Source organism: Genypterus blacodes, unplaced genomic scaffold, assembly GCF_046128005.1.
Source record: "Genypterus blacodes isolate CSIRO-AG114 ecotype Tasmania unplaced genomic scaffold, CSIRO-AGI_Gbla_v1 ptg000076l_1, whole genome shotgun sequence".
Classification (NCBI taxonomy): Eukaryota; Metazoa; Chordata; class Actinopteri; order Ophidiiformes; family Ophidiidae; genus Genypterus; species Genypterus blacodes.
In genome coordinates, this window is record NW_027466885.1 from 8,249,744 (window position 1) to 8,393,922 (window position 144,179).

Sequence of the window (144,179 nt, forward strand, 5' to 3'; positions counted from 1 at the left end):
TTGGCTACCCTGGACGTCCTGGACGACAGCGACGATGACTTTCCGTATGATGAAGTATCTGTGAAAGATGACTGGAGTCTGGCAGAGGACGTGGGAGACTTGGAGGCGACGGTGAAAGCGGTTCAGGAGCGGGTAACGACGAGTGCTGCCCCGGTAACCAGCCCGCTCACCGGCACGGATCCCCTAGAAGCGGTGGATGACTTTATACGCAACTCTCTCCTCCGGATGGACATGATGGACACGCTGGACTGTTTCCAGACTGAGTGGTATGAGATCTCGCAGAAGGGGCCGGTGGATTGCGTCGTGGTCCCGGCTGCTTACACCGAGAACCAACGCCTGCAGAACGCATTGACAAGCATACAGCTGGAGGGAGAAGAGTACCGACTGGAGGCGTCCAGACTGTCAGACTCCCTGATGAAGGTCCAGAGAGCCAGAGATCACCACAGGATGCAGCACATGCGGGCAGCCCAGGAGAGAGACAAGCTGGTCCAGGACATGAAGAGACTCAAGGCTCAGTGCGAATCTTACGAACCCGCGTTTAAAAGACTTCATGAGAAATACCAGGCCGTGCTGAGGCATTTCACCCTGCTGAACATGGAGAGGGACAAGGAGAAGAACCTGAACGCATCACAGGAGGAGAGAGACAAGGAGAAGAACCTGAACGCACCACAGAAGAGCGATGCAGGCCGGAAAGAAGACCGAGGAGCCACGAGTAAGAGAGGAAACTCCCCCAAAGACTGAACCAAGGACGTCTTCACCCCCAAACCATCAAAGTATTTAGACTTAGAAGCATTTAGATAAAATAAACAGCAACAGCTGCTTCAATTCAGGATATAACCACAGGAGGGCGACCTCGCACAGGGTTTCGATATTACCACTGTGTAAATCAAAATAACTGATTGCCTCTCCAAGGAAACATTAATCAAAAGATAAACTGATAATAGAATAAAACATGTAATGTGCTAAAATCCACTCAAAGAAATTAATGACAATTTATTTGAAGCCATGTGCACTTACAATGTTAGTATGAGATGATGTGATTTTGTATCTTGTGCTGAGTTGCTTACCTTCATTCTAGCTTATGTCAGTGTCTATCTGGTTGATCTGAAAGCATTTACCGGTGTGTTTACAGTGTAATTGCAGTCCTCCACAGGGCTCTGGGAGGTCAGACTGACCTAGAGCCTGTTCAGATGTGTCAAATGGACGCAGCAATAAATACTGTAGCTATGGCTTGTGACTGTCCTCTCTCTCCTGATACACTTGGTGCTTCAGCAGTGGAGTGGTGCTGAGATGCTGAGAAAGCTCATTGATCAGGGCAGAGCCAGGCAGAGCTGCAGCATTTGTGACCAAGTGATTTATTGTTCTCTGGGGACATTTAAAACACTGTGCGCGCTGCAATTTTGAAGCTGCCATTTACAACTTCAGAATTCAGCGTGAGACTACATTCTCTGGCAAACAGCCCTGATCTCTGTATAATGTTCAGGCAGGAATTCAGCCTTAAATGAATGACTCATGTATTTGCATCCTGGCTGGCACTATAGGAGCCTATTCAGTTCATTCATTCTTTCCATCTCTTATGTTCATCCCAACACACACTTTTGTATTTTTGGTCGTTGCCTTTGATGCTGGATGACATTTATTCTTTACTCATAATGCAAAGTCTTTGAGAGATAACAATGTAAAATGCCTCTATGGCTGACTCCTGTATCTAACTAATCTGTAGTTCTGACATTTGATTCATGCTGTCTGGTAGTGATGCCCTCTTAATAAATCAGCATTTTGTGGGCCCATACAGTGAGCAGCCAGTCAAACACACTCATATTTCCTGCTCTAATGTAGCAAGCAGGGCAGATGATTGGCTCCTGGCAGTGACGCAGCAGGAATCCATCATCTTCAAACAGCCACGCTGATGGAATTGTCCTGAAATGGGATTGATCAAATATTGCATTCGCTTATGTCAGTGCTCAGAATTTACACCAGTGTTGAAATTTCTGAGTTTGTTCAGAGGTTTGCAGAGGAAGTCTATCATTCAATATAATAACATTAGCAGTTTTATTTTATTTTGCATTTGTATTAGTGGAAGACATGAATGGAACCAACATAATGCCCCAATAATGACATCATGAGTGATATCACTGTAACCAATATATTATTATTATACCCAACTCAATAGAACATATGCAGCCAGTAATTTGCGTGATGCTAATGAAATACTTTAAAGTAAAGTTTTACTCGTTGGATTAATACAAGGTTTCTCTCAGTGGTGGTCAAGAGAAACAATGAGTTTGTAAACAACCATCTTAAATGATCCGGTATCTTTCAGCCTTCCCCCTAAAAAACCTCTCTCTGCGTGATCGCATTAGCTCCTCTGACATCATGATGTCAGACGTCACGGTGTTTGACTCTTTATTAGCTCTGCCTCCACAGTCTGTCTCTGAGACCCAGGAAGGCCACAGCAGACACGGCCCATCTGGAGAGTGTGCGGGTTCTCTTTCCTTTAAAGGAGCAACAATGAGCTCACGTCCCAAAAAACAAGAACCAAAGCCCTCTCGTGGGGCTCAGCGCGTCCTGCGTGACAGCGACGATGACTTTCCCTATGAAGAAGTGTCTGTGAAAGATGACTGGACTCTGTTAGGGGAGGAGGAAGACTTTGAGGCGACGATGAGAGCGGTCCAAGAGCGGGTACCGGCGATCTCCGCCCCGGTGACCTCCAAAGGATCCAACTCGGATCATCTGGAAGCGTTGGATGACTTTATACGCAACAATCTCCGCCGGATGGGCATGATGGACACGCTGGATTGTTTCCAGACCGAGTGGTACGAGATGGTTCAGAAAGGGCAGGTGGACGACGGCGTGGTGCCCAATGTTCACGCCGAGAACCAACGCTTGCAAAACGCATTGAAAACCATGCAGCTGGAGGGGGAAGAGTATAAAATGGAGGCGTCCAGGTTCTCAGATGTTCTACTGAAGGTGATGAGAGCCAGAGACCACCACAGGTTGCAGTATGAGCGGGTGCTCCAGGAGAAGAACAGGCTGATCCAGAACATGAAGAAACTGAAGGCTCAGAGCGAATCTTACGAACCCGAGTTGAAGAGGATGAACGAGAAGTACCAAGCTGTGGTGAGACAGACCGCTGTGCTGAGCTTCGAGAAGGACAAAGCCAAGCGCCTGAACGCAACACAACGATGCGGCCCGTAAACAAGACCGAGGAGCGACAAATCAGAGAGAAAACCAAGAACTCCTTTATCTCCAAAACCATCGAAACATTTAGATAAAGGAGCAATCAGATAAATTAAACATTAAAACACACATTCTAGTTTAATTGTTTTCCTTGAGTATTTCCATGATCTGAGTCTTCTTGGCTGTACTACAATTCATATATTCCCATTCCTATTTGCAGAACCCAAACGGTTATTAGGGAAATTAAGTATGGAAGTTTACTCTACAGATTAACTTTTTACCACCAGATTTCAACTTTTTCAGGTTCATCAGCAGCACAAACTGAATCCATCCAACAGCTACTGTAGTTCATAATATCACCACACGGGGGTGACCTCTAACAGGGTTGGGATATTCCCACTGTAAACTAATAGGAACTAATTGCCCCTCCAAGGAAACACAATAAAGACTAAAATAATAAAACAGGCAATGTGCCAAAATGCAATTAAAGAAACGTAATCAAAATTTATTTAAAGCCATGTGCACTACAAAATGTTACAATGAGATAATTTTGTGTCGTTGTAGGTGATCGGAGGGAACATCTGGATGTTGGCACCATTTATATTGAGCTGAGTTGCTTACCTTCATTCTAGCTTATATCAGTGTTTATCTTATTGATCTGAAAGCATTTACCGGTGTGTTTACAGTATAATTGCAGTCATCCACAGGGCCCAGGGAGGTCAGAATGACCTAGAGCCTGTTCAGATGTGTCAAGTGGACGTAGCGATGAATACTGTAGCTATGGCTTGTGACTGTTCTCTCTTTCGCTCTCACTGCTTTAGCAGTGGAGTGGTGCTGAGATGCTGAAAGAGCTCTTTGATCAGGGCAGAGCCAGGCAGAGCTGCAGCATGTGTGACCAAGTGATTTATTGTCCTCTGGGGACATTTAAAGCACGTGCGCTCTGCAATTTTGAAGCTGCCATTTACAACTTCAGAATTCAGCGTGAGACCACATTCTCTTGCAAACAGCCCTCATCTCTGTATAATGTTCGGAAAGGAGTTCAGCCTCAAATGAAATATGACTGCATTTCCATCCTTGGAGCCATTCAGTTTATTTTCTCCTCATCTAACTTCAATTCTCAGCTCTCATGTTCATCTTTACCACATCATTTTGTATTTTTGGTCTTTGCCTGCGATGCTGCATGCCATTTATTTTGACCCACGCACAATACAAAGTCTTTGCGAGATAACAGAGATTACAGTGTAAATGAGAGGAACAGAAAAACAGTTTATCCGTCATAAACCTCTAAAAATACAGTGTAGGAAATTTACTCTACACAATTATACAATAAATAAAACAAGACATAAAAACACAATAAACTGACAGCCTTCCAAAATCCCTTTAAAAATGAAAACTATTTTTTTGCCATAAGCAAAAGCGTTTATACTCCACTAAAGGCCCCTTGAGTAGTTTTTTTTAGACTTTGCAGCAAAAACTGAAATGATGTTGCTCTGCTTCTTAAAATGTATTCATAATATTTCTTGCTCCAGGATTTCTATTTGTCTGTGCCCTTGATGGCTGCAACTCCCAAATGTCATGTTTCTTTTGCTTTTGTAGGCATTTTGCTGCAGGCAGGAAGCTCGCTGCATCCAGCCAGGATTTTTTTTTGCACAACCTCAGTTTACGCCACCTATTCCAACCCCCGGCCACAGTGCAGCTTTCAGGTCGGAGGTTGTCAAGGCTGTGCTCTCTACCAACGCTATTGGAAGATTTAAGCTTTCTGACTCCATCATAAATGCCCTCAGCTGATTGAAATTCCTCTCCTGGCCGTCCGACTCTCCCCGCTGCCCTCGCAGCTCCCCTTTGCGTTGACAGCGCTGCTCACTTTTCAGCTCACAATGACCTTTGTGTCACAACATCAAAAATGCAGCAAGAGAGGAAGAGAGAAAACCCACAATCCATCACGGCTGACTCAGCCTGGAGAAAACCCTCTCTGCATCATTAACCCTTCATCTGTCCATGTGGGCATCTTTATCTCTTACACTTTGTTACCACTCAGCTCGTTGGGAAAAAGGGAAGCAACATACAACCAGGGGTTTTTTGAGGCAAATTAATGGTACATTTTTAAGTAGTTGACAAAAGCAAAACAGATATGCAAGCAAACCCTTTGCGTAAACCTTTGTGTATTTTAATCACTAAACCTCACTGTCTTCTTGGAAACAACGAGTGTGAAGCAATCACACAAATGGCACAGTGTTTGCCTTCAGGTGGTCGTTTCTCTAGCTCAGTGTTTTTCAACCAATTTTGAGCCAAGGCACCTTTTTAACATGAAAAAAATCCTGAGGCACACCACCCAAACTTTTGTTGAGGGGGGGCGGCGATTGAATCAGGTGAAGTTGGATAATTTCCCACGGCACACCTGACGATCTCTCACGGCACACTTAGTGTGCCGCGGCACACCGGTTGAAAAACTCTGCTCTAGCTAGCCTGGGTTTTCGACCCTCTGATTGCTGCTTCTTGATTGGCGGGCCGGACCGGGTGCCCCACCAATCAGAAACCTCATGCAAGAGAAAGGCGGGATATAAGTAGAAGGAGCCAATCACAGGCGGGGAATTACTCATCAAACCCTAACCCTAGTGTGACATCATTCGATTTTTGCCGTGAGTGGCAGCAGCCTGCCAGTGGATGTGAAAACCAAGGCTTTGTTAATTGTCATGTTCAAAATTCTTCTTCAGGCCAGCAATAAGGACTTCAAGTAGAGAGAGGTCACACTTAAGCTGTTTATTAAGCAATAGAGGTTAAAGTTGTGATGCAGAGTATTTGACTCAGCTGAGGTCTCATGTGAGTCTCATGTGAGTCTCATGTGCGTCAATGGTCAATGGTCCACAGACTGCACCCAGCCGTCTACATTTTCACAACATGAGCCCTGAACCTTGGATTTCCATATATTATATACTGTTCAATGTATGTGTGTCTTCTTCGTGTTGGTTTTCTGTTGGTGCACAGGCGAGTCCACGCCTCTCGGCACACATTTCCTCTTCTCACATCCTGTACATTGCAGATAGTTCAGAAGTGTATACTATATTTGGCGATGGTATGCCAGTCGTGGTCTCTCTTGTTAGGCGATGTACCCTTTTGTCAGCTATGCATTTCCTTAGTTGGAGCTCGTTATTGAGCTTTCTGAGAAATTCTGTTTGCTGTTGAACATGTTTTCCTAGAATCTCTCCCTCTCTGTGACGGCAGGCTTCCCACTTATTTGGAAGCCCAGTTGAGGCCTTTACAATAACACAGTACTTTTCCACTAGGTCACAGCCGCCCAGTTACTGTGAGATCCACCTTAACAACCACACTTTCTATTGATGTATAAGAGAGAGTATTAAGCTGTGTTTCTTTCTGCTATGCTACTGGTACACAATGATATGAGACTTTGAAGACCCATGTTTTGACTTTCTTAGTATCATAGTTTACACATAGACAATTCTTAATGAGCAAGCACAGTTATGCTCCGAGGCCAGAGGGGAATGACGGTGAGGGCCAGATTCTCTGCCTATAATCTGAGAGGAAATGTCAGGAGATGAAGAGAAGGAGCTGAGTTTAGACTGGAAGCACCTGAGGTCAATGGGAAGAGAGAGTAGACGAAGGTGAGCCATCACAACACAGGAATACTGAATAGGTATTTGCCATAAAAGTCTCATGCACTTCAAACATAAAAAGTCCTTGTCACCGCCTCCATCCCTGATTGCTTGTTTTCCTTAATGGGAAAGCCGTTTTTTGGGGGATGAGTTTCCTTTGTCAACAAGACTTTCATGGTTACGTGGTGGCTTACAGCAATGCATGCAAACAATGATTGAGCATTTATGGGAAAATCTTAAGCGGGACCGTGGACGTCATATCCTACCACAATCATATAGACTGAGGGCATCCAAATGATTCTGTTGGTAGTGATTAGCATCGGCTTTGTTCTCAAGAGGATAAGTGAACCCGAAGCTCAAGGCCCCACGCTATTACATGACCACAATGACTGCGAGTGATCCCACACACTGTGACACTCGTCCAGATTACAGAGGAAACTGTTTTACACATAGAGTGTGTGAGAGTGTTTTGAGCATCTAAGTAATATTCCTATTTCGTGTGTATCTGTCTATGCAACCGTCCATCACCGATACCATTAGAGAGGAGTTTCCCCCGCATGCATGAGTCCTATATAGGAAGCAGCCAGTCGGTGATATCCTGCTGGCAGTGACTAAGACGTGAGGAGTGTGCTGCGCTCGGTGTTGCTGAATAGATATAAAAGGATCTCCTAATCAAAGCGTCACCGTTTCATGGAAATCCAAGCGCCCCGGGGAACAACACCCAGGGGTAAAGTGTCTCTGACAAGACAGTGGGAAACACGAGAGCGGCTCACTCAGGTCGTCTGGTGACTGATCGCCGACTCAGGAGTTTGCGGCTCCGCTGAGGCTCCCTGAGCAATTATGTGCTTCAGGGAAATGCCAAGTGGTCATAAGCAATATTTTGTTGTGATTTTCTGCTTGTAAACCTGCAAAAATGGCTCGGTGAGTATCACACTCGTACGTCATGAGCTGAGGGCTTTGATGATTAAATGAGCGGAGGATGAGTCATCCTCCTTTTTTACCAAGGCTCATTTTCCTCATCAGGTTGCCTCATACGCTGGATTTTCTGTGGGCTTGAGAAAGACAGTTTTAGATGTGATTTCAGCTCTGTTACCTCCACATATCACTACAAGGGGAATACATAAACCAGCACCCTCTCTGTTTCTTTCCTGCTCCTCCTGCCCGCAGAGGCCTGATTTAGCGTAAACATTGACGTCAGTGTCCTGCAGAAACACTCAAACGTCCCCTCTGGTCCAGACCGTAGACTGAGACGTTCCAGATCAAATTAGTCCAAATTAGTTCAAGATTTTTAAATAGGCAAAGTTTGACTCCTGATCCAGACGGTCTGGACTGTAATGTCATTTTGTCCTCTCTTGCAGCTCTTATGTGCCCTTGGCTGTAAAAGGATTACAACAGAGGCCCCGGCTGCTTTTATCCTGCTCCTTTTTTTTGTCTATTAGTATGGGAATTCACTCTATCTGTAATTCTCCTTCCATAATTGGTGAAGTAGTTAATTTTATGAGTCAGTTTTGAGCAGTTTTGCGTGTGAAATATGACGTGTTATTCTGGGAAAGAGTGAAGGCAAGATTAAGCAGCAGCAAACACGTATGCAAACGCTGTTATCTAATTTGACAGTGAAAGAGCAGAGAGATGCTTTGAAGACTCCTGTCTCCACTGAAACTTTATTGAAATCACGTTAAAAAACACATTATAAAAGAAACATTTCTGCAAAAATATAACAAAAATCTTAATAGGGAATCTGCGATAAAATACATTAAAAGTGGAATATCATTATGAAGTCTTTTGTGACGTGTTTTCATAACATGCAGGTATATATTAGAAACTTGAAATAGCGTATGAAAAGTACTCAAACAGCTTACAGTAATGGTGAAGTCAAACCAACTCCAAAAGAGCGATAATCGCACCAATCATCAGTTTGTTTACATGTTATACTTGGTGCTTAACCCCTTTCAAGTCCAAAATGGGGGAAGATTGTCATGCAGCGCTCTTCTTCTGCACTCCTCTTTTGGGCCTGTCGTTCTGCGCTTCGGTTTTCGAATCTGACTGCAGGGCGACAAACACGTAAAGTCACACCTTCAGTCTTTGACTTCATGAAATCTGTGTTTTCAGGGGGATTAAAACACAAACAGGATGACTCACTAGGACGGAAAAAGCTCCAGTGCGACCTGACTTCCCTCTTCCTCCCTTTGCTGAATCAGTCGGCACCTGTCGCCGCGCCCTGGTTATCTGGAAGTACAGAGGCCCATCCATCACAGTGTGAGTTCACCGAATAATAACTCTGTGACATTTACCGTGATGAGTTGTTTACGTATTTTTATCACAAATACACAGCCTGGTTGTCCTTATACAGCCTGTTGGCGTGCAGGCTGACGGAGGCCATGATCAATTCTGTTGCATGGGAAAAAAAGCCTAAATGGATCAAATAAAATCCGGTGAATTGGCCTTTTAACTCCGGCATCTGGGCCCCCTGCGTCCCAGCTGTTTCTTCGCTGTAAGGTTGCCATGGAGACTCACCTGTAGGGGGGTGGACGGGTAGTTGCTGAGGAGGGAGAAGGAGCCAACACGGGATTTACGCTTGCTCTTTTTCTTATTCCCAGCTTGAGCCAAGTGTCTTCTTGCTCTGTCCGCCTCAAAAAAACAGAGACACACACATCATCAAACACACGCACACACACACACACACACACACATATCCAAGCAGAGGACAGTGATGATGACAGCTACTGCATGAGGATTTTACTTCATCGAACATCTACACATGCCCACACGATCAAAACCTTCCTACAACTTTGACTTCTCATCACACCAGATCCCCTGTATGTATGTGTATGTGTGTGTCTTACCTGGATGAGGGTGTTTGGGAAGCCTCTGACAGAGATGGACCCAGGCAGGCTGTTGTGCCTCAGGTGGGTGTGACCCCTCCGCTCCAGCTGTCTCCTCTGTCTGAGCAGCATCTACACCAGGGGTGTCAAACTCATTTTAGTTCAGGGCCACGTTCAACCCAATTTAGCTTCAAGTGGGCCAGATTTGTAAAATCATAGCATAATAACCTATAATTGGGTGTAAATGGACAAGTTTTCCCTTTGTTTTAGTGCAAATAAGTACAGGTTCATATTGCCAATGTTTACTTTTATTTAACTATCTTTTTACAAAACATATGATGAACAACCTGAAATTTCTTAAGACAGTGGTTACCAAACCTTTTCTGCAGGGAAAAAACAACAAAACAACTTGTATGATTTTAAATGAACATACATTTCCACATCTGTGTAGTAATGTGAACTAAACTGACTCACTATCTCCAAAAAAGTCTTGGAGGAACAGAGTTGAACTCTGCCTCGACAGCTACAATTTGCTTTCACTGACAACAATACAGGAGATAAATAATAATAATCAATAATAAAAGGATGAGAGAGAGAAAATATAATACATTTAAGAGAAGTAAAAGGCTGGGGAGAGCAAATCGATCAAGAAGATCAATTTGAGAAGATCGTAAGGCAGCGTTTGGGTTGTGATAGGGTGCGGGGGCTGTTAGGGATCTGCTGATAAATGTCACTGTCGCTGTTAGAATCGATGGGCTTCAGTCAGCCAATAAAGGAGCTGTGGTGAACATGTAACAGCTTTGGCTCGTTACCTAACCGAGGCAATAATCACGCCTCAGCCATTTGTGATGCCAGCTGAAGTGTTGACTGTGATTGTCATTGACCTACATGTTGCATTTTGCAAGTGGGATGTGATGTTTGTATTCTGTAATAGGCATCTGTGTGACATAAGGATAAATGCAACGTGCTGCATTTGTTGTTTATTATTATGACAGCACCAATTTCATGATGAATGAACACAGATAATTCTGTTGTTTGTGGAGCTGTTTCTCTTTATCCCTTCATACGTCTTCGCCCTAGTCTCATACCTATGACACATTCTGGTGTAATGCATGGCTCAGACCCCCTCTGAGAGGTTTGGCACAAAGACTCACTGCGGTGAGTGTGTGTGAATGTGGCTTGTGGTTAAGTACATACCAGTGCTTGATTCCTGGCAATATCAGCTGAGGGCAGATCGTCATACTGAGAAGAGGAAGAGGTAGATGAGGTCAACAATCATGCTTAAACAGCCAAATTGTCTCCTTCATTGTATCAGATTGAATTATGAGTCAAATAATGCAAAACAAATTCTCACACTGTCGCTATAATTCAGGTCACAGGGCTCCATCGTTGCTTACAGTGAGGAGAATTTCCCGGGTTAGATCAATAAAGTCTATCTGATCTAATCTGATCGTCTAAAAGCCGACTGTGCTTTGCCTGAGTGCATTGCTGGCACAGAGATTGGAAACGAGGCTCCGTTAGTTTTTGTGAATTCCTCTTTGGTTTCCATCCGGCGTGGGAAATAAATATCAATATTCAATTCCCTTTCAGGCCATTTTTTCCTTTTCTCAAAATGACTGCTGCACTGAAAAACAACCGCCTGTGTGTGTGTGTGTGTGTGTGTGTGTGTGTGTGTGTGTGTGTGTGTGTGTGTGTGTTCAGCCCTAATCAACCCCTGCCATAGTTCATTTTGTTTTTTGCTGTTACAGGCATTATTTCTTGACAAGTCTCATAAATAACTAATTGAATGTTTTCTTATAAACCAGTTGACCCTTTTAGAAAAGACACACACAAGTAAACCAAACCAAACACGCCGACTTTAGAACTCTGAAAAGTCGCCGGGTATCAAATTTCCACCACATCTGAAGCGTCTCATTGGGCATGATGTAATTATATGACAAATAATTGCAGCACATAAAGACATATGTGGCACAAAATGGCCTCAGATGGAACAGAATTCCCTAAATGAAGCTCTTTGATGTGTGAGTGAATCTCCTCGACTCGGCCCCTGGAGCTGTTGAATCCGTCATCCAAATGAGGGCGATTGCTTTGGACAGAACACAAACTGTCCACAGAAAGAAATGTTGGCCGCAAGTTTAAAAGTATAACAACCGGGCAGCCACATGAAAAGTGGAGAAGCAGCTTGAAGGATTTTGTTCCACAGTCGGTGTGTATTTTTGGTTACAGTGGCATTATGGCTGCAAAACCCATTACAATGAGACTTTGTGTCTGTCCCCACAGAGAATTCCACGTCTCCACAGGTCTCTCGGTTCAGTTCCAGTCAGCCTGTACACGTGATCCACCAGCCTGAAATACTCCTGACCGCTGTTATCGTCATGGCACCCTCGGAGGACATTTACATTCCTGTGAGGCCTCTGCATGAGCTCCTGTACAAACACATCACCACGTCCACTCCAAGCAAGAATTAGCACTAACATAAACCAGAATGTACCAACTATGAGTTTATCCTGCTGACTGACTCCTGAATGATTTATCACATAAAATCTGGGCTCATTAGTTGTTAAAGCTTGTAGTCAACAAAAATATCCACTTTAAGTTTTTATTATCGTAGTTAAGGGTTTGAAACAGAAACATCAGAATAAGTCATAATATTGCAGATGTAACCGCATTTTTTATTGCTATTACAGTAAGTGGCTCTAAGTTTAAGTACTCCACATCTAGAACACCCAGGCCAGGGATCAACAGCTCGTCCACTAAGCAGACATGACAAGATGAAATATGGAGACGTAATGTGTGTCCTTACCTGTGTGTCTGTGGCATGTCCGCTGACACACACCTCCCTTTGAGTCCCCGAGCAGTCGAGGGCATGCGACAGCAAGCTCGCCTGCAGGCACAGCACGCACAGCCAGACAGTAAGCCCCATGATCCAGGCAGGAACTCTAGTGTTTCCCAGCCCCTGTCAGCTCTCTGCTTTATACTCTCGGCTCGGCTAATGGGGACCAGATGCAGCAGGGGGGGGGGGGGAAGAGGCCATGCCAGCATCACTCAGACAAACAGCCCTGCCACAAGCCTGCACTGCATGCCAGCCAGTGGCCTGCGGTCCTGCAGAAACATGTCAGACATCTTGAGGGGGGCCCGACCCACTCCTCCTCCCACCTCCCCGAGCCACAGACGAGAGCATGAAGGCCGTTTTCCCCTTATGCCTGCAATGTAACTGTTGCCAAAGTGAGAGAGAGAGAGAGAGGGGGGGGGGATACTGAGAGGAATACTGCTGTAAAATTCGGCTCAGTTCACAAAAAATCTGTGTTTTCCAGAGCAGCGTCGTGTCATCTCATGTCATCCCCTGGCTTTGTGAGTGCAGCACCTGCTTCCAAGTCATCTCTTCCATTTCAAACACTCCAGCGAGCATTTTAGAATTACAGTAATTACTCCTCAGCAGGCTTCTCATTGGGAAGACGCATCAACACTGTCAGCTCAGTTTTCAGACGCTGAGGGAACGCCGCTGCTCTATCCCAAGCCTTTTCAGATGTTGACGACTCTAGGATAAATTGTGTGTGAGTCTCGTGCGCGCGGGTTAACTGCTCTGTTATAACAATTATGAAGAAAATGTTGGTGATCACTTGTTTTATTGCATTCTCTCACTTTTTAAATTGTAGGTTCTGGATTATTTGGTGAGCATGTTGGGGAGTCTGGATACAGTTACTATAGCGATGCAGGGAAATGTGGGGTTTTAAGTGGCCATAAAGAACATATCTCCTGATGGGGCATGCTGCAAATGAATAGGCACCCTGTCTCAAGGTGTATTACATGATGGAAAGAGTGAGAGAGAGAGAGCGAGAGCGAGGAGAAGTCTAATGTCTTCAAGCCTCAGGCGCTAGGTCGCAGTGGAATTGCCTCCTGCCAGGATGGGAAACATGTGTTGCTGTGGAAATGTGAAAATTGTAGAAGTTAAAAGTTTGGTTTCTGGTCCAAAACAACAACAACAACACACCACTTTATTGGTTTCCTGCTACGTCAGCACAAGAGGGAACGTGTGCTCGTTTGAGCAACCTGAGACAGATTTTCAACGGGGTTGTAACGTCTCACCTTTCCGGCGAGTCACGATTTGTGTGGAAAGTGAAGCACAGCTCTTCATTGTTTAATGGGGAGAAGAGCATATCCCTCCCAATCCACCGCTCTTTTTTCAGAGATGCAAACCTCTCCTTGGAGGTTTCGACGAGACCACTGACTAGACAGCAGCCAGATAATGATGCAAATTAATGGAGGGGGCGGCGGAAAAAAGAGGAAAGCGATTGCGAAACAGCTAGATTTGCTTTATTTGGCAGCTAGAAAGGACTACAAGTGGACAAACGTCTCAGCTATTCCTCTGGACGAAACCACATCCCTGTTATTTCTCCGACATTCCACTTGAGAATCTCGGCCTTGCTCAAATATTCACAGTTTAAGAAAACATTCAACGCCGAAGTTATGTGAACCACAATGAGGCCGCGCAGACAGATTCTAATAACAGCGAAGGGGCACTGTTTTGAATTACTTTACATGTTGCTTTATTTATCTATGCAAAACATGAACTGCTTTTGAACTGGGATGGAAGGGTGTGGCTTTGCCCAGGGAAGAAGCCATTAATTTATGTTGTGGATCATCTGGAACTGGGGGTGTATTCAGGACTTTCCTAAAATGATTTCTTAACATTATGAGAGGGTGGTGCTTTCCTCAAACATCATACCCCAATATCAGATACTGTGTTTCTATAGATATACTGCAGTTTGGTCCAGATTGAAGGATCTGCAGCATGAAAACAGTTTTGATGTATCACTATTTGCAGATAAAAATCCAGAAAACAGCTATTTACTTCTATTCAGGCCTGAAAATTGCATTTGTTTCTTGGCTTCTGGTTTTATTATTTAGTAAGCTGACTGTATGAAATTGAGATGCAGACCCATCCTAGGCGTATTCCTGCCTCCCTGCTGAATGTGTCACGTCTTGGCCGCCCTGTGTGACGCCACTTTGTGCCGACCTTGCAAAAATACTTTTTTGCCCCTCTAACAGTGTCTGCTTGGATTGGAGGTGGGAAGATGGATAATTTGTGACACATGAATGCTTGCTGGAGTGTGTTTCTGTCCGTGTGTGTCTCTGTGTGTGTATGGAGGCAGGAACAAAGCTCTTTCAGCATTAGAGCCACGGACGTGAGCGTACAGGAAATGTGCCCCATGGGAAACGGCATCTGGATAATGACATGATGACTCAAAAGGATGGATGTTGTGGATGTTGTCTTACTCACTCATTTGTTAATTTGGCCGGTTGTGAAGTGCATCCCCGGGACACAAACATGTTGTTGATATCGCTGGTGGGTTTTTGCAGTTCTTCTCTTGCCTAGTTCCTCATTTTAAAGCGAGTTGCTCAGAAAAAAAGCAATCGGCCTTTTGGGGGAAATGATGAGCTCTTGGGTTTTGAAGGCAATTTCGCTGTGAATGCAAAACATCTCCACCAAGCTCCTTCATGTTCATTCGTGTGATTGTTCTCATCCAAGCCCGTGTGTGGAACAAGCTTTCCTGATGTAACACAACCAAAAGTTTACCCATTCAGGCTTCCATTTGGAAATCAACACCTCCATCTTGTTTGTATAGGACACAATCAGAAGGCATGTAACAGTGTGTGCGTCACGTTGTGTGTAGATAATAACCCCTGGTGGTGAAATCTGGCGCTGTAGCTGGTAGCCAATGCCCCCAGTGCAGACTTACAGGTCTAATTCCGGATCAATACTCCTCCCTGAGCACTTTGTCCCGCTCTATTTTCCTGTGCCATGGCTTCGGTAACAGCTTTGAGAAGGGGTGCGAGGGAAAGACAAGCAGCAGGGCTTTCAATCCTCTCATGTGGAAACAGTGGAGGAAGCCAAGGACGAGGCTGAGGGAAAAACAGAGTGGCTGAGCTGCAATTTGTGTGTTTGTCACTGAACAAAGAGAGATTATTGTCTGGCCTCTTCCATTTCACTTTCCATTTACGCACGTGTCCCTGCTTGTGTGAGGAGTAGTGTGTTTGCACTGAGGGAGCGCTCATTAGACCCAAAGCAAATCTGAAATATATCATAATTTACCAAAGCCGTTTGTCTTTAATCTAACGTCTGTCCCCTCCCTCCCCCGTCTCCACTGAGAGAGGCTCCCCTTTATCAAACGCTCAGTATCTCAAACCCTCATTTCCCTGCAGCAGACAGATGAAATGCCACTTTATTCCAAATGCCGACCGTCCCTTTGATGGATCTACACACACATTAGTTTTCAGTTCATACTTCAAAGCACTTGTGAAATCATGAGGACGACTCTGCAGAATATTACCGAGACGCTGAGACGACTCCCAACACATTCATATTCATAAATCACAGAAGTCAGAATTGTACACAAACCTCTAATCTTGCTGCACACATGCAAGAGAACAGTAATATGCCGTGTGCAGTTTAAAGGATTGGTCTGTAATAACAATGGCTCTGAAATGTTACTGCTCTCTTAGCTTTGCTGACATCATGGTTTGCCAGATTAAAGTATTAATGCAGGTTTCGCAACTATTTTCGATGATGTAAATGGCAGGATTAGGCTTGAAACTCACACAGCAGCTGTTGTCAGTGTGTTTTTTTGTATTTTGAGTGTGTTTATCTTGTTCACCATGGATAAATGGACAAATGCAGTCAAAATGACATCATATCTGAATAATGGAGATCCTTCAGTGACCCAATTACCTATTTAATTTGAGGAAGAAAGTACTCTGTGTTCTCTGGAGTGGGTGAAAGGCCTTCTGGGAAATGCAGGAAATCACCATGATAAGTAGATGAGTGACGTTAAGGGAAAATTGCTGCACCAAAGAGTACATCCCATTACTTCATCAGAGCATAACTCCTGTATGATTCATGGTCATGCGGCGTTGTAGCGTATCAGTATCAGTATCCTCTCGCTATCTCTCCCTCGTATTCCATCCTCTCCCTGCGGTGGTTGCCATGGCAGCGGTGGAGTTGGACTCAAACAATGCCACTGAGGGCTTGAAGCCTTTGATGAGGAGCGACCGTCTCCGTGTCTGGGCGAGACTCTCTGGAACGTACACGAACAACACGGAATACATTCATACTTAATAATAATAATAATAATAATATAATTATATATATTGTATATTTTATATCCAGTGAAAACTAACACAGAGCAGACAGGAATTTAGGTGGTTGTACCGTCTTCAGGGACACATTGAATGAACTGAATTTGACCAAAGAAATCCCTGAGTGTGTGTGTGTGTGTTAGTGCCAAACCACTCAGACTCTTCATCCGTCTTCTGTATGTATCCACTGCTGCTGTAGCTTCCACATGCAGCTTCCAGCATCATAATTCATTTCATGTATTCCTCAGGAAAGTGCTAATGTACACAGAAATATAAATAGCTTTAAAATACTTCCCCTTGTGTCTTTGCTGAATGACATCATCAACTTTCTGTGAATAATAATACAATTTGAGTTTAATAGTGGAAATTACAGTCATTTGTGGTTTTGAATCTTTGGACAGCGGACAAAAAAATGTTAAAATGTTTCATTTGGAACGACTTAATTGTTCATATTTCTCTCGGCCTGCCAGACAGCCAAATTGACAAGTGTGGTGTGCTTGTTGGCAGGCATCAGGCCGTAACAGCAAAGTGTTAATCTCTGAGCCATTTAGAAAAGTCATATAGAGGCGGGTGGTTATAGCAACAAAAACACCTTTTTTTTGCAAACAGCTGCGGGTAGACTTGGCCTGAGAAAAAATGCTGGCGAGCAAACCGGGAAGTGGCGTGTTTGGCAAATTTACTCTCACACGTGCTGTGTGACTAATATAGTCTGGAGGGAGATTGACCAGACTGTCAATATGTTATGGTTTCTAAATACTGGAAGGGAAATGAATTAGGGTGGGAGAGTGGGGGGGGGGGGGGTACGGCAGGCTCAAGGGAGCGTCAGCAAGGTGTCGGAATGCTGATGTAGAGCGCTTTGCTCTGTAAATGTTAGTAAAGCTCAGTCAGACGGAGATCATGAGGAGGTTTAAAATGCCACAGGCAGCACTGGCTCCACATTTCACTGCCTGCGTCACACACACACATCCTCCCAGCCACCACTGCATAGCGTGAGTACAGTGTATACAAAAGACAGTTGTTTACCACTATGTGTGATTTTCCTCAGCTCCTGCTTTAACAGATTACCCCAGCCCTAGAGGACGATTGCTGAGACGGTGGAAATGGCTTCCGGACTCCATCCCTCCAGTCTGCTCCCTGCCTGCAGTTACACACCTATTCCATCCCTACCACACACGGCGAGGAACAACACAATGCAAGGAGTGACTCACTACGTTGCCGTGGGTAATAAATGAATTCTGAGCAGGCAGAGGCGTCACCTCCACCTCATCAGTTGACAAACAGTGTTCAACAGGAAGCAGATTTGTAACGGCAGACTGAGCAAGCGTACGGATGGAGGGGCTGCTCATCTTGGCGTCAAATCTACAGTGAGGTTTAACAGCTCAACACACACTCTCTCACACACACACACACACACACACACACAGACACACACACACACAGACACACACACACACACACACACACACACACACACACAATCTTTGGATTAAAAGGAGAAGCACTAATTCAAAATCAATATTCTTTTTTTTTTTTAAACCATATTTTTTTTATTCAAGAAAGGTACTACAGTACAGGATGCATTTAAATCCAATGTCTTGAATAGGCCCCCTTGTTATTTAATTGTTGTTTTGGGGGGGGCATTCCGCACTCTGGTACCTGCCTTTAGTTATGCATTGTCAAAACGCATCAGGGCTCTGTTGGGAGGGTGGTGAACCTGTCAAAATACAAAATCAACGGATCCCATATTTTGTGGAATTTTCTTATTGATCCTCTGGTGAAGTACTTAATTTTCTCTAATTTCAGGAATAACATTAGGTCGCTGAGCCAGACAGACACTTTGGGTGGATCAGGAGATTTCCACTGTAAAACTATTCTTCTATGGGCTAGCAAGGAGGCAAAAGCAGAAGCATTCTTCTTATCAGTGGCCAACAATATCTCATTAACTAATACTCCAAAGATGGCCACGTCTGCAGAGGGTTTCACTTTGGTCAAATGCATCGTTCAAAGTTTTGCAAACAGATGACCAAAAATCTCTTTTTTTAGGAAATGTTGGACTCTGGCTTCGAATAAAATGACGGACCTGAAAGTATCTGAATAAGTATGACCGCTGTAGTTGAAATTTCAAAATCAATATTCTGACTCAGAGGTCTGTGCTATCTCAAACCTTTAATATTGTGATGCATGTAATTACAGGAGCCCATGTATCCTCTAATTGTATTAGAAGAAGTAACAGAATCTGCTCTGTAAGACTTTATGGGCTCGTTAATCTTATGACTCAATGCAGCATAATGATGAACGTTTTACAAGGTTAATCTCAGTTGATTCTACTCTATAGAGGTCTGTGTTTCCCTGCCATGTTAAACCACTGCACACCTACTGCCTCTTTACAGTCTGCAGACATCTGTAGCCTGAGCTGTTTGTCTCTTTCTCTCCCTCTCCTTCACACCATAACACTCACACGCGCCACACACAGTTACATGGGCGTAAATGAGAGAGAGAGAGAGAGAGAGAGAGGGAGAGAGAGAGAGAGGGAGAGAGAGAGAGAGAGAGAGAGAGAGAGAGAGAGAGAGAGAGAGAGAATAGCGAAGAGAGAATCCACTTCAAAGGTCAGACATGTGTAATTGCTCTTTGGGTAAATAATTTTGATTACAGCGGTGAGATGACGCAGCAAAAGTGTAAATCTGAATCATGGGATTTCTTGGAATTTTGAAGGGTTTGTTATGAGTTTGGACCTTAGATTATTAGTTATTTCACATAGCCTGCGTGTGTCATATTAAAACATAATTCATACTGTCCCATTTTCTTCATCGTCACTTCACTGTGATTCATCTTAACACGAGAGTCAGATGCTGTGAATACGTCAACATGCCAGAGGGACATAAGAGAACAAAATAGATACAAACGCTGTCGACGGCTGGACACGGACGCCTCAGGTCAACACGTGGTGCGGTTCACTAGGTTTAGACTGAATGGCGAGAGCCCAAGGTGTAAAAATCATCCCTCAGAATGCACCTGCTGCTCGAGAACACCATAATGGAGAACATGTCACTCTGTCTTTGTACCCAGCGAGACAGTGTTTCATATTGGTGGGAGATAAAGGGAAACACTCCTCTCTTTCACAGTTACAAAGCCTTTATGAGGACAGCTCATGCCGTGTTAGTCATAGCACAGAAAGTACCATCCTTCACATAAGTTTACTGCAAATAGAACCTCATATTGCATTGTTTTATTCTGTATTTTTAGACCTCAATCTCTTAAAGTAAAGTGTTCAGTGTGTATACAAACCTGCAATTTATGAGCTGGTGGTGATATTCCTCAGGTGTAAGTCAGCAGAGGGATGTGGTGGCAGTATGTCCTGGTAATGTAGGCAGCGGGAATGTGGGTACAAAGGAAAAGTGTTTTCAGGTGTAATTGCACAAAACAGCACGAGTGTTGAGAATGATGTGAGAATTGATAATGAAGTCATCATTGATTGGTGTGTACTTTATGATACTTGAAGGAGAGGAGGGGTTTGATGGAGTGAAGATCAATAGGTGGATTTGTGCAGTGTATGCATGCACCATAATTGAGTGTCTGAATTTACTGGCCCTCACCTATGATCATGAATTCTGGACAAAAAAAAAAGAAAGAATGGGATCACAGATCATTTGTTGTATGGGCAGGTTGAGGCGTAAACACAGAATAGGCTGGAGCCTGGGATCCCCCCAGGAAGAGCAGGTAGACACAGCAAGGGACAGCAGGGACATCAGGGGTCTTGCATTTCTCGCACACTGAATAGATGGACAGTTTGCGCATAGCTGCCTTCCATGTAATAAAACTACAGTGATCCAGGTGATTTATTGTTCAGCGTTTCACTGGCAAAATAGCAATGGAGCAACTCACACTCATATAGTTGTGATTCATTGTCTATTTGCGCTGTTTTGAAGTGTGACATTTCACTTGACGGAAGAGACCATATCGTGTGCAATGACACCCCCGGAGAAAAAAAGTCCCTCAAATGCCAACACCCAGGCTATGGAGCTATAGTCTGTCCCCCAATGCTAAGAGTATAGAATGTCGCAGCATGCCCGACGGTGTGCATGCACCACAACTCTGTGTGTAACTCCGGCTATGGGCAGCATGTCACAAGGATAGATGGACTAGAATGCTTTGCTCTCTTTAGTCAGCCTAATAACCCCACTTTAGCAACCATAGCTCCTCAGCAGGCTTTGAAGGTCCCCATGGTGGGAAATGTTGCATGGATGTTAAAGCACGACACACTGACTTACTTGATTCATCTTATATTCCCTCTGATCCCACCTACTTGATTATAAAAGGGTGCACAATTTTTTTAATTATCGTCAGCTGAATCTACCAAGTGCACATGTGAAGGATGTCCACTGTGTGTCTCACGCTTTCATGCTGCAGCTCATGACGATGCAGGCTCCCTGTTGTTTAGACATACTGAGAGATCATATGTTTGTGCACTGGAGATCTGCAGGAGTAAACGCAGGATTATTGTGCAAATGACTCAGCAGACCATAAAGAGTAAACACCCATATGACTGGAGCATGTAGCTTTTAATGAGCTTTACTCAGATACATGGGACTGAAAATTGCCTTCAGGTTGCAGAAGTGTGCTTGTTACCAGAGGATTGCTGACATAAATCCTCAGTGACCCCTGACCTCTTATTTGTTGCACTGACACACAGTGGAAGACTGTGATTGTCCTGGGAAAACCTCAGGTGGTGGATAATATACGGGCGTGCGCAGAGAAAAATAATGGAAGAGATGTGTAAATTTATTCTTTAGAGAATCAAGGCATTTGTTCCTCTGCTTTAACTAAAGCTTGAAGAAGAACAACAAGTTATGGGTTAATATGTCAGACTTATGTGAATCTCCACATAAATGTGAGCACTGAACCATAATAAGCATGTTCACTTGAATGTGCACCACTGAGCATCAGCTATGCTGCCATATTTGCTTAAGTTGAAGATCTGAATAACCCTTTGCATTACTGAGACCTTCCAACAAGATGTGAAACAGTGTTTAAGCATTCCACAGTCGGCTGATTGTTATTAATATAATAATATATTAATATATAATCAGACTTTACCCAACACATAAATCATCCTGAAGCTTCATCTTTCTGTAAGATGATGAAATACAATAGAAGCTCCACTCACAGAATCCTTTACTTTTTGCCATTTGCCTTCATGCATCATAACTCTGCTATTTGCCTCTTTGTCAGCTACTGAAGCCAACTTTCTTAAGATATATTTGGACATAAGTAAATGAAGACCATATCCATTCTCACAATCCTGTATTCCTCACACGTCGTTCCTTTCTCTAAAGTGACTTATTTCCACTATGTGCTGTGAGATGAGCTTTTAATCTAAACACCACATCGATTTATCCACCCTGCACAGAAAGTGTGTTGCTGTGTTCTTGCTGCACCTTTGCAAAGCGCCACAGTCAGCATCTCCCCCTTATGCCATCCTGCATGCATCAGCCCCTGGTGCTCTGCCAAGAACTACAAGTGAAGCTGAGAGGATCCTCTTCCTGTCTATTCTCCTCCTATCTACATCTGTATCTGCAACACACACAGTGGAAACTTCTGTATTGATCACACAGACTTTTTTGTATCACGTTTGTGTTTTTGTATCATGTTCCTTTAAGATTTTATGAGCCGATATGAACTATTTTGATTTTCAGTGATATGTTGTAACCATTAGAATGTATTATCATTTATTCAGCATGAAGGTTGTGTGGATATGATGCTTTTAGAGGATTAACTGGATTGATTTAATCTCTAGGGTTGATTGTGCCATGACTGGCTTTGTGAATGGAGGAGACAGCCAACACAGCCCTGCCACTCCTCCTCCTCCTCTTCCTCCTCCTCCAGTAGCAGCAGTGCAGGATGGATGCTCAGGTACTGGCTGAGGAAACGAAAACCCAGATCTGAAACCGGCACCCCTTCCACCCACGTATACCAAACTCCAATCCCAGCGGGTAAACAGGGAGGAATCAAGGTTGGGTGTCAGTGAGTCCCTCACCTCCCACCAACCCACCCACCCTCCTGTTCCTCTTCCTCCTCCCTCCTCCGTGTAATACAAACCTCGTGATCACCCATTGAGCAGCGAATGCGTCTGCTGCTTTGGGAGGAAAATAACAACCGAAGGGGGCCGGGAGAGCCGAGAGCCGGGGGGGAGACAGACAGGTGTCACGGAAGTTTGCAGCATCACTCCTTCCCCGGGATCACGTTCTTCCCACGGACTGTAACTGGCGGCCACCCGGCGTCCGCTGATCCTTTGTAAGTGACTCTCTCTCTCCATGTCGATTTACTGTAGCGAAGGTGGAGAATGAAGCGTAAAAAACACGGATGTCTGCTTTAAAGATGCGTGTCCTCGGCGTGTTCGGCCACGTTAACGCGAGGGGAAACCCGCTCAATGGCTTTCGGTGCTACAGACGCTGTGACAATGCGCAGTTGTGGGTGCTAAAGCTGACTAACTAACTGCGGGGTTCCTCACTTATGTTGTCGCAGCTAACCGGTGGCAGCAAATGGAGCATTGTGATCCGAGACAAAATGTAAATGTGTGTGTGGATGCGTGTTCGTGATTTGTTTGAAGGAAATGGGGTTCAGAGGTGTATCGCCTTTGTTTAATTGGTTGGCAGGAAACACGTGTTTGTTAATTTGAGTTAGCTCGAGCTATTGACAGGCTGATCACGTGTCCTGATTAAAAAAAGAACCTTAAACCCAAAGGAATGCAAGCTGAAGAGTCTCATTTGGCTCCACTGTGTGTGTGTGTGTGTGTCAGGCAGGTGAACGCGCGCGCGCACACACACACACACACACACACACACACACACACACACACACACACACACACACACACACACACACACACACACCTGTTGATGAGAGCAGATGAATCACTGCTTTATTCTGAGCAGTCATTCAGCCAACATTCAGTCTCTCTCCACACTTTGGCACATGCACAGTAGATTCACTTCATGTTACACTTCAGGTTAAAATGCATGACTCTCTCTCTCTCTCTCTCTCTCTCTCTCTCTCTCTCTCTCTCTCTCTCTCTCTCTCTCTCTCTCTCTCTCTCTCTCTCTCTCTCTCTCTCTCTCTCTGTGCTTTCAGGGATCAGCCACAGCGTTCTCACCTTGCTGCTCTCACGTGCTCTATATAAGGTGGTAATTGGCGTCTGGGTGGCGTAAGGGGGATGTGACACAGGAGGCAGTTGTCAAACATTGAGAAATGATGAGAGGCTTTTTCTTTGGAGCCGGGTCGGGTTGTTCACGCCCCCACGCTGAAATAATTTGGTTGATGTGCAGGTGGCGAGAAGCCAAATAGGTCAAATATTTTCAGAGTAACTTTGCTGTATTTATTGGCTTAGATATTATTTAATTTGTCAGATCAGGATCAGCTGCTAAGGCTGATGCTGCATTGCATTGATGATTGATTGACATGAGTACTTGCATGGTTTTCCTGTCTATATGCTTATTGATGCATCTGTTGGCTGATGATGTCATAGAGTGAAATGTGTTTGTGTTGGTCGCCCCCTCGCTGCCCCTCCTTCCCCATCTCCTCTCGATGGTCATCTTGATTGATAGCGGTCATGTCATCGGGCTCAAGAGATTTCTGTAGCTTCCCATCTGCTTGTCATGTGGATGTGGGAAGAAAAATGACCAAGAGGAAACCCAGACATTAAGGTGGTGGCGGCTCTTGTAGCGGTGCACTATTTGTCTAAGGTGTCTCTGTCCCGTCCTCAAGAAAGCAACGATTTCTCCTTAGTGGATGGATCTTGGCTCACCTTCCGATCTGAGTGCTGATCCACAGGAGAAATGCTCAAAACAAGCAGCTTGGTTTAGCGCTTGGCTGCACCTGGCCTTTTACCTCTCCAGCAGGGCCTTGTCCCCTGCTCGCCTAACCTCCGCCAACTCCGTCTCTGAGAGGCGCCAGAAGGCCGCGGGGACAAACGTCTGCATGTCTGAATGTATTTGGACATGTGGGCGCTTCTCCTAAGAGATGCGTCCTTGTGACCCATTTCCACTCTTTCTCTCTCAGCGCTTCAGAGTGTTACGCACGTCATTGTACCAGTGACCAAAGTTGTATTTTTAGATTTGGTGAGTGTTGTTCCGCTCCTCACTTTTATTTCCTTGCACCGAAATAAAGTTCAGTTTTGCCCGCGTCCCTCCTTCACTGTGTAAAGTCACTGAAGCGGCGAGTCCAATCAGTGTCACTTGAGGACGGTCTTGTGTTTGTCTCGCCTCTTGCTTCTGCTGTGTACCGCTCATCTGCTGCATTGTGTTAAGTTTCTGTCACATGTCAGTGTTAGTGATTTGAGGCACTTTGTGTGTACGCTTGTATATGCGAGTACATCCATGCATCATGTCATGTGTGATTGTGTGCATCTTGTTGGGAATATGTCGGAAGAAAAAAAAAAATTCTGTGTACAGTGGCCCCTAAATCTCTGTGTGGCAGATACACTCACACACACACACACACACACACACACAAACACACAAACACACACACAAACACAGACATAGAAGATGCCCCATATCCGTCCTTGACACCACCACCATAAATGCAAGGCCTGAATCATTTACTTCCCTTGTGGCTATGCAGTAATGATTGCATGATAATGATGCATTTATGTCCCTCATATAGTAGGAAAGTAACACGGACAAAACTAAAGACCAGAACATTAGACCAGCCGCTCACTCACTCACTAATACACACTCTGATTGTCTAGCTGTTAGGACTCTAAAGTGACGTTTTTGCTCTGGACTCAAGTTCTGTGACAAAACATACTCTAGGTCTCTAGGTGGCATTTTGTGACCTTTTTGGTGTATTTTAAATGTTAAAATATAGGGAAATATAAGGTTTAAAAATAGTGCGTAATGTGTAAAGTTTTATCTGTACTGTTGTTTAATTCCCTGCGAGACAAAGTGCTTCGATTTGGATTGGAGGCTGCTCACATTCATACACGGGTGTGTGCACTGGCATTTGCTGCTCCTGGTATGGCAAAGTGTTTCAGTTTCAAGTCATTTGCACAGTAAGACACAGGGTCATACTGTACATTGACATTCTTTGTGACGTGGCAACAACAGCAGCATATTGAAATTTGTGCAATTAGGGCAATTAGGGCAATTTGTGCAAAGTACTAAGCATTACAGAAAATGGAATTAAAGTGCAGACCAGACTGAATAACAACAGAATTAAAAAAAATATATACAGACTATTACAAATAAATAAATCTAAAGTGGCATTAGTGCCAATGATAACAGAGTGTAAAGTGATAATATACTGTAGTGCAAAGTCACTGGTTAAGGAGCCTGATGGCCTGGCCTGTTTTTGCGTCTGGTAGTCCGTGCCTGGATGCTCCGGTAGCGTCTACCAGATGGCACAAGGGTAAACAGTCCATGTGATGGGTGGCTGTGGTCCTTTGTGATTTTCTGTGCTTTTCTGAGGCATTGTGTGTGATAGATGCCTTGCATGGGGGGGGTTGGAGCCAACGATGTTCTCCGCTGTCTTTACCACCCTCTAGAGGGCCTTGCAGTCCTCAGCAGAGCAGCTGCCATACCAAGCAGTAATGTAGCCGGAGAGGATGCTCTCGACGGTACACCTGTAGAAGTTGCAGAGAGTTTTAGTAGACATGCCAAACTTCTTGAGTCTCCTCAGGAAGTACAGGCGTTTCTGGGCAGTTTTCTCTGCCGTGACAGAAGGTCTAGACCAGGGGTCTCAAACTCAATTTTCCTGGGGGCCACTGGAGGTAGAGTCTGGGTGAGGCTGGGCAAGTATTCCAAAAAAAAACTAACCCTAACTGATCTAATCTTCTCAATCTTTATTAATAACAGTTCAGAACAGGAACACTTCTTCAGAACATAGGCTTCTCTTGCCTACTCCTTGCTGCCAGAAACCTGGCAGCGCTTCCTCTTAGACAGCTGAGCCACATTTGGCTTGAGGGAGGAAGCAATTGAGATCCTCAGTATTGCTTGAAGATGCTCATCAGTAAGTTTGGACCTGTACTTCGACCTAATAAAGTTCATGGTGGAGAAAAGCTTTTGACACAGATATGTGCTCCCAAAAAGGCACATGGTCCGCTTGAACATCCTGGAAAGCTCAGGGAAGGTGGGGGGCAATTCTCTCAAAAATTGTCCAAGCTTGTCTGCTTTTTTCACTCACCTCCCTGAACTTGGCTTTGAGTTCAGAATTGCACTGCAGGTCAATTGGCTCCATTTGAAGCATAGGAGGGGCATCTTGCACATCGAAGGAGAAGCGGTCAGCAAAAATTTTAAAAGTGGCTCTGTGTGGCTTGAAGTCTGCAAACCTGTGATCAAACTCCTCCTGTAGCTTTACAATGGCATCAGGATACTTCTCACCACTGAATGGTGTGCCCCCATCCATGAGTGCCTTGCATGCTGGGAAATGGCAGAGGTTTGTCTGAGAGAGCTGGGCTTTCCATAACACAAGTTTTGTGGAGAATGCTCTGACGTTGTCATAGGCAACACTGACAAGCTGCCCCTGGCCTTGTAAATTCTTGTTCAGTACATTCAGCTTGTGTGATGTCAACAATAAAAGCTAAGTCCATGAGCCATTTGGGATCACTTAGCACAGGAACAGCCTGTTCAGCCTCTCAACTCAAAAAACCTCTTCAAGACGTTTCCCCTGCTGAGCCAACGTACCTTGGTGAAGTAGAGCACATCCTCATATGCTGACTCTAGTTCCACGCCTTTTTGGAGGAAATAAACACCACGGACATACATTGCGGGCTGTGCATTGCCAGTGACGTCTGTGCTCACATCAAGAGCGACTGAGTATACACGGAAATGTTTGGCTTCCTCACGCAGTTGATCGTATAAGATTTTAAGATTTTAAGATACTTTATTAATCGTCATTTTGCATGCAATTCACAGCAAATTGCAATTGAGATTTATCTTGCACCCCCCTCATATCACACACCTACAAACACATGCATTACAGAGCCGTTGGGGGTTCGGTGCCTTGCTCAGGGGTACCTCGTCAGTGCCCTGGAGGCGAACTGGCAACTCACCAGCTACCATTCCACTTACTTGGTCCATACGGGACTCCAACCGGCGACCCTCCGGTTCCCAAGCTGAATCCCTATGGACTGAGCTACTGCTGCCCCTTATATGTTAGCTGACAGGTCAGAAATGCGCTCTACTACTGTGTTGGCTGAAAGGCTGATGTTGCTAAACTGGAACTTCTTTTCCGGACAGACTGACAGGATATATTTTCCTTCCACTTGGTGTCACTCCAAAAACACGTTTCAACCAAGTGACTAACTTTGCTAATTTGCGTTGGCTAACTTGTCAACAAACACCACCGGAAGCGGCCACGAGCCTGAGCTACGGTAGCCCATAAGTGATAAAAAACTAACAAAAAACAAAACGGCCAGTGCAATGACTCGCGCAACGACTCGGCAAAAAGGAGCGTGTGAGAAAAACACTAAACTTTGATGTCAGGTAGGGGGCCACAAAATAATGTCCCGGGGCCGATACAAGGCCGTGAGATCGTCGCTGACGTGTACACCGAGGAACTTAAAATGGGAAACTCTCCCCCCCTCAGCCCCATTGATGTGAATGGGGGCTTGCCCCTCCTGCCTTTTCCTGTAGTCCACAATCATCTCATTTGTCTTGCCGACTTGTGTGAACAGGGCACATAGCAGGGGGCTGAGTACGCAGCCTTGGGGGGCTCCAGTTCTCAGGGCGTGTTTGGAGGAGGTGAGGTTAGCCATTCTCACCACTTTGGGCCAGTCCGTCAGGAAGTCCAGGACCCAGCTGCAAAGGGAGTTGTTAAGACCCAGGATCCTGAGCTTAGGGACTTGCTAGCAGGGCACAATTGTGTTGAATGCTGAGCTGTAGTCTACAAACAGCATCCTTACGTATGTGTCCACCTTATCCAGGTGGGAGAGGGTGGTGTTGCACCGTCAGGGTGATGGCGTCGTCGGTGGATCTGTGTTGCCGATAGGTGAATTGAAAGGGGTCCAGGGTGTCAGAAAGGGTGGAACACATTGGGTTCTGTCTAGCCGTTCGAAGTACTTCATGATGGTGGATGTCAGTGCTACAGGGCAGTAGTCGTTCAGGCAGGTAATGGTGGGTTTCTTGGGTACAGGGTGTTGGTGTTTTCACTTTATCAAATATTGCTATCAAAATAAAATTAAAATAAGATTAAATAAAAATAATTACTTGAAGAAATTAAAGTTCTCAGGGAACCACCCCTTATTTAAAAGTCGGGCCTGAAGCACGTCCTCCAAGTGGTGCAGCGGGACATGAAGCTGCGGAAGAAGAACGAGAGGCTGTGGTCAGAGATAGGCGGGGTTTGTTCTGCTTCTCTGGTTTTTATACACTGTAGGGTACCGAGGTGATTTGAGGAGAGCCGAGAAGGAGAGAAGACGTCCTGCTGTTATCAGAAATTGACAGATATAATGGGGACCTAAGCCTCAAAGATTCACCATAAATCTTACTTAGAAATTAAAATTATCGATTTTATTAATTAATTAAATGGGAACAATTGAAGGTTTAGTTTTGCGCTTGAAATCAGTCTGGAAGGGTGGGTCTTGATGTGGCAAAGGGTTGAATCATACAAACATTCAAAACAATCAGACACTTCTGTTATAATATAAAGATTTATTGACTCACAATAATAACTAAGAGTCATCCCCACTGTGCATAGAAGGTGTTGAGTTTGTCTGGGAGACAGGCGGCGGCCGGGGCATCCCTGCCATTCCTTAGTGTGTCCGCGTGTTTGTGCTAAACAGCAAAGTGCAGGCCCTCTTATCTGGGCGGCTGAATGAGGAGCGCGTATACGACGTTGCGACAGTGCATATTTACACGGCGTGAAACCAGATTACTCTGGCTGAGAGATTTCACAGCTTTTCCCCGGCAGTAGCATGAATGCGACAAAAGCTCTTTCTTTGGCTCTGAGAGGGTGTGTGTGTGTGTTTGCATTTGTAAGAACACACATACACACTCACACACATTCTCATGGGTTAGGTTTTTATATACACCTGCTGTAAGAATGACTCATAGAAGGACCTGATGGAGATCTCTGTAGGGACAAAGTGAAAAGGTTGCATCCTCTGGTTTCCCACACCTCAAATTTAAATGTAGATTATTTGATTCTCAAGGAAAATCCAGCCTATCAAACTCTTCTACAAATGGTGGAGTTGATCATGTCTCTCTTGTTCACCAGGTGCTTTGCCTGTTGCTTCTATCTCAGTTTAAACAGACATCAAACCCGTCTTTAGATGCTTCACTTAGTGAGAATTCCCAAGCTGTGCTGAGTTGACAGAGGAGCTTCTCCATGCATGAGCTTTGCATTGGCAGAATAATAGAACGGATGTACTGTTATTGTCTGGCCTTTTGGGTCACCGTTGCTCTTTTCCACCAGACACCACACTTAATGGACCTTCTCCTTCTGTCTCATTACGATCATTTTATCCAAAGCGACTTACATTACATTACCACCCTTCGCAGAGGGGGGAGCAATTGAGGGTTCCGTGCCTTGCCCAGGGGCACCTCGGCAGGGGCTCGAACCGGCAACCCTCCGGTTCCCAAGCGGAAGCACTACCCACTGAGCCACTGCCTCCCCATCTGTCTGTCCCTCCTCACCCTGTCGTGCCTCTTATTCTCTGTCTCTCCATCTCTCTTCCACCATCTTGTCTACCGTTCCCCCTCTGTCCCCGCTGTCTTCTGTCCATCTGGCTGCATCAGTCAATCAGTCAGTCTCGTCCTTACATCAGTTTGGACACAAACCTCAGTCAGGTCTTCCCTGTTACGGAGCACTTGGAGTTGTAGTGTAATCTAACATTAAACCGGATCACATTCTGTCATTTGTCATTAAGATTCTTTCTATCAGGATATCTTATTTGTATAAGGAAAGGAAACACTTATGCAAGGCGCTCACACTGCGACTGTATCTCAGCCAGATATGTACAATGTGCAAAGTATATTTGCATTAGAAACTAGCCACTCACACACACACACACACACACACACACACACACACACACACACACACACACACACACACACTGTCCCACAAACCAGGCACTGATTCAAGATCTACACCCTCCACAGCAACAGATAACAAGATTACAGGCCGCACAATAACATGATGTCTGATGCCCTGTAACTGCCATGTGTGTTATTGTTGACAGCTGACTGACTGTCATCTTTCACAGCTTTGCTGCGAAAAATATGATCCAGTCAAAACACCCACAAAAAGCCAACACACGCATAACAATTCCAGTTTAGAATGCAAAGGTGTCTGTGATCGGGGAACTATTAAGGAAGGAAAGTTGTTGTTGTAGTTTTTGTGTCAGTCAACCCTTCAGTCAACCCGTCTATGCAATCTTCCTGCAAAGGTTATTCTCTTAATTATTATTAGGTAAATTTATTATAAAGTGACCTCTATTGGCTGTATGTATATCACAAAACCAGCCCTTTGTGTGCACAAGTGGTCAAGGTATTAGGTTTCCCCTCATTGCTCAATTCAATTCATCACCACTGCAATAGCTTTAAAAAGTTTCTGATAGTCAGTGTTTAGTGAGTCAGAGAGGTATTGATTTAATGCTGAAATTATTTTCAAGGTGTTATTTCCTCTGCTGAAAGAGGTCAAAAACGATGGCTACCCATTTCCTCAGGGTGTGGAGGAGATGGGTAGATGAAATGATGACCCGACCTCTCTGACCCCGCGCTCTGCCTCTCGGTCTTCCAGGGTGCTCCCAACCTCGGCCTCCAGAGCAGCAGTGGCCCCGCCTCTCCCCCTCGCGATTACGACTAGCAGCCAGCGTGCCGGCGCGAGGTGGCGCCGCCGGGGAACGATGGGCCGGAAGCTGGACCTGTCAGGCCTGACAGACGACGAGGCGGAGCATGTCCTCAAAGTGGTGCAGCGGGACATGAAGCTGCGGAAGAAGGAGGAGGAGAGGCTGAGGTGAGAGACGGGCGGGTTTGTTCTTCTGTGGTTTTTATACACTGGCGGGGGCGCGGGGTGATTTGAGGAGAGCCGATAAGGAGAGAAGACGTCCTGCTGCTGTCACTGCGTCTTACTTAACATTCCATAAATACAGGTTCGTTCCTCCTTCTCTCCTCTCCTCTTCCTCCTCTCCTGGCTGGCTCGTCTGTATTTGGGAGATGCAGTGTGGTTGGGACAGGCCTCCATAGGGGTTTGGCCATCCGATTGTCTCATTTGCGATGTTTCAGTAAGACTTGCAGGGGGAAACGGCTCCAGTGTCTCGCAGCATGATATAAACTGTGTTTTTGGTTTTCGTTTGTAACCGTGGTTGTACCCTGTAATTTTGTAAACATAATTACATTCCCAGATTTTGAGCCCAGGAGATTATCAGAGTACCTTCCCCTGAGTTGAAGGCTGATCATCTGCGGTTGCATGTTCCTTGAGTGGATAAGATAAGATACTTTATTCATCATGTCATGTGTTGCCATGTGTTGAACACTTAAAGTTGCAGTGTCCTCCGCCGGTGCTGAATTCCCAAATGAAGGATGTATAAACAGCTGCCGTTGACACTGCTGAATGATCAAAAACTAATTAATCAGCTTTAAAGCCACTTTTCCTGCTGTTCACTGCGAGGAGATGAATGGAAGCAGCAGTTCCTCATCGCAATCAGGCTCTTTTAAAAAAATCCTTATTGAATTATTTGGACTTTTTCAAGACATGTGTAAAAAGCAAACAGGGTTGAGTTCAATGCAAACTAAGAGTCCCAAAAGTGTTCAACAGCTGCTTAAAGTGCTCTCATACAAGTACACATCTGAGATATAACTTCCTCCCTTTTTGAATTTTTATTTTTAGTAGCTGTTAGATGTTAGTATCTCCCCAATGGTGCAAGTCTCCAGTATAGATTGTAATGTCACAGGTAGATCTGATGTAATAGGTGTCTCCAGCTGTGTGTGGAGCCCACGGCTCAGTTTTGTACAGTCGGTTAAGACGAATCTGTGTAGCACTTCGCAGTTCTCAGCATTGCCGCAACCCGTCGGGTACAATAAGTTTCATGCGGCATATTACGGCCGATGTATCACAGTTTATGTATTAATAGGAAATTAGCAAGCTTGTCTGCAGCAGACGGTGGTGGAGGATGTGAGCAGGTAGTTCTCCCTCTCTCTCTCTCTCTCTCTCTCTCTCTCCCTCTCCCTCTGGGTTTTCTCCTCCACGCATGGCTGACATTTGTTTTTCCTGCTTGGGTGAAGTCAGCCCTGCAGTGTTGTAAATTACCCTGTTGAAGGATTCACGGGATGTTTTATATGTCTCAGCCGGCACTTCAAATGCTCCATTTTAATTCCCCCCTATGCTGAATAATAAGAAACATTGAAACACTTAACGGATATTGCCTTCTGTCTCATAAATATGTTGCAGTCATAAATATGTAAATATAATTATCCTCTACCTGTAAGCCTAGTTAGTGTTGCTAAAGTGTCAGTAAGTATTGGACGATACCGGACGTAAGCGGATGCTGCTTGCAATATTTTGCATCCAGCTCTCCTTGCTCTCCTGCGGAAGGTTGAGAGATCCATTCTGCCAATTCGAGAGTGTGAGGGCCTCAACCTCTGGCCCCCTCTGTCACAGCGGCTGTCCTCATTATGGAGCAGCGAGACACACGGGAGCACAATCGTGGGCCTCCTTAACAAACAAGCACCACCAAAGAAGAATAGTAGGAGATGATGACGAGGGGAAATGCTTATCAGCAGCTGCCGTCTGTGTGTGAGGTGAGAAGATGCTGGTGTCTCTTGGAAGCAATCTGCTCTCATCCACTGTCTGACATGGTGCTGAATCATTTTGACATTTCTGTGAGGGAATTCACTTGTATCGGCAAAAAATAGTCCGGCAGCTGCTCTGTGAGTAAGTCTCAGTGATTTTGTGGAGGTCAAACTCTCTCGCTCGCTTTCTCTCTCTCCGGAAATTCCCAGTTTAATTATGCAGTGCCGTCTCCCGAATCAATTGCGTCTGGTCGTCACAGGATGACGTTTTGCACCAACGGGTTTAATTAGTCAGATAAAGAGCGAGGGTTTTTCACGTAAAGTGCTGATAAAATACAAATTGGCGTTCAGGCGAGTCGTGCTGAGAGGACACAGACTAGTTTATGAACATATAGAACTGTTATAGGTGAAATGGTTACCATGTGGACAAAAAGCCGAGATAGCTATAATTTCAAGGGCAGCTTTTTTGTTATGTTCACAACCTGGCAACCCAAAATCCAATATATATAATAATGTATCAACCATAAATGATTCAAGTTGCTTTATCGCTGATTCTGAGGTAATGAATGGGGACCGATTTGAAGAGTGTGACGTATGCTTCCGAGTCCTTTTGGCCATTTGTCATCCGTTGTTTGTGTCTCAGGTTGTAAATGTAGTGGCAGGTGAGGGGCAGGAGTCACAGCGGGGGGGGGGCGGCATCCTTTTGACAGATGGTGGCAGAGGATGTCGCTCTGTCAGAGGGAGGGCTGACCTCTATTTTCTCTGCTATTTATCCTCTTGGCTTCTTCAGCAGAGGAAAACACACACACACACACACACACACACACACACACACACACACACACACACACACACACACACACACACCATGTTGTTATTTTTGAGCCAGTGCTTGCGGTGGTCTTCCTCCCAAACGGCTCTTTATTCATACAGATTGATAAATTGGAGTAATTGGATTTTAGAGCAGTGGGAGGATATTGCCCTTCTCTACCGGACTGTCCCTTTGGGCCACCGTGTCATCCGTCCTATTAAGGAAGCACTAAATGGGACAGATTAACCTCACGACAAAGGCACTCAGGCCTGAGGTCATGTCCTTTCACAACATCTTAGATTTCATTTTCGGTCAAACAAGGACAGGAATACTGATGGTTCGCCTGTGGAACGGCTCTGCAAAGGAGTTTAATGGTCTTTTCCGTGACGCTCGTCTCCCAGACTGAACTTCTGACCTTAAGTTAAGTCATCTGAAATCATACCACAGTAACGATTCCTGTGCAGATTTGTGTGTGTGTGTTAGGGTGGTTGAATGGCCCCATTGTGTGAAACAGACAAGTATTTATCCTTTCCCTTCACTGTCAAAGGTGTTTACTCTGTGCCATGATCCAGCGTCGGGTGCTATGTTGACATGTGGCGCGGTTTACCATGAAACGGCCTGAGATTAGCTGTGTTGCTATTGGTGGTCCTTTTCTGCAGCCCTATTTTGAGGTTTATTGGCCGTTCACATCTGTTAGTCATGACATTCCACACTTGGATAGACCTGCACTTGAATTAATACTCACAGTAACGGTTTACGCCACAGTGTAATCGCCTAATTTCATTTTTAAATCTGTACATTTGACTTCTGAGACTTTTACACTGGACTTCACAATGCCAGCAGCGAATGATGTTACCATGGCCAAGCTGTGTTGCATAAGAGAAACCCCTTCCTCAGGAAAACAGTTCACCGAGTTCACTGTTTGACTTCAGATCGCCATGGTTACACTTTAATTTGCTTCCCTGTCTTCGGGCTGTTCAGGTGATCTGCACAGCTGCTTCAGACTCTGTGATTTCTAATTAGTCTTTAATATGGCCCTTAGTAGATGATATTTAATATAATCAAAGTTTAATTAACAGACAGATATATTGCCCCCCTGACCATTGCAATTATACACGAGCATGCTTACGCATACTGGATTCATGCCGTCTCTCTCTCTCTCTTTCGCTCTCTCTCTCTCTTTCTTTCTTTCTTTCTTTCTTTCTTTCTTTCTTTCTTTCTTTCTTTCTTTCTTTTTCTTCTACACAAATTTTGACACATTCCAGTATGAGTCTGCACACTTCATGCACACCAGCAACATACTGAGACATCATGCCTGGATGTTTATTGTGCTGACATTAGAGCAGAAGTAAATATTGTGAACACAGAGAATCTAGCATACAACAACTAAACCTTAAAACTACTTCTTGATAAAGTCCAATTTATTTGTGAGTCATTTTCCTCAAGGGATTTTCGAAATTCAATTGTTTTGATTCTCTGCACAAACCTCAAATAAGAGCAGTCGGACATTGGCGACATTGGGGGGCGGCAGTAGCTCAGTCTGCTGGGTCGACAGCTGGGAACCGTAGGGTCACCGGTTCGAGTCCCCTGTGTGGACCAAGTTAGCAGACTGGTAGCTGGTGAGTTGCCAGTTTGCCTCCAGAGCACTGCCGAGGTGCACATGAGCAAGGCACTGAACCCCAAACTGCTCCATGGGTGCCGAAAAATGGCTGCCCTGCACCCCCTCTGTAATGCATGTGTTTGTGTGTGTGATATGTAAGAGGGGGTGCTAGAAAATTGCATGCAACATGATAAATAAACTATCTCTGTGAAGACACTCTATGGAAACATAATTACATTAGAGGTGGGGTGACGCGTCAACGTAAATTGACTACTCGACGACGCAAATACGTCGAGATAAGTTCGATTATTATTTTTGGGGAAACAATTGTTATATTGCCTAATAAATATAATCTATAGATTAATCGAGTAATCGAAAAAATAATCTGTAGATCAATTGTTAAAAAAATAATCGTTAGGTGCAGCCCTAAATTACATAATTTATGGTAACATGCAATTACCTTGTTTTCCCTTCCTTCTCACTCTCGCTCTCTCGCTTTCTAGCTCTATTCCTTCCTCGCCTTCCCTTTCGCAGCCTCAACCCCAAACGCTTCTCCAAGTTTGTAAGTTAGTCTGATTGTCTGCCGTGTGTTCTGAGCAGACGGTGGTTTTGGTGCGTTAGATCGAGCAGGATCCAGATTTCCCCGGATTGTGACAAAACAGCGTCCACACAGCTCTGCCGTCCCCTGGAGCTGCTGAGCCCACGGGATCGTCTGATGAGATACTGACAACCGGCGTAGCACTCACTTCCACAGTTCAGACTCCACTTCGGCGTTTTCCGGCTGACTGAGCAGTTGCGTTCCTCCTCAATTACCTGACCTGTATTTACGCATTTAGCTTTAGCATTGGAGGGTCAGCTGGAGGCCGACTGATCACTGCTTAGCTTTTTCCACCTCCAGATAAACAAGACAGACTCATTTCTCTGCAGAGGGAGTCTAGCCTGAATCTGAGCCATTAGTTGTTATCTTTGCAGCAGATTGTGCAGGTCTGTAGTCATTTCTTCCGCTGGACAAATGTCAGGAGCTGTTTGTTTTGGGGTCAAAGGAAAACGGTTTGTTGCAATTTGTGTGTGTGTGTGTGTGTGTGTGTGTGTGTGTGTGTGTGTGTGTGTGTGTGTGTGTGTGTGTGTGTGTGTGTGTGTGTGTGTGTGTGTGTGTGTGTGTGTGTGTGTGTGTGTGTGTGTGTGTGTGATTTTGATGAAATCTCCAGTGCCATAAAAGTAAACAAACCCCCAGGTGCTCGTTTCACCTAAAGCGAATTAATGTGGCAGCGGAGTGCAGTTCAGCCGGAAAACCACTTCTGTCATTTAGGGAGCCTGAGGGCTGTAAAAGATCACTGATAAACATTCTGGAACTAACTTTTTAAGTTTTGGGTTGCAGCTCAATTCATTCCTTTTGGAGGGTTGGTTACACTGGTAGCAGAAAGTAACAAGAACAAACACAGAACTGGCGTGGGTCCAGTTTGCTAATCCAGCTGTTGCAGTCCTGAGCTGAACATTTTAGGTTCAGGTGCATTAAAGGTGCATGGTTGATATTAAACCGTGTGTGTGTGTGTGTGTGTGTGTGTGTGTGTGTGTGTGTGTGTGTGTGTGTGTGTGTGTGTGTGTGTGTGTGTGTGTGTGTGTGTGTGTGTGTGTGTGTGTGTGTGTGTGTGTGTGTGTGTGTGTGTGTGTGTGTGTGTGTGTGTGTGCGTGTGTGTGTGTCGAGGATCGTCGATCCTCCTCGGCAGTAAGTGCTGCATTGAAATGGAGGACAGTGATCAGATTGAGCTCCTGTCCCCAGGGAGTGAGTGATGTTGGCAAGACGGGCAGACGGACGTTTGCCTGAATAGTAATGACTCTTTTCTTTGTCCAGTCCGTCTGTTCATTATGCTCCGCCGCCGCAGAAAGACAGGAAGGACTCATTCACTTCCCCAAAAAACTCAATCATCCGATGAAGCCGATTGCCGTTTTGTGCTGTTTGCATGGGCGACGTAGAGCAAGGCAAGGGCGAAGATGATCAATTGGGGGATGGGGCAGGGAGTTAATGTTCTGGGTGTGCAGAAGACGAAAGTATAGAATTGACGTGTGTAGAGGATGAGGAGGGAGAGCGACTGTAAGCGATTCAAGCCGCATTCTAGATCAGGGGTCTTCAACGTTTTTCAGGCCAAGGACCCCCAAGAGATGGAGCGGGTGCCCCCTACTTTATATATTGTATAAAATTGTGTTTTATATCAAACTGGGCCTAGTGCCATGTATAAACATAGATTTTCTCATCAATGTCTGTTGACTTTGGAGGGATTTGAGACTAGTTTGGAAGTATTCAACAGGTTTGTCTTTTAAGTGGCTGTGGTTTGTCTCCAATTGACGCTGCAGCTTTGATGGCTTCATAGATTTGTTTAACAGCACAGTGGATGAAATGACACACATTGTTAATAGATGAAAGATAACATCTTCTGCCTCCATTCATCCGTTCACTACAATATGTTGGATTCATGTTATTGTGTATTCAAAGCAGTGGTCTCCAACCGTTTTGCCTCTGAGAGCTACTTTGACGATTTCTTTTGCTACTTTTACATAATTAGTAACATTTATCCACATGGCTGATTCTCCAACCAAACCAGCTGAATATGCGTCTTCTGTGTGAACATTTACAAAATGTCGATATCAAACACTCATTTTGTATCAAAATGCACCTAAATTCAGCAACATGAGCTTTTTTTTTCTGTTTACATTTTCAGTGTCAAGCTTACACCAACGAATTCACATCATATTAATCTCAAAGAAAACAAAACAATGTTATTACTGATTTTACTAATTCTATACCTTTCATATTTCACATTTTATGTCTGTCCACATATCACTATCACAATTTCCCTTCACATTCCTTGTAATTCAGGGAATTACCTGTAGTTCCCATATCATCTGTACTTCACATGCATTCAGTCTGTTCTGATATTAGTGAGATGACAGAAAGTGTGGTACTGTTTTCACGAGGAATTAAAATAATTTTGGAATGTTCTTGCAGTGAGGCATGTTCTCTGTTGTACAGATTTGAAATGTTTTCCTGTTTAGAAGAACATACACTGGATTGAGTGGACATGACCGCTTCATTCTGCAAATTTTGCATTCTGCCTTTGTTATCACAATTGTTAAAATGCATCCAAACGCTCCTTTTCAGCTGTCACTCATCAGTGCTTCTCTCTGTCCTGCTCTGTACCTGTAGTAGACCGTCAGCACACCCCGCCCCTCCCTGCTTGATGTTATGATCCTTGTCTCTTTTCATGTGAATTGTTCGAACGGCATGATATCATTTCAAACGTTCAGTCCCCGTGTTCATTCCAACCTATCATTCTGTCTTGTATTAAGTTGCAGAAAAAATATGTTAGCTAACGACACATTGTTACCTTTCTTTACTCGCGGACAGAATCTCGGCTCCGAACCGTAGTTGGGATGCTCACTGGCCTTTTTATTGTCTGACTTTGGCTTGTTGTAAGGCCGGTAACCAGCCGCCCAGGCTATTTCTATGTCCACAAAGATGAGGAGGCGTTTGGGTGCCGTTGGAACATCCGCCGCTTTATTTTTAGCCATTTCACATAGAACGTGATAACATGTCTTTAAGCAGGTTCATAATAAACTAATCTGGACACTGTTTCCCTCTCTACAATACACATGTGTGCCTCACCGCGGTCGTCGCCATTTTTTCATGATCAGCCAGTTCTATTTCCCACAACACCCCGGTGCACACGTGACACACATACCTCCCTGTTTCCTTTACTAAAAGGGGACAGGCCAAGCCTGTAACACTACCCCCACTCTGGATGATAATTAAACCATCACTCCAGCATGTAGACAATATCAAGGATTAGCATGAGACATTGATGGTATTAAACACATTCCCCAAAAACCCAGATTTCCCACAGTCCTTGAAGGCATCCTCCTCCCTGTGGAAGCAACTGAAAGTGAGAGAAAGTCCATATAAATGTCCATGAAGAATACTGCATAGGTCCCTTCAAATGTAAACACACACATGCTGAAATAAACATCATTATATCCTGTGAAGTTGTTAATCAAACCAGGTCAGTATAACACAGTGACTTTTACTTTTACGTTTCCTTTACGTTGTTTCTGGGAATTCACCCTCCATGCATGCAAGTGTTAAGCAGCGAAGCAGCACCCAGATCAATCGTTACTACCAGCTATTAACTCAAATTGAAACTATAAAATATTTTTGGTATAGAAAAGAAGAATACAACAGCTTAACCAACAACTTATAAAACTGTGCACTTTCAACATGAAAGGATACAAATCTGGAACTCTTTTTACTGAGTACGGCCGCAAACTATCTGGACCCTGACTCAGGTTAAATGTTCAAATGACTCAGTGATTCACCCAGTCAGCAAACCAGCCTGGTGCTCTGCGGAGCCGCTGGGGCCTCTGGGGAGGGGTGAGAGTCAGAAGGAGACCCTCGATCGAGCCCCAGGAAGGATGCTGTGTCCCAGCCTGGTCCAGCTGAGGAGATCTGTGAGGAAGCTGGCTGCTCCCAGGTGTAGTTGGTGGCGGAGAACCGTGGTCCTGGATGGCCTCCATGGCTGGATCCTCGTTGTCCGATGAGGTGTCCCACAGGTCGAGCGGCCCGATGACTGTATCAGAGGAATCAGGGTCTGGTTGAGGGGGTGACACCTCCGTAGGTGTCCAGGTGTCGGCGTCTCCGAAAATCCAGCGGTTGTCCAGCGGGGTCCTGGAGTAGTAGGGCTTAAGCTTGTCATGATGAACGGCTTTAGCTTTGGCTCTGGGGGTCTTTTTGATCCTGTAGACCAGGATCAAAGACCAGCAGGCCGACAACGAAGTAGTGGCCCCCATAGGACGGCAAAAACTTCTGTACCTTGTTTTTAACTCTCTTCGTGCCTTTATCCAGGTGCCAGACTGCATCTCCAACTTTGTGCTGGATTTGGCAAATGTTTTTGTCGTAGTGTCTCTTAGCACGTTCAGTAGACCTTCCAAGAGCTTCTCGTGCCAGCCGGTGAGACAGCTCCAGGTGTTCTCTCATATGCATGACATATTCAGGAGGGGTGCTAACCCGGTTGTGGTCAGGTGGCAAACCAGCGACCAGGTCGACTGGCTCCGTGATTTCTTTTCCGAAGAGCATCATGTTTGATGTCAGTCCTGTGGAGCTGTGTTTAGTGGCTCTGTAAGCCATGAGTGCATAAGGAATCATGAGATCCCAGTCCCAGTGACATCTTTCTGCAGTAGTGGCCAGGATTTTCTGCAGGGTGGCGTTGAAGCGCTCCACCTGTCCATCAGACTGTGGGTGAAATGGCGTAGTATGTGTCTTGTCTATCCCCAGCAGTTCACACATCCCCTTGAAAACAGCAGACTCAAAGTTCGCGCCCTGGTCACTGTGCAGGCACTAAGGAGCACCATATCTACACACCCACTCAGAAGCTATTTTCTCAGCCACAGTGGGTGCGTGCTCATCAGGGACAGGATAGGCTTCAACCCACTTAATGCGCACTGCTCACACATCCTCAGCGCACAAGAAAATCTATGCTGCGCATAAAATAAAATTCAACATAAACTGTAAATGAATTAGACCAATAACCTTTTTTTCTGTACCATTTTGCAATGTAACTCAGTGAGTGACAGGTGTCCAGCCAATGATACGACACGGTTCACTTACGCTACGCGACGATACGCTACGCAGCAATCCCCCCCCCCCCGTCGACGATCGCGGACAGCACCCCCCCCAACTGATGTTGCTCACAGTGGTCCTCAGTGTGCTCAGGGAGATTGTGTGTATGCCGTGACAGTGTCATTTGTTGAACTGACAGCTAATTGGCTTCTAATCATTTTGTGACAAAAAGGGGCGGGATCTCTGTGAATTTGATTGGATTGAAATTTAAACAGCTTTACCAAGTGATGTGTTGTCAAACGTATGAATCTTTGACCCTTTTGCACGCCATTCAGAAACGGCCGGCGAGCTACTGTTGCAGACTACTGATTTAAAGACATAAACATTTGTGGGAAAAAAAAAAGGTTTGAAAAAAAAAATATAGAATTGTCTACCCAACCACAAACTTCGCGACCCCCTGCAGTACCTCCGCGGACCCCCTGTTGAAGACCCCTGTTGTAGATGATGAAAGGATCCTGACATCTCTCTGCATGCCCGGTGATGTTGCGTAGCTGTTCCTCCGCTCTGTTGTCATGTTCTTCCTTCTGCTGTAACCTACGGCGACCGGAATAAAGCCATTCCACCATCGCCAGGCGAGGAAGGATGCTGAGGAGAGGAAGGACAAAGCGGAAAGACATTTATGAAGCAATGTCTCTCTTTATTTGGAGAAAATTCATTCTCCTGTGGTCTCATTTTCGTCTTTCCACTATTTAATTTTTCGCTCCGACAGACTTAGAGAATGTACGTCAATCTAAAATCTACGCCAATTTTCTTATTTTATTCAATTTTGAGTTGATTTGAAATGATAAAGTAAGAGAGCAAAGTCCAACAAAAAATTTGAAATGTAAGATAGAAGATAATAAATAATAATAACTAAATTGTAGCAGTGATGTCAGAATTGAATTGACCTTTTCAAGTCATCCCAGTGTTCGGTGAGCTAAACGGTTCACCGGCTGATGGCCTGTTTGTCTCGCTCGTGGGCTGCGGCGCTAATCTGTTTACATCACGCATCACGTCATTGGTGACAGAGCAGCACGGAGCAAAGGTACATTACGTGAGTGTCGGTGATGCATCATCCATTTTTGCGCACACAATTAAATTAGTGCCGAGCTTTCCCCACAGCCCTGCTCTCCATCTATCCTACCTCTTAGCCAGTTAGATGGGGATCTCCCTGCCACATCTCCAAGCCCAAACCACTAATTTATAAGATAAACCGACTTCCATGTACGGCAGTTTACATTCCAGGCTCGCTTGTCTCTGTCCAGGGAATTCAGAAGGGAATTCAGAGGTGCGTTTGCTTGTGCCAGTGTGGCTCCATAAGAGCATAAAACAAAAGGTTGGGATGGCTTAGAGTGAGATCGTGTGTGTGAGTCCATGTGTTTGTGTGTCTGTGTGTGTGTGTGTTTGTTTAAGGAGGTGGTTTCTGCCGGTCCCTCTTAAGAAAATATGTGTGATCTGATCAATGCCTCCCTTTGGACTATCTCTTCATTTCATCAGTCAACACAACACAATGGATGACACGCACACAGTGGCGCTGTGTATGTCTCTCACTCTACCTCACTCTCTTTCGCTCTCTCTAGCTCTGACCTTACCATTTTTCTTTGTTTATCTTCTCCACTAGTGTTTTTGTTTCCAGGGCCGGATGTTGCGGAGGCCATTCATGTGCACTCGTCTGGCAATTATGGCATTTCCAATATGACTTGAGGGCACCAGCAGATAGCGGCCAGTCAACACAATGGCCGACATCTCGTTCTGAAATCATGGAATCTTTCGCATACCAAGAAACCACATCAGAATCAGAGTCGATCTTCTTCCTGTTTCTCACTCTCAAAACGCTCCATAGATAAAATCACCTCTTAAAATACGTTTTCCTCGGCAGCTGGTTCTGATCAGGCCCACTTTGAAGTCTTGCGTGGCTTCTTGTGCTTTGTGTGCGTTCCGTTTTCTTTCATGCTAAATTAAATCTTATGTTTGGAGTTATTGCACCTCTATTGTGGTTTCTGCTTTAGTTATTAGCTCTGCTTGTGTTTTATTCTTGTCTTATTCATGCTGTAAAACACTGCGTAACTGCGCTGTAAAATGTGAGGCTGAGGTTGATGAATGGTGATTATCTATCTCTGATCTAAATGTACGTTACATACATGTACGTTACATACAGATTTTAATAGAATGTAAATAAATAGAAGATTTGTTTCTCTTAACAGAAGAGATGGTGTCAGACGTCAGCTTGGCATCTCTATAGAGCATGTTTGGTATTTGAACAAACCTCAGAAAACGTAATGAGCCTCATTGTTCTCTTCCCAAGTGTGTGTATATGGGTGTGTATATGTGGCATATAGTTGCCATATTCTCCTGAGAGCACGCACGCACGCACGCACGCACGCACGCACGCACGCACGCACGCACGCACGCACGCACACTCAGATTTACAGCAACAACACATTCCTTGAATCTGCGCTCGCGTGCTGGCAACGCAACTGACAAAGACAGCTGGCCTTCTACTTTAATTTTCAGCTTTTCAGTGAAGCTGTATGAAAATAATTAAAAGCTGTAAATAGATGATTTTTATTGCTTTTTTTATTGCTTAATCTCTCTCCATCCGCTCATTGTGGGTTATGGCACAATCCTGCGTCTTTAATCAATACCAAACACAGATTCAGAGAGGAGGAGGAAGAGTAGGAGGCAGGGCTACTTTGTGTTGACTTTACTTTTCACATCGCCGAACGAACCAAACTTATATTTACTGTAAAGCAAAGATATAGAGCGTAAAGTGACTCTGGATGCTTTTGAGAGACAATCGTTGCTACTTAAAGTGTATCAGATCCGTTATCACTGCAGGCCTCCACCTCAATTCTAAGACTCACTGAAGAGAGCAAATGGCGACTGTGGTGGTTAAATGTGATGCCTGTCACCCAAGCAAGCACCCCTCCGCCTCTTGAGATGCCGTTTATGATTTAAACCTCACAGATTTAATTCAGTTGATGACATTGTAGCTTTTGATTGCTTTCTTTTTATTTGCACACGCTCTAAACTCAGCACTCAATCTCTTCTGAGCAGCACAGTTTGCTTAGACTGTTGGCACTATTGGACATTTTCTAAGTGCTGTATTTCCCAAGAGAAAGGTCTTTGATGCAACACTTCTTTCCAAGAGAATATGACTCACGGCTCAACTTCTTTTTAATGACTTCAGGAGGGAAACACAGCAATAAACCCATATTCAGTGCCAAACGCTAGATGTGGCGAATCACTGGATTTGATTGTTATTATTTTGCATCCCAGAACCAGGACGCAGTTTCTGACCATGTCATTTAGTGGCCATGTAAATAGCTAAATAGGATTTGCTGATCAAACTGTGCTTATTTGTGGCTTAATGTTAATGAAGGATTTATCTGTGTAAAGATTACAAGAACCTCAATTGCAGTCCTAACCCAACGCTTATCGTCACAAGGATACGGAATATGTGCTGTGAGAGGAATGAGGAGAACCAGAGGGGCGAGGGGGGCAGGATCAGTGTCAGAGCCAGGGTCTGTGCTTCCTCCATGTTAGGGCAGATTCGATCAGGAACTCAAACCAGTCAGCAGCCTGTTATTTATGGCTTGGTGTTTGCGTGGCGGTGTGTTTGTCTCTGGCTCAGGGAGACGTACACGCTACATTGATTACTCCTCTTCTCTCAAATTGCACTCCATCTAAAGATGAACACCAATCGCACATTTGTCTGTGTTTATATGATGAAGCACAAGGCTGAGGGCCATTACTTAAAAGTATATGGCATTACTGCGTCCTGGCATATTGCTGATGATGGATTGAGTCTTTCCTTTTGATTAATGGAGATTGTACTTTAGGGGATGGAGATTTAGTGGAGTAAAACACACATACACACACACACACACACACACACACACACACACACACACACACACACACACACACACACACACACACACACACACACACACACACACACACAGAGACACACACATACACACACACACAGACACACACATACACACATGGAAAGACACGGAAAGACAAACTGTCTGTGATCTTCCTGTGTTGCTGTAATCCTTCCGCGCTCGTCTCCATCTCTCAAACAGTGGCTTGGTTGCTTTCTGAGGAATGTCACGGTAACCGCAGAATCCCGAGGAGCTCCAGGCTGCGATTAAGCTTCATGTTCTCTCAATCACCTGCAGGCTCAAAGAGTTAGAGAGCACCGTAACAGAGGACTCTGGACGTTTGTACATCATTATTTTATGATGTGTCTACTTCTCATCTTTTCCATTACTTACTGCCAAAGAGGTCTGACTTGTATCAGGATATCTCAAAAAGTTATTGACGGAAAGAAAGTATGTGGGCAGATTGGACAGAATCCAGGGAAGAGTGCATTAGACTGTGTTACGGATCGACCTGATTGGTTCCATTTAAATTTTAGCCTTTATCTTTTGAAGCGTCAGTCATAGCATCAAGTTAGTTTTCCAGCATTTTAAATTTTTTAAATTTTTCCGACAATTCATGTCCAGCTGTCATAAAATGTTCTGTAAATAAAGCCCTCACCAAGCTGGACAAAATATCTATCTTTGTTTTTAGTTTTACCCTTTTGCTCAAATTGGCTGTTCCAGTTGAGTGGGCGTGTCTCATTCTTTGAAAAGTGCGGCATCTCATGAAGGAATTGGCCCCCTAGTGGTGGCGCTATATCAACAAGAATCAAAGTTTGTCAATGACTTTGAAGACAGATATGGTGGAATTGAATTGAATCTTTGTTGGTTTGTCGGTAGGGTTACAGTTCAACAAGAATCATCATTGAGAGCCTTCTAGTTCCTTTCTTCCTCCCCCTCTTCCTCCTCCTTCTCTTCGTCATATTCCATTTTCACCTGATCTGCACCCTCTCGCCCGCCGTCCATCATCCTCCTTTTCCAAAGCTTTTCCACTTTGGGGAGCTGGCGAAGTCTCAGGGCTCGTCTGCTGATGTGTCCTAGTAGAGAGTTGTGGATCTCTGCCAGCTCTACGTGTGCAGCAGTGGTCTGGAAAGGAACATCAGTGGTGTGGGTGAAGACATATAAGGACATACTGTATGAAGTTGACCTCTTTTTGTCATTAGCGGGAACTCAAAATCCATCTGTCTTGTGATACGTGACGTTCCCGCTCAGGTCGTCTCACACTGTCTCACGCTGCGGTGGTAAAGACGACGTGGTAACACATTGAAATGATCATAAGTGACAATCTGAAAATTTACCAGTAGCCCCATCTGCTTCTTTCATTCTCCTGCTTCTACGCAGACTGACAGGTGTGAGAAAGCGAACAGGGCTTTGCAGGAAATCGCCCTCTCCATTCTCGCCGTTTCGCTGGAGACGGATTGTGTTCTGTGTTTGTACGACTCTCACTCTCTGCAATACACAGTTTCTGCACAGCTGCCGAGCTGTAATGAAGTTCCCTCCTCACCATCAGAATGTGATCCCACTCCCCCAAACCCTTCCAGCTGTGTGCAGGCTGAGTGAATGACCTTCTTTGCTGGGCCCGTAGGGAGCACTGTTGCCCACGTTGTCAGTACTCGGCTGCTGTCTACACGCGGCTGTGTGTCTTCAGGATCGCATGCCTCACTCACCAGTATCGCACACACACACACACACACACACACACACACGCACACACACACACACACACACACACACACACACACACACACACACACACACACACACACACACACACACACACACACACACACACACACACACACACACACACACAAATCTCTCACATCAGATATTGGGTCAGTGCAGAACTGCTTTAAATAGATACAAGCTGTCACAATTGGTATGATTGAATGCGTTTTAAGGGGTTAATATGAGAATTTCACTTTACTGTTTGTGTGAAATAGTTAGATTTTGAGGGGTTTTCTGCATTTTTCCTGTGGTAGTTTGCCCTTGAGATGATGAAGTCTATAACTGATAAATGTGTGACTGGGGCCTCTGTCATTACTGTAACGCGAAAGTGCCTTAATACGAACATTTACATTTATAATTCATTAATTAACACATTGAGTGTATTGTCTGACTTTTAGTGCCCTCCTCTGGAGTCAGGTGTCATTGCACAATTTAATGTTTTCCACTGTTACTTCACCTTCATCTCATCTGCTACATAAGAATTCCGTCTGATAGGATGCTGTTATGCTTATAGTATAGACTGTTATATCTAGTGTGTGCATGTGTGAGTGTGTGTGTGTGTGTAAGCAGTATAACAGAAGTTCCTGCCGCATATTGTTCCTGTGAAAACAAATCATTTCTCCGTTCTTTCATTTCCGATAGCCAGCCGGTGGCCAGATTCATACCCACATACACACACACACACACTAACGCGGGTTTCTGTGTTTGTGTGCAGGGAGGGATTTCGAAACGTAGAGACAAAATTCCTTTTTTATGTTGGGATAATTGGAACGGGGACGTTGTTCTAACACATTTTAGTGTAAATTCCGTGTGGAGACAAACCGGAGCAGACTTGGGTCCAACGTCCGCCTTTGAACTCTGATCTGTATTAGAGAATCGTAGTAATTAGCCGGCCTACCGACGGCGCTCTCATAACACAGCCAGTCACAGTCTTAGCACAGCAGCGAGGCCTGATGGGCGGGGGTGGGGGATGGAAGGAAGCGGTAATTAGCCAAGCTTGTCATTCTAGTGATTAAACACTGATTTAAACACGCGCTCTGTGGCAGCATCAAGTTAAATTAGCTGTGCTGCTGTTAGCAGGGATGTGACACACATGGCCCGGGTCAGTGCACTGCAATGCAGCACTCCGGCCCCACGCCTGCCTGATTATCCTCCCACCACACCTCCCCACCTACTCTACAGCCTCACCGATGCTCGTTCACGGCCAGGAGTGACTCCCTTACTGCACAGTTGAGCCCTTTGGTATGATTTTAGTTTTGTGTCTTTTTAATCCAAGTGATATTTTACCTCCTTTACCGTGTGATGATAGATGATTTTCATTACCGTTTGCTTTTTCCGCAGTTGCTTCAGAGTGCAAGTTGAATGAGTTGCAGTGCTTTAATGAGCGTAAGCCTGCTGATGTGCCTGCGTGTCTCCATGATGATCAGTAATTTGATCACCTCTCACCTCATATCCAACCACAATCCTCTTGTCTAATATTCAGAATGCTGGCTGCTATCATCGTGTCCAAATTAATAGTTAAACGTCATGCTGGGATCAAAGCACACATTTCAGCATCCATTCCCTGATTATTACATTAACCAATCAACTGATCCTTATCAACTCTTTTACACACAACAGCTTTTACACTACACAACCTCCCAAGACACATCATTAACATCTGAACCGAAACCTTTCTGTTATCATGCTGAGACTTTGTGGACAGAATAACGCATCTGGATCTTTTGTGTACATAAGTGACAGAGATCCAATTCAATTTCCTCTCATTCCTGCTTTAATTTGCTGCCAATCACAGGAAAGGGAAGCGATAGAAGATCTTAAACTGTATTTTCTTTGCGATATTTCTCTATTTCCATACATTAGTATCAGTCTGTCTGTCCTGTAGCTTTTGCTTCATGTAGCCTCATGAAAGACATTCACGAGTCAATATTAATGATCCATTGGAATGAACCTTCTCCCAAAAACTTTAACGCGACCCTTTTTCTGCCAGCAGGACTCGAGTATAAGTTCAAATAGTAATCAAAATGCCTTAGTGTGTATTCACCTCACTCATTTTCCTCCAACTTTCATGAATTGAAGCTATGGAGATTGATGTAAAGTCAGAGGGAATGCTACCATTTTGCCTGTTGAATGTTGGATTCATCCATGGGGATTGTTCAACACTTGAGGCCCTTGTGGTTGTTAACTTTTACTCTCTTTTACTCTTTCGGGCCATTGAATGTTACCCTAAGGGAGATTTCTTACTCTATGCTGAATTATGCAATATAAATAATAATAATGCATACAAGACCTTCTGTCTTTTGATTCTTCTCAGACATTTAGAATCTTTGCATTGCTCAGCTCACATCAAAGTTTCATATGTTATCGATGGTGAAACCCGGTGAGTCTTTTCATAACGCGACCCCCAGCTGGAGCGTCCTGGGGCCGGTTCTCTCCTATAACACCTAACAAGCGCACACATTTCAGCCTCGACCCGAGAGAAATGTAGCTGTAGAGGTTCACAGATTGCTGAGCCGCTCTGTAATTTATAGCCCTACTTTGTATTAGTGACACTTTATTGTACTAACTCGCTCTACATGGCTGCGCCGCAGCACAATGTTATTCTTCGGTTCAGGTGTGATGTATTTATGACGCGACTTTAATAAGAAAAGTACTTTTCCTTCCAAGTGATTTACAGAATAATCAAACCAACACCGAAATTGAAGAGGAGCCAGTAATTGCAACATCAAAACTCCCCTGATCTTACTCTATCTGCGTTTTAGCAGCTGGAGGAACCCAAACTCCCTCTGCCACTTCTCTTCCTCGACTCTTCCTCACATTTGCCGGGCTGCATGTTGTGTTAAGATCTTATTCCTACATTGTGGTGATATTTTACGGCCTCACTTTGAGCTAACTGCACATTCTTTATTGTTTTGTGCTGGCTGATGGCTGCAGTGGCATAAATTGTTCACCCTCAAAACTCCTCCGGGGTCCACAGAGGCTTGCCTGATAATGGCTGTATTATCGCTTTTATTACAGCCTCAGGATTTTTGTAGACTATAATGTTTTTTGTTTATAGATATTTTATCATTAGGTCAATGAGATTTAACACACACACACACACACACACACACACACACACACACACACACACACACACCTTGTCCCTTTAAATATTGTTCCCCTGCAAAGATGGCTCACCCCCTTTCAGGTCCTCTCAGGTGCAACTGCGAGGGTGTGTGAGGTGAGAGGATATTTGGCCTGTAGCTGTGTGTGTGTGTGTGTGGGGGTTGTGAGTGTAGATACTGTAGCATCATTATGCAGCAGTGATTCATGGAGTGATACCAACAAAACCGAGTGTTTGTCCATACAAATGTGACAAAGTGTGTAGAGTGTTTGTATGCATGTGTAGATTTTCTGTAATGACCCTCACTAGCAGCTACATGTCAGTCATTTACTGTTGCCATAGGGACAGTGGCACCCAATAATCAGTGGTTTAGTTTTAAATACAAAAGGGTTAAGATTCAGGTGTATGACATTTGTGACACCACGTTATAGTTGTATCCTTAAAGCAATCTACAGTACATGTTGAATCTGTCATGTCTCATCATTTGCGAGCCGTAGATTATCAAAGAGATGATAAGAGAAGATTAGAGATATTCTGCAGCGGTTAAGCCGTTCCTGGTATAGGGATTAATGTTTAGATGGGGATTTGTTCAGTGTTCAGCCGCAGTGGATGGATGCTCATGTCGGCATGTCACGCCAATCACGTGTACATGCGCGTGCGTCATAAGCGTATCGTATATGTGTGTGTGTGTGTTTATGTTTATGAAGAGCTTAGATGTTGGGTGCTGAGCCGTGAAGATAAAAAGTGAAACTGAGGAGGGAGAGAGAGGGAGGATCAGTTGTTTGTCCTTAACACAGGGAGACCCTCTCTCTCTATAATTGGTGCTGTCGCCTCCAAAGTTTTCTAGTGGACGTGAAACTGCCTTTGCATTCCTCTGGGGAACAATTAAGTTGTAACACACACTAAAAGTGTTCCCCCCGGAGCTGTATTTTTAATGAAGTTGGACTCATTAAAAGGAGCTCATAAGAGAGCCTATTGTAAAAAAATAAGCCTCTGAGACTGTGGGTCCTAATGAATGGAAGAGGAGTTACTTCACACTGTTGTGACTCTTTGGGAGGTGTTGTTATGATTGTTATACACACTTCTCGCAGTAGCTGCCCTCCCCTCTCTCCTGTTATGACTAAAAACCATGCAGTCTAACGCCTCGCTGTCATTTTCGGCTCCGTCTATATAAGTAGTGACTAATAAAACGAAAAAACTGTTCGCATCACGGTTCACAATAAGCCTGCGGCATTTTGCACTTCTGGAAAGCAGGACCCCGTCTGACAAACTTCAGTCGTCAGACAGGGAGATAAATGGCTGCCATGGTAGCTGCCTGCTCAGCCGAGTTGGGGTTGTAGAGGTTGACACTCGCTGATGTGGAAGTAAACACTCTTTGCATTCAAACCAGCCTGCCAAGTTTCAGATCTGCCTGCATTGGATCCCGATTGAGTGTTGGAGAAGACCTGCCACAACACAACACAGCGTGATGGAGCGTGAGCGGGCGCAGGGGGGGAGGAAAGAAGTCATTATTATTCTAGGAACGGATGGAGTATAGTGCAATGGATGATGTTATTATTGCTAGAAAACCATCAAAACAAGAATTGAGGGAGGTAGTATAATGTTAAGATGTGATGAAGTATCTGTGTAGCTGCTTTTTAATTTACAAATCCAGATAGTAATAGTCTTGATCAATGTAACACCCTCCAGGATATTACATCCTACATTTTTTTATTAGATTAGCATTTGTATGATATAGATACCGTGGATATGATGGATGACCTATTGTCCACGAGGAGGCTTTTCCTAGAGTATTTTCTCAGCCAGAGATGCAGCCTAAAGGACAAGCCAGTGCCTTCCTTGTGCCGGTCCAAAGCCCGGATAAATGCAGAGGGTTGTGTCAGGAAGGGCATCCGATGTAAAACCTACGCCAAAAAATCAAGGATGCAAGTTTATCTGATTTCCATACCGGATCAGTCGAGGCCCGGGTTAACAACGACCGCCACCAGTGCTGTTAACCTGCAGGGCGCTGATGGAAACTGGGCTACTGTGGGGCGAAGAAGGAGGAGAGGAGGAAAGTCAACAGGCTAGGACTAAGAGTAGGGACTTAGAATGTGGGGACTATGACAGCAAAAGCTAGACAGTTGGTTGACATGATGCAGAGGAGGAAGGTGGATATACTGTGTGTCCAGGAGACCAGATGGAAAGGTAGCAAGGCCAGGAGCCTAGGAGCAGGATTAAAGCTGTTCTTTAAGCTGTTCTATCCAGAACATTCCTAACAAACTAGATGTCTGTTAGGCTACAGGAGTTATCTGGTAGGAGTTATCTTGAAAGGGGAGTTTGTTAGGAATGTTCTGGAGGTGAAAAGAGTGTCAGATAGAGTGATGAGTCTAAAGCTGGAAATTGAAGGTGTGCTGTTGAATGTTGTCAGTGGTTATGCCCCACAGGTAGGATGTGAGTTAGAAGAGAAGGAGAAATTCTGGAGTGAGTTGGATGAAGGAATGCAGAGTATCCCCACAGGTGAGAGAGTGATGATTGGAGCAGACTTCAATGGACATGTTGTTGCAGGCAACAGAGGTGATGAGGAAGTGATGGGCAGGTTTGGTATCCAGGACAGGAATGTAGAGGGACATTTCCATCCTTTGCAAAAAGGATGGAAATGGCAGTGGTAGTGAATATTTTCTTCCAGAAGAGTCAGGAACATAGGGTCACCTATAAGAGTGGAGGTAGGAGCACACAGGTTGACTACATCTTGTGTAGACGTAATCTGAAGGAGTTGACTGCAAAGTAGTAGTAGGGGAGAGTGTAGCCAGACAGCATAGGATGGTGGTGTGTAGGATGACCCTGGTGGTGATGAAGAGGACAAAGGCCGAGCAGAGGATGAAGTTGTGGAAGCTGAAAAAGGAAGAGTGTTGTGTGGCTTTCAGGGAGCTGCTGAGACAGGCTCTGGGTTGCCAGGAGGTGCTTCCAGATGACTGGATCACTATAGTGAATGTGATCAGGGAGACGGGCAGGAGAGTACTTGGTGTGTCATCTGGGAGGAAGGTAGACAAGGAGACTTGGTGGTGGAATGAAGAAATACAGTAGTGTATACAGAGAAAGAGCTTAGCTAAGAAGAAGTGGGACACTGAGGGGACGGAAGAGAGTAGACAGGAGTACAGGGAAATGCAACGTAAGGTGAAGGTAGAGGTGGCAAAGGCCAAATAAAGGGCGTACGATGACCTGTATGCTAGGTTGGACGGTACAGAGGGAGAGACTGATCTGTACAGATTGGCGAAGCAGAGAGACAGAGACGGGAAGGATGTGCAGCAGGTTAGGGTGGTGAGGATAAAGAGGGAAATGTATTGACAGGAGCCAGAAGTGTGATAGGAAGATGGAAAGAGTTCTTTGAAGAGTTGACGAATGAGGAAAATGAGAGAGAACGAAGAGTAGAAGAGGTGACCGTTGTGGACCACGAAGTACCAAAGATTAGTAAAGGTGAGGTTAGGAGGGCATTGAAGTGGATGAAGAGTGGAAAGGCAGTTGGTCCTGATGATATACCTGTGGAGGTATGGAAGTGTCTGGGAGAGGTGGCACTAGAGTTTTTGACCCTGTTTATTCAACAAGATCTTAGAGAGCGAGAAGATACCTGAGGAATGGAGGCGAAGTGTGATGGTGCCGATCTTTAAGAACAAGGGAGACGTGCAGAGTTGTGGCAACTACAGGGGAATAAAGTTGATGTGCCATACAATGAAGCTGTGGGAAAGAGTAATAGAAACTAGGCTACGGACAGAAGTGAGCATTTGTGAACAGCAATATGGCTTCATGCCAAGAAAGAGTACCACAGATGCAGTATTTGCTTTGAGGATGTTGATGGAAGTACAGAGAAAGACAGAGGGAGCTTCATTGTGTCTTTTTAGATCTCGCAAAAGCTTATGACAGGGTACCGAGAGAGGAACTGTGGTACTGTATGAGGAAGTCTGGAGTGGTAGAGAAGTATGTTGGAGTGGTGCAAGACATGTATGAGAGCTGAGAGAACAGATGAAGTCAGACAGGAATCTCCATGGACCATGATGTTTGCAGATGACATTGTGATCTGGAGTGAGAGCAGGGAGCAGGTAGAGGAAAATCTGGAGAGGTGGAGGTATGCACTGGAAAGAAGAGGGATAAGGGTAAGACAGAGTACATGTGTGTGAATGAGAGGGACACAAGTGAACAGTGAGGTTACAGGGAGAAAGGATGTACAGAGGAGGGATAGTGAATTTATTGGGAAAAGGATGCTAAGGTGGGAACTGCCAGGCAGGAGGCCTAGAGTAAGACCAAAGAGGAGATATATGTAGTGAAGGAGGATATGAGGTTAGTTTGGTGTAAGAGAAGAGGAAGCAGAGGATAGGGGTGGATGGAGATGGATGACATGCTGTGGCGACCCCTGAAGGGAGCAGCCGAAAGGAAAAGAAGAAGATTTTCTCAGCCAGAGGGACGACGAGGACACCCTGATCAGAGGACCTATGTGCCTTACTGGAAAAATTCGGGGTCAAGAGCTCACACATATGGACAGGTGCTTGATTGTAGACAGCCTTGTGTGTGACGAAGAGGCCATAACGTCTGCTGGGACCTATGAATCAATGTCAGGTTACCAGTGAAAGAGAATGGACGGCATGTCAGGAAGCCTTCATCCATGTCACTTGCCTTTGTTACTTCATTAAATTGACTTATTGAAGAAATGTCTGGCCCAAGGGCATCCGCTGCCCCAGCAGGGTAAGACACCCCCCACCTCCCCCCCCCATACCCATATGTTCAAGAACGTACTGTACACGGTGTGACATCTGATCTCTCTCCTTCAATAATGAATGCTGTCGAATAATTCATAACTCTGATGAAGAACCTATTCTGGACAGAGTCATTTCCCTGACCTGAGCAGGCTGCGCCGTTTCCGGCTCGGAGGAAGGTCACCTTTTGCAAATAAGAGCCAGCTCTTCAAAGGAATGCAAAGCTTGGCACTGAAATAGAGAGAAGTAATGCTCTTCTGGAAGGTTCTACTGGAGCTAATTGGTATGGATTAGATTACTTCCCACTGCTATCCAAACTTGTAGACATTCAGATGATAGTGTCTCATCATGCACCATATGCAAATTTGACTCACAGTTAGATCAGCATGAGTAGGTTGGTCCTGTTTAGGACAATGAGTTATGTGTTAAAGGATTTCAATGCAATGTGTCATGGTAAAGTATCACCTAAAGCAAAACAGAGGGTGTCACTCAAAGTAGTATTAGTATGTAGTAATAGTACCAACTCTTGATGTGTTAGGTGATGTTTTGCAGGCATCATTTCTGACTCATTCCTATTAACCGTGCTGACAGTGATGTACATTTTCAAACCAAAAGCAAGCAAAAACGTTCAGTGTGAATAATCCAACATCATCTCATTTCTCAAGCTGCCTGCCCTTCCGAGCTTGACTGCACGTCATTGCCGACTGGAGCGATAACTGACGGCGTTAATGCGACGAGGGAGTTTGCCCCTTGTAGGTGACAGCAATGAGAAATGGCTTCTGACTGCTCTGACCATCCTGTAATGGATGAGCCACTTTTGCCTTCGGCCTAACGCAATATCGTCGTTATTTGAAGTGGCTTTCCTGCGTGTGTGTGCTGACAGTACATATGTGATATGCATGCTAGTGAACCTGTATCTATCTGTGTATGTGTGTGTTTTTTTGCTGTGCTCGGGGGCCGTTAAAATGCTGTAATTGCTGAAGCAAAACAGTATCGAGTGCTTTTTTTCGCCCAGGTAGTTCAGCTCATTCAGTCTCTGCTATACCTGTGCAGCTGTAAAAAATGTACCCCCCCCTAAACCTGCGCCCCACCCACCCACTCCTGTAACCTGCCCCCCCTCCTCTTTTACATCCCCATCTTACAAGAAACCCGAGGTGACAACAGCAAGGGCACAGTGACGTGATTTCCCACGGAGCTGTTGGCCTTTGCAGCATTTCCACCCCGAAATTCCTGTGGGCACGACTTCCGCGATTGTTGGCTGCAGCGTATTTTGCATGCGTAACGCATGTTAGAGTGCAGCCGACAAGAGTGCGTCTGTGTGACTCTGCAAAAGTGCACAGAGGCTCATGTCTGAACTCTTCCATCTAAGAAAAAAATGACCTTTTATTTTTGAGCATCCCGCAGGAAATGATAACCTTGATGGAAATCAGAGTTGCTCTGAAAAGGCACACAGTCCAGCCTGGACTTTAAATGATGTGAGCTGTTCAGGTGTCTCATTGGGTGCGTTTCAGGCTGAGCTTATTGTATGCGTTGTGGGCTCTATTGGGTTATTTGAGGATTCTTCACTCTGCAGTTTGCTGCAAAATGCTGTATGGACAGAAGGATCAGCATTTTTAATAATGGAACAAGGGGTGACACAACTGTTTTATGTCAGCTCATGAGTTATTGTTGTCTGTTATTAAGCTTATACCTGTAAATCAGAGCAGAGGAAGATTCACAGTGTTAGATCGTCTGCACGGATGGATTTATTCAAAAATCTGGAGGCTCCTGGCCTGCAGTCAAATTCAGCTTGCCTCTGAAGTTCTGCAAATCCACCGCTTTTGTGCCAACATGCTCTATAGTTGATACATTTTGCCTGTCACCTTCCTCAGACTGCAGGAGGAAGTGACAGTTGGCCAGTGCAAAAATGAGACGAGGCCCACAGAGGAAAGGTAACGGGCTCCTCTGTGTCCATGGGTTTCCACAAAGTGTCATGAAACACTGACGCAGCTTTAATTCTTACCTCATGGACTGTGGTAGAAATCTGAAAAGTGGACATTTTTGAGACGTGAGGCCCTTTGTGTGTATGTGTGTGTGTGATTGACAGGACCATTGATCCACATCCAGGCACTACTTTGTTCCTCTCCCATCAGTGTGGGTGAGTGCAAAAAGGGAAGTAAAAAGTGTGTGTGTGTGTGTGTGTGTGTTGCCTCACATGCACTGCGAGGCACAGCCCGAGTGGCTCCATCATGTTTACTCTATTGATTTACCACCTGCACCTGATTATAATGAAGTCAATATGCATGGCTGTGGGAAGTGCATTAGGCCCGTGGGCGTGTTGACAGCAGGAATTCGTGAGCAAACACCAGACTGGACCAGACCAGAAAGATAAGACGGTACAGGCACTTTTTTCCCCTGACTACTTTTATGAATGCATCCCTTCTTTCACTATCAGCTCTGTGTATATCACTCGCTTAGGCACTCATACAAAATGCACTTGGGGCCAATAAAAGGTGAGAAGTGACTGCTTCTCTACTCTTCATCATTAACAGCCACTCCTTTGTTCAAATCAAAAGTGTGCCATTATAGAAACGCTCACTTCTCAGCCTGCAGATCAATAATTTGTCTTCTGCATTCAACAGACGGCGGCAGCGGTGTTCTGCTCACTCTTTGGCCGAATCACCACGGCCCTCCTTAGACCTGAAAATTAAACACGCTGTGTGTGGTGCATTCATCAGTCACACTTGACTATGCGTGTGTGTGTGTGTGTGTGTGTGTGATTCTGCCTCTGCCTGTCTGTGGAGTCAGCACATTCTGCTTCCAGTGTTACCAGAGTGCTAAGGCCCGCGTGTAACTGATTGATTGGACGTGTTTGTGTGGGTTGATGGCTGTGTGTGGGTTTGTAATGTGACAACAAGTGTAAAATGTGCCAACAGATCCACATACAGTAGGCTATGTTCTTCGTCATAACACACACACACATGGTGGTGTCAGACGGGCTTTACTCAAATCAATGTGTGTGTCTGTGGTTGCCAGTAAAGCTCCTTCTGGGATCTAATGGAAATCTAGAGTCAGTTGGAGAGCCGGGGGGCCCCATTATGTCAAACCTGCAGCTTTACACCACCCGTCTCTATAATTGAATTGGCATCTCTGCCTCCCCCCTCTGCTCTGCATACTATGGCCCTAATTATATCACCCTGCCTGTCTTTGCCTCACTCATTCCTCTTTTATTTTTCCCTGCATGCACCTCTTCTCGCGTCACAGGGGGATTGCTGCCAGCGACGCTCCTCTGTCGCTCTACGTCTTTTGCTTGGCTGCAGAAATAGCAACTTGCTCCCTGGCGGCCGTCCCAGGCCTCGTCTTGATATACAGCGGCACATCCAGCATATTGTGTGTCGCAGTAGCAGCTGACATCATCGCCGATGCTCGGATGACGATCAGAGACGACCACCCGAGTTGTAGTATTGTAATAGTGTAATGTTAATACCTACCTTGTATATTTAAAAATGTTTCACTGGCAATCTGTATTTCTGTGATGTTTTGGAGATGGACAGGATTGTCCTTCTGAGCCAGGCTCGCTGCATTATGCTAAGTCAGTGGTGTCAAACTCAAGGCCCGCAGGCCAAATCTGCCTGCCAGGTCATTTTATGTGGCCCGTGATAGCAAAGAGCTTTTAAGCGTAAATTGTCCATAAACTAAGTTTCCCACAGCGCATGTCGATTTTGTGTCCCACGAAGTGACGGCCTCCTGCCACTAAAATGCAGTGTTTCCAAATCAGCGTCAGATCAGCGCTTAACGAAGGTGATTTTCGGAGGTAAGATTCTCTGATATTTTAGTAAATGATTCTTTCATGTAATCTCCATCTGTGAACAGCTTTCCGTGCCTTACGATCTTCTCAAATCAGTCTTTTTGATTGTTTTGCTCTCGCCAGCTTTCCACAGCGGTATCCAAATCGCTCTTTTACGTTCATTTCCAGCTTTGTACTTTTCAGTAAATGCTGCTTGTTTGTTCTGGAAATGTCTGAATATTTTGTCTTTTACGTCTCTTATTTATTACAACTTCTCTTTAATTTCTCTCCATATAGCAAGCACATTTTTATGAATTATTATTATTTCTCTCCTGTATTGTTGTTAGTGAAAGCAAATTGTAACTGTCCAGGCAGATTTAGACTTTTTTGGAGTTACTTTTTTGGAGTTATCCACAGATAGTTAGTCAGTTCAGTTCACATTTCTACAGTACACAGATGAGGAAATGTATGTACATTTGAAATCATGCGGGGGCCGAGAAAATATTCTTATCTACAGAAGGGGGGCCCTTCAGAAAAAGTTTGGGAACCACTGAGTTAAGAAATTCCAGGTTGTTCATCACATGTTTTGTAAAAAGATAGTTAAATAAAAGTAAACATTTGCAATACGAACCTATACTTCTTTGCACTAAAACAAAGGGAAAACTTGGAGTTGTCCATTTACATCCATTTATAGGTTATTATGCTATGATTTTACTAATCCGGCCCACTTGAATCTAAATTGGTCTGAATGTGGCCCCAAACTAAAATGAGTTTGACAGCCCTGTTATGTTGCCACTGCACGTAAAGGAGTCTGGGAATTGGGACCTGTTGAATCAGATATATTGCTGTTACTGCTGCCTCACTCAGTGTGAATCATAGCGGGCTGAGGTCAGGTTACTGTAGCATATTGGCAGTTTTTTTCAGTGTCATTGTTGGGCTGCCAAAATCACATTGGCTCCTCCGTGCACTGCAAACACCGAATTCCCTCCTGATTTTACCACCATCGCCCCTTTCTCTTCCTCACTCTGCATCTCTCAGCGTTGTCGACACCTTAAGCTCCTTTCTTGGCACGCTTGCCTTGTTTCTTTCCTGTGCGGATCGAGATTATTCCGCAGGCCAAAGGACAATCTGTGTACAGCCTCGGCTTGTAATCGGGTGAAGTGGAATGAAGGGATGAAAGGAAGGACAAGATGCTTTGTCTGCAGTAGAGCAATTAAGCCAGTATGGATAAGGAGTTATTAGCTTCTTCCCACAGTTGGGGCGAGACAGTTCTGAGCACTCGGAGGTGAGAGGATACAGGATACAGTTTGGCACAGAAATAGAATGGAAACTCTCTGCACACAGTAAAGCAGTCAAATTGGATAGTTTTGCTGTTGCTCTTTCTTTTGATTGAATCTGCCCTTGCTGAGTAATTTGGGTCAAAGTTGTCATACTGGGAAGCAGAATCTCCTCCTTATAAATGATCTCAGTGCTTTGCTCAGTCAGCAGTAACCTGTCATCAGCCATTACTCCGCCCTTTATCTCTCCCATTTCCCCACATAGTTACCAGCCATCCAAGCCATTCTGATTGCGAAAACACTATCGGCCATACACACATTTTTACTCAGCGCTCATTATTAGCCTGTGGGATAATTGTAAACTCTGACACTCCCGTCAGCCCGAAAAGCTTCAATTTAGCCAGGTGGTTCACAGGGAAGAGAAGGGGAGATGGAGGTGGGGGTGGAGGAGGGCGACACCATGACCACACTCTGAGCCAAAACCAGAAACCTGCACCTTCCACCACATGGCCAATACTTTGTAAAGATGAAGGAGGAGGAGGCAGAGGTAACAACAAACAGGGTGTAGAAAGTGGAGAAGCAAAGGAGAATGTATAGAGATTTGAGACTAAAGAAGGGGAACGAAGGGAGAACGAGAAGCGTCGGTGCAAAGTATGTTGTTATCATCAACTGGCAGCACTTTTGTAATCTGCCAAAAAGCTTTTGCATAAATGATTCTTCTGCCGCTTATGGCCTTTAATTATTGCTGCGGCTTTGCTGCGGCTTTGCTGAGATGCTCCGAATAAACTATCAAAATTGCAGTCGGCTGTGTCAATATTAGCACGCAATATATCCTCACACTTTTAGTACTGCGTGTGTGTACTTACATCACTGGCTTTAAATGAATTTTGATGATGTTAATGCGGTAGATTAAAGTTAAAAGTAGTGTGAAAGCCTGTGTGTATGTAGGAATCAGTGTTAACATGGTCTTTTGTATCTGTAGGGACTTGCACGACATCACACACTGAATTCGACTCCTCTGCGTTTTGTAACTCCGCCCTCTAATGTCTTGATTTCTGATATATATTCCGCACATATGGCTGAAATACAAACACACAGGCACACACACACACACACACACACACACACACACACACTCACACTCACACTCACATAGTTCTCTCAGATATACAGAGCGACGCGGGGCCACAAATGCTGAAAGGGATATATTGCGTTGTATATCATTATGTCAGACACACACACACACATAGGGCAGAGTAGCAGCCTTGGAAACAGGCTGCCGCACATGAGCAGGGGTGTTGCTCTGGCATTTAGAGGGAAAGGATATTCTGTAGATTTATCCTCAGCAGTGACATTATATGAGCTCGAACTGTGTGCGTGTGTGTGCGTGTGCGTGCGTGCGTGCGTGCACCTGTTTGAGAGATTTGATTACCTGGTTTGTACTGGAAACACAAGAAACTGAGCTCAAGGTTTAAAATGCGTTTGTTTGCACCAGATCAGAAAACATCACAACTACAAGGTGATGTCAGTGGAAGAATGTGATACCTCCACTTATGATTTGTCGTAATTTCACTGCATCCCTCCGTGTTATTGTTTAGGTTTGTGCGACTGTGCTTCCATCGACTGACCCATTTGAATCTATAGTGCTATTCTAGTCTCCATTCCAAGTCTATTTCACGTTCAATTGCACTTTGTACTTCCAGGAAGATCCATTTTCAGAGTTGGATTGTTGTTGTGTGTCCCTGTCGTTCAAAGAGAAGGCAAGAAATGCAAAATAATGTACAAGTATAATGAGCATGGATTTATAGATCGTTCTGTCTCTTGTTGACAAGCTTCTCAGCACTTCCTGTTTGTGTTTGATTATTTAATGTTTGGACTCTGCTGAAATAAGGAATCTTAGCCCGAAATGTAACTTAAGATTGATTGAAGTGTGAAAGGCAAGAAAAATAGCTGCAGGCAGCAACGTTGTAAACGGAATCAGACTTCATCAGTTTAGTCACGAAGGCAAAATGTAATAAATAAATGAATGAAGAAATTATATTAAAAATGCGTGTATACATTTATATTCCAGTCTGCTTAGGCAGTGGGTGTTGTGAATGAAACATTTTCTAATCTCTCATACTTTCCATGATTTTTCAATATTCAGTTTTGATGACAATTGAACAAATTACAGCCTTCTTTTGGCTCCAGTGTAGGAGATATTCTCTTCTGTTTCTTCATTGTTTTGGTGTCTCATGGCTGCGAGACAATCATGTTGTGTTATTATCCTATAATGGAAAGGAACAGGATCTTCAGGACATTGTGCAGAAGCTATTTTGAAGTTTTTCAAAGTAGAATAAAGTCATTAACTTGGCTGCACGGTTGTATTGTTGGCTGCGACCCCGACGCCAAAGACTCCCAAACCAGCAGGGCTGACTTGATGGCAGCCATGACAGTAGGCAGTATGTGGAGTTGGGGTGCCGCCGCCTCAGCAGTTTATTATTAGCCAACGCTCACACAAGCACGAGATCTAACCAAGTGCTTGCCTGTTGTGCTTTGTCTGAGCCAGTGAAGCTTGTCGATTTCAGAACATCTGGACAAGAATCTGAGCTGAGTTGAGGATTATGTCATGAGGTTCTGCTTTCCTCTGATGGTGGAGCTCAGCCTCACCCAGTCGGGGTCCGTATGCAAATGTATTTCTTTAATTGAGCCAAAAGTTCCTGTGATATTATAGCTGTTTTCTTCATAAGATCAGAGTCGGCACTAATGTGGCCAGGATTTACACACACACACACACACACACACACACACACACACACACACACACACACACACAAGCAACACTCTTACACTTGAAATTGCTCGCTTTCAATTTATAGCAGCTTCAGCACTCAAGTCAAGATCAATTCACAATTACCAAGTGTATTTAGCCGGCTACACAGTTGCAGATGGGCCCCAGGTCAATCAATACACAGAAATGCGCATAAACACACACACAAACAACCAGTGCACAGTACTGGCAGATCAAACACCGATCAGAGCCTCTGTGAATGTGTTCTCTCAACAGGATTCTCGTTTTAGCCGCACTGTCTGCGTGTTATTACTCTAACACACCTCCTACAGGGTTAAATATCCTCCCAGTATGTCTTAATTGTTGTGTACAGCGCTACAATCAGCAAGAAAGGGAGACATCCACAATTACTGGCTGAGGAAAACTGATGGAACACAACATGGAGACACACGTCTGGTGCTGAAACTGTCAATGTCTGTGTTTGCAAACAGGAGCACTTATGACTAACATGATGAATAATCCATGTGCATCTATCTGTCTGTCTATCTGTCTGTCCGTCTTTCTTATCCCCATAGATTCCAATTCATTTCATTTTCTGCAAAAGAAAACTCCACAGTTCAACCGCTGGTACACACAGTTTGAGAACCCCTGGTGTAAATCAATAATTGTAGTTTGCTCCATTAGTCACAGTTACTGCAAGGTGCTTCAGTAATTTCTATCAAATTGAATTTTCAGTGGTAAACACTCGGAGTGAATCATGTTGTTTTTCTCTGAATAGCACATTGTCATTTAGTTGCATATTGGTGAGCAGTGAATTCATTTTGAGAGCTGCAACTCTGAGGAGGAGAGGAGAGCAGCTGCTGAGGGGGAGATTCATCATCTCAAAGGAGCACAATGGTTCCTGCTTTCTGGACCATCGGCACAGCTGGATGCCCCAAACTTGGTCATAAATTGGACGGAATTCCCACCTCCTCTCCTCACCGTGAGTCACGCTGAGGAGAGGAGAGGAGTGAGAGAGTGAGGAAGAGCGAGCATGGGAGACACAAGGGTAAATGAGACAGACAGAGAGAGCGAGAGAGGGAGATGTTCATGTTAATAAATTTCCAGTCCAAATATCATCAATTTACTCATCCATACATTTAGAATCAAAGAACATGGAAGGTAGATTAACCTTTATCTGTCTTTTAGGTGAACCTTTACATTATGTAGCTCAGCATGACGCACCCACACAAACAGGAACTAGCAGGCATTTTGTTAATGATGAAGCATTTTCTTGTGGGCTGCTGCGTTGGTTCCCTGCGGCCCCTGAACTTGTATATAGTGTGTGTGTGTACGTGGAGTACAGCTGCTGTATGAGCATGCGGGGATCATAATGACACTGTTAGCTTTATGAACAGGGATGGAGGTTAATGTGAAGGTGCTCCAGGCATGACAAACCATCTGTACGGGTACAGTACTGTATATGAACGCACCAATGAGCTAATGAGTTTTATTTGGAGGGTGGAGAAAATAGCACCCTGCCTGTTTTGTTGTGATTAGATGGAATGACAGAAGTGCAAAATGAGTGTTTGCAGGAATATATATGCATATGTACATTCATGCAGACCTTCAATTGAATGACCTCAGCTGGACTTGTTCATCAAACCCAGATCACAAACACAGAGAGAGGAAATGGATCTGGAGAAAGGAAATTATTTCAAGTCAATGCTGTCTGACTTTAAATGTAAATTCATGACTCGTATATCTGGCTTGCATATATTTAAATTAATGTATTAAATGTGTAGAACTATGCTCTAGGCTTTATGCTTTATTTATTTTTGCATTTGGTTCCCGCCACCTTTAACCCTCCAGTGTCGTTACCGTGCATGCGTGTGCCGGATATAAACCCCATTTGGATCATGGTCACGTATGTGCATCAGTATTCACACATGCAATATGTCAAACGTCCCTCCACCTCCCTAACCTATTTCGCAGCCCATCCTCAACCCCCACCTGCTCCCGCTCACTGTATATAAAATGGTTTGTTCATCTTGTTAATGTCTCCGGTCTAATGATGCATAGGAAAAGCAATCAGTAAGGCAGCAGTGGATCTGCTTGAGGAGCAACGTTAATAACCTCAGAAAGCAGGAGGTTGCAAAGCTCCCACTGGCTCCACAGGCACACGTACACACACATACACGCAGTAAATTTAGAATGTGCTGCATTCAGCAACTGTTTTGCTATAGACAGTACTTAACCTCAATGATATGACTTCAGCATTATATATGAGTAACTTGGTTTCATTTGCACATGTAGGTTATATTGAGTTTGAGTTAATGATTGTCCTGAGACTGTCTTGTGGCCGTGTGTGTGTGTGTGTGTGTGTGTGTGTGTGTGTGTGTGTGTGTGTGTGTGTGAGTATCAGTGCGAGCAGAGCAGGCTGTAACTTGGCTGTGTGAAGAGAGGAGAGGAGAGAGAAGCTGCTTGAATAATTTACCGACTGACCACATGAGCTAAACCCACTTTCACACCTCCCTGGGAGTCGCTCGATCTCAGCATTTTACCCTCCGTTCTTCCACTAATGGTGACAATAACTATGGACAAATGTGTTACACTTCTGCTTTTCCATGTGGATTATCTGGCGTGTAATTCATAATGAATTATTATTGGTCTACGACTTAAATGCAAAAAATTACATAATTGATGGTGCATTGCTCAGTCAGCGCAAAACCTACAGAGGAATAATTCATGTACATAATTGATGTGAGCAATTTGGTGTCTTTCTCAGATAGAAAAGCAGCTTCATGTGGTTAAAACAATGATAAACTAATCAGTCCTTCAATATCAAAGCGTCATCATCATCGAATAGCTTTTTGGCGGTTGAGGAAAGTGCACAACTGTGTTCAGTTTTTAAATAAGCTTTGTGGAGTATTTTAGTCCATAATCCTAATAGTTCATTAGTGTGAACGGTTCTCTGAAGGGTAAAGATTAGTGATGCTGCTGTAAAGCATCACTTTTGGACTGGAACCTAAATGTCTCTCCTGCTTGACAGCGCAGCCGACAGGGCATCTTCATCCTTAGCATCATGTAGTCTTACTCGGATTGTCATGATAATTCCACCCTTGTCACCAGTGAGATGATCGATGTGTGTGTACTGTGTGTGGAAGGACTGATGCTACGTTCACCTCAGCTGTGTGTTGACTGACGTGAGGAAACGCTCGACGACGGGATCGCCAAGAGAGAAATGTCAGCTATCATATTAATTTCAGAGCGTCACAATGATTGGGGGGGGTGGTGGTGGGGGCAGTTTGTCCACCATGACCCTGCTGCCCCGCCCTCTGTGTTATTATACATTTTTCATTTACCACCATAGCGTTTCCAATTATTCTGCATTGGCGTCCTCCACCGATTTCACTGTCTGCCTCTCGACCAGGCGTTCACCACACTCTGCCTCTCTCTTCCCCCCTCCCCCTCCTACCCTCTCTCTCCCTCCCTCCTTCTCTCTCTCTCCCGCTCTCTCTCCCGCTCTCAGTGAGATGAAGCAAGAGCTGGCGGAGGAAGGCAGCAGATGCTCCATCCTCTCCAAGCAGCACCGCTTCAACGAGCACTGCTGCATCCGCTGCTGCGTGCCCTTCACCTTTCTGCTCAACCCCAAGCGCCTCTGCCTGGACTGCCTTTACAACGTCTGCAAGACCTGCTGCACCTACAGCAAGAGGGACAAAGCCTGGCTGTGCTCTGCATGCCAGAAGGGCAGGTCAGTACTCACACACACGCGTGCCGACCAAAGAGACTGGAGGGTTTAGAGGGATGCAGTGGATTTGAAGGGGAGGACACTGAAGTAGAGGGCGGGAAATGATGGTGAGGGGAGCGTGGACAATCTCTTTGAGATCAATAACCGAGGTTGGGGAAGTGAACAGATGAGAGGGATGGAGATTTGTTTGGAGCCAGTGCCAGGGCTACCGTTGTGACATTTTCCGACGCACAACTCACCAAAATATTGTTGGTACTCCTGTTGTCCTGTTTTCTTCTTAACGTCCCCACTAATGCTCCATTGAGTTTGAAAGCTATGGAGCGAAAAACCAGTAAACGAGATAAAGACTGGAGGTTAGATGAAGGAGATGTGTAGCTGTGTGTGTGTGTGTGTGTGTGTGTGTGTGTGTGTGTGTGTGTGTGTGTGTGGGGAGTTCTGCTGACAAGAAAGTGTAGACAGAGAGAGAGGGGCGACGGTGCAGCGGGGCAGAGACAGGGAATAATCAGGTGCTGGAATCATTTCTCCTGGCTGTTTTGTCACCACACGCCTCTCTCTCTTTTGGGAGCTCGTTGTATCTGTTCATGTTCGGTGTGTTTGTGACCCTGAACGTGCCGCCGGCTGTGTGGGAATTAGAAATCTGTGTTTTTTGGGGGAAGAGGAGGAATCTGAAGGCGCAAAAAAGAGAGCGCACTCCACCTGGTTGTATTTGAAGATGTGTATCACCGAGCTGTGTGTGTGCATGCGTGTCTGCACATAAGCCTCTTGTAGCACCCTGACTCACCATTGATGAATATTAAACTGTCTGTGGGCTGGGTTAGGATATTGGAAATGTGTGTGTGTGTGAGAGAGTTGGCGGCAGACGGGATTAGAGCTGTCCTAATATGTGACGTCTGTCCACTCCGGCACCCATTCCTTCCCTCCTCTCCATCCAACGCTCGGTCTCATTCTGTCTTCTGATTGATTCTGGCTGCCTGCTGTGTACTGGGTTCGACCCGCTGTCCTGGCATATGACTAAGGGGAGAGGACGGAGTGATGAGAGGAAGGTGGAGGAGGAGTAGGAGGAGGAGCGGGAGGAGGAGGGGGGGAGGAGGACGGATAATGACATTCAAAAGAGATGGAGAGCTGTCCATCGATCATCTCTCTCCCCCTCTTTGTCTCTCTCTCTCTCTCTCTCTCACTCTGTCCCTGTCCCTGTCTCTTACCTCTGCCTCGGGCTCGGTAATGTCCTCATTATAGCTTTGGACTGTGTCACAGATGGGCCTAGTGTCACAACATTGCCGTCTAGCAGCCGCACACAAACACCGCACTTTGCATTAGTGCACTAAACGGGCCTAAATCTGTTTTTGTTGAATTACTAAACGTCTCTGGGTGGAATTGTGTCATTTTTGTGCTTATTTTACAGCTTATTTAAGTGTCAGCCTGAGGTGAGAGATGCCCCAAAACGTTATTTTAAATATGCCCTATCAGTTCTGTCTGAGTGGATAATATTGCAGTGGTGTTGATCAGACGGCAACTATTGAGCGATAAAGAGCAGGATTTGTGTTTTTAAGAGGAACAGTTGTGCCATAAGTATCCTGCTAATTAGATGCTTTTTGCCTTTTTGGGGCGTGTGTTTGCTTTTAAGGACCCGAACGAGATGAGCATTATTGATGAATCTAAATGTGAGTGTTTACTTCTGCTGTGTGTGAGATGTTTGCTGTATTCAACCCGTTTTGAGATGGAAACTGAATTATGGGAGTAGAACGCCAAATGGTCTCACTCACATGCGCCGACTGTCCGCAGATCAGTCACAGGAAAGCTTCTCAGAAGTGTGATCCATAGATTTGTAGCAGATTTGTAGTCATCGCTCATACACACACACACACACTCACACGTTCACGCCAGTGATGATTGCGTGTTGGTTGATTACATTTCCAAGGTGCTTTTGAGACTTGGGACAGGGGTGGCTCATAGTGGATGTGAACGTAAAAATGAGAGAAATAATTGATTCAGTTTGATTTTGTGCACCTGCAAAGACAGACATACACACACACACACACACTCACGCACACACTCGCGCACACACAACACACAGCTTTCACGTCTGAGCAACAGGGACAGTCGTGACCGAGTGCAGTCTAGTGGCATTACTGCGAGGCTAATCCCCAGCCCCATACGCACACTCTGTACACACACAAACTCACACACGCATTTTAACACACCCACAGTAACAAAATGTCAGATCTAAAAACACTTTTTGTGCAAACCCAAGAGGTCATTTTGTAAAAAATAAAAGAGAGATTTTGGTTCCACACTCATAGTAGCAGGAGGGGGAATGAGCAGAGATGAAGGTCAGGAGGTGGAGGTCGAGGAGGATGGCTGGCAGAGAATAAGACGTGAGGACAGGGGGAAAAGTTCAGGTCCTCCTTAGCCAGAAGAGCAGCAGCAAATACTTTAGACAGGACTGCAAATACGCTTGGTTTGCCTGTCTGCCGTGTCCGCGCACGCACGCACGCACGCACGCACGCACGCACGCACGCACGCACGCACGCACGCACGCACGCACGCACGCACGCACGCACGCACGCACGCACGCACGCACGCACGCACGCACGCACGCACGCACGCACGCACGCTGTCTATCTTGCTGATCAATTCACCATTTTCCACATTTACATTTTGAGCTATTGTACCTCCCTGCGATTAATCTGCAGAAATGGTTCACTCTGTGCCTCAGTGCAGTAGAAGTGTGTGTGTGTGTGTGTGCGTGCAGCCGTGCGCGCGTGCGAGTAATACACTAAGTGACAAACTGGTATGGCTTGTACTGTATAATCTCATCCTAAAGCATAGGGATCACTCTGGCCTCCACTACAAACGATAGGCCATAATGTGCTGTACGTATTCACACAAATACACACACACATGTACTTTGCATGAGGACACAAGTGTGCAAACACACCTGTCCTGCATATTTGATTCATTTATTCATTTTGCTTTAATTCCCCATGCATGCAGATGCTACATTGTATTGAGGCTCACTGCTTCACGTCATCACACACCCACCGTCCACACACAGACACGTCTGCTTCTTGGCATTCAGGTCCCGTTGTGAAGGCCGAGCAGGAGCTGACAGACTGGAGGGCTCAAGTGTAACATGTTGCGTGATATAACTGCACAATATTTGACATTTTATGGTTTGAATCTTTACATTTGTGGCGACGTGCTGCTGTTTGCTTGATACGCAACAGAAATTTAGATTCCTGCAGTTCAGTTCAGTGTAAAATACTAAGGATTGATGTGACAATCACTAATTCTAGTCTCCTTCTTTCATATCTGCGTATGGATTCGCAATATCAGTCCGCTCCCCTATCATCAGCACCATCTTAAGGTCGGAGTGAGTTTTTCTGCGACGGCACAAGCGCGTCGTTGGCGCTCACTTTTCATTCCCACCTGCGGCCAGGAGAGGAAGAGGGACGTAAATAGAAAGCGAGGGAAAGCTCCTCTGTCCTCCTTCCGGGAATATTTTTAACCATGAGACTCGACTCTGACAAAGGGTTTGGGCCCCTCGGCACCGGGCCGGGAAGTTGTTTTTGCACGCCGCCACAGACATTTCAGCTCTAATAAGGCATTTACATAATGTGTTTGTGTGTCTGTGTATCTGTGTCTCTCTGCTTGTTTGTTTGCGTTTCATTTTTTAGAGATTATTTTAGAATTTGCATCCCAGGAAAGAAGAGAAACAGAAATAATCACACATCTAATTCCACCTTACCTGCTCCAGTAACTGCACCCACGAGACCATTAAGAGTGTCGACTCAAAATGTGTCACACCGGTGTTAAACCCACCTTCATTAGTTAGTTGATTTAGGTGTGTTTGTGTGTTAATTTTACGCCATAGCTCGCCAACAATGCCTAGAATTTGATATACATGATTAAAACATGGAATAATTCTTATTCCCCCGACTAAATTGAGGCACATCGGAGGAAAATTGACTGGAATTCAATTTACGATCAATCCAGATTGGCGCGCACAGGCAGGCAGGAGGTAGGGAAGTAAGGCAGCAGCTAATCGTCTTCTTCCTCCACTATATCTCCTCCTCTCTCCTTCCTCGGTGGCCTCGTCTTGTTTCAAAACGCAGCCGACAGAGAACCCGGCAGTTGCTCATAACTCTCGTGCTGCTTTTTGTTTCACTGTCAGGGCAAGACGGCAGACACACCCACACCCACACACAGACCTACACACACACACAGAATGATTGCTCTGATGTTCACACTACGTTGCATCATACCAGTGATTTAGCTGTAGGCCTTCCTCAGCGAGCTTTGACTAAGATCCTTTTAAGCACCTTGCTCTCATTAATTGAAACATTGCCTGAATCAGAACCTGCGAAAATTTCCATAATGCGATTTGCCGAAGAGTTGTGTGATCCCTTGTGTTCTATCCAAGCACTTCTCTCTGTAGGGGACGAGGTTGTAGGTAATAAATCACTGCTCTTACTCACTCACTCACTCACTCACTCACTCACTCACTCACTCACACACACACAGATGGATAAATAACACAGAAAGAACCTTGAATGTTCCCTTCAGTGGGTGTATTAATTTCTGTCAGTCAGATTAGCGCTCATGTGAATACCGTTGTGTGTCATTTTGCAGATATTGCTCTGAGTCATTTTTGTCTTTGACTTCACTGCATGGCCTCCTCTCTGTGTGTGTGTGTGGGTAGGTAGGTAGGTGTGTGACTGAATCAGTCACACCTCTGATCTGAGCACAGATTCCCCTGTCCAGCCGAGAACCAAATTGAGTCTCCGTTGCGAGCCGGGGATCCACAGTCGTAGATTTGCCGCTGCGTTCGAGTTCAATTTCCATCATTTCGGGGGATTGAGGGAAGTGGCTGACTTGCCAGAGGGCTCGGAGTGAACAGGGTCATTTGTGGCTCATGGTGCTGATTGGATCTCATGATGCTCTAAATCGGTTTATACAGCAAGTTGGCCACTGGATCCAAACAGCAGCTAAGCTGACGATGTTATTACGGTTTGTTAAAATTGGAGGCAAAATCCAGGTGGCAGCAATTCTATGCTTGCACGACTCAAAATGTCACATAAACTAACATCCTTCCTGATGAAAGAGCGAGAGCCAAACATTTTAGAAGAAATCACATGACCATTCTCCCTCTTTGGTTCATTTTAAATCTTCTCCGTCGATACCGCACTTCATATCTGAGAATTTGGCTGTTTAGTCGCGCGTTTCACGGACCCCTGAGTGCGGTAAGTGGAACTCTTGAGGGTTTGACACACAGCAGCCCTGATGTATTACTGCTCACCGCTTAATCCATCCAATCACACAAACATTCACGCTGAAAAAAAAAAGCTCTCACCAACCCACACTGATTTCCCCAAATAGAAATTTAATTCATGTATTGAATGTCTGATACTTGTGAGCTCATCCCCCCCCCCCCCCACACACACACTATTGGCTCTGGGCTGCCAACGGCTGCTCCTGCAGATGTGATCTATCAAATAACATCTCTGTCGCGGGAGGCACGGCAGCAGCCAATCCGTACCTCACATTCTGGTACTCTGGCGGCGGTTTGCCAGAGCGTACAGGATGCGAGCCGCGTGATTGGCAGATCAACGGCTGATAGCTTGCTGATTAAAAATGGCGTTGGCTGTCTTTCATTAAGCTTTTCAGGATGTTTAATGATCACGCATGCGTCGATTGATGTGTTTTTCTCTGCATCACCGTGCTGCATTTGGAATGTAGCAGAAAGTCCAAAAGTGCTGCCTGACTAGTGATCTTGCTTTCTTCTCTTCCTCTTCCTCTCTTCCTCCTTCTCTCCTCCCTTAGGCACATCACACCATCTGATCTACCACCTCAGCCAACTCTGTAGCATCAAATAAATGAGATATCAACTCTGCAGGATTTATTTACCAATTCGACCTTTATAGTTTGTTTGATTTCCATTCCGATACGTCCGCATGCTGCACATCTGATGTTAAGATCCATTTCCTCTGCACGCTATGTTGAGTTTTCCCCCACACTACTGTAGTTTAGCATTTAATGATATTTGAGGTAATTTCTCCAGTTGCTGCAGTGAGACTGAGCATCTTACTAAACTAATAAATTAGTTTTATTTTGCAATGTGTCAGATTATGTTACCTTTGGCGAGTTCATAACTTCCTGAAAAGGCATTACGAAGCATGCAGAGAAACAAGATGCATAAATCACACACACACGCACACGGGCGCTTTGTGTCAAGGGGAAGTGGGCCATCGTGTGCGAATAACAATTAGCAGAATATTGTAATGTGTGTGTGTGTCCTGCTGTTGCTGCTTCCGCTCCGGTTCTGAGGGAGGGCTCTCTCTCTCTCTCTCTCTCTTCTGTGTTATTCAACCCTGTCGTCAAGGCTCTTTCCTTTTCTTATTTTTCTTGGTTATTATTTGAATGAATCACCGAATGTATCCACTCTGAATGCTGTTGAACTCTGTGAACTTGGTAAACAATCTTCTTCTTCTTCATGTCCTTTATATTGCACCACCTTGAACACAGCAAGCATTGTTGCAAATCAGTGGTATAGGTATATCAAATTCCAAGTAACCATAGCAACGTCTGGCTCTTTCTTTATCGCAAGTTGCAAATCTCACTGGTGAAATGACCCCAAACATGATAAATGTGTGTGTACAACCATCCATCCATCCATCCATCCATCCATCCATCCATCCATCCATCCATCCATCCATCCACGCTACTGCGTTTTTAAAGATTGGCTCACAGTTTCTCATAACTCCTGTGGTATCTGCAGAATATGCAAAAATACATAGGGAGTACACAAATAAACGGGATAAGATGGGAAAGTCTGTTTTCCTCATCTCATGTTTGTTTTTTCTGTAGATTATTCATCATCGCATTTTGCTGTTGTTGTACTTTAGAAAGCGACAGAAGATGCAACGATATGTTTTAAGTGAAATGCGCCCTCTACATATTTAACGAGACATTCTGCGTTTACCAGAGACAATAGTTACTCGAGTGTTGAACCACAATGCAGTGCGCCCCTTCCCCCCCCCCCCCCTTCTCCTCTTTGGGGTTGTTTGTTCGGCACCGCAGCAGAGTAACTTGGCTCACACTTCCCCCCACTCAAATGGGATCAAAGTCGCCATTCCTATTGGGGCTGCCAACTGGAGAGATATCAAAGCAGCAGCAGCAGACACACACTCACACTCACACACACACACACACACACACACACACACACACACACACACACACACACACACACACACACACACACACACACACACACACACACACACACACACACACACACACACAAAGCACAAGAGCCTTCACAAGCAAACAAGAGACACACACATCCAAGTGCCCCACAGCAGGATGTGTGTATCAGCTTGATACATACAGTGTGTGGATGTATGTGTGTGTTTGTTAGACCGTGAGACTAACCCACACAATGACTAGCTGGCAGATTGACTTACTGGCTCACCGACTGGTTTGCTAGATTGCTACTCGTGGGATGTATAGATCAGTGACACATATTGGCTGCAGCTCATTAATGCAGCATTCATGTGTTGTGGCGATGTGGATTGGATTTGTAGATTCATGCATTTTGAATGAAGGCCTTGCTGCATATCTACCTTCTCTGTCCGTGTCTCCTTTTCTCTCGTTCAATTGTTTTCACTTACTAAGCAGCAGCTCGTGCACCTCAAATCCACTGCAGACAAACACACACACAAACTCTTAATGGCAAACTGAAGACATCACAGTAGTTTATTGGAGGTAGTGGTTTTTGGGGGCAAGAGCATCATTTACAAGTCAAATACACTTTGATGACTTCATTTCTTGGTGTGTTCTGGGTCACCTGCTTCATTCAGTGACACCAGCATTCCCTCCCTGCAGGCTGCCACCTATGCCTGTTTCATACATTTGCCATTTGTCCTCTGTCTTCTTCTTTGAAATGACACTCAAGGTTAGAACATTTATTCAGGTTACGAAAGCTGTATTTCTCTTTATATTCTATTTGTACTTTTACTTGACATTTACCTCGTTGTTTGTCCCAAATATGAAAGGAAACAAGCCGTATGCGAAGGAAGCTGTGTAATGTTGTAACAGTTGACAGTGATATATGTATTTTATAAGCATTTTGGGATGAATTCAAGATCCCTTATTGTGTTATGTGGTTTGAAAATAGAGAATCAGATTTTCATGCACAGAAGTAAGCTGATGTCTTGTTCGACACGTTCGAGATCCCACACACACTCCACTCACACAGCGGCCATCTGATTTGATGGAACGGTGCAGAAATGTTCCATATTCATACACCTCAGACGTGCAAAACAAAGGCTTAGAGACAGTTTGTATTCAATTACAAAGCTGTTAGATGCATTTATGCAGCGTGTATGGAAATACTAGCGACCAGGAAGACGCTCAGAGGCAGACGCTCTGCCAGAGAGACCAGTAGGAAAGCAGGCAGGTAGGGATTTTTGCCTATTGATTGGTGTTTTGTGAATAATTCGTTGGGGAGCTGAGGACGGCCTGTAGCTTGTTAGGTAAGAGATCCATTCACTGGCTCCTTAATTGGAGGGAGTGCAGTGCCACTGACAGTGTTATCGTCCTCGCTGTTTTGTTCAGCCACTCCTCCCCAGTGAGGCGCTCTCAAGAAGCTGCAGAATGAGGCTTCGGGTCACGACTGCACAGGCGTCCTTTTCATAGCAAAGTGCTTCTATATACACTATGTGCACAAGTGCAAACACAATGGGCACTCATTTGTTGAAGGGGCAGGGGGGGGCGCTTAAAATGTCTACATTCCAGTAAAATACAGAGGTCTTCTCGTGCCAAGGACGTCCATAGTGTTTTTGAAATGGACCCGTGAATCAAAGGTGCTGTGGTGCTTGTGATCAGATTGTGGATGTTGACGCTCTGGGCTCCAAGAGTCCCAGTTGGATTCAGATACACAGCGCAACAGTGTTACAGTCTCTGATGGGAATCGTTCCAAACTCAACACACAGTTTAATGTTGTTTATCTGAAGCCACATCTGTCGTACTTTAATGCTCTGTGAAAGTTGTAAACGATACAGGTGCCTTGAAAAGGTGCGTTTAAAGAAATTTTCATTCTCACCAGCCTCTCTGTGGCTTCTGCCTCTCTGCGCAGGTTTATACAGTAAACGCTGCAAATGGGGAGAGAGAGAGAGAGAGAGAGAGAGAGAGAGAGAGAGAGAGAGAGAGAGAGAGAGAGAGAGAGAGAGAGAGAGAGAGAGAGAGAGAGAGAGAGAGAGAGAGAGAGAGAGAGAGAGAGAGAGAGAGAGAGAGAGAGAGAGAGAGAGAGAGAGAGAGAGAGAGAGAGAGAGAGAGAGAGAGAGAGAGAGAGAGAGAGAGAGAGCGTTTGCTGCTGCCCCCACTTTTCCACTGAAGATCAATTCTCGTGGATTATACACACTGGTGATGTGGAAAAGACCTTCTAAAAATAGCTCCCACTCAGACTGTCTCCTTTTTCTCTTCCTCCCCTTTTCCTCTCCTTCTCTGCCCTCTCTTTCCAGGTGTGTGTGTGTGTTTGTACAGCCGTCCGGTGCTGTCAGGCTTGATTGACACTTAAGTACATTGGCTCCTGGCAGCTTGTGAGTGTGATTCCCCTGTTTGTCCCCTTATGTCCGTTTCTGAAGCTGACGTTGATGTCTTTTGGTCTGAATCTGGGTAATGACCTTTGTCACATGCGCACACACTCAGCCCACCCCGCTCCCTCCCTCCTTTCCTCCCTCTTTCCCTTCATCTCTCTTCTCTGTATTGTTTCATTGCCCGGCTCAGTTTATAGTAAGAGGAGGCGCCCTGTGGTGGTATCCTGCTAAGAGCACAGATAGATGCTTGACCTAATCCTGATGAGATGCTGTGATTCCGGGACAATAACTAGCTACCTTAGTCCCCCTATAGCCCTGCCATCATACATGAAAGCCCTTAAAACAACAACTAAATCCTTCCTTTTTCTCACTGCGTCATCACATTATTTAATTATGTAAGTGCTTCTTCAGTACATTTTCCTGAAATTCTAAAGCGAGTGGACTAAAAAATGACAAAAAGCCACTTAATTCGTAATTTACTGCCTCCGTGGGATTTCTGGTCATGCGTGAGACACTTAACTAAATTTGCTAACACACTCCAGTTGCTCTCAAGCCTGCAATCACATTGGCTCTTGGTGTTTTTGCCTCCATTATAATTACTCCGATCAAGGCTGAAACAAGCTGCAGCTAATTATCCACAAAGAGCGAACAGACAGTAGAGTTTTTTGGGCTGATTCAGAGCTTTTCCTCTCCATTTTTCTCTCTTTTGAAATCCAACATATAAATTCAGTCAGTGAGAATTAAGTGCTGACCTTGAACAGGCTCTCTATCCAATGAAAACTGATCTCTTAGAGGTCACATTTGTGTACTGTACTAATGTGATATTCCTCACAAACCGCCTAAGATGAAGACCTTAAAATAGAGCTTTATCTAATATCATTAAGGCTCTTTTTGTTTGAGACTTTGACTCACCCACAAATACATATTAGATGTCTCTAATGGGAAGAACTGATTGTGTGCTGGTTGTATTCAATTTGGGTGTAATCACGTTATTCGGCTATGGACTGGTATTTATAGTTTGGAATCATTCACAGTAGTCATTCAAGTGAAGTGGCATGGCTTGTCTCTGTGAGCAGATTGTAACTCATCTCCATCCCTCCATATTGTGCCGTGGTCTCTCCCGGCAGCTGACACCTTCATCTATAACAGGACGGCGAAGGTCCAGAGAGAAAGTCCCATGATGAAACAGGGAGAGAAGCATGAAAGGAGAGCGAAAAGATGACAGCTTGAAGTTATGAGAGAGGGAAAGGTATTATGTTGAGAATAGGTGGAGGAGATAGCTGATAAAATTGCCTCACGGGCGCCTGGAGCTGTACTTCTCCTAAATTTAGACATTTTTTAAAGACGCAGTAAGTGAATTGAATGGAGCGAATCCAACCTGTCGCGGTTAAAGCAGAAAGAGACAGGAAACTAAAATCAAACTTTCATCAAATACGTTAAGCTGCTGTCAAATTGCTCTCAGATGCGACGCTGCATTCAAACGTGACCCGAGGCCTGTTAGAGTCACGAGGGACTTGGTGTCTCTATCGCCCCTGCTGGAGAGTTCACATACTGCAAGTTCATATCACTTCAGCACATCTATCCTCAAATTGATTCCACTTTGAAACAATAGTCACACTTCTACCCTCCTTAATATGCCGGAGAAGCTCTTTCTATTTTCCCGCCCGGGTATCTGAGTGACAATCGCAAAGGTGTAGGCAGGAGATCAATATTCCGGCAGCTTTCAAGAAAGGTTATGTCACAGGAGCGGTGCTGATTTGGTACAGACCTCAAACCAGACGCTGGTTTAAATCACGCTGACATCTCAGTAAGGCCGTGGACAGGTTTGCAGAAAATCTTGTAGGCTTCTTTTTCACACTTGGTCCCACAACCTTGTCCTTTGTCTGTACGCCTGTTATGTCAACAGTAAATACAGCAGAAGCTTAACACACACACACACACACACACACACACACACACACTTGATCTTTGCACATTCATCTGCGTACTAAAGCTGTCTGTATGCATATAGGTCACAAATCTATATGAATATAGATCTGCTCTTGTTTTCTTTTCCATAAACCCGATTCTTTACAACACACACAGTCCATAAATCCCCTCTACACACCCCCTCACACACTCCTGCACAAATCTGCATAGACCCACAACCAGAGAAGCTGAGGAGGGAAGGAAGGCCAACTCTTAACTCTTATTTGAACTGGGATTCTGTCCAAAGCCTCATAACAGAGTTTGATCAATATTCTCTTGTCTCTACTGTGTGGTATATTTGCCCCAGAACACACTCGCTAAAATGAGAATATGTTTGGTTCAAAGCTCGCCTACTGTAATTGGTGGCTGGTCCTGGGTTCAAACCCCACTACAGCCATCTGGAGCCTTTGGAGTTTGCGCGTTCTCTCCATGTTCATGTTTCCTCTGTCAGTCATATAGTACTTCAGACAAAATGATGTCATGAATACTGATGCTGTACTCCACTTTCAAGTCTCAAGCAGACAAATCTATTTGATGTGCTGTTATTGTCAACCCACGCCCTTCTTTCTTCTCTATGCTCTCCCCTTACTTCAATGTCCTCAACGGAAGCTGAACCAATTCATTAGAAGGCTCTGCAACTCAATTATGGTAATGCCCTTTGCCTGGAGAAGTGGGATCCCAGCAGTGCTACAGATTATTTTTCTTGAACTTCAATATGTTCCTTATGTTTTATTTAAAGCTCATTTAGATGTACACAACAGCCTCCATCAGACCAGAGGGTGAAGGCTGTAGTCAGAAGGAGAGTTTGACAAGAAGGCGTTCGCTCCTCGGCTTTCCAGGCATGCGGAGGCCAATGGAGGAAAGGGAGCATCCACAGTAATCTCCCTCCTCCTTGTTCATGCAGCAGCAGAGCGTGAGGGAATCTCCAAGCCTCATTATGAAATGTGTATCTACAGAAGCCTGCTAAGCTGGGCAGCTCCTGCTTGAAAGCTTCTGCTTATCCACTCCACTCCTCACTTCTTCTTCTCTTTTTTTAGATGGCATCACTCTCGGGAGGAGATGTCATGCTTCACTCATCATGACACCTCTCCCTTCCTGCTAAATCCCTCTTTGCTGAGCGGCAAAGCTCTGCTAATTTCAACAAGTGAAGCTGCCTGAAAGGAAACAGCAGAAGTTTGCTTTGATTTCTCACCTGTGAGCAAGGGGATAGCAACACTGTTCCCTCAAAGCAACAAATTAATCTCAAATAAAAAAAAAATCTGCATTTATTCTGCTTGTTCCAACTCGCAGTGAATTAAGATTCCACCCAGATCACTGTGTCACCGTCATACCCTCGCTGCACCCTTCTGCTATTCAATAAACAATCCAGTTTAAAGGTCAAACCAGCTCATTGCAGAGTGCAGAGCCAACCTATTTGTGTCCGACTCATCCTTGTGCACCTCTTCATCGGCCCCAGAGGAAGATAAAAGGAGACCCAGTGCTCCTCTATGAAACTCAGCGTGCTCCAGGGCCATTAGAGAGCCGGGGCCGACCTGTGGCATGAAAAGAAGCATCTGAGGCCCAATGTAGCAACCCAGCTGATAGAGGAGGAGGATAATAAATCCACTGAGAGAGGGAGGGAGGAGTGTGTGTGCGTGTATGTGTGTGTGGGAATGGCCCACACACCCTCAGGGGCACTCAGGATTCCTTTATCAGTGCAGCTATTTCCACCCCCTCCCGTCTTTTATTTAACGTCGCATCAACACGCACACATTCTGACACACACAGTTTACCCCCCCCGGTTTCATAACCACTAATGGAGCCGTGAGGAGGAGGCGGTGTGTGTGTGCGTGCGTGCGTGCGTGCGTTGGTGCGTGCGTGCGTAGCTCAGTGGTTAGAGCTTCCGCTTGGGAACCGATGGGTTGCTGGTTCGAGTCCATGCCGAGGTGCCCCTGAGCAAGGCAGCGAACCCTCAATTGCTCCCCCTCTGCGAAGGGTGGTAAATGAATGTAAGTCGCTTTGGATAAAAGCGTCTGCCAGATGATCGTAATGTAATGTAATGTGCGTGCGTGCGTGTACAAGCAAAGCAAACAACTATGACTAAACGTTACATTAAATGTAAGGAGTGTTAAAGGGCAAAGAGATGCTATATACAAAAGAGATTGTGTATGGCGTGTGTGTTACAATACAAATATTCCATATAGTGAGCGTTTTATTGTGTAAACTGAGCAATGTGTGTGAAATTTTATTCGACAGCAGCGTGAAAAACAAGCACAGAACTCAACGTTGGCAGTTTCATGGAAAATAACGTCGGTGTCAAAGGAAACAAAGAGAGAAAGATGCAGACGTAAAAGCAATCAGTCTGTTCAGATCATTTATCATTAACCAAGACAGTTTGGCAGCGAGCGAGGAGCTTTTATCTCAAGTCCAGGTGTCTTGATTTCCAATTTGCTAATTGAAAGACATAGGACATGAATTACACCAGATTAAAATGAAAGTCTTGGCTTGGACCTCAAGTTCGATTCACAACTATAATCTAATATGTGCCGGTTGCTATCCCATCTTTTTTCTGTCTTAAATGTAGGGTATTTCCATTATTATCAGTACTTTTGAGCTTATAAGTCTAACATATGTCCCTTCGTCTGTCTTTTCCACAGGGTTCTAAGGACCCAGTCTCTGGAATGGTATTACAACAATGTGAAAAATCGCTTCAAGAGGTTCGGCAGTGCCAAGGTGTTGAAGACTCTGTACAGGAAACACATTCTCGAGAGAGGAGCGCTCTCTGATCTCCCAGGTAACCTCCTGTGTGTATCTGCATTGCTTGTCCCTCTGCGTCTTTCTCCTCTCCTCCTCTATTATGGTCTCCACTTATCTGCATCCTCCGTGTTATCTTGTATTGAACAGAACCGCTTTCTATCCTCTTGCTTGTTGTCTGGTGTTGTTGATTAATGGAATTCCAGCAGTTTTAGCCCGAGTCATAATATTTTCCATTAAAGCCTTTGTTAATCAGCAGCAACAAGCTTGGATTTGGAAGGATTTCATCGGACGGTGAGAGTAAACACAAACAAACTCATTAGTTTGCTTTGTTAAATGATCAGTCACTTTCTTTACGCATTTTCTTCTCCCTCAGTGACTCACATGATCACATTTGTGTCCTTTGCTTACGTGAACCTGCTCACGTTGCAGTCCCTTTGCACTTTGTGTTTTTTGATTTTGTAGTATCACCGTCTAATTGATTTGTGTCCATTGATGTGATTTGAGTTCCATTATAGTAATAGAATGGTGCCTACGGGGTAAAATCACACCTCACAAGGATCAAGATGCGATTTGGTGATTCAGGCTTTATCGTTGTTCTTTGTGCAGGGCCCCCTAAGGAAAGTGTTTGTCTTTGTCTTCTCCACTTCTAATATCTCCCCCCTGGCCGTAATATTACATGACTGATGGTGCCTGGCGGGGAGCAAGTGGACGGGGCTCCACTTCTGTTTGGTGTCATTCATTACCGCCTCTGCTGTCGAAGCACCGCGTCTAAACTCCACATTAGTCCAATAAACCCTTGCCTGATTTTGAGGACAAACTTACAATCTACTCCCCCATCCCCTCTGCTGTCCTTTTATTGCGAAAATGGACTACAATAACTTCCAACCCTTCCTTTGATTGTAACTCTCTTTAAACAGGCAACTTGTGAGCTCTCAGTGCCTCCTACCAGCATGGAGTTGCATAAAAAAAAACATAACTGAAGTAGTTGACTTCAGAGCAGTTTGCAACTTTTGACAAAGTGCAAAACACTCTAATTTGCATTAATCTGGATCAGATACTGAACATTGTTACTGCAGCAGCTGAGGCTACTTTTGTTCCTCAGTGAATCGTCCCTGCGCTCCTCCTTCAGTATGTTCCCATTGTTTTGACGTGATCAGGCTTCCTCTGCGGATGACTAAAAGGCATAATTTCAAGCGCCCCAATGCGTGGGATTAAAGAGACGAGGAGCGCAGAAGGAGTAAAGGAGTCCTCTTCTCTCCTCTCCTGTTCCTCTCCTCCATCATCTGGGGAGGAGGAAGGATTTTGTGATCTCATATGAACACTCTGGCTGACTTGTCATCTGATGATGGACGTAGGTGCTTTGACATGTGTGTGTCTGCCTGTGTGTATTTTGATTTTGTGTGTGGATATCAATGCTATATTGTTTGAAATGAGAGCAACAGATTTATCGCCTGACAGAGATCTGCCTCTGAGTGATGCTATCAATTTCCTCTCCGCGCGTGTTTGTGTGTTTACATGGGAATATCCGCTTTGCTTCTATTCGCTCAGCGTTTTTATGTCGTGCAGTAAATCCAATTGAACTGACAGGGATTGTGAAAATGTCCGAAATAAACCAAGGCCACAGCTGTCAAAAAATATGATTGGGCTTTAATTTTTTTGAGAGAACCTCCTTTTAATAGCTTTTATTTGAACCAATTTTGTGTAAATAATGGATCATTTGATGTGTTTGGACAACTATATGCGGCTAACAGATTATGTGTATCAGAAGAATATGAGATTTTAGTTCGGCAAGTGAATCAAGTGAAAGCAAGTGAAGATTCAATTAGAAGAGGAGTGTTGCTCTTTAAGTAATGTTGCACCATCATCACTAGGGTCTACTTTGCTCTGTGAGCTCTGGAAGTTTCAGAGGGATTGTATGTAGCCCAGAATAGCTGCCATTTGTCGTGCAGGAGTCCAATCTTCATGCAGATATAAATTCAGCCACAGGAATGTAAAACTTCCTCATAAACGTACTCCCAGCCATATGTGGAATTTTCTCTGCCTTTATATGAGTCCTAATAAAAACTCTTTCATTTATCATCACCGAGAGCCCAATACTTGTGAAATAAATTTTTAACCAGTGTGAATTTGCGACCTGACCATGCCAGTCAGCGAGAGGTATGTAAGCTGTTTAACGTTTTCACGTCCATGCAGAGAACAAATGATCTTCAGACCAGCTGGGAGAGAAGAGGAAGGGGACGATTTGTACTTTCATGTTCATCATCTTAGAAGAGACAAGTGTGTGTAAGCGAACAATAAAAAACAGTCTGATCTGCACTGATCTGACAGCAGAATCTTAACATTAAACGTGGATACGGTGTTGATGATGTAATCCATTTAAACATTCCTACATCCACATCAGTAAAATGTTCCACAGCAGTTTCTACTTTCCTTGTGCGTTTTTCCTGCATGGCATCATGAAAATTGCCTCAAAATGTAATGAGATGAGTCTGTTCTGACATATCAGAAGCAGGGACAGTGATTTTACTGACAGGAAAATCTCATTTCAAAAGGTGGATTAGCGTTTCCTCCTGCCTCTTTTGTTCACTGTCATATCCCTGTGGGTTTTCGGCAGTAGGATTTCCACCTTTACAGCATGACGCTTGTGACTTAGACCTGAAAGATCTGAACAATTTAAACTAAATTTCAAGCATGGCTCTCACTCCACAATGCAAATGTGTGTGAGACGTTTGCATTGTGTGTTAGACATTTGCATTGTCAGAGACATCACACAAGTAAATGAGTGGTAAATTAATTCATACACTTAAAGTACACAAACCTACTCTGTTGATGAACATACACATATACTCATTCCACAGTGATGAATCTGCCTGACTGTTGTGACTTCATCATGCATTGTGAGAAAGACCCAGAGCACAATAGGATTTTTACTTTGTGTGTGTGTGTGCATGGATGTCTGTGCTGTGTGTGTTTCAGTGTGTGGGCAGATGACTCATAGCTTTAAAGAGAAATAATAAGTTCCTGGAAGTATGAGACCAGAGTGCAAGTCAATAAATATGTCACATCATGAAAGTGAACATTTTCATACCACGGCGGAACAAAATAAAACAGCAGCCTCCCTCTGTTATTTTGTTTGGGTGTACCACAGGGATCTATACTAGGGCCTCTTCTGTTCAACCTGGAAACAAAATATGGCATTGGTGTGTTCAGGTTGTAAAGCCTATTTTATGCAGATGACACTGTACTGTACTCTAATGAGCAGCTTCTAAACTTTTGGCAAAAATTATACATTTCTCTAAATGGCTGAACTCACTCTTCAGTCTTAATGTTAAGAAGACAGTTAACATGTTTTCCACTGATAAGCCCTCTGCCGCTAATCCTGCTGTCTTTATATCTTTTATATCAGGACAGAACTTACAAATTGTCTCTCACTTCAAATACCTTGGTATTATCCACTTCAATATTAGCCATTGTGTTATGTTTTTCAACACGTTACAGTCATAGTCTGACATTTGGGCTTCAATTTGAGCTACTAATCAACATTATATGATGTAGAAAGTCAAATATGTTTGCATACTGTTTCTTTTGGCTATTCGTTCTGCTAAGCACAAACCTATGTGTGTGTGTGTGTTTAGGCTTTATGCCTAAAGCGGTTGCAAATTGTTGTCTTTGTGTGAACGCAACAAGATCAAGCTATGAAACTCCATCACATTTGCATTTTATTCTCACATAATTACAGCCTGGTGCTTCTAAGCTGTAGAGCTAAAGGATGTGAGATAAATGCTGCTTTCATGCTAAATAAAAGGGAAAAGAAGTTTCAGAAAAAGAAAATGCTTTGAGAATAAAACCTGTCTTCAACACTCTACAGTCAGTTAAGACGTGACTAATCCAGTGTGACTAGTAATATTCACTGTCTTTTGAGTCAAAAGCACAATACAATAACAACAAACAAAGACCGCCTGAGTCACTTTATCATCCAATAAATTTGTACATATTGTCATCGTTTTGACTGTTTATGTTGTCGAGCTGAAGGCTTGATGACTCTGTACATTAAATGCTCAGTCTGTTGTGTTTGTAGGACTGTTTAACACACAACAACCACTGACATCACTCATATAAAAAGTTTTTATATGAGTGATGTCGGTGGTTGTTGTGTGTACTGTACAAAAACAGTCCTCGTTTTTATTAAAAACTAATGTAAATATGCTTGTATATGCCTAAACACTACAAACACTTATATACATTATATGCAGAGTATATACTGTGTATAATGCAGGGATGACGACTGAAAACTGTGACCTTGATAAATTGGACTTGACCTCACCTCAAAGTTTCAGATTGCGTTTTTGGCATTTCAGTAAACATGTTTAACCAAATCAAAGACTCATATTTATTTGATGAGCAGATGCAATTACAAACGGAACAAGCACCACTTGGCTGATCAGCAATATGGATGACAGAATTTCTTTCAAACACTACAGTATGTTTCATTTTATTTATGGTTTATTTTTATGAGATCATTAAACACAAAGCTAAGAAAGATGACTTTCCATGTAAAAGCAGAGTTGAATTGCGTGTTTACTTTCCCTTGTCTCCCAGCTTTTTATGATGCACAAAGACATCGTTGCTTGTCGATTTAGCCGTTGTCGTGACATTGTTTACGAGTGTGTTTGTGATGCCAGATGCCGTCTTGTAATTGAATAGAACCTGTCTGTGCTCTCCTTCCTCCTCCTCCTCCTCCTCCTCCTCCTCCTCCTGCTGCTTTAGATTTTTGACTCTAAGTGGAGCATTACTAGCTCACATGTTCATTCAATCTCTCATTTATTCTATTGTTTCTGTCTTTCCACTTATTTTACCGTCTTTGTGTCTGACAAACTATAACTTATTCTTGCCTGATTATCCCAGTTTATTTTGCACAAAATGTTTTCATCACTATATGCTTCCAATGATAAATCAGGCTTTTGAAAAGAGGGAGGGAGGGAGGAAGAGCATTGAGAAGATGATTATACTTTCCAGCGCAAGTTTAGTTTTCCATCCAAGCTGTACTATTATATATGTATAGTATATGATATCAGCCCAGTATCTTAATGTGTCGTAACTTACACCTGTGTATACAGTAAGCCATTGAACTCAGCATATCAGGACATCTGTGATATAGGAGCATTTCCTTAATTAAAGGAAGCCATTTCCTTTCTCTCTCTAATAGAAGATACGGTTCAAGAAAATCAATCTCTACTGCATCAAGTGTATGATTTATTGTCTAGTTGCACAAAACAACCATGCTAGAGGTTTGATCAATACGTAAGCCTCAACAAGTTGTTGAACAAGATTAGTCCAGCTCTAAATGAAATGGCTTATTTTCTTGCCCATTCTTGATCAAAGTAACAGACTAATGATGAAAATCTGACATTGTCTTGCTGAGGCACACAGGTATACATACGCATAGGGATACTGTTAAACACACACACACACACACACACACACAGCCAGTGAATGTCCTGTTACCATGGTGATATTGAGCGATTTCTCTTCTCCAATCCCCAGAGTAGCGGGGCGGTGGGGCGGCGAGTCGCCAGGAGCAAAGGGTGACACAGTGGACATGCAGAGGAAGTAAGGCGGTTGAACATGGGGAAGAAAGTCGTGTACGGAGACGGAGCACATTGATTTCCATCATCTCTGTAGGCCGTTCTCACAGTTCTGGGAAGAGATACATCAAGTTCAGCAACTTCTTTTGAGTCGCGACCAAGAAATCCACCTCTGATTGACAGACAGAGGAGGAAGGAGACTGATGATCAGCTGCATAATAGTTGAGAGATGATAATACTGGCTTAGAACCTATTCAGATGGTAAATCTGAGAGGGACGTATGTTGTCCTTATACAAGTCATTTCAATTGATAAGATGAGGAATTTCTTGACTACTACTACTACTCACAGACATGATGTGTGCAGCAATATAAGTTAAAGATGACCAAGTAAGTACTCCATCTACTCTTGACAGTGTCTAGCCTAGATTGGCTTCAGAGTGAGGCTGGGCTGTTGTCATTCTGTGGCCTGAGGTCAGGTTGGCCGAGCAGAGACGTATGCAAACATCAAGCATTGTCATTTCTAGTTCTGTCTCAGCGTGTCTTTGGGTGTATGAGTTTGTGCTTGCTGGCTGTAACTCTACCTCTGGTCTCAAACACCGCGACAGCACTGACACAAGAAAACAATATTGTATGTGACCGCTGCCCGTGTTACTGCTGCTGTCATGGGAAAACAAATCAATTGATGTTTTTACTCTGTGTAAAGGTTGGCCAGAGGGAAAAAATAAAATCGGCCCTATTTTCTACAGTTTTGTTCCCGAAAACTCAAATAAGGGAGCAAGAATGCTAGAGATTGAATTAGGTGCCAATAAGATTCCGCGAATTATGATATCTGTGTATGTGTGTCTATGTGATATGAGGTTCCCAGTTCTTATCCAATCACAACAACACACTGAGAACATCTGAAACCAGAGCTGCAGCAGCAGCAATGCTGCTTATTAGACAAATAACGGAGCGAGGGGAACGGAGCCAGGATGGTGTCGAGGCCTTTTGTGTTTTGTCAGCAGCAGGAGCTTGAGCTGTTGGAACAAAGTCTGGCTTTGGGGTCAAGGGTTTGCATATGGTTGTGTTTTGTCTCTGAGTAGCGGAGGGAGACTTCTTTTGCTTTATCTGGAGGCAACAGCGACTTAACTTTTAGCCCGTGGTTTGGAAAAAGTCCTCCTTCTGTGCCCCCTGACAGTTTGTCTTTGCAGCGGGTGCATGGCCACGTGTACACTCTTCACTTTACACTTAGATGGATGAGAAGGACACAATGACTTGGAAACCACAGGAGAGGTATCTAGCAGCATTTAATTGGCCATTAAGGGAATATGTGGTTTTGAAGGAGGGGATAAGTGTAACCACTACACCTTCTCCGGGAATTCACCCTCTCCACTTTACTCCAGTTCTCTTCAGCCAAGACTCTTCACATATCACCTGCCAAGCCTTAGATTGCCCAAAATTTCCATTTTGGGTCACACGCGTCCCTTTTGCTGTAACCGTAGATTTTGGAGTTCAAGGGGAAAGAGGCGCTCAAGTAAATATAGCAGCACACAACACACAGGAGACTTGACCTGAATGAGTGAGCGCACAGGTAAAGGAAATGTACAAAATGATACTGCAGCATGTGGTTGTGCTTAGTGTATATGCAGCAAGAACAAACCTGCAAGAAAATTGAGTTTTAGGGTCTCAAACTTTATTATAACTATTATTTGAAAGGGGCCATATAATACCTTTTTTGGTTATTTTCTCTTTATTTGTTGTGTGACATAGTAGGGGTGAGTACATTGTTCCTGATTAGTATATAAACATGTTAATGAGCTGAGGGAGCCGTCGGAACAAAGCAGGGTGTTTTCATATCAAAGGCTGTATCTGAGTGGCCTGTTTTCACTCAGTATGCACAGGAAGAGCAGATGTGGATGAGTGCGTTTTTGCATGTTAAAGCATTGCAAATGTCAAATGGAATGAAAACAGGAAAATGGAAATGCTCCCCTTAAGTAGGATGTGAAATCGTCAAGTGCAAAATCGAGGCATTTGCACCCAAATTAATGCGTGTATGAGCTGATGATTTGCATTCTGTGAAAATCAAATCAAAGATGTCTGTCTCTCCCTCCCTCTCCCTCTCTCCTCTCTCTCTCTCCCTCTCTCTCTCTCCCTCTTCCTCTCCCCTAGAAGGCAGCGCTCACGAGGGAAGCAACGACAATGATGGCAGTGTCTGCGGCAGTGACTCGGCCTTCTACAAACAGAGTGAAGGTGAGCGTGGCCGCCACAAAGCGGCTGACGCAGGCGGGCGATTTCACCGGCTATTGTAACAGACATTATCTCTCCCACTTTATGTTTATTTCTTCTAACTTGGTGCGGGTGATTTTCCACTTAATGTTTTCTTAAAAGGTAATCCGTTTATGTTTATTGTTGCCTAAACACAGAAAACAACCTTATCCATACACACACACACACACAAACACACAAAAACACAATTATAGCCTCCTACGCACGGCATTGTGCTTTTATCCTTCTTTCACAAGCACAGACACAAATGCTGGTGTCACCTATACACACACACACACACACATTCATACACACATAACTATGCAAATAGCCCCTCTAACCATAAAGGTAATTCAGTTTGTTAAACCAGTGATTATGAGTTGTTTTTGTAATGTTCAAGATACACCATTTAGATGATGGCAGCTCTTAAGAGGCCCTTAAAACTCTGTGTGTATGTGTGTGTATTACAGTATTAACTGATGGGTGCAAATGGATTGCACAAATAAAAGTGTTTTAGTCTAATGGCGTAAAGATTCAGGGTGAAGGTAAAAGTTTGGCGTGCGGTTGAAAGTGTTTGGATTGTCAGACAGATGAGCTCAGACCTGTGTGCGTGCGTGCGTACGTGCGTGCGTGTGCGTGTTTGTGTGTGTGTCAGGACACAGCATGGCAGAAACGCTCACAGTCGCCGTGCGTGTTGCCGAAGAAGCTATAGAGGAGGCCATCGCCAAGGCGGAGGAGTTCAGTGACAGCTTGGTAAGAAATCCATCAGCTCCTCGTCTTCCTCCTCCACTCTTCTTTTTTGTCACCTTCTTCATTTGCTCTCTGCTCTTGATCCCCTGTTTAATCTTTTCACTCCACTGTGTGTGTGTGTGTGTGTGTGTGTGTGTGTGTGTGTGTGTGTGTGTGTGTGTGTGTGCGCGTGTGCGTGCGTGCGTGCGTGTGTGTGTGTGTGTGTGTGTGTGTGTGTGTGTGTGTGTGTGTGTGTGTGTGTGTGTGTGTGTGCGTGCGTGTGCGCGTGTGTGTGCGCGCGCGTGTGTGCGCGCGTGTGTGTGCGCGCGTGTGTGTGCACGTGCATGCCCGCGCAGGAGAAGCAAAATGAGGCTCGATATCTGCGGGACCACAAAGAGGAGCTCATAGAGGAACTTGCCACCACCATCGTACAAAAAGTAGGTTGAATGAGGGCATTTTGTACTTTTTGCATGTTTATTTCCACCTTTTGACATGGAGAGAATTAAGTGTGGTTAATTAAAATATAACCAGAGAACACTTCACCTTCAGATCAGAGGAGCATCAAAGCATTCTTTCCGTTGCTTTTTGTTTGGGTGGAGAGCTGGCAGGAGAACACAGCCACGGCCATGAAAATTCTATTTGCGTTTGTTCGGCAGCGCTCACATCAAAAAGCTTAAATGCTTCACGCATCGATGGAGAATAAGTTGGCGGTTGTTCATCATTTATCAGTGATCAAGATGCTGAGGTTGTTTGCGCTTATAAATCCATGAAAAATGCAAATTGATTCATCTTCATTATCCAGTTTGTACTGTTATTGTGCCTTTTAAATATTTAACAGCATAAATGTCTGCAAAGTCTCCAGCTTTTATCTAGTTCTAATCTAATTGCTCCCCCTCATTTTAATTCATCTCCTTCTTCTTTTCCTTTTTCCTCCGTCTCTCCGCCGTAGATAATCCAGAGGAGGAAGCGTTCGGAAATGCAGACAGAGTATGACTTTGTCTGGCCTCAGCCTCAGTCTCTGAACCAGCCCGTCCAACTGGCCTCCCCGTCGCAGCCCCAAGCCTCGTCCCAGGAACAGCAGGACCCACTGAAGACCCCCTACACGCTTTGGGTCAGTGTAATAGAGAGAGCGCGAGAGAGAGTGTAGGTGGTCGGGGGTTATGTTATGGCAGGATGTTCCCCGGGCCATGTAAGACATCTGTGTACATTCTGATCCTCCTGTGTGTTCTCTCCGTTGACATATTTCTAACCGTGGTTTGGATGTGTAAGCTGCGCATTCCTCGCCAAGTTCCTTTCCGCGTGTTTTCGTCTGGAAAACGCAAGAATGTCCAGTCACATATGTAATGACCATGTGATGGAAGTTTGAGTTATGATCCAGTCTCCTTAGTGTCCCTGCCTGGTCTCGTAGCTGTGTCGTTGGCTTTTACAAAGTTTTTGCTGGCGCTGCAGCAAATGTGATGAGACAGCCCCTCTGTCACTGCTGTTTCCTGTTCATTCTCACTTCTCCCACATTGGCCAGAAACAGAAGCTGCTGGCAAGAGACTGAAACATCCTGCATGTCCTGCCTGCTACTTCAATTTGTGTCTGTCCTGCGATTAAGTCATCAGAAATCACGGGGAGAAGTAATTGGATTCTGTCGAGAGCTGAAGCTGAAATAATAATCGAGTTACTCTGTCACTTTTCATTCCTCTTTTTATTCTGTTCTTTCGTCTTGCGTCAACACGATCTGACCCCCAGATCAGCCGAAATGTTTCAGTGTCAGTGATAGATACTGTATACGAGCAGGATGGGAGATGTATGTTTCGTCTCTCTTGCTTTATGTTTTATTCACAGTGCTGAACTTGCACTTCCCTTTCAACTCTTGCAGCGCAGAGGAGCCGACTGAACTATTATGATCAACAATCGCAGGCACTCATTTGTTCCCGGGATGTTATTTTCAATTCACTGGGGAGTTCCTCTGCCCGGTGTGCATGCCTGTTTTTTATTTATTATATGTTTATGAGACTAGAGAGGACTTTTCTGTATTCAAACTCAGCACACAGATCTGCAGTATACAAACACACAAATGAGCAACACATACACACACACATATCTAGCAGTGTTTCATATTGGTAGCCAGTAGGGATGAGTGTGTGTGCTCTGTGTATCAGCAGGCTCCTCCATGCTGTGTCCTGCTGTGTGGCTCTGTGAAGATCAAAGTGTGTTGAACACACAAACACACACACAGCTTTATTGTCCACTGATCCTTTCTGTAAAATTAATCCTTTAATCCATTTTTATTTCTCTCTTAATTCCTGGGCCATGTGTATGTTAAGCCATTATTCATCCAAATGGACAAGTCTCCATCAAGAAAAGACGAACAAATCCTTAAAATCAGAAAAAGTTAGAGGTCTACTGCTTGGTGGGTTACTGACTTTGCTCACAGATCTTTTCTAGCATCGTAAATCATTTTATAGTCCTTTACTGTCTCTCACAAACAGAGTTATGAAGTCTTGGCCGGCAGCTGCTTGTTTTCTATCACCATCTGCTGGCGAGAAAGTGGAACTACAGCACACAGTGTTTGGCCTTGACAGGACAAATATTAGCTCAGATGGGTTAAGTGCCTGCTTTATCATTGTTTTATAAGTAGATATTATATTTGACTGGATATTAAATGTGATGTTCTGGGTCTCTGTACCTCTCTGTCTCAGCCGAATTATGTTGTCGGGAACTCCTATTACTGGAAGTGTGTCTGAAGGTGCTCGAGCCAAATTTATGAAAATGTGCTTTGACTTGGTGCTGTTGTGTAATAATTTCCAAGGTACTAAAATTCAGCTCAAACCTCCACACAGCGTCAGGGTCGGGGGTTCCTAGCAGAGGATCATTTTTCCTTAAACTCTGCTGTCAAAGTGGAGAAAATGCTTTATTTAATATGAGTATTTGTTTGTGCTGGGAGTTTATGTCAACAGAAACATTGTGTGTGTGTTTTTGTGCGTCTGTGCAGCGGTCACGGTCGGCATTCTCCCTAACCAGCGACGACTCCCCAGACAAGTGTTTGGAGGAAGTGGGCGCAGGGGCAGGTGGAGGTTTTCAGGAATACTCATCGCTGAAGAGGGAGGCCAAGGCCGCCTCGCTGCCCAGCTGGAAGAGCGTGGACCGACTGGACAACTCCAGTAAGAACAAACTCGCCTCAGACTCTCTCTGTCCAACATTTTCATACTTGATTTTTGCTATTTGCTATTTTACTATCACTGTAGAAGAGCACTTCAGAGGTCTAAATGCTCCCCTGATCATCTGTGTGCCTCTCTGGTCAGCTTGTGTCCCCATTTTGTGAACAAGAGTGACCAACTGTCCCTGTGATGAAAGTACTCCTCCTTTGATCTAAGTCTCATTTTTGCATCCCAAAAACAAGTGAAGGAACAATAATTTAAACTTTCTGCTTCCGCTTGTGTTCATCCAGGTGCGTCCTCGGTGCTCCAGAGTCCAGACGGTAACTGGATCGCTCTCCACAGCTCCCAGCTGTCTCGGCCCAGCCTGTTGACCAAGAGGAAGAGCCTGGTGTTCAGCGTGCTGGAGAAAGAGTCAGGCGTCGTTTCGGCTTACGACGAGATGGGCTCCGACTCTGAGGAAAATGACGAAGGCGGCTGGGGCGCTGCTTTGCGACAGTTCAGGCGCAAACTGTCCGACGAGACGTACTACACCGATTCGCAGCACGACCCAGAGTGGACTTACACCCAGCACCTTCCCATTACCTCGCCATCTTCCGGCCAGTACACCAACACTGAGACACTCAACTCAGACTCAGAGGCTTCGTTGGTGCTGTCTGCACGTCCCCGCAAGCCACCTCACAACCTGCTGAGGAAGAAGGGGCCACCAGACACACACCTGCACCCCCATCACCAGCCGTACTACCAACAGCATCACCAGAATATCTCTCCGTACCGACACCACTCGGATGCACTTGATGTGAATTTTAACCCCAAGGTGATTTGTCTTGACCTGAAGTTTTTTTGCCTACCTATGTTGAACGCACTTATTGGAAGTCGCTTTGGATAAAAGCATCTGCTAAATGACTGTAATGTAATGTAATGTCTTAAATTTACATTTAATTTACATTTCTGCACCGTAAATTTCAGCATTTGATGAGGTAACAATAAGTTTTTGAACCCGCAGTTGATGGGAGACAGCAGCGAGGCAGAGGAGAGGCAGAGTGAACCCATCAGAAGGTCACGCCGACGCAGGAAAAGCAAGAGGGAGTCGTCAACAGAGCAGACGAGGCCTGGAAGCACCCAGAGCCTCACACAGTCCATCCACCCTTCAGTTCAGGTAAAACATCACAACTTTGACTTATAGTCGTATGTTCTACAAAACGATTATTGATCATACAATATTTCATGGTCCCAACACCTGTGTGATGAAAGTCTGAAGGTGTAATATTATACTTTACCAGCAGGTGGAGGCAAATCACAGTTCTTCATGTTGATCAAGTTCAGGCTCATTACTCTGTCTCTTTCCTTTACCTCTTGTACTTTTATCCACATAAATCAGTTACTGTTTTTGTGACATGTTTATGATCATATAATTTTTGTGCTTTCCCATGGTGACTCTCACTCACTCGCCCTCTCTCTCTCTCTCCTCTCAAGGAGAATAGTGCTTTCCTACTCAACGCCCTGTTGAAAAGGAGTTTAAGTGAGGAGCAAGCAGTTTCTGACACCGTACCCACCATTGTCTCTGTGCCAACGGCCCCCACTGTGCCAAACACCTTCAAAGTAGACGGCATGATCCCTGAGCCAGAGGATTTAGACACAGTGGCCCCGAACTCGGCAGCTCCCAGCCCCCCAGAACCCCTCTCCCTGGCCCCTGGTGCCCTGCGTTCCCCCAGCAGCTCGAGGCGTGGATCTTGCTCTGAGAACCCTATGGAGGACCAGCTACGATCCAGACTTAGCCAGCTGGTCAGCAAAGGCAGCAGCTCATCTGAGGAGGAGTATGAAAAGTGGCCCGAGGAAGAAAGTGACAGACGGAGAGAGAAGTCGGGTGATGCGGGAAGAGACGAGCAGAGCGACAGATTTCAAGGACAAGAGAAAGGAGGTGAAACAGTTGAAGTAAATGGAGCCGAGATGAAAAGAAGTGAGAGACTAATGGAGAGTCCGTCACCGAAGGAGTCAGAGGAAGGAGCCAAGAAGGAGATAGTTGGCGAAGAGGGGCAAAAGAGAGAAGAAAACTTCAAAGCAAATAGACAAAGTAAGAGAGAAGATAAAAGAGAAGCAGAGAGAGAAGGAGGAGGAAGGAGGAGCAGATCCAGCGGGAGCTCTGCTGCTGTAACACCTTCGTCCAAGGGGGGGTTGCTGTCAAATAGCCAGGTGGGAACATCTGCTTCTGTCGTCTGTCTTCTGTCCTTCAAAAGGGTGGATATGGCTTTGCTATCTTGTCTATTTGTCTCCTCTTTGTCATCCTGTCTTTATCTTCTGAGACCTTCCTCCATCTCCTCTCCTCCATCTATTTCTCATCCCTCCTCAAGTGCTTCTCCCTTTGTGTCTCTGTCCTTCTATGCTTCTGCTGTGGTTGGTCATTGTCCGCCAAAACACACACACACACACACACACACACACACACACACACACACACACACACACACACACACACACACACACACACACACACACACACCTATCTGTCCTATCTGTCTATCTATGACTCATACATCACATCGGCCTTGGGGTGTTTCTTAATCCTATATAATGTATAGACAATTTGTCTTGGTAATTTCAGGCACACAATGTTGCATTAAGGACGTGTGGGTTGTTGACCCTGAGCTTGTCTCATTATAAGGCTGCATGTGAGTAATATGTTTGCCTCTTACATGTCAGTGTGACACATGTACTCGTCAACACAGCTCAGTTTGATGTAAATGGAGACAATCTAACACGTGACAGTAGTGACATGTAGCATTTTCCGTCAGATTTAGAGAACTATTTAAACCTTTACATTTTCAATTTGGGTTTTATTAAATGCAGAAATAATGGATCTGGAAGGAACTGATAACTGGGTTCTAAAGGATATTGCTAGAATCTGTAAAATTAAGGTTATAAAACATATATAAACAAATCCACAGTGAGACCATACACCCCGATGGGGTACACCTGCAACAAGTGTGTGTGTTTGTATGTATGTATGTGTGCATGTGTGTGTCAGACTGTTTGATGTGCTTCTATGGAGTGGATGAGAATGACCCTCGCCAAAACATCCATTTCTCCATCGATCTGCCTCAATATCAATATCTGCAAGCCTCCATCTCTGCCTCCTCGGCGTCCTTTCACAGATCACAGATCATCGCTGAGTGGTGCTTTAAAATAAGAAAAAAAGACTGAGAGAGATAAGAGGTTTGTCTGGCTGGTGTGATGCCACATGGCATCTGTGACCAGAGTGCTGCCCTCCCTCACTGCTGAAGCTCTTTCAGCGCGTGTTCAGTCTGAGATGGATCAATGGGCCTCCGATCCTTCTGATCAAAACTTCAGCCAGAGATTACTTCATGAAAGAATCATATCCGTATCTGTCTGTCTGTCTGTCTGTCTGTCTGTCTGTCTGTCTGTCTGTCTGTCTGTCTGTCTGTCTCTCTCTGTCTCTCTCTCTCTCTCTTTCTCTCTGCCCTTTTCAGCACAGATGCACTAATCGTGAATCACTGTTCCTGTTTCCCCTCGTAGAGATGATCTTAAGTCACTTCATAACTGACAACATCCTTTCACCTTTCCAAGCCTCAAAACTCTAATGATCAGCATCTCCTTTGGCCTTGTCTTGTTTCCTATCCTCCTCCTCCTCCTCCTCCTCCTCTTTATCCTCTTCCACTTTCCCGCCAAGCAGCTCTTTGTTCTGCTCCACCTGATTGCTCTTCACAGGTCTCATGTGTGGGGATGTGCACATTGACGTAACAACTCATTTTGCTTATCTGTTTTCAGGCACGGACATGTAGTTTATGTATTTCAGAGCTTTTCAAAGTCAATTCAGATTAGAAAAGCTGAATCTCTGGTGTGTGTGTGTGTGTGTGTGAAGCAGAAGCACTCCGCAGCCTCTCTCTGCAGCATCACCACGGAGGTGCTGAAGGTTCTGAACGCCACCGAGGAGCTGATCAGTGAGGCCGGAGGCGAGAGCTTCACCCCGTCCGAGTCTTCGCCCATCTCTAGCAGCTCTGACACCCGTCGGCTGGACCAAAGGCTCACCAAGATGGAGGAGAACGTAAGCCGCAGTCATTTTGCCCCTGAGTGTGTGTGGAAAATAAGACGGAGAGCAAATCCTAAATGTCGAGCCCACATTCTCTGCGCAGGTGTATCTGGCCGCCGGCGCCGTGTACGGCCTGGAGGGGGCGCTAGGGGATCTGGAACAGTGCGCCCGCAGCATCAGCAGCGGCACCATGGACACAGAGCTGGCCTTCCTGGAGGATCAGGTGGCGACAGCTGCTGCTCAGGTCCAACAGTCTGAACTGCAGGTACGTTTGTTGATCATCCGCTCAGCTGTCAACATTCTCACATTAGATTCTTTAGTTTCAAGTTTATTTGTCATGTACACAGTAAAACACAAGTCATACTGAACATTGAAATTCTTAATGACGTGACAACAACAGCAGCATATTGAAATTGAATTGAATTTAGTGCAATAAAAAGATTGATTGTGCAAAGTACTATGTATTAGAGAAAATGGAATAAAGTGCAGACCAGACTATATACAACAGAATAAAATACATATATAAGAACAGACTATTACTAATGAATAAATCTAAAGTGGCATGAGTGCCGATGGAATAGAGTGCAGAGTGAAAAGTCACTAGTTCAGGAGCCTGATGGCCTGGGGGAAGAAGCAGTTTTTGAGTCTAGTAGTCGGTGCCCGGATGCTCCGGAAGCGCTTCTGGGCATTTTTCACTGCCGTGACAGAATGTCTAGACCAGGTGAGATCATCGCTGATGTGCACACCGAGGACACGGCCTGGAATGCCGTCTGGCCCTGGAGACTTCCGTGGGTTTACTCTTTTGAAAGCTCTCCTCACGTCGGTCGTGGATAGGGACAGAGTGCAGTTGTCCAGGTCCTCAGCTAGCCTCACTGCAGGGGTGTTGTTGCTCGCCTCAAACCATGCGTAGAAGGTGTTGAGTTCATCTGGGAGAGAGGCAGCGGGCGGGGCATCACTGCTATTCCTCCCCTTGTAGCCTGTGATGGAACATAGTCCACTCCACATGCGTCTGGGGTCAGGGCTGTGGTAAACAGTCTTCAGCTTGTCCCTGTAGTCTCTTTTGGCATCTCTGATGACCCTCTGGAGGTCGTATCTGGATCTCCTCAAGGTCTCTGGGTCCCCTGAGTTGTAGGCAGACGACCGTGCCAAGAGCTTAGCACGAACTTCGCCATTTACCCAGGGTTTCTGGTTGGGGAAACACCTGACCTTCGGAACGACGTCATCGATGCACTTGGAGATGTAGGCAGAGACAGAGTCTGTGTATTTGTCAAAGTCTCCATTGGTTGCATCACAGAACATCTGTCTGTAGTTTCGAAGCAGTCCTTGAGGATGGCTGTGTATTCCTCACTCCAGTGTTGTACTGCTCGAATAACCGGTTCTTCTTGTTTGAGGCGTTGTCTGTAGGTGGGAAGGTGGTCCGCTTAACTAAAGGCAGGGGGAGGGGTTTGTACCTGTCCTGCAATAGGGAGTAGCAATGGTCGAGAGTCTGATTACCACGGGTAGGAAAGTTGATGTGCTGGTAATATTTCGGCAAAACTTTCCTCATCATAGCTCTATTGTAGTCGCCCACAACAATAAAAGCTGCCTCAGGGTGAGCATTCTCTAGTCCAGTGATAGTCCTATGCAGGTCTTCTAGCGTGCAGGATTTGTCCGCCTGGGGGGGTTGGGGGGGATGTAAACAGCTGTGATGGTGGCGCAGTTGAATTCTCGCGGGAGGAAGAAGGGGCGTACTTTTACAGTTAGTAGTTCCAGGTCTGGTGAGCAGTGTGTTGTTAAGACTGCTACATCCGTACCCCAACGTGAGTTAACCATAATGCAAAACCCAAAACCCCCCTGCGTTTACCAGACTCCGTAGTTCTGTCCTGCCGGAAGGTGGAAAATCCAGCCGGGGAGACGGCGGAGTTGGGTACCGTAGGAACAGCCAGGTCTCGGTGAACGCCAAAACACAGCAGCTAGCAATGTCCCGCTGGATGGAACCCCGCGTGTAGTTCTTCCATTTTATTGTCCAGGGATTGAACATTTGCCAGTAAAATGCTTGGTAGTGGCAGGTTGTTCTTGTGCGATCGGGATCTGCAGAGGATACCGGCTCGTTTCCCTCTCTTCTACCTCTTCCGCAGGTGTGTTGGTAAACACAATGGCGGCAGAACAAAGTGATCCCAACTCGCGCTTCCTTAAGTGTTAAAAAAGTCTGTATCCAGTGAAGAACGGATCCCCAAAAATGCTAGTCGGTCATATTGGATGAATTTATGAAAGTGAAAGTAGTACATATGAAAATAGTCACATAACTATATGCTGTTTGCGGAGCCATCGTCAGTGCTGCCTTTCTATGGCGCACCAGGTGCACCAGAAGCGGAAAGTGGCCCTTGAAGGAAATTGTAGGAAAAGTTATTAAGTGGCAGGTTGTAGATCAAAATCTCATCAAGTGAAAGACTGAAACAGTGAAAGAAGAACTAATGGCGTTTAGGTAAAAGCCTCGTGCTGAGATAGCTGGGAGCTTCATGTGACCAGATAATCACTGCTGCTGTTGATTGAAGCTAAACAAAGATTCTATAAGCGACAAGATATTTAAGGTCTGTTTCTCTTTCTAAGATCTCAAACATTGAGGCCAGGATATCGGAGCTGAAAATGGCCGGCTTGAATGTGACTGTCTGCAATCGCTTCTCCAAGTTCATGCCAAAGGCAAAGGTAAGAAACGGACTCACACTCACACACTTACACCCCCAATACAGGGTGTTATAGTCAAGTTTTTGCTCCCTTGATCCCCAGTAATATTTTATAAAACTTCTTCCTCACAGCCTCAAACTCTGGACTCATCACGCCATCAGAGGAGGAAACTACCAGCTCCTCCACTCAAAGGTACCAAACAAAAAAACAGAAAAAACCTGCAACCACGATAACCGAAGTGCATTTGTAAATACATTAAAATATGCAAAAATTAAATCGAGACCGCTGTGAATTATGGGTGTTCTATATGTAAAGCAGCATTGAAATAAACCCTATAACTTTGTGAAGTTTGCAAGTTTACCTACACACACTTTATCCTTCCAGCAGACGTGTGTGTGCGTGTTTGTGTGTGTGTGTGAGAGAGAGTGAGATGAGACGGGTGAAGATTTTTATTCACATTTACTTAATGTCACACACTTTTTTACTCTTTGTCTGAAAAGAAGAGGTCGGTTTCTGAATGGATGCAGAAGTGAATACGTGTGTGCCAGAGGACTGAAAAGCTCCATTAGACGTAAAGCAAAGCACATGGACAGCAGGAAAAGTCTATTTTATCTACCAACAAGGAGTCTGTGCCTTTTCATGCCGCTGAATGGCCTTTTTTCCGGCGCCTCTTCTTTATTTTCATTATTTTCTTCACCAGCACCCACACAAAAGCTCTGATTCACGATGGCTTTTTCAGTCCCGCTCCAAAGACGGACAGCAGGCGGAACAATGGGGCGAAAATCAGCCAGCAAGGCCGAGTAATCACAGCATTGATACCAGCCTCTTTTTTATCCACTGCTCCAGATTTACAGTCAATGATGAGGAGACTCTCCAGAAGTTTCATATATAAGTGAGCTGTGTTATGTTAATCATATCATAACCAGTAGGAGAGTGTACTCAAGCTCTGTCAGGACAAATTTTGAGATATTAGTAGTTGTCAAGAGATTAACGAATTAAACTCTTCTGGTTTTTGTATTTCAGATCACTTTGAGCCAGAGCCAGAGCAGCAGGTGAACACCTTTCTGCCATAGCGACAGTCAGCAGCACATGAAGTCCCTCAGGGCCCTGGGACAGGGGCCCCTCTAATCCAGTGCCTTGTTCCAGCCTTCACCTCCAGCTTTCAGGCCAAGCAGCGGCCGACAGCTCAGTCCTTCCCTCCTTCCTTCCTTCCTCCATCAGCCCCACCGGGCAGACCACACACCTCCTCCTCCTCTCGCTCCGTCATCCTCTGTCCTCTCCTCCTCCACGTGCACGTGTACCGATGACTCAACAGCCGGTGTCTCTGCCTTAAAATCTGCAAACAATCCTCATTACCCAACTCCAAACGAATCTCTTGACTCTTACTATCTGTACAGACGACGACAACCACAAAAAAGGACGAAGAAACGTTTTCTATCTGTTTGCAAGAGTTCTGTGATTTAATGTGCAATGAAAATCAAAGTGAAAATCAAGTGAAACTTTCTGTGATTCAGTGTCCCAAAAGACTGAGTCGTGTTTTCTACTGCATCACTGTCTCATCCAATGAAACAACAAACAACAAGGGTTGTAATCATGCTGAACGTCCTGTCAGGACCTTTGGAACGCTGATGATAGTTTTCATACTTATCAAGATGGTTAACAAGGACGATTGTGTTCAAAAGTGTATAAAGTATCAGGGCCAAAACGTTTACATCCTTCCTCCCCAAGCACTGAAATTGCTAAATGGCAATAACAGAACGCAAAGCACACTTACCTTGCAGAAATACAGTATTTTGCCCTTTGATGGAAGGACGTGAAATAGCCAAAAACAAAAACGTACAAAATCACAACTATAGTGATCATCCACACGTGCTCCCGTTTCATTAAAAATGTGATTATAAACTGAAATAGATCAAAAGACAAACGTGACTGTCTGACCGGCACAGAGCTGATCTGAGCCTCTGTGATCAGAATGATTGATTAGCAGAAAGGAAGCGCGACGTGTCGCTTGTGCAGGACTCTTCATCCCAACGTCATCTTCCTCTCTCGTCTCTTTTTCTCTCAGACTCGTGGCCTTTTATTTGAAAAAAAAGTGTTTTCATGTTTTTTTCGCCAGAAGTTTTTGCGTTGGACTCGGAAGTCTTGTAAAGATTTATACATAATCAAGTCCGACAGGCTCATGACTAATGCCATGAAACCATGATTTTGTTACAAGCAGTTTATTTTTGTACTTTACAGAAACGTTTTTATTCAATATGGCTGAATGAAGTATTGCAACTTGAAGGCTTTATTCTCCCCTCAGTCCTGTCAAGCCCTCTCATGTGCTTTCAGTGTTTCCCTGCAGTTACTGTTAGAATTTTCACTAATAATGAGGATGGTAAATGTTACAAAACCACAGGGATTTAGTTTTTGTTGGAGTTGTACTACACCTCGAGCTGTATTTGTACTCCTGAGACCATCACTAGGAGAATACTGCCTTTCATCTCCTCCATCTTTACTCTGAGACCGCTCACGTAACTCAAGTCATCAGTTCGTCATTATCATTGTCAAAGCTATCAAAAGGGGAACTAAAGGTGCGATCATCTCTATCAAATGCTCTGCCTCTCCATTTCCTTTGGACACATCAGGGGTTTTGCACATTGATCCTGTACCTTTTTGTCGATGTTCTTCTCAGAGGCGTCGCCGTATCGAAGCATGTTTCTGGTTTTATGGAATTGTTGTACAAAGCACAGCCAAGGGGTCCAATCATCAGTGTCTTGTATTTTTCTATTGTAAAAAAAAAAAAAAAAAATCTCTCATCTCAGAATTTGTTATATATGTATATGTGTGGAAAAGATGGATATAATATAGATTAATATATGTATTGCCCAATCATAGTTGACCAATTCAGTGTTGTGTGCAAGAGGCTGTGTATAACTGTAATGACCTGTAGGCTGGATTTTAAACTGGAAGTGGACGCTCACATCACTGCATCACGTGTGCAGCGAGGGATGGTGAACATTTCGGACACAATCAGAAAACAACCTGAACCTCCAGTCTGAAGCTTTACAGATAGGCCATTGACTTTTATGTGCAGTCGTTTGTTGCAATCCATATAACATATGTGGGAGGGAAATATTAACGAGCAAAAAATACAGATTCTCTATGTGCCAGAGAGCTCAGATTGAGGAAAAAAATGTGTATTATGAAATCAATAAAATTTGGAAAACTTAAAACAAACAATCCTGGACGGCTGTGTGTTTTGAGGCAAGGTGATCAACAAATGTAATCACAACATCCTCATTTATTAATCAATATAGATAGCATTTTGTCCTGTTACTCCTCGTAACAGGACACCAAAGAGAAACACAGAATGCAACAAAGAGTCAGACCAAAGTAAGTATCAAAATAAAAACATCGTCATCATGGCAACCAATCCCTGTCCTCCCCGTTCAGGGCTTTCCTCAGGTTCTCCTTGTTTCTGAGGCTGTTGAGGAGCAGCTCCAGCGTCCGGACCACCGGCTGCATCTCGCCGCTGTTCAGCGCCTCCACGCTGCTGTGTCTCTTCCCGAAGCGTCCGATGGGTCTCACCCCACGGCCCACATACCAGAACGGGTCTATCTCCGGACCTGCAAGACCACAAGCGCACAAGGTCATCACTGCAATACTGGGTAACCGAATGCTGTTTAACTGAGCACTGAAACTGCAACAACACCAACTAATGTTACCGTGTCGATTGTATTTGTCTCTAATGTAATTAATCAATTTGGAGGCTTTATTAGCGATTTGGAGAATTGACTCGAAAAAAATTCCTGCCTTCAATTCTAACAAATTGATCCGCTAACCATCTGTTATACAAATGTATATTAAAGCCACTTAAGATTTATGTAACAGAAAAGAATGTGACATAACACGCAATCTATAGATCACATACAGGGGACAATTAAGTATTAAATTACTTCCTGCAATCCTATTTCCCACTTCCTATTGGATCTTGAGGGTAACTGAAATTCTGAACCAATATTTTTTTCAAAAAGTCAATTCAATTCAATTCCTTATATCAGTATATAATTAATAAGGTGTGCTGTAATGTCACCAGAGCCACGGGTTAGAACACTGCTGCATCCTATGCCATTACAAATATCGACGTCAAATAAATATTTTAGTAGTTTTCAGTTTTCATAAAATAGAAACAACATAATAGTAATTGTTTTAAAATGCCGATTCTTACTTCTGTTGTCGACGTTGTGGACGATGTGGAAGTCGTGCTCCACCGTGGTGCTGTGGGCGCAGGTGACGCTGACGCTCGAGGAGAGGAGGAGCAGAGCGGCCAGAGCGGCGAGCAGCCAGCGGCGCGTCAGGACGCTCAGGCGGACAGCAGCAGCAGCTCTCCCCGGCAGCATGCTGTGGAATCTGGCAAGGCACTGCGCCAAAGACCCATACAGTCACTTTCAAAACGATCCAGGGCCGGAAACAAGAAAGACTATAGCCTAATATTGTAAAAACTCCCGCAATGGTTTGTTTAAATGTTAATTATATCACAACATGAACGCCAAATGAGAAAAACATCATTAAGCAGGATCAAGTCTGTAAACATCAACATTGATTTAGTTCAATCTCAAATCAATATTAGATTAATAACAACAGTGCTATAGTTCAATGTTATTAAAATATCATGATTTTATATGATTTAGCACGATCTCACAAATACAACCATGATCATTATAAACCTACAGATAACATCATAATGTAAAAAAAACCCCATTATAAATGTCTCATATCATATCCTGTCAATATTGCAATTGAGTAATTGGCATTGGTAATACAATTCTACTTGAATAATAGCATAAATAACATCTTACATTACCAGGTTCTTATTATTGTGAAGTCCGATAGAGCGTAGCCCAGACCACCACTTACCCTGAACTTTGGTAACACACTGAGTGAGGTCAGTCACTGCACGTCTGAAGACTTTATTGTTGAGCAGGTGTTACACAAGCTTATATACCCACACTGGCCCTGAGCTGCTTGGATGATGAATCAAGAACGTCAGACACACACACACACACACACACACACACAGAAACACACACACACACACACACACGCACACACGTTGAGCCTAGACTGCAGGATGCATCACCCTCCTCCTTCCTCTCTTTAACCTCCCTCATCACTTCCAGAATGGTGACTTAATGGGGACTCGCTTTTGGTGTTTTCCTCATGTCAGTCACGCAGCGGCACAGTCCATCAAGAAGTCAGTGACATGTGGACAACTTTAAAATGGTGGAGATCGGGTGACCCACCTCAAGTAGGCCTGTCAGACAGTGGCTCCAGAACTGTGGTGGGTGGCTTTGACAAGCATTTCATCGATCACCTTGTTTACAATCTGACAAAGCAAGACACAAGCAACTGTCTGTGTGGAAAAATGTTCAGGATATTCACAAACAGACAGTTATGTTACTTATGAGCCAATATTATTTAGTATACTACTATAGAGGATGTGATGCAAATAGGTGTATGAGCTTGAGTGCACGTGAGCGTGTGTGTCTGTGTCTGTACACTGCTTCCGCCTGGGGGCAGCATATTGGTTCTCTTACACAGATTAGAACAGATGTAATTTGCTCATGGATCAGATGTTATGATGCAAACACAAACCCATGAGTGTGGCTGTGATAAAAGGGAGTAAACACTATCTGAGGATGTGTAATCATAACCACAAAAGGACACGTCAATGAAGGAGCATCATTGATTTATGAGCCGGAGCTCTTATTAGAAATGCAAACAATTAGTTTCCTTTCAGACGCCCAGTCACAGGCAGACGTAGAGATTGGTGTCATCACTTTGCAGTAACGCTGAAAATACAGTCCTGATCTGTAGAGAGTGTGACGGTCAATAACCCACAAGATCTGGTTGGCTCTTCTAAATTGTCTTGTACATCCCTGATTGTTAAGCTCTGATAGACATATTGAAATGGTTACAAATAATATTACTGATAAGGATAAGATTCTTTTGAGTGAGTGAACAGCAACCTTGAGGACAAAGAGTTTTTACATTTCCATGGTACATTTTCAACCCAAAGTCCACTGCTCCTAATTTCAGTGACGTTTGCTCCAAAGTGTCATAAAACGGCTTGCTCAGACGTGTCTCCTCTTCAGATGCCTCATGGTCTCATCAGGTTCTGATTGAATGGCTTAATCTGTCCTCCATAGTGTTTCTCTGAATGGAATCACAGGCCAGGATGCAGCATGATAGGCCAGATCGGATCTCTTGCTCCATTAAACATGAATGAGACCTTTGAGGAGCTGTAACAGTGAGGCAAGAATTGTGTGCTCAGTAGAAAACAACTCAGCCAAAGTCTTCATTCATAAATGTGGTGTTCTTAATGGGGCAGCGAGGAGATATATTCATTGTGGGACATAGAGGCTCTTACATTCAGGTAATGACATTGAGCAACGTGGTATTGATTGAGAAAACCCTGTTGCATAATGATTTAAAGCTTGACCTGGTATTAGCTTTATCGTCTAAATCTCTCCCCTTACGTGACATATTATATTTTGTTAATTAACTCATCAATCTTGACCTACAGTGTGTGGGAAGGAACCTTCATTGATCATGTTTGGTTTACCTTCCATCCATCTGTTCTCTTTCCATGTCTATCCTGGATTGTGTCCTGATTTACCCTCTTTTAGATATATTTTACATATATAGATATAGATTAGATATATGGATATTGCATCATTCAGTGCTGGCCCAGCGGCTTCTGGAGCTGGGTATTGTGGGTTGAAGTCCCACCTAGGTCGCAATTTAAATTGAATCTTCAGAAGCTGATACCCCAAAATAAATTTCTGAAATGCTATGTTTACAATTTAATTCTCTGACACACGACATAATGTTAGTCATGATAATCTGCAACAAAGTAAACAAAGCAACACTTTGTAGCTGACTATCTTGTTGATCTTTTTTTCCCAGTTGATGATGTCTTGACCCTGACCTTTGTCAATGGTTACTGTGTGGTTACTGTGGGAACTGTCAAAGGTGAAGGGAGACTCATCATTTCCGCCATTGTGAGACTTCTTGATGACAGTGATGGCTGTTGGAGACGATTGTAGGAATGGTGCATGTCCACCGCATTCGAGCCAATCTCGAATTAAGTCATTAACAACTGTGACATGCTAAGGTGATACCATACATGTCTCCCACTTCTATAATTTGGTAATGCAAATAAAATAACTTTTTCAATATCCTCAGATTTTTCCCAAATTTACACAAATTGATGCCAGGGCAGCCTGGAGGCTGCGTCTGAAATATTAACTTTCCTGCTCCTTCCCTGTCCAACATATGCCCATATGTTGTTTTAAGGTTTTCTTTAGATTTACAAAACAATGACCGCGGGGTCAACGTTTTCAGGATTTTGTCAATATTCTCAGATTCGCCCCAGATTCACATGAATTGATGCCATGGCAGCCTGGAGGCTGTGTCTGAAATATTTACTTTCCTGCTCCTTCCTTGTCCAACATATGGGCTTTTAAGGTTTTCTTTAGTTTTACAAAACGATGACCGCGGGGTCAACGTTTTCAGGATTTTGTCAATATTCTCAGATTCGCCCCAGATTCACATGAATTGATGCCAGGGCAGCCTGGAGGCTGTGTCTGAAATATTTACTTTCCTGCTCCTTCCTTGTCCAACATATGGGCTTTTAAGGTTTTCTCTAGTTTTACAAAACGATGACCGCGGGGTCAACGTTTTCATGATTATCTCAATATTCTCAGATTTGCCCCAAATTCACACAAATTGATGCCATTGCAGCCTGGAGGAAATGTTAAGGTAAGATAAGATAAGATAAGATGAAAGTTAATTATCCCGAGGGAAATTACTGTGCAACAGTTACAGTACAGTGCAGAATGAAAATGAGAACCAGAAATCACCTAAACTAGTGCAATAACGAAACGTGCAAGAATGCAAGTAGATAATATGTACACACAATAGGGGTACGAAGTTCATACAATGGGGGAACAGTACATGACAGTATAAGTACATAAGGAGGACAAGGTTACAAAGTGCAAATGTGCATCTATACAACTACACCATACATGTGTGTGTATGATATACAGCAACGTGTAGTGCGATATACTGAAGTGACAGTGAAGCAAGGGCTCGGACCCCTATGTCCTCATCATCCCACCCCGACCCGAGGTAGATTTATTATAGAGTCCGATGGCCACAGGGAGAAAGGATTTCCTGTGGCGTTCAGTAGTACACCTGGGAGGAATGAGTCTGTTACTGAAGGTGCTCTTGTATGAGGCCAGCACCTGGTGGAGAGGGTGAGAGTCATTGTTCATGATGTTACGTAGCTTGCGCAGCATCCTCCTCTCCGACACACGCTCCAACGAATCAAGTTCAACCCCCAGGACGGAGCCAGCCTTCCTGACGATCTTATTGATCCTGTTGGCGTCTGCTGACCTTGCCCTAGTGCCCCAGCACACAACCCCGAAGAAGATGGCACTGGCAACCACAGACTGGTAAAACATCCTCAGCATGGTGTTACAGACATTGAATGATCGAAGCTTCCTCAGGAAGTAGAGTGGACTCTGTCCCTTCTTGTAAACTAACCGATCTTTGACTAGTCCAGTTTGTTGTCCAAATGGACTCCCAGGTATTTGTATACCTTCACTGAGTCCACAGTCAGCCCGTTGACGGACAGATTGGGTCATTGGGTCAAATCACACATGCAAACATGGCAATCTGAAATTTGTCTTGCGTGCCCCTCTAACGCACACACATGCTTTTTACAGAGGGGGCAGTGCCGGGCAGCCATGATACGGCGCCTGTGGAGCAGTGTTAGGGGTTCGGTGCTTGCTTGCTCAAGGGCACCTTGGCAGTGCCCTGGAGGAAAACTGGCAACTCTCCAGATGCCAGTCAACTTTCTTGGTTCATACAGGACTTGAACCGGCGACCCTCCGCTTCCCAAGCTGAGTCCCTATGAACTGAGCTACTGCAAGGTGTGGGGGGTGACTTCTTCTTGCGGAGGTCCACCACCAGCTCCTTAGTTTTGTCAGTTTTAAGCTGCAGGTGATTCAGCTCACGTCACTCGGCAAAGTAGTCCAAGACACCTCTGTTCTCCTCATCCTTCCCCTCAGTGATGCAGCTAACCCTCTAGCTCCTTCCTTGTCCAAGGTATGGGCTTTTATGTTTTCCTCTAGTCTTACAAAATGATGACCGCGGGGTCAACATTTTCATGATTTTCTCAATATTCTCAGATTTGCCCCAAATTCACACAAATTGATGCCAATGCAGCCTGGGGGCAGTGTCTGAAATCTAGCCCCTTCCTTGTCCAAGATATGGGCTTTCAAGGTTTTCTCCAGTTTTACAAATGATGACCGCTGGGTAAATTTTTTCATGATTTTCTCAATATTCTCAGATTCGCCCCAAATTCACTCACACTTGTTTAACACAGGGGTTGCCAACACGTCGCTCGCTAGCTACCAATTGCTCGCAAAGTGTTTCCGAGTCGCTCGCCAAAAGGTTCAAAGATTACGTACATTTAACAACACAACGTCACTTGGTAAAGTTGTTTGAATTTCTATCCAATCAAATTCACAGACATCCCGCTTCCTTTTGTCACACAACGATTATAAGCCAACCAGCTGTCAGTCCAACAAATGACGCTGCTGTCATGTTTGGTTACGTGACACCGAAAACAGCCCCGATAAAAGGAAACAAATTACGAATGTGAATGGCAAGTGTGTGCCTGTCTCATTTGCGGTGCAAACACGTCTGTGGAGCGCCACTTCACTAAAGTTAACGGCAACTTTTCACGGGACTTTCCGTCTGCTAGCATGGTCATGTTTCATTAGGGAACGCACCGGCTCGAAGAATTCCCTGAAGTTCCCATATCATCTCTTTTAGCTCTTTTAGGTGAACGATGGGATCCGGCTCCCGTCCGACGGTCGTTTTCATTTTTTCTGCAACTAAATACAAGACAGAATGATAGGATGGTCTCGGTCTACTACAGGTACAGAGCAGTGCGTGATAAGACGAGTGACAGCTGGGGGGGAAGCAGCATTTGGATGCATTTTAATAATTGTGACAACACAAAGGCAGAATGCAGAATTTGCAGAATTAAGCTGTCATGTCGAGCAGGGTCCACAAAAAACCTTCACAGACATGAGAACTGTGCATCCAACAGTTCAGTTGGAAGAAGGAAGAAGCTCCACCCAGGCTCTCAATCCAGCGTGTGTTCTTCAAAACAGGAAAACACTCTCTGAAAAAAACATTCCAAAACTGTACGACAGAGAACGTGCTTCACTGAAAGAACATTCCAACACTATTTTAATTCATCATGAAAACAGTACCACACTTTCTGTCATCTCATTAACATCAGAACAGACTATATGCATGTGAAGCACAGATGAGATGGGAACTACAGGGAATTCTCTGAATTACAGGGAATGTGAAGGGAAATTGTGATATGTGGACAGACAGAAAATGAGAAAATGGTAAAATAGTAAAATAAGTAATAACATTGTTTTGTTTTTTTTAGAAGATTAATATGATGTGAATTCATTAGTGTGAGCTTGACACTGAAAATGTAAACAGAAAAAAAACAAGCTCATGGTGCTGAATTGAAGTGCATTTTGATCCAAAATGTGAGAGTTGGATATCAACATTTTGTAAATGTTCACACAAATGACGCTAATTCAGCTGGTTTGGGTGGAGGAGAAGGTTGGAGACCCCTGGTTTAACACGATGTAGTAACAAATAACTACCATGATTATTGCTGATCGCAGTTCAAATTGTGAAGCGGCTCTTAAGGAAATACATTAAGAAATATTTGTCTTTTTTGGCTCTTTCAGTTAAAAAGGTTGCTGACCCCTGCCATAGCTCCTTCCTTGTTCAAGATATGGGCTTTTAAGTGTTTCTCTTACAAAACGATGACAGCGGGGTCAACTTTTTCATGATTTTCTCAATATTCTCAGATTTACCCCATATTCACAGAGAGTGATGCCATTGCAGCCTGGATGCTGATTCAGAAATTTTTACCTCTGTAGCTCCTTCCTTGTCAAGATATGGGCTTTTCAAGTTTGCTCTAGTTCGACCATGACCACGGGTCAGGGTTTTACCTCTTTTCCCAATATTCCCCAATTTTCCCCAAATTCACACAAATTGTTGCCATTTCTGCCTTGATGCTGTGTCTGAAATATTAGCTCTTTATCTTCTTTCTTAACCAAGATAAGGGCTTTTAAAGTTTTCTCTAGTTTCAAAAATCGACGACCACAGGTTTTTGTTTTGCAATTTGTTTTTATTAAAGCAGATATTGTATGTGACATTGTGCATACAGGTGTAGGGAATTTTGGAGATACTTTTTTATATAGAAAGAGGGGAAAGAGGAGAGAGAGAGATAGAGAGAAGGGAGGAAGGTTGTGATATCCCTACTATTGTGTTTGAACTTTATACATAGACCCTGAGGTAGAATACAAGTGGGCTGGAGTTGCAATGATGTCATAGGGTACATACAGAACTTACAGGATGATGTCAAACAGCAAAGTAGGTTACAATAAATCGCATCATAGGTTGTGATAGAGAGAGAGAGAGATAGGGGAGAAACAAACAGGAAAGGAAAAAACAGAGAGATGGCATCCCACCCCGAAACCCCACCCAACCCCACAGTCATACAACCCTGCATTCACACTGCCCCGTCCTGGACTGCCTGAATTGCAATATAAAAGGATAAAATAAAATAAAAAGGAACTGATCTGTGTTCTGGTAATCAGTCACTGGTCTGGCATAGCATGTAGATCTGTGAAATAGGAGAGGAAAGGTTGCCATCTCTGATAGAATGTATCAGTGTGATTCCTCATAGTGCATTTGATTTTCTCGAGTCTAAGAAAGTACATTGTATCCTTAAGCCATTGCGAAATAGAGGGAGGGGTGAGGGATTTCCAATGTAGGAGCAGGCGTCGCCTGGCAAGCAAAGAGGTGAACATGATGATTTCCTTTTGTGGGGTGTTAAAACGGTCTAGGTCATACGGAGTACCGAAGATGGCAATATAAGGGGAGGGTTGAATTTGTATTCCCAATATGGTGGACACTGTGTTGAAGTAACCCGCCCAGTAGTTGAGGAGCCTGGGGCAAAGAAAAAACATGTGGCTTAAGTTACAGTGAGGCATCGAACATCTATTACATTGTCATCTACAACTGTGTACATTTCGGCCAATCAGGATTTAGAGAAGTGGACCCTGTGCACGACTTTGAACTGGATAAGAGCGAGACGGGCACAGGATGAGGCAGAATGCAGATTACGTATGATATCATCACACCAGTCTATGTCCAGATGGAGTTCGGGTTCAGTCTCCCAAGCAGCCCGTGTTTTCGAGTTAGATAGGTCCCCGAGGTCCAGAATACGGCTGTAAATCTCAGATATAGTCCCACTTGGGGGAGTCCTGAACGATAGCAGGTCTTCCCACATGAGTTGAAGGGGAGGGGAGGGGAGGGGAAGTTTTTGAATTGGCTGCAGGCAAAGTGTCTAATTTGCAAGTACCTAAATAATTGGTCAGCAGGTAGTCTGTGTTGAGTTGACAGCTTGGAGAAGCTGTTGAAACTGCCGTCAGAGTACAGGTCAAGGAAACATTGTATGCCTTGGTGGTGCCATGCTGAGAAGGAATAGTCCAAGAATGAAGGCGGGAACAGGTGGTTGTTGCATATTGGACCCAGGGGGGAGGTGTTTCCTGAATTGGTACCAAATCATTACGAACAACGGGGTTCTTAGTAAATTGGGAGATCTTGGTTGGGAGGGATGAGTAGATCAGAGCAGTGGCAGAGGAGGGGAAGGAGCACGATTGGGCTTCAAGCCTGCACCAAGGTAGCTCAGGGGAATTCACCTAGTAGTGGAGTTTGTCAATGTGGAATGCCCAATAATAGGATTGCAGATTTGGAAGGGCGAGACCCCCACTGAACTTACATCTTTGTAGTAGTGGTTTGCAGATCCTTGGAGGCTTCGCACCCTGATGAAGGCACTGATTATTTTGTCTGAAGAGTCAAAGAAGAGTTTCGGAAGGAATAGAGGAAGAGATTGAAACAGGTAAAGGAATCTGGGCAGAACGTTCTTTTTGATCACGTTTATTTTCCCAATTAAGTAGAGCGGTAAACTGTTCCATCTAAGAAAGTCAGTTTTCAGGGTTGAAGTTAGCGCGGTGAAGTTGGCGGGCAGGAGGTCAGAGAATGAACGGGTCACATTGATGCCGAGATACTTAAACCCCGAGCTACTGAGGTTAAAGGGGAGGTCTGTTTGGCGGAGTTGCAGACTTAAAATGTTAATGGGGTAACACTCTTAAAAATGTCTTAGAAATGTTGATTTTGTAGCCAGAGAGACTGCTGAATGTGTCAAGGATGGACAGGACAGCTGGAAGACTAGATATGGGGTCAGTTAGGTAGAGCAACAAGTCATCTGCATATAGCGATAGTCAGTTTGATGCCATTACGGATAACGCCTTTGAAGAAAGTGGAAGATTGTAATGAGATGGCCAATGGTTCGATGGCCAGGGCAAAGAGGAGTGGAGATAGGGGGCAGCCCTGGCGGGTCCCCCATTGTAGCGTGAAGTAGTCTGAACGAATATTGTTTGTGTGGACACTGGCCTGTGGTGATGAGTATAATAATCTGATCCAGCTGCTGAATTTGTCTCCGAAGCCAAATTGCTTTAGTACTGCAAAAAGGTATTCCCATACTACCCTGTCGAAGGCTTTTTCAGCATCCAGGGAGATTACAATCTCTGGTGAGGATACAGAGTGAGAGGAGTGGATAATATTGAGAAGGGTGCGAGTGTTAAAAAATAATTGTCGCCCTTTAATAAAGCCATTTTGTTCTTTCAAAATAATAGTGGGCACGACTCTTTCCAGGCGAAGAGGGATCGTTTTGGCCAAGATCTTAACATCAGCGTTTAAAAGGGATAGGGGTCTATAGGAGCCACAGGCGGTGGGTTCTTTGTCTTTTTGAGGAGGAGTGCTTTTGAAGCTTGACGCAGCGTGGGCGGAAGTGTACCTTTCTTTAGTGATTCATTAAACATGGCCAGGAGTAGGGGTGGGAGTTCAGTGCTGAATTTTTTGAAAAACTCTATGGGAAATCCGTCGGGGCCAGGTGCTTTGTTGGATTGCATCGCTCTGATTGTAGAGAGTAGTTCTTCAACGGAAATTGAAGAATCCAGAGCTATCACAGTGTCGGAGTTGATGATTGGGAAATTGAGGTTGGCAAGGAACTGAGTCATCTCTGTATTGTCTGAGGGACCCTCAGACTTGTAAAGGGAGAGGTAGAATGATTTAAATGACATTTATTTCCACGGGGTCAGTAGTGGGGGTGTTTGATTCGGTGCAGATCTTGGGTATCAGACGGGAGGTGGATTTTCTTTTTAACTGGTGTGCTAGTAGACGACTGGACTTGTCGCCATGTTCATAGTGAGTAGCGCGCGATTTTAGTAGTAGGCGCTCGGTATCCTTGGTGGTTATAAGATCAAATTCGGTCTGGAGGTTAGGGCGTTTCTTGAGAAGTTCTGGGGAGGGGTCGGATGCACACTGCTGGTCAAGGGAGGAGATGGCAGCGGATAGATTTTTAACCTTGGTGTTGTATTTTTTCCTGGAGTGAGAGGAGTAGGAAATAATTTGGCCTCTAAGGACTGCTTTCAGCGACTCCCAGAGCAATGAGTGTGAGGTAGAGTCGTTTTTGTTAAATGAAAGAAAGTCGTCAATGGATTTAGAGATAGAGATTAAGATGCCTAGGTAATCAGAGGAAGCGACACAGGATTTGAGAGAGTTGTCTATGAGAAAGTAATCTATCCTAGAGTATGAATTGTGTACCTGGGAAAAGAATGAGAACTTTTTGAGCGAGGGGTTGCGAAGTCTCCAAGGGTCGATCAGGCTTCTGGGAAGCAAAGTCAGAGAACGCTTTGGCCATTGCTGACAGAGAAGAAGTGCGGGGGTGTGGGCGGTCTAGTGCTGGGCCCAGTACGCAGTTGAAGTCGCCACCAAGTATTAACTGATGGGTGTCGACTTTTTACCAATTTTCTCAGTATCCCAAATTTGCCCCATATTCACACACATTGATGCCATTGCAGCCTGGATGCTGAGAAAGCTCAGAAATTTTTACCTCTCTAGCTCCTTCCTTGGCCAAGATATGGGCTTTGCAAGTTTGCTCAAGTTTTTCCATGGCCGCGGGGTCAGCGTTTTACCTTTTTTTTCAATATTCCCCAATTTGCCCCAAATTCAATCAAATTGATGCCATTTAGGCCTGGATTCTGTCTGAAATATTAGCTCTGTATCTCCTTTCTTGTCCAAGATATGGGCTTTTCAAGTTTGCTCTAGTTTCAAAAATTGATGACCGCAGGGTCAACTTTTTCCGATTTTTTATTTTATTCCCCAATTTGCCACAAATTAACACAAATTGATGCCATTGCAGCCTGGATGCTGATTCTGATTTTTTTTTCACCTCTAGCCCCTTTCTTGTCCAAGATATGGGCTTTTCAAGTTTGCTCTAGTTTTACCAAAATTGCAGTGATGTCTTTCTTTTCCTTTATTCTCAATATTCCCCAATTCGCCCCAAATTCACACAAATTGATGGCATTTCTGCCTGGATGCTGTGTCTGAAATATTAGCTCTCTATCTCCTTTCTTATCCAAGATAAGGGATGTTCAAGTTTGCTCTAGTTTTAACATGACTGCGGTGGGGTCAGCGTGTAACCTATTTTCTCAATATTCCCCAATTTGCCCTAAATTCAATCAAATTGATGCCATTGCAACCTGGATGCTGATTCCGATTTTTTTTTTTTACCTCTCCAGCTCTTTCCTTGTCCGAGATATGGGCTTTTGAAGTTTGCTCTAGTTTTACCATGACTGCGGGTTCAGCGTTTTAGCTTTATTCTCAATATTACACAATTTGCCCCAAATTCACCCAAATTGATGCCATTTCTGCCTGTATGCTGTGTCTGAAATATCAGCTCTATATCTCCTTTCTTATTCAAGATAAGGGCTGATTAAGTTTTCTCTAGTTTCAAAAATCGATGATGCCATTTATGTCTGCCTGCCATTTCTGCCTGCCTGCCATGCTGTGTCTGAAATATTAGCTCTTTATCTCCTTTCTTTACCAAGATAAGGGCTTTTCAAGTTTTCTCTAGTTTCAACAATCGATGACCGCGGGGTCAGAGTTTCACCTATTTTCTCAATATTCCCCAATTTGCCCCAAATTTACACAAATTGATGCCATTGCAGCCAAGATGCTGTGTCTGAAATTTTTACCCCTATCGTTTTCTTCCTTGTTCAAGATATGGGCTTTTCAAGTTTGCTCTAGTTTGACCATGACCACGCGGTCAGCGTTTTACCTATTTTCTCAATATTCCCCAATTTGCCCCAAATTCACACAAATGTATGCCATTTCTGCCTGGATGCTGTGTCTGAAGTATTAGCTCTTTATCTCCTTTCTTATCCAAGATATGGGCTTCAATAGTTTTCTCTAGTTTCAAAAATCGATGAACGATGATCGATGATCGATGACAGCATTCTACGTTTTTTCTCAATATTCTGCAATTTGCCCCAAATTCACTGAATTTGATGCCATTGCAGCCTGAATGCTGATTCTGAAATGTAAACCTCTCTTTCTCTTTTCTTATCCAAGATATGGGCTTTTCAAGTTTGCTCTAGTTTGACCATGACTACGGGGTCAGGGTTTAACCTATTTTCTCAAAATTCCCCAATTTGCCCCAAATTCACACAAACTGATGCCATTTCTGCCTGGATGCTGTGTCTAAAATATTAGCTCTTTGTCTCCTTCCTTGTCCAACATATGGGCTTTTCAAGTTTGCTCTAGTTTCAAAAATCGATGACAGCGGGGTGAACTTTTTTCGATTTTTTATATTATTCCCCAATTTGCCACAAATTAACACAACTTGATGCCACTGCAGCCTGGATGCTGGTTCTAAAAATTTTTTTGCCTCTCTATCTACTTTCTTATCCAAGATAAGGGCTGATTAAGTTTTCTCTAGTTTCAGAAATCGATGACCCACGGGTCAACATTTTTCGAATATTTTCAATATTCCCCAATTTGCCCCAAATTCACACAAATTGATGCAATTACTGCCTGGATAATTCGTCTGAACTCTTAGCTCTCTATCTCCATCCTTGTCAAAGATATTTGGGTTTTCAAGTTTTCTCTAGTTCAAAAAATCGATGACCCGCTGGTCACCATTTTTTGAATATTTTCAATATTCCCCAATTTGCCCCAAATTCACACAAATGGTTGCGATTTCTGCCTGGATGCTGCGTCTAAAATTGTAGCTCTCTATCTCATTACATTACGATCATTTGGCAGACGCTTTTATCCAAAGCGACTTACATTACATTACCACCCTTCGCAGAGGGGGGAGCAATTGAGGGTTCAGTGCCTTGCTCAGGGGCACCTCGGCAGGGGCTCCAACCGGCGACCCTCCGGTTCCCAAGCGGAAGCACTACCCACTGAGCCACCGCCTCACCTCATCTCCTTCCTTGTCCAAGATATGGGCTTTTCAAGTTTTCTCTAGTTTCAAAAATCGATGACCAACGTTTTTCGACTATTTTCAATATTCCCCAATTTGCCCCAAATTCACACAAATTGATGCCATTTCTGCCTGGATGCTGCATCTGAAATTTTAGCTCTCTATCTCCTTCCTTGTCCAAGATGGTTGGGTTTACAAGTTTTCTCTAGTTTCAAAAATCGATAACCGTGGGGTCAGCGCTTGACCAATATTCCCAAAATTCCCCGTTTGTCCCAAATTCACACAAATTGATGCCATTTCTGCCTAGATGCTGTGTCTGAAATGTAAACTCTCTATTTCCTTCCTTGTCCAAGATATGAGCTTTTCAAGTTTTCACTAGTTTCAAAAATCGATGACCTGCAGGTCAACGTTTTTCAATTTTTTTTAAATATTCCCCAATTTGCCTCAAATTCACACAAATTGATGCCATTTCTGCCTGGATGCTGCGTCTGAAATTTTAGCTCTCTATCTCCTTCCTTGTCGAAGATATGGGCTTTTCAAGTTTTCTCTAGTTTTACCATGACTGTGGGTTCAGCGTATTAGCGTTTTTCTCAATATTCCCCAAGTTGCCCCAAAATCAGACAAATTCATGCCATTTCTGCCTGGATGCTGTGTCTGAAATATTAGCTCTTTATCTCCTTTTCTTAACCAAGATATGGGCTTTTCAAGTTTGCTCTAGTTTGACCATGACCAAGGGGTTTGGGTTTTACCTATTTTCTCAAAATTCCCCAATATGCCCCAAATTCACACAAATTGAGTCATTTCTGCCCGGATGCTGTGGCTGAAATATAAGCTCTTTATCTCCTTCCTTATCCAAGATAAGGGCTGTTGAAGTTTTCTCTAGTTTCAAAAATCGATGACTGCGGGGTCCACTTTTTACCAATTTCCTCAATATTCTCAAATTTGCCCGATATTCAAACACATTGATGCCATTGCAGCCTGGATGCAAATTTAGCAATGTTTACCTCTCTAGCTCCTACCATGTCCAAGATTTGGGCTTTTGAAGTTTGCTCCATTTTTTCCATGACCACGGTTTCAGCGTTTCACCAATTTTCTCAATATTCCCTGATTTGCCCCAAATTCACACAAATTGATGCCATTTTTGCATGGATGCTGTCTGAAATATTAGCTCTGTATCTCCTTTCTTGTCCAAGATATGGGCTTTTCAAGTTTGCTCTATTTTCAAAAATCGATGACCGCGGGGTCAACTTTTTTTGGTTTATTATATTATTCCCCAATTTTGCACAAATTAACACAAATTGATGCCATTGCAGCCTGGATGCTGATTGTGAATTTTTTTATCTCTCTATCTCCTTTCTTATCCAAGATAAGGGCTTTTCAAGTTTGCTCTCGTTTTAGAAATCGATGACCAGCGGGTCAACGTTTTCTGAATATTTTCAATATTCCCCAATTTGCCCCAAATTCACACAAATTGATGCCATTTCTGCCTGGATGCTGCATCTGAAATTTTAGCTCTCTATCTCCTTCCTTGTCCAAGATGGTTGGGTTTACAAGTTTTCTCTAGTTTCAAAAATAGATGATCCACGGGTCAACGTTTTTCGAATACTTTCAATATTCCCCAATTTGACTCAAATTACACTAATTGATGCCATTTCTGCCTGGATGCTGCGTCTGAAATTTTAGCTCTCTTTCTCCTTTCTTATCCAAGATAAGGGCTGTTGAAGTTTTCCCTAGTTTCAAAAATCGATGACTGCGGGGTCCACTTTTTACCAATTTTCTCAATATTCTCAAATTTGCCCGATATTCAAACACATTGATGCCATTGCAGCCTGGATGCAAATTTAGAAATGTTTACCTCTCTAGCTCCTACCATGTCCAAGGTTTGGGCTTTTGAAGTTTGCTCCATTTTTTCCATGACCACGGTTTCAGTGTTTCACCAATTTTCTCAATATTCCCTGATTTGCCCCAAATTCACACAAATTGATGCCATTTTTGCATGGATGCTGCGTCTGAAATTTTAGCTCTCTTTCTCCTTTCCTTTCCAAGATATGGGCTTTTCAAGTTTTCTCTGGTTTCAAAAATCGATGACCCACGGGGTCAACGTTTGACCAATTTTCCCAAAATTCCCAATTCGTCCCAAATTCACTCAAATTGATGCCATTTCTGCCTGGATGCTGCGTCTGAAATTGTAGCTCTCTATCTCCTTCCTTGTCACAGATATGGGCTTTTGAAGTTTTCTCTAGTTTCAAGAATCGATCACCTGCAGGTCAATGTTTTTCAAAAATTTTCAATATTCCCCAATTTGCACCAAATTCACACACATTGATGGCATTCCAGCCTGGATGCTGCGTCTGAAATTTTAGCTCTATATATTCTTCCTTGTCCAAGATATGGGCTTTTCAAGTTTTCTCTAGTTTCAAGAATTGATGACCCGCGGGTCAACGTTTTTCAAAAATTGTCAATAATCCCCAACTTGCACCAAATTCACACAAATTGATGCCATTTCTGCCTGGATGCTGCGTCTGAAATTTTAGCTCTCTATCTCCTTCCTTGTCACAGATATGGGCTTTTGAAGTTTTCTCTAGTTTCAAGAATCGATCACCTGCAGGTCAATGTTTTTCAAAAATTTTCAATATTCCCCAATTTGCCCCAAATTCACACAAACTGATGCCATTTCTGCCTGGATGCTGTGTCTAAAATATTAGCTCTTTGTCTCCTTCCTTGTCCAACATATGGGCTTTTCAAGTTTGCTTTAGTTTCAAAAATCGATGACAGCGGGGTGAACTTTTTTCGATTTTTTATATTATTCCCCAATTTGCCACAAATTAACACAACTTGATGCCACTGCAGCCTGGATGCTGGTTCTAAAAAATTTTTTGCCTCTCTATCTACTTTCTTATCCAAGATAAGGGCTGATTAAGTTTTCTCTAGTTTCAGAAATCGATGACCCACGGGTCAACGTTTTTCGAATATTTTCAATATTCCCCAATTTGCCCCAAATTCACACAAATTGATGCAATTACTGCCTGGATAATTCGTCTGAACTCTTAGCTCTCTATCTCCATCCTTGTCAAAGATATTTGGGTTTTCAAGTTTTCTCTAGTTCAAAAAATCGATGACCCGCTGGTCACCATTTTTTGAATATTTTCAATATTCCCCAATTTGCCCCAAATTCACACAAATGGTTGCGATTTCTGCCTGGATGCTGCGTCTAAAATTGTAGCTCTCTATCTCATTACATTACGATCATTTGGCAGACGCTTTTATCCAAAGCGACTTACATTACATTACCACCCTTCGCAGAGGGGGGAGCAATTGAGGGTTCAGTGCCTTGCTCAGGGGCACCTCGGCAGGGGCTCCAACTGGCGACCCTCCGGTTCCCAAGCGGAAGCACTACCCACTGAGCCACCGCCTCACCTCATCTCCTTCCTTGTCCAAGATATGGGCTTTTCAAGTTTTCTCTAGTTTCAAAAATCGATGACCAACGTTTTTCGACTATTTTCAATATTCCCCAATTTGCCCCAAATTCACACAAATTGATGCCATTTCTGCCTGGATGCTGCATCTGAAATTTTAGCTCTCTATCTCCTTCCTTGTCCAAGATGGTTGGGTTTACAAGTTTTCTCTAGTTTCAAAAATCGATAACCGTGGGGTCAGCGCTTGACCAATATTCCCAAAATTCCCCGTTTGTCCCAAATTCACACAAATTGATGCCATTTCTGCCTAGATGCTGTGTCTGAAATGTAAACTCTCTATTTCCTTCCTTGTCCAAGATATGAGCTTTTCAAGTTTTCACTAGTTTCAAAAATCGATGACCTGCAGGTCAACGTTTTTCAATTTTTTGTAAATATTCCCCAATTTGCCTCAAATTCACACAAATTGATGCCATTTCTGCCTGGATGCTGCGTCTGAAATTTTAGCTCTCTATCTCCTTCCTTGTCGAAGATATGGGCTTTTCAAGTTTTCTCTAGTTTTACCATGACTGTGGGTTCAGCGTATTAGCGTTTTTCTCAATATTCCCCAAGTTGCCCCAAAATCAGACAAATTCATGCCATTTCTGCCTGGATGCTGTGTCTGAAATATTAGCTCTTTATCTCCTTTTCTTAACCAAGATATGGGCTTTTCAAGTTTGCTCTAGTTTGACCATGACCAAGGGGTTTGGGTTTTACCTATTTTCTCAAAATTCCCCAATATGCCCCAAATTCACACAAATTGAGTCATTTCTGCCCGGATGCTGTGGCTGAAATATAAGCTCTTTATCTCCTTCCTTATCCAAGATAAGGGCTGTTGAAGTTTTCTCTAGTTTCAAAAATCGATGACTGCGGGGTCCACTTTTTACCAATTTCCTCAATATTCTCAAATTTGCCCGATATTCAAACACATTGATGCCATTGCAGCCTGGATGCAAATTTAGCAATGTTTACCTCTCTAGCTCCTACCATGTCCAAGATTTGGGCTTTTGAAGTTTGCTCCATTTTTTCCATGACCACGGTTTCAGCGTTTCACCAATTTTCTCAATATTCCCTGATTTGCCCCAAATTCACACAAATTGATGCCATTTTTGCATGGATGCTGTCTGAAATATTAGCTCTGTATCTCCTTTCTTGTCCAAGATATGGGCTTTTCAAGTTTGCTCTATTTTCAAAAATCGATGACCGCGGGGTCAACTTTTTTTGGTTTATTATATTATTCCCCAATTTTGCACAAATTAACACAAATTGATGCCATTGCAGCCTGGATGCTGATTGTGAATTTTTTTATCTCTCTATCTCCTTTCTTATCCAAGATAAGGGCTTTTCAAGTTTGCTCTCGTTTTAGAAATCGATGACCAGCGGGTCAACGTTTTCTGAATATTTTCAATATTCCCCAATTTGCCCCAAATTCACACAAATTGATGCCATTTCTGCCTGGATGCTGCATCTGAAATTTTAGCTCTCTATCTCCTTCCTTGTCCAAGATGGTTGGGTTTACAAGTTTTCTCTAGTTTCAAAAATAGATGATCCACGGGTCAACGTTTTTCGAATACTTTCAATATTCCCCAATTTGACTCAAATTACACTAATTGATGCCATTTCTGCCTGGATGCTGCGTCTGAAATTTTAGCTCTCTTTCTCCTTTCTTATCCAAGATAAGGGCTGTTGAAGTTTTCCCTAGTTTCAAAAATCGATGACTGCGGGGTCCACTTTTTACCAATTTTCTCAATATTCTCAAATTTGCCCGATATTCAAACACATTGATGCCATTGCAGCCTGGATGCAAATTTAGAAATGTTTACCTCTCTAGCTCCTACCATGTCCAAGGTTTGGGCTTTTGAAGTTTGCTCCATTTTTTCCATGACCACGGTTTCAGTGTTTCACCAATTTTCTCAATATTCCCTGATTTGCCCCAAATTCACACAAATTGATGCCATTTTTGCATGGATGCTGCGTCTGAAATTTTAGCTCTCTTTCTCCTTTCCTTTCCAAGATATGGGCTTTTCAAGTTTTCTCTGGTTTCAAAAACCGGTGACCCACGGGGTCAACGTTTGACCAATTTTCCCAAAATTCCCAATTCGTCCCAAATTCACTCAAATTGATGCCATTTCTGCCTGGATGCTGCGTCTGAAATTGTAGCTCTCTATTTCCTTCCTTGTCACAGATATGGGCTTTTCTAGTTTTCTCTAGTTCCAAAAATCGATGACCTGCATTTCAACGTTTTTCAAATACTTTCAATATTCCCCAATTTGCACCAAATTCACACAAATTGATGCCATTTCTGCCTGGATGCTGCCTCTGAAATTTTAGCTCTCTATCTCCTTCCTTGTCACAGATATGGGCTTTTGAAGTTTTCTCTAGTTTCAAGAATCGATCACCTGCAGGTCAATGTTTTTCAAAAATTTTCAATATTCCCCAATTTGCCCCAAATTCACACAAATTGATGCCATTTCTGCCTGTATGCTGCGTCTGAAATTTTAGCTCTATATCTTCTTCCTTGTCCAAGATATGGGCTTTTCAAGTTTTCTGTAGTTTCAAGAATTGATGACCCGCGGGTCAACGTTTTTAAATTGTCAATAATCCCCAACTTGCACCAAATTCACACAACATGATGCCATTTCTGCCTGGATGCTGCGTCTGAAATTTTAGCTCTCTATCTCCTTCCTTGTCACAGATATGGGCTTTTGAAGTTTTCTCTAGTTTCAAGAATCGATCACCTGCAGGTCAATGTTTTTCAAAAATTTTCAATATTCCCCAATTTGCACCAAATTCACACACATTGATGGCATTCCAGCCTGGATGCTGCGTCTGAAATTTTAGCTCTATATCTTCTTCCTTGTCCAAGATATGGGCTTTTCAAGTTTTCTCTAGTTTCAAGAATTGATGACCCGCGGGTCAACGTTTTTCAAAAATTGTCAATGATCCCCAACTTGCACCAAATTCACACAAATTGATGCCATTTCTGCCTGGATGCTGCGTCTGAAATTTTTGCTCTCTATCTCCTTCCTTGTCACAGATATGGGCTTTTGAAGTTTTCTCTAGTTTCAAGAATCGATCACCTGCAGGTCAATGTTTTTCAAAAATTTTCAATATTCCCCAATTTGCACCAAATTCACACACATTGATGGCATTCCAGCCTGGATGCTGCGTCTGAAATTTTAGCTCTCTATCTCCTTCCTTGTCACAGATATGGGCTTTTCAAGTTTTCTCCAGTTTCAAAAATCGATGACCACGGGTCAACATTTTTAGAAAATTTTCAATATTCCCCAATATGCCCGAAATTTACAAAAATTGATGCCATTCCTGCCTGGATGCTGCTTCGGAAATTTTAGCTCTCTATCTCCTTCCTTGTCACAGATATGGGCTTTTCAAGTTTTCTCCAGTTTCAAAAATCGATGACCGCAGGTCAAAATTTTTAGAAAATTTTCAATATTCCCCAATTTGCCCCAAATTCTCACAAATTGATGCCATTTCAGCCTGGATGCTGCGTCTGAAATTGTAGCTCTCTATCTTCTTTTTTGTCACAGATATGGGCTTTTGAAGTATTCTCTAGTTTCAAGAATCGATCACCTGATGGTCAACGTTTTTCGAATTTTTTCAATCTTCCCCAATTTGCACCAAATTCACACAAATTGATGGCATTTCTGCCTGGATGCTGCGTGTGAAATTCTAGCTCTCTATCTCCTTCCTTGTCCAAGATATGGGCTTTTCAAGTTTTCTCTACTTTCAACAATCGTTGACCCCCGGGTCAACGTTTTTCGAATTTTTTCAATATTCCCCAATTTGCACCAAATTCACACACATTGATGGCATTTCTGCCTGGATGCTGCGTCTGAAATTTTAGCTCTCTATCTCCTTCCTTGTCACAGATATGGGCTTTTCAAGTTTTCTCCAGTTTCAAAAATCGATGACCCGCGGGTCAACATCTTTAGAAAATTTTCATAACTCCCCAATTTGCCCAAAATTCACACAAATTGATGCCATTCCTGCCTGGATGCTGCGTCTGAAATTTTAGCTCTCTATCTCCTTCCTTGTCACAGATATGGGCTTTTCAAGTTTTCTCCAGTTTGAAAAATTGATGACCCGCGGGTCAACATTTTTAGAAAATTTTCAATATTCCCCAATTTGCCCCAAATTTACACAAATTGATGGCATTTCTACCTGGATGCTGCGTCTGAAATTGTAGCTCTCTATCTCCTTCCTTGTCACAGATATGGGCTTTTCAAGTTTTCTCCAGTTTCAAAAATCGATGACCGCAGGTCAACATTTTTAGAAAATTTTCAATATTCCCCAATTTGCCCCAAATTTACACACATTGATGGCATTTCTGCCTGGTTGCTGCGTTTGAAATTTTAGCTCTCTATCTCCTTCCTTGTCACAGATATGGGCTTTTCAAGTTTTCTCCAGTTTGAAAAATCGATGACCGCAGGTCAACATTTTTAGAAAATTTTCAATAATCCCCAATTTGCCCCAAATTCACACAAATTGATGCCATTCCTGCCTGGATGCTGCGTCTGAAATTTTAGCTCTCTATCGCCTTCCTTGTCACAGATATGGGCTTTTCAAATTTTCTCCAGTTTCAAAAATCGATAACCCGCGAGTCAACATTTTTAGAAAATTTTCAATATTCCCCAATTTGCCCGAAATTTACACAAATTGATGCCATTCCTGCCTGGATGCTGCGTCTGAAATTTGAGCTCTCTATCTCCTTCCTTGTCACAGATATGGGCTTTTCAAGTTTTCTCCAGTTTCAAAAATCGATGACCCGCGGGTCAACGTTTTTCAAAAATGTTCAATATTCCCCAATTTGCCCCAAATTTACACACATTGATGGCATTTCTGCCTGGTTGCTGCGTCTGAAATTTTAGCTCTCTATCTCCTTCCTTGTCACAGATATGGGCTTTTCAAGTTTTCTCCAGTTTCAAAAATCGATGACCCGCGGGTCAACATTTTTAGAAAATTTTCATAACTCCCCAATTTGCCCGAAATTTACACAAATTGATGGCATTTCTACCTGGATGCTGCGTCTGAAATTTTAGCTCTCTATCTCCTTCCTTGTCACAGATATGGGCTTTTCAAGTTTTCTCCAGTTTCAAAAATTGATGACCCGGGGGTCAACATTTTTAGAAAATTTTCAATATTCCCCTATTTGCCCCAAATTTACACAAATTGATGGCATTTCTACCTGGATGTTGCGTCTGAAATGTTAGCTCTCTATCTCCTTCCTTGTCACAGATATGGGCTTTTAAAGTTTTCTCCAGTTTCAAAAATCGATGACCGCAGGTCAACATTTTTAGAAAATTTTCAATATTCCCCAATTTGTCCCAAATTTACACAAATTGATGGCATTTCTGTCTGGATGCTGCGTCTGAAATTTTAGCTCTCTATCTCCTTCCTTGTCACAGATATGGGCTTTCAAAGTTTTCTCCAGTTTCAAAAATCGATGACCCGGGGGTCAACTTTTTTCCAAAATTTTCAATATTCCCCAATTTGCCCCAAATTTACACACATTGATGGCATTTCTGCCTGGATGCTGCGTCTGAAATTTTAGCTCTCTATCTCCTTCCTTGTCACAGATATGGGCTTTTCAATTTTTCTCTAGTTTCAAAAATTGAGGACCCGGGTCAACATTTTTAGAAAATTTTCAATATTCCCCAATTTGCCCCACATTTACACACATTGATGGCATTTCTGCCTGGATGCTGCGTCTGAAATTTTAGCTCTCTATGTCCTTCCTTGTCACAGATATGGGCTTTTAAAGTTTTCTCCAGTTTCAAAAATTGATGACCCGGGTCAACATTTTAAGAAAATTTTCAATATTCCCCAATTTGTCCAAAATTTACACAAATTGATGGCATTTCTGTCTGGATGCTGCGTCTGAAATTTTAGCTCTCTATCTCCTTCCTTGTCACAGATATGGGCTTTTAAAGTTTTCTCCAGTTTCAAAAATCGATGACCCGGGGGTCAACTTTTTCCCAAAATTGTCAATATTCCCCAATTTGCCCCAAATTTACACACATTGATGGCATTTCTGCCTGGATGCTGCGTCTGAAATTTTAGCTCTCTATCTCCTTCCTTGTCACAGATATGGGCTTTTCAAGTTTTCTCCAGTTTCAAAAATTGATGATCTGGGTCAACATTTTTAGAAAATTTTCAATATTCCCCAATTTGCCCCAAATTTACACACATTGATGGCATTTCTGCCTGGATGCTGCGTCTGAAATTGTAGCTCTCTATCTCCTTCCTTGTCACAGATATGGGCTTTTCAAGTTTTCTCTAGTTTCAAGAATCGATGACCCGCGGGTCAACATTTTTAGGAAATTTTCAATATTCCCCAATTTGCCCCAAATTTACACACATTGATGGCATTTCTGCCTGGATGCTGCGTCTGAAATTGTAGCTCTCTATCTCCTTCCTTGTCACAGATATGGGCTTTTCAAGTTTTCTCCAGTTTCAAAAATCGATGACCCGGGGGTCAACTTTTTTCCAAAATTTTCAATATTCCTCAATTTGCCCCAAATTTACACACATTGATGGCATTTCTGCCTGGATGCTGCGTCTGAAATTTTAGCTCTCTATCTCCTTCCTTGTCACAGATATGGGCTTTTCAAGTTTTCTCCAGTTTCAAAAATTGATGACCCGGGTCAACATTTTTAGAAAATTGTCAATATTCCCCAATTTGCCCCAAATTTACACACATTGATGGCATTTCTGCCTGGATGCTGCGTCTGAAATTGTAGCTCTCTATCTCCTTCCTTGTCACAGATATGGGCTTTTCAAGTTTTCTCCAGTTTCAAAAATCGATGACCCGGGGGTAAACTTTTTTCCAAAATTTTCAATATTCCTCAATTTGCCCCAAATTTACACACATTGATGGCATTTCTGCCTCGATGCTGCGTCTGAAATTTTAGCTCTCTATCTCCTTCCTTGTCTCAGATATGGGCTTTTAAAGTTTTCTCCAGTTTCAAAAATCGATGACCCGGGGGTCAACTTTTTCCCGAAATTTTCAATATTCCCCAATTTGCCCCAAATTTACACACATTGATGGCATTTCTGCCTGGATGCTGCGTCCGAAATTTTAGCTCTCTATCTCCTTCCTTGTCTCAGATATGGGCTTTTCAAGTTTTCTCCAGTTTCAAAAATTGATGACCCGGGTCAACATTTTTAGAAAATTTTCAATATTCCCCAATTTGCCCCAAATTTACACACATTGATGGCATTTCTGCCTGGATGCTGCGTCTGAAATTTTAGCTCTCTATCTCCTTCCTTGTCACAGATATGGGCTTTTCAAGTTTTCTCCAGTTTCAAAAATTGATGACCCGGGTCAACATTTTTAGAAAATTTTCAATATTCCCCAATTTGCCCCAAATTTACACACATTGATGGCATTTCTGCCTGGATGCTGCGTCTGAAATTTTAGCTCTCTATCTCCTTCCTTGTCACAGATATGGGCTTTTCAAGTTTTCTCCAGTTTCAAAAATTGATGATCCGGGTCACCATTTTTAGAAAATTTTCAATATTCCCCAATTTGCCGCAAATTTACACACATTGATGGCATTTCTGCCTGGATGCTGCGTCTGAAATTGTAGCTCTCTATCTCCTTCCTTGTCACAGATATGGGCTTTTCAAGTTTTCTCTAGTTTCAAGAATCGATGACCCGCGGGTCAACATTTTTAGGAAATTTTCAATATTCCCCAATTTGCCCCAAATTTACACACATTGATGGCATTTCTGCCTGGATGCTGCGTCTGAAATTTTAGCTCTCTATCTCCTTCCTTGTCACTGATATGGGCTTTTCAAGTTTTCTCTAGTTTCAAGAATCGATGACCCGCGGGTCAACACTTTTAGAAAATTTTCAATATTCCCCAATTTGTCCCAAATTTACACAAATTGATGGCATTTCTGTCTGGATGCTGCGTCTGAAATTTTAGCTCTCTATCTCCTTCCTTGTCACAGATATGGGCTTTTCAAGTTTTCTCCAGTTTCAAAAATTGATGACCCGGGTCAACTTTTTTCCCAAATTTTCAATATTCCTCAATTTGCCCCAAATTTACACACATTGATGGCATTTCTGCCTCGATGCTGCGTCTGAAATTGTAGCTCTCTATCTCCTTCCTTGTCTCAGATATGGGCTTTTCAAGTTTTCTCCAGTTTCAAAAATTGATGACCCGGGTCAACATTTTTAGAAAATTTTCAATATTCCTCAATTTGCCCCAAATTTACACACATTGATGGCATTTCTGCCTGGATGCTGCGTCTGAAATTGTAGCTCTCTATCTCCTTCCTTGTCACAGATATGGGCTTTTCAAGTTTTCTCCAGTTTCAAGAATCGATGACCCGCGGGTCAACATTTTTAGAAAATTTTCAATATTCCCCAATTTGCCCCAAATTTACACACATTGATGGCATTTCTGCCTGGATGCTGCGTCTGAAATTTTAGCTCTCTATCTCCTTCCTTGTCACTGATATGGGCTTTTCAAGTTTTCTCTAGTTTCAAGAATCGATGACCCGGGGGTCAACTTTTTTCCAAAATTTTCAATATTCCTCAATTTGCCCCAAATTTACACACATTGATGGCATTTCTGCCTGGATGCTGCGTCTGAAATTGTAGCTCTCTATCTCCTTCCTTGTCACAGATATGGGCTTTTCAAGTTTTCTCCAGTTTCAAAAATTGATGACCCGGGTCAACATTTTTAGAAAATTTTCAATATTCCCCAATTTGCCCCAAATATACACACATTGATGGCATTTCTGCCTGGATGCTGCGTCTGAAATTTTAGCTCTCTATCTCCTTCCTTGTCTCAGATATGGGCTTTTCAAGTTTTCTCCAGTTTCAAAAATTGATGACCCGGGGGTCAACTTTTTTCCAAAATTTTCAATATTCCTCAATTTGCCCCAAATTTACACACATTGATGGCATTTCTGCCTCGATGCTGCGTCTGAAATTTTAGCTCTCTATCTCCTTCCTTGTCTCAGATATGGGCTTTTCAAGTTTTCTCCAGTTTCAAAAATTGATGACCCGGGTCAACATTTTTAGAAAATTTTCAATATTCCCCAATTTGCCCCAAATTTACACACATTGATGGCATTTCTGCCTGGATGCTGCGTCTGAAATTGTAGCTCTCTATCTCCTTCCTTGTCACAGATATGGGCTTTTCAAGTTTTCTCCAGTTTCAAAAATCGATGACCCGGGGGTCAACTTTTTTCAAAAATTTTCAATATTCCTCAATTTGCCCCAAATTTACACACATTGATGGCATTTCTGCCTCGATGCTGCGTCTGAAATTTTAGCTCTCTATCTCCTTCCTTGTCTCAGATATGGGCTTTTCAAGTTTTCTCCAGTTTCAAAAATTGATGACCCGGGTCAACATTTTTAGAAAATTGTCAATATTCCCCAATTTGCCCCAAATTTACACACATTGATGGCATTTCTGCCTGGATGCTGCGTCTGAAATTTTAGCTCTCTATCTCCTTCCTTGTCACAGATATGGGCTTTTCAAGTTTTCTCTAGTTTCAAGAATCGATGACCCGCGGGTCAACATTTTTAGGAAATTTTCAATATTCCCCAATTTGCCCCAAATTTACACACATTGATGGCATTTCTGCCTGGATGCTGCGTCTGAAATTTTAGCTCTCTATCTCCTTCCTTGTCACAGATATGGGCTTTTCAAGTTTTCTCCAGTTTCAAGAATCGATGACCCGCGGGTCAACATTTTTAGAAAATTTTCAATATTCCCCAATTTGCCCCAAATTTACACACATTGATGGCATTTCTGCCTGGATGCTGCGTCTGAAATTTTAGCTCTCTATCTCCTTCCTTGTCAGTGATATGGGCTTTTCAAGTTTTCTCTAGTTTCAAGAATCGATGACCCCCGGGTCAACATTTTTAGAAAATTTTCAATATTCCTCAATTTGCCCCAAATTTACACACATTGATGGCATTTCTGCCTGGATGCTGCGTCTGAAATTGTAGCTCTCTATCTCCTTCCTTGTCACAGATATGGGCTTTTCAAGTTTTCTCCAGTTTCAAAAATCGATGACCCGGGGGTCAACTTTTTTCCAAAATTTTCAATATTCCTCAATTTGCCCCAAATTTACACACATTGATGGCATTTCTGCCTCGATGCTGCGTCTGAAATTTTAGCTCTCTATCTCCTTCCTTGTCTCAGATATGGGCTTTTCAAGTTTTCTCCAGTTTCAAAAATTGATGACCCGGGTCAACATTTTTAGAAAATTTTCAATATTCCCCAATTTGCCCCAAATTTACACACATTGATGGCATTTCTGCCTGGATGCTGCGTCTGAAATTGTAGCTCTCTATCTCCTTCCTTGTCACAGATATGGGCTTTTCAAGTTTTCTCCAGTTTCAAAAATTGATGACCTGGGGGTCAACTTTTTTAGGAAATTTTCAATATTCCCCAATTTGCCCCAAATTTACACACATTGATGGCATTTCTGCCTGGATGCTGCGTCTGAAATTTTAGCTCTCTATCTCCTTCCTTGTCACAGATATGGGCTTTTCAAGTTTTCTCCAGTTTCAAAAATTGATGACCCGGGTCAACATTTTTAGAAAATTTTCAATATTCCTCAATTTGCCCCAAATTTACACACATTGATGGCATTTCTGCCTGGATGCTGCGTCTGAAATTGTAGCTCTCTATCTCCTTCCTTGTCACAGATATGGGCTTTTCAAGTTTTCTCCAGTTTCAAGAATCGATGACCCGCGGGTCAACATTTTTAGAAAATTTTCAATATTCCCCAATTTGCCCCAAATTTACACACATTGATGGCATTTCTGCCTGGATGCTGCGTCTGAAATTTTAGCTCTCTATCTCCTTCCTTGTCACTGATATGGGCTTTTCAAGTTTTCTCTAGTTTCAAGAATCGATGACCCCCAGGTCAACATTTTTAGAAAATTTTCAATATTCCCCAATTTGTCCCAAATTTACACAAATTGATGGCATTTCTGTCTGGATGCTGCGTCTGAAATTGTAGCTCTCTATCTCCTTCCTTGTCACAGATATGGGCTTTTCAAGTTTTCTCCAGTTTCAAAAATCGATGACCCGGGGGTCAACTTTTTTCCAAAATTTTCAATATTCCTCAATTTGCCCCAAATTTACACACATTGATGGCATTTCTGCCTCGATGCTGCGTCTGAAATTGTAGCTCTCTATCTCCTTCCTTGTCACAGATATGGGCTTTTCAAGTTTTCTCCAGTTTCAAGAATCGATGACCCGCGGGTCAACATGTTTAGAAAATTTTCAATATTCCCCAATTTGCCCCAAATTTACACACATTGATGGCATTTCTGCCTGGATGCTGCGTCTGAAATTTTAGCTCTCTATCTCCTTCCTTGTCACTGATATGGGCTTTTCAAGTTTTCTCTAGTTTCAAGAATCGATGACCCGCGGGTCAACATTTTTAGAAAATTTTCAATATTCCCCAATTTGTCCCAAATTTACACAAATTGATGGCATTTCTGTCTGGATGCTGCGTCTGAAAGTTTAGCTCTCTATCTCCTTCCTTGTCACAGATATGGGCTTTTCAAGTTTTCTCCAGTTTCAAAAATCGATAACCCGGGGGTCAACTTTTTTCCAAAATTTTCAATATTCCTCAATTTGCCCCAAATTTACACACATTGATGGCATTTCTGCCTCGATGCTGCGTCTGAAATTTTAGCTCTCTATCTCCTTCCTTGTCTCAGATATGGGCTTTTCAAGTTTTCTCCAGTTTCAAAAATTGATGACCCGGGTCAACATTTTTAGAAAATTTTCAATATTCCCCAATTTGCCCCAAATTTACACACATTGATGGCATTTCTGCCTGGATGCTGCGTCTGAAATTGTAGCTCTCTATCTCCTTCCTTGTCACAGATATGGGCTTTTCAATTTTCTCCAGTTTCAAAAATTGATGACCCGGGGGTCAACTTTTTCCCATAATTTTCAATATTCCTCAATTTGCCCCAAATTTACACACATTGATGGCATTTCTGCCTCGATGCTGCGTCTGAAATTTTAGCTCTCTATCTCCTTCCTTGTCTCAGATATGGGCTTTTCAAGTTTTCTCCAGTTTCAAAAATTGATGACCCGGGTCAACATTTTTAGAAAATTTTCAATATTCCCCAATTTGCCCCAAATTTACACACATTGATGGCATTTCTGCCTGGATGCTGCGTCTGAAATTGTAGCTCTCTATCTCCTTCCTTGTCACAGATATGGGCTTTTCAAGTTTTCTCCAGTTTCAAAAATCGATGACCCGGGGGTCAACTTTTTTAGAAAATTGTCAATATTCCCCAATTTGCCCCAAATGTACACACATTGATGGCATTTCTGCCTGGATGCTGCGTCTGAAATTGTAGCTCTCTATCTCCTTCCTTGTCACAGATATGGGCTTTTCAAGTTTTCTCCAGTTTCAAAAATTGATGACCCGCGGGTCAACATTTTTAGAAAATTTTCAATATTCCCCAATTTGTCCCAAATTTACACAAATTGATGGCATTTCTGCCTGGATGCTGCGTCTGAAATTTTAGCTCTCTATCTCCTTCCTTGTCACAGATATGGGCTTTTCAAGTTTTCTCCAGTTTCAAAAATTGATGACCCGGGTCAACATTTTTAGAAAATTGTCAATATTCCCCAATTTGCCCCAAATTTACACACATTGATGGCATTTCTGCCTGGATGCTGCGTCTGAAATTGTAGCTCTCTATCTCCTTCCTTGTCACAGATATGGGCTTTTCAAGTTTTCTCCAGTTTCAAAAATTGATGACCCGGGTCAACATTTTTAGAAAATTTTAAATATTCCCCAATTTGCCCCAAATTTACACACATTGATGGCATTTCTGCCAGGATGCTGCGTCTGAAATTGTAGCTCTCTATCTCCTTCCTTGTCACAGATATGGGCTTTTAAAGTTTTCTCCAGTTTCAAAAATCGATAACCCGGGGGTCAAATTTTTTCCAAAATTTTCAATATTCCCCAATTTGCCCCAAATTCACACACATTGATGGCATTTCTGCCTGGATGCTGCGTCTGAAAATTTAGCTCTCTATCTCCTTCCTTGTCACAGATATGGGCTTTTCAAGTTTTCTCCAGTTTCAAAAATTGATGACCCGGGTCAACATTTTTAGAAAATTTTCAATATTCCCCAATTTGCCCCAAATTTACACACATTGATGGCATTTCTGCCTGGATGCTGCGTCTGAAATTGTAGCTCTCTATCTCCTTCCTTGTCACAGATATGGGCTTTTCAAGTTTTCTCCAGTTTCAAAAATTGATGACCCGGGTCAACATTTTCAGAAAATTTTCAATATTCCCCAATTTGCTCCAAATATACACACATTGATGGCATTTCTGCCTGGATGCTGCGTCTGAAATTTTAGCTCTCTATCTCCTTCCTTGTCACTGATATGGGCTTTTCAAGTTTTCTCTAGTTTCAAGAATCGATGACCCGCAGGTCAACATTTTTAGAAAATTTTCAATATTCCCCAATTTGCCCCAAATTTACACACATTGATGGCATTTCTGCCTGGATGCTGCGTCTGAAATTTTAGCTCTCTATCTCCTTCCTTGTCACTGATATGGGCTTTTCAAGTTTTCTCTAGTTTCAAGAATCGATGACCCGCAGGTCAACATTTTTAGAAAATTTTCAATATTCCCCAATTTGCCCCAAATTTACACACATTGATCAAGTTTTCTCCAGTTTCAAAAATTGATGACCCGGATCAACATTTTTAGAAAATTGTCAATATTCCCCAATTTGCCCCAAATGTACACACATTGATGGCATTTCTGCCTGGATGCTGCGTCTGAAATTGTAGCTCTCTATCTCCTTCCTTGTCACAGATATGGGCTTTTCAAGTTTTCTCCAGTTTCAAAAATTGATGACCCGGGTCAACATTTTTAGAAAATTTTAAATATTCCCCAATTTGCCCCAAATTTACACACATTGATGGCATTTCTGCCAGGATGCTGCGTCTGAAATTGTAGCTCTCTATCTCCTTCCTTGTCACAGATATGGGCTTTTCAAGTTTTCTCTAGTTTCAAGAATCGATGACCCGCGGGTCAACATTTTTTGAAAATTTTCAATATTTCCCAATTTGCCCCAAATTTACACACATTGATGGCATTTCTGCCTGGATGCTGCGTCTGAAATTTTAGCTCTCTATCTCCTTCCTTGTCACTGATATGGGCTTTTCAAGTTTTCTCTAGTTTCAAGAATCGATGACCCGCGTGTCAACATTTTTAGAAAATTTTCAATATTCCCCAATTTGTCCCAAATTTACACAAATTGATGGCATTTCTGCCTGGATGCTGCGTCTGAAATTGTAGCTCTCTATCTCCTTCCTTGTCACAGATATGGGCTTTTAAAGTTTTCTCCAGTTTCAAAAATTGATGACCCGGGGGTCAACTTTTTCCCAAAATTTTCAATATTCCCCAATTTGCCCCAAATTTACACACATTGATGGCATTTCTGCCAGGATGCTGCGTCTGAAATTTTAGCTCTCTATCTCCTTCCTTGTCACAGATATGGGCTTTTCAAGTTTTCTCTAGTTTCAAGAATCGATGACCCGCGGGTCAACATTTTTAGGAAATTTTCAATATTCCCCAATTTGCCCCAAATTTACACACATTGATGGCATTTCTGCCTGGATGCTGTGTCTGAAATTGTAGCTCTCTATCTCCTTCCTTGTCACAGATATGGGCTTTTCAAGTTTTCTCCAGTTTCAAAAATCGATGACCCGAGGGTCAACTTTTTTCCAAAATTTTCAATATTCCTCAATTTGCCCCAAATGTACACACATTGATGGCATTTCTGCCTGGATGCTGCGTCTGAAATTGTAGCTCTCTATCTCCTTCCTTGTCACAGATATGGGCTTTTCAAGTTTTCTCCAGTTTCAAAAATTGATGACCCGGGTCAACATTTTTAGAAAATTTTCAATATTCCCCAATTTGCCCCAAATTTACACACATTGATGGCATTTCTGCCTGGATGCTGCGTCTGAAATTTTAGCTCTCTATCTCCTTCCTTGTCACAGATATGGGCTTTTCAAGTTTTCTCTAGTTTCAAGAATCGATGACCCGTGGGTCAACATTTTTTGAAAATTTTCAATATTTCCCAATTTGCCCCAAATTTACACACATTGATGGCATTTCTGCCTGGATGCTGCGTCTGAAATTTTAGCTCTCTATCTCCTTCCTTGTCACTGATATGGGCTTTTCAAGTTTTCTCTAGTTTCAAGAATCGATGACCCGCGGGTCAACATTTTTAGAAAATTTTCAATATTCCCCAATTTGTCCCAAATTTACACAAATTGATGGCATTTCTGCCTGGATGCTGCGTCTGAAATTGTAGCTCTCTATCTCCTTCCTTGTCACAGATATGGGCTTTTAAAGTTTTCTCCAGTTTCAAAAACTGATGACCCGGGGGTCAACTTTTTCCCAAAATTTTCAATATTCCCCAATTTGCCCCAAATTTACACACATTGATGGCATTTCTGCCTGGATGCTGCGTCTGAAATTTTAGCTCTCTATCTCCTTCCTTGTCACAGATATGGGCTTTTCAAGTTTTCTCTAGTTTCAAGAATCGATGACCCGCGGGTCAACATTTTTAGGAAATTTTCAATATTCCCCAATTTGCCCCAAATTTACACACATTGATGGCATTTCTGCCTGGATGCTGCGTCTGAAATTGTAGCTCTCTATCTCCTTCCTTGTCACAGATATGGGCTTTTCAAGTTTTCTCCAGTTTCAAAAATCGATGACCCGGGGGTCAACTTCTTTCCAAAATTTTCAATATTCCTCAATTTGCCCCAAATTTACACACATTGATGGCATTTCTGCCTGGATGCTGCGTCTGAAATTGTAGCTCTCTATCTCCTTCCTTGTCACAGATATGGGCTTTTCAAGTTTTCTCTAGTTTCAAGAATCGATGACCCGCGGGTCAAAATTTTTTGAAAATTTTCAATATTTCCCAATTTGCCCCAAATTTACACACATTGATGGCATTTCTGCCTGGATGCTGCGTCTGAAATTTTAGCTCTCTATCTCCTTCCTTGTCACTGATATGGGCTTTTCAAGTTTTCTCTAGTTTCAAGAATCGATGACCCGCGGGTCAACTTTTTCCCAAAATTTTCAATATTCCCCAATTTGCCCCAAATTTACACACATTGATGGCATTTCTGCCTGGATGCTGCGTCTGAAATTGTAGCTCTCTATCTCCTTCCTTGTCACAGATATGGGCTTTTCAAGTTTCTCTAGTTTCAAGAATCGATGACCCGCGGGTCAACATTTTTAGGAAATTTTCAATATTCCCCAATTTGCCCCAAATTTACACACATTGATGGCATTTCTGCCTGGATGCTGCGTCTGAAATTGTAGCTCTCTATCTCCTTCCTTGTCACAGATATGGGCTTTTCAAGTTTTCTCCAGTTTCAAAAATCGATGACCCGAGGGTCAACTTTTTTCCAAAATTTTCAATATTCCTCAATTTGCCCCAAATTTACACACATTGATAGCATTTCTGCCTGGATGCTGCGTCTGAAATTGTAGCTCTCTATCTCCTTCCTTGTCACAGATATGGGCTTTTCAAGTTTTCTCCAGTTTCAAAAATTGATGACCCGGGTCAACATTTTTAGAAAATGTTCAATATTCCCCAATTTGCCCCAAATTTACACACATTGATGGCATTTCTGCCTGGATGCTGCGTCTGAAATTTTAGCTCTCTATCTCCTTCCTTGTCACTGATATAGGCTTTTCAAGTTTTCTCTAGTTTCAAGAATCGATGACCCGCGGGTCAACATTTTTAGAAAATTTTCAATATTCCCCAATTTGTCCCAAATTTACACAAATTGATGGCATTTCTGCCTGGATGCTGCGTCTGAAATTGTAGCTCTCTATCTCCTTCCTTGTCACAGATATGGGCTTTTAAAGTTTTCTCCAGTTTCAAAAATTGATGACCCGGGGGTCAACTTTTTCCCAAAATTTTCAATATTCCCCAATTTGCCCCAAATTTACACACATTGATGGCATTTCTGCCTGGATGCTGCGTCTGAAATTTTAGCTCTCTATCTCCTTCCTTGTCACAGATATGGGCTTTTCAAGTTTTCTCTAGTTTCAAGAATCGATGACCCGCGGGTCAACATTTTTAGGAAATTTTCAATATTCCCCAATTTGCCCCAAATTTACACACATTGATGGCATTTCTGCCTGGATGCTGCGTCTGAAATTGTAGCTCTCTATCTCCTTCCTTGTCACAGATATGGGCTTTTCAAGTTTTCTCCAGTTTCAAAAATCGATGACCCGAGGGATAACTTTTTTCCAAAATTTTCAATATTCCTCAATTTGCCCCAAATTTACACACATTGATAGCATTTCTGCCTGGATGCTGCGTCTGAAATTGTAGCTCTCTATCTCCTTCCTTGTCACAGATATGGGCTTTTCAAGTTTTCTCCAGTTTCAAAAATTGATGACCCGGGTCAACATTTTTAGAAAATTTTCAATATTCCCCAATTTGCCCCAAATTTACACACATTGATGGCATTTCTGCCTGGATGCTGCGTCTGAAATTTTAGCTCTCTATCTCCTTCCTTGTCACAGATATGGGCTTTTCAAGTTTTCTCTAGTTTCAAGAATCGATGACCCGCGGGTCAACATTTTTTGAAAATTTTCAATATTTCCCAATTTGCCCCAAATTTACACACATTGATGGCATTTCTGCCTGGATGCTGCGTCTGAAATTTTAGCTCTCTATCTCCTTCCTTGTCACTGATATGGGCTTTTCAAGTTTTCTCTAGTTTCAAGAATCGATGACCCGCGGGTCAACATTTTTAGAAAATTTTCAATATTCCCCAATATGTCCCAAATTTACACAAATTGATGGCATTTCTGCCTGGATGCTGCGTCTGAAATTGTAGCTCTCTATCTCCTTCCTTGTCACAGATATGGGCTTTTAAAGTTTTCTCCAGTTTCAAAAATTGATGACCCGGGGGTCAACTTTTTCCCAAAATGTTCAATATTCCCCAATTTGCCCCAAATTTACACACATTGATGGCATTTCTGCCTGGATGCTGCGTCTGAAATTTTAGCTCTCTATCTCCTTCCTTGTCACAGATATGGGCTTTTCAAGTTTTCTCTAGTTTCAAGAATCGATGACCCGCGGGTCAACATTTTTAGGAAATTTTCAATATTCCCCAATTTGCCCCAAATTTACACACATTGATGGCATTTCTGCCTGGATGCTGCGTCTGAAATTGTAGCTCTCTATCTCCTTCCTTGTCACAGATATGGGCTTTTCAAGTTTTCTCCAGTTTCAAAAATCGATGACCCGGGGGTCAACTTCTTTCCAAAAATTTCAATATTCCTCAATTTGCCCCAAATTTACACACATTGATGGCATTTCTGCCTGGATGCTGCGTCTGAAATTGTAGCTCTCTATCTCCTTCCTTGTCACAGATATGGGCTTTTCAAGTTTTCTCCAGTTTCAAAAATTGATGACCCGGGTCAACATTTTTAAAAAATTTTCAATATTCCCCAATTTGCCCCAAATTTACACACATTGATGGCATTTCTGCCTGGATGCTGCGTCTGAAATTGTAGCTCTCTATCTCCTTCCTTGTCACAGATATGGGCTTTTCAAGTTTTCTCTAGTTTCAAGAATCGATGACCCGCGGGTCAACATTTGTAGGAAATTTTCAATATTCATCAATTTGCTCCAAATATACACACATTGATGGCATTTCTGCCTGGATGCTGCGTCTGAATGCTGCGTCTGAAATTTTAGCTCTCTATCTCCTTCCTTGTCACAGATATGGGCTTTTAAAGTTTTCTCCAGTTTCAAAAATCGCTGACCCGCGGGTCAACTTCTTTCCAAAATTTTCAATATTCCCCAATTTGCCCCAAATTTACACACATTGATGGCATTTCTGCCTGGATGCTGCGTCTGAAATTTTAGCTCTCTATCTCCTTCCTTGTCACAGATATGGGCTTTTCAAGTTTTCTCCAGTTTCAAAAATTGATGACCCGGGTCAACATTTTTGGAAAATTTTCAATATTCCCCAATTTGCCCCAAATTTACACACATTGATGGCATTTCTGCCTGGATGCTGCGTCTGAAATTGTAGCTCTCTATCTCCTTCCTTGTCACAGATATGGGCTTTTCAAGTTTTCTCCAGTTTCAAAAATTGATGACCCGGGTCAACATTTTTAGAAAATTTTCAATATTCCCCAATTTGCCCCAAATTTACACACATTGATGGCATTTCTGCCTGGATGCTGCGTCTGAAATTGTAGCTCTCTATCTCCTTCCTTGTCACAGATATGGGCTTTTCAAGTTTTCTCTAGTTTCAAGAATCGATGACCCGCGGGTCAACATTTGTAGGAAATTTTCAATATTCATCAATTTGCTCCAAATATACACACATTGATGGCATTTCTGCCTGGATGCTGCGTCTGAATGCTGCGTCTGAAATTTTAGCTCTCTATCTCCTTCCTTGTCACAGATATGGGCTTTTAAAGTTTTCTCCAGTTTCAAAAATCGCTGACCCGCGGGTCAACTTCTTTCCAAAATTTTCAATATTCCCCAATTTGCCCCAAATTTACACACATTGATGGCATTTCTGCCTGGATGCTGCGTCTGAAATTTTAGCTCTCTATCTCCTTCCTTGTCACAGATATGGGCTTTTCAAGTTTTCTCCAGTTTCAAAAATTGATGACCCGGGTCAACATTTTTGGAAAATTTTCAATATTCCCCAATTTGCCCCAAATTTACACACATTGATGGCATTTCTGCCTGGATGCTGCGTCTGAAATTGTAGCTCTCTATCTCCTTCCTTGTCACAGATATGGGCTTTTCAAGTTTTCTCCAGTTTCAAAAATTGATGACCCGGGTCAACATTTTTAGAAAATTTTCCATATTCCCCAATTTGCCCCAAATTTACACACATTGATGGCATTTCTGCCTGGATGCTGCGTCTGAAATTGTAGCTCTCTATCTCCTTCCTTGTCACAGATATGGGCTTTTCAAGTTTTGTCTAGTTTCAAGAATCGATGACCCGCGGGTCAACATTTTTAGAAAATTTTCAATATTCCCCAATTTGCCCCAAATTTACACACATTGATGGCATTTCTGCCTGGATGCTGCGTCTGAAATTGTAGCTCTCTATCTCCTTCCTTGTCACAGATATGGGCTTTTCAAGTTTTCTCCAGTTTCAAAACTCGATGACCCGGGGGTCAACTTTTTTCCAAAATTTTCAATATTCCTCAATTTGCCCCAAATTTACACACATTGATGGCATTTCTGCCAGGATGCTGCGTCTGAAATTGTAGCTCTCTATCTCCTTCCTTGTCACAGATATGGGCTTTTCAAGTTTTCTCCAGTTTCAAAAATTGATGACCCGGGTCAACATTTTTAGAAAATTTTCAATATTCCCCAATTTGCCCCAAATATACACACATTGATGGCATTTCTGCCTGGATGCTGCGTCTGAATGCTGCGTCTGAAATTTTAGCTCTCTATCTCCTTCCTTGTCACAGATATGGGCTTTTAAAGTTTTCTCCAGTTTCAAAAATCGCTGACCCGCGGGTCAACTTCTTTCCAAAATTTTCAATATTCCCCAATTTGCCCCAAATTTACACACATTGATGGCATTTCTGCCTGGATGCTGCGTCTGAAATTTTAGCTCTCTATCTCCTTCCTTGTCACAGATATGGGCTTTTCAAGTTTTCTCTAGTTTCAAGAATCGATGACCCGCGGGTCAACATTTTTAGAAAAATTTCAATATTCCCCAATTTGTCCCAAATTTACACAAATTGATGGCATTTCTGCCTGGATGCTGCGTCTGAAATTTGAGCTCTCTATCTCCTTCCTTGTCACAGATATGGGCTTTTCAAGTTTTCTCTAGTTTCAAGAATCGATGACCCGCGGGTCAACATTTGTAGGAAATTTTCAATATTCCCCAATTTGCTCCAAATATACACACATTGATGGCATTTCTGCCTGGATGCTGCGTCTGAAATTTTAGCTCTCTATCTCCTTCCTTGTCACAGATATGGGCTTTTCAAGTTTTCTCTAGTTTCAAGAATCGATGACCCGCGGGTCAACATTTTTTGAAAATTTTCAATATTTCCCAATTTGCCCCAAATTTACACACATTGATGGCATTTCTGCCTGGATGCTGCGTCTGAAATTTTAGCTCTCTATCTCCTTCCTTGTCACTGATATGGGCTTTTCAAGTTTTCTCCAGTTTCAAAAATTGATGACCCGGGTCAACATTTTTAGAAAATTTTCAATATTCCCCAATTTGCCCCAAATTTACACACATTGATGGCATTTCTGCCTGGATGCTGCGTCTGAAATTGTAGCTCTCTATCTCCTTCCTTGTCACTGATATGGGCTTTTCAAGTTTTCTCTAGTTTCAAGAATCGATGACCCGCGGGTCAACATTTTTAGAAAATTTTCAATATTCCCCAATTTGTCCCAAATTTACACAAATTGATGGCATTTCTGCCTGGATGCTGAGTGTGAAATTTTAGCTCTCTATCTCCTTCCTTGTCACAGATATGGGCTTTTAAAGTTTTCTCCAGTTTCAAAAATCGCTGACCCGGGGGTCAACTTCTTTCCAAAATTTTCAATATTCCCCAATTTGCCCCAAATTTACACACATTGATGGCATTTCTGCCTGGATGCTGCGTCTGAAATTTTAGCTCTCTATCTCCTTCCTTGTCACAGATATGGGCTTTTCAAGTTTTCTCCAGTTTCAAAAATTGATGACCCGGGTCAACATTTTTGGAAAACTTTCAATATTCCCCAATTTGCCCCAAATTTACACACATTGATGGCATTTCTGCCTGGATGCTGCGTCTGAAATTGTAGCTCTCTATCTCCTTCCTTGTCACAGATATGGGCTTTTCAAGTTTTCTCTAGTTTCAAGAATCGATGACCCGCGGGTCAACATTTTTAGAAAATTTTCAATATTCCCCAATTTGCCCCAAATTTACACACATTGATGGCATTTCTGCCTGGATGCTGCGCCTGAAATTTTAGCTCTCTATCTCCTTCCTTGTCACAGATATGGGCTTTTCAAGTTTTCTCCAGTTTCAAAAATTGATGACCCGTGTCAACATTTTTAGAAAATTTTCAATATTCCCCAATTTGCCCCAAATTTACACACATTGATGGCATTTCTGCCTGGATGCTGCGTCTGAAATTGTAGCTCTCTATCTCCTTCCTTGTCACAGATATGGGCTTTTCAAGTTTTCTCCAGTTTCAAAAATTGATGATCCGGGTCAACATTTTCAGAAAATTTTCAATATTCCCCAATTTGCTCCAAATATACACACATTGATGGCATTTCTGCCTGGATGCTGCGTCTGAAATTTTAGCTCTCTATCTCCTTCCTTGTCACTGATATGGGCTTTTCAAGTTTTCTCTAGTTTCAAAAATTGATGACCCGGGTCAACATTTTTAGAAAATTTTCAATATTCCCCAATTTGCCCCAAATTTACACACATTGATGGCATTTCTGCCTGGATGCTGCGTCTGAAATTTTAGCTCTCTATCTCCTTCCTTGTCACAGATATGGGCTTTTCAAGTTTTCTCCAGTTTCAAAAATTGATGACCCGGGTCAACATTTTTGGAAAACTTTCAATATTCCCCAATTTGCCCCAAATTTACACACATTGATGGCATTTCTGCCTGGATGCTGCGTCTGAAATTGTAGCTCTCTATCTCCTTCCTTGTCACAGATATGGGCTTTTCAAGTTTTCTCTAGTTTCAAGAATCGATGACCCTCGGGTCAACATTTTTAGAAAACTTTCAATATTCCCCAATTTGCCCCAAATTTACACACATTGATGGCATTTCTGCCTGGATGCTGCGTCTGAAATTTTAGCTCTCTATCTCCTTCCTTGTCACAGATATGGGCTTTTCAAGTTTTCTCCAGTTTCAAAAATCGATGACGGGGGGGTCAACTTTTTTCCAAAATTTTCAATATTCCCCAATTTGCCCCAAATTTACACACATTGATGGCATTTCTGCCTGGATGCTGTGTCTGAAATTTTAGCTCTCTATCTCCTTCCTTGTCACAGATATGGGCTTTTCAAGTTTTCTCCAGTTTCAAGAATCGATGACCCGCGGGTCAACATTTTTAGAAAATTTTCAATATTCCCCAATTTGCCCCAAATTTACACACATTGATGGCATTTCTGCCTGGATGCTGCGTCTGAAATTTTAGCTCTCTATCTCCTTCCTTGTCACAGATATGGGCTTTTCAAGTTTTCTCCAGTTTCAAAAATTGATGACCCGGGTCAACATTTTTAGAAAATTGTCAATATTCCCCAATTTGCCCCAAATGTACACACATTGATGGCATTTCTGCCTGGATGCTGCGTCTGAAATTGTAGCTCTCTATCTCCTTCCTTGTCACAGATATGGGCTTTTCAAGTTTTCTCCAGTTTCAAAAATTGATGACCCGGGTCAACATTTTTAGAAAATTTTCAATATTCCCCAATTTGCCCCAAATTTACACACATTGATGGCATTTCTGCCTGGATGCTGCGTCTGAATGCTGCGTCTGAAATTTTAGCTCTCTATCTCCTTCCTTGTCACAGATATGGGCTTTTAAAGTTTTCTCCAGTTTCAAAAATCGCTGACCCGCGGGTCAACTTCTTTCCAAAATTTTCAATATTCCCCAATTTGCCCCAAATTTACACACATTGATGGCATTTCTGCCTGGATGCTGCGTCTGAAATTTTAGCTCTCTATCTCCTTCCTTGTCACAGATATGGGCTTTTCAAGTTTTCTCTAGTTTCAAGAATCGATGACCCGCGGGTCAACATTTTTAGAAAATTTTCAATATTCCCCAATTTGTCCCAAATTTACACAAATTGATGGCATTTCTGCCTGGATGCTGCGTCTGAAATTTGAGCTCTCT

At 43.5% G+C, this 144,179-nt stretch overlaps 4 protein-coding genes across 5 annotated transcripts in view; 2 read left to right on the forward strand and 2 right to left on the reverse strand.

The window, feature by feature from the left end:
- spag16 (sperm associated antigen 16) overlaps nt 1-741 on the forward strand; it is a 780-nt gene extending 39 nt beyond the window's left edge. The window contains exon 1 of the mRNA XM_076158374.1: nt 1-741. This exon is cut by the window's left edge and continues 39 nt beyond it. Within this exon, the coding sequence (XP_076014489.1) occupies nt 1-741 (741 nt within the window).
- Nucleotides 742-8,419: 7,678 nt separating this feature from the next.
- Nucleotides 8,420-12,570, reverse strand: LOC143006897 (uncharacterized). Of its 2 annotated transcripts, XM_076158242.1 has the most exons (6): nt 12,417-12,570; nt 10,811-10,855; nt 9,635-9,745; nt 9,306-9,419; nt 8,931-9,017; nt 8,420-8,834 (listed from the first exon to the last, which is right to left on the reverse strand). In XM_076158242.1, the coding sequence occupies exons 1-6, from the start codon at nt 12,534-12,536 to the stop codon at nt 8,766-8,768; spliced, it is 546 nt and encodes a 181-aa protein (XP_076014357.1). In that variant the 5' UTR covers nt 12,537-12,570; the 3' UTR covers nt 8,420-8,765. The 2 variants fall into 2 exon arrangements, with proteins under 2 accessions (XP_076014357.1, XP_076014358.1); XM_076158243.1 differs by lacking the exon at nt 10,811-10,855.
- A 19,022-nt stretch (nt 12,571-31,592) lies between these two features.
- On the forward strand, nt 31,593-100,364 carry myripb (myosin VIIA and Rab interacting protein b). The gene is made up of 16 exons (XM_076158375.1): nt 31,593-31,702; nt 66,353-66,574; nt 80,775-80,911; nt 88,609-88,689; nt 89,360-89,457; nt 89,790-89,870; nt 90,383-90,544; nt 92,417-92,585; nt 92,873-93,396; nt 93,586-93,738; nt 94,056-94,772; nt 96,460-96,642; nt 96,731-96,892; nt 99,217-99,312; nt 99,423-99,483; nt 100,315-100,364. The coding sequence occupies exons 1-16, from the start codon at nt 31,593-31,595 to the stop codon at nt 100,362-100,364; spliced, it is 3,006 nt and encodes a 1,001-aa protein (XP_076014490.1).
- A 2,329-nt stretch (nt 100,365-102,693) lies between these two features.
- prlh2 (prolactin releasing hormone 2) lies at nt 102,694-103,673 on the reverse strand. Its single transcript, XM_076158390.1, has 2 exons — nt 103,502-103,673; nt 102,694-102,899 (listed from the first exon to the last, which is right to left on the reverse strand). The coding sequence occupies exons 1-2, from the start codon at nt 103,671-103,673 to the stop codon at nt 102,694-102,696; spliced, it is 378 nt and encodes a 125-aa protein (XP_076014505.1).
- Between the last annotated feature and the right edge of the window lie 40,506 nt (nt 103,674-144,179).

Excerpts from the sequence above, each read along its gene's own strand:
- LOC143006897 (XM_076158242.1), bottom strand. The coding sequence starts at position 12,536 with ATGGGGCTTACTGTCTGGCTGTGCGTGCTGTGCCTGCAGGCGAGCTTG. Across the intron at positions 9,746-10,810 it reads TTGCCAGGAATCAAGCACTG|ATGCTGCTCAGACAGAGGAG; the intron begins GTATGTACTTAA and ends CCCCTGGTGTAG. Across the intron at positions 9,018-9,305 it reads ACCCGTCCACCCCCCTACAG|ATAACCAGGGCGCGGCGACA; the intron begins GTGAGTCTCCAT and ends CTGTACTTCCAG.
- myripb (XM_076158375.1), top strand. The coding sequence starts at position 31,593 with ATGGGCCGGAAGCTGGACCTGTCAGGCCTGACAGACGACGAGGCGGAG. Across the intron at positions 90,545-92,416 it reads AGACCCCCTACACGCTTTGG|CGGTCACGGTCGGCATTCTC; the intron begins GTCAGTGTAATA and ends GCGTCTGTGCAG. Across the intron at positions 93,739-94,055 it reads CCATCCACCCTTCAGTTCAG|GAGAATAGTGCTTTCCTACT; the intron begins GTAAAACATCAC and ends TCTCCTCTCAAG.
- prlh2 (XM_076158390.1), bottom strand. The coding sequence starts at position 103,673 with ATGCTGCCGGGGAGAGCTGCTGCTGCTGTCCGCCTGAGCGTCCTGACG. Across the intron at positions 102,900-103,501 it reads CCACAACGTCGACAACAGAA|GTCCGGAGATAGACCCGTTC; the intron begins GTAAGAATCGGC and ends GTGGTCTTGCAG.